Source organism: Lissotriton helveticus, chromosome 6, assembly GCF_964261635.1.
Source record: "Lissotriton helveticus chromosome 6, aLisHel1.1, whole genome shotgun sequence".
NCBI lineage: Eukaryota > Metazoa > Chordata > Amphibia > Caudata > Salamandridae > Lissotriton > Lissotriton helveticus.
Genome location: NC_136067.1, coordinates 963281632 through 963425810, shown reverse-complemented (window position 1 = coordinate 963425810; position 144179 = coordinate 963281632).

Below are 144179 nucleotides of genomic sequence, written 5' to 3'. Positions count from 1 at the left end.
AAGGCGTAATTTTCCCGCGATGGACTACGATGTTGGGAGTTGCTTTAAGTTACTTTTGCGATGGTTATCACATGTTCTTGAGACTATGCCCTGTATTTTCTGATGATATAAGTAGAAAGTATGTAAAATGATGTGCTCATTTTAAATGTGATTCTGAAGACTTCTAGGTTTGCTTTATTTGAACAGTTATCTAAGTAAAGTGGGTGTACTTTAAATTCTCACATACGTATTAGAAGTATTTTTTTTGTCAGTCAAAAGGACTTTATTTCGGCTATACAGCCCTAAAAGCACGATACATGTAACATTCCATAAAATAAGATAAAATATTACACAGGCATGGCAGTCAAAAATAAGTATTCAAAACATCAATTCATTAATGAAAAAATAATATATTACATCTTTACCATAGTATTAGCTGTCACCGCATATCTACCCGCCCCCCAAAAAATGTACACACATAACTGTCGGAGAAACCCAGGTCTATTACATGGGTATTTGAAAACTTTTAAGACCAATATTGATACATTTTTCAAATTTTATTACACTGCTTTTTTTAAAAACAAATAATTTAAAAGAAAAACATTAAAATTACTTTACCAAGCAAGGAAAAAGAAGACAAAAAATATCAATACAGTTCTCTAGATGAAAGTATATGAAGGCAAAAGACAGTAGTTTTATTAATTAGAGGGCACCATCAAACTATTACCCAACTCTTTCCCCTTTAGGATTCCTCTGCGTATCCACCACATTGTAAACAAAAATTTCGAGGTAGCAACTACAAATAATGGAAGTGTTTTGTATTTGAGTAGCATGAAAACCTCGATGTGGTTTCTAAGCCCCAAATTTCTGCATAGTTGGAGAACACACTTCGATCTAGACCTATGGTAAGCAGGATGTTGTATTCCTTCCTCCTGGCCTTCTAGAATTGTTATGACTCTTTTCTAGTTCTACATTCTATGTGTGGGAGTTAGGCAGTGCAAGTCTGTCTCCTGAAAATTGTGGATGTACAAGCTGTTATTCTTCAATAAATCTCCTATCTACTAACTCCACTGTTTCCTGGATTACATCATAATTTTGGCGACGTTTTGGGATACCTTCAGAACACCATACTTTAAGAACATCTATTTTTTTTTTTTTTTTGAAAATACAACATCCAACTCACTGTGAACACAAGAAACTTGCGAATCTAAAGGCAACCTAGACATGCAATCGGCATGTACGTTCAAACGGCCAGGAACATATTCCACTACACACTGGAATTCCTGCAATTTCGCAGCCAAGCGTGCCAAACGCGCTGTTAGAGTCCTCCCACCACCAGCCGCTAGCATGTTAATTAGAGGCTTGTGGTCGGTTTGTAAACGAAATTTAGTTCCCCAAAGAAACTGTCTGAAATGTTCAACGGCCCAAGTGCAGGCCAACAATTCTTTCTCAATAGTGGAATAATTGTACTCAGCACCGTGGAGAGTTCTCGAGGCATAGGAAACAACATATTCCTCACCTCTATTTCTTTGCATTAAAACAGAACCCAATCCTACATTGCTAGCATCCACACATACAATACATTCTTTACCTAACTCAAAAGGTCTCAAAAATGGAGCGTTAAGAATCTCCTTTTTCAGTAGATCAAAAGCAAATTGTTGTTCAACAGTCCATAAAAACTTTGCATCTTTTTTTAAGAGTAATCTCAAAGAATGTACTTTTGATGAGTAATCTTGTACAAATTTACTATAAAATTCAGTAAGTCCTAAGAAAGACACAAGTTGTTCTTTACTGGAGGGTCCAGGAGCCTTAAGTATACTTTGGATGTGATTGAGCTTAGGCTTAATACCTTGGGAAGAGATCTCGTGTCCAAGATATTCCACTTTACTCTGTCTAAACTTGCACTTAGAAAATTTTAAGGTTAGACCTTTGTTTTGGATCTGTTTTAGCACAGAGTTTAAATTCTTGTCATGATCTTCAAAATTCTTCCCAAAAATTCAAATATCGTCCTGAAAGGCTATGGCTCCCTCACAACCCTCAAGAACCTCTTTCATGAGTCTTTGAAAGACTGAAGCTGCACTGGCTAAACCAAAAGGCATGCGACAGAATTGAAACATACCTTCTGGTGTTATAAAGGTAGTCAAAAATTTAGACTCTTCATGCAAAAGTACCTGATGGTAAGCACTAGCCAAATCTACAGTAGAGAATACACATGCCCCCGAGAGGGTAGAAATCAACTCATGTATGTTGGGTAGAGGGTGCCTATCAACCCAAATCACTTGGTTCAAACTCCGAAGGTCAATACATAGCCGAAGTTCGCCATTGCTTTTAATGGATAAAACCACTGGCGAAACCCAAGGAGAAGATTCAACAGGTTCCACTATCTTCCTGGCTACAAGATCAGTTAAGATAACTTTTAGTTTATCACGATACGCTAGTGGCACATTACTAACTCTGTGCCTCACAGGAATAGCTCCTTCCTTAAGAATAATATGATGTTCGAAGTTCTCGAATTCACCTAACTTGTCAGTGAAAATGGCAGGAAATTTTTCTTTAATACAATTGGTAAACTTATCAGCCTCTGGCGATACAACGTACACAGGATGTGATGCATTGGGGTCACGTTTAATACCTAACTCATGCTGGTGAGGCCAACTGAGAATGGAAGCACCATTAGTAGCGACATAAACTTTGCCTTTAATACTCCTACCTTTAAATGTGATGTTGGCCCACATGAAGCCAACCAAGTCAATTTTATGACCAGTGTAACCACCGGGTTGTACATCTGGTGGTAAAAGCTTCAAAGAACCCCAAAATTTATTACAAATATCCATACATATAATACTGTACCATGCACAGGAATCAATGAGCATGGAGATTTCATTGCCATCAATTAGGATTATATCTTTGGGAAAGCCTTTACATTTTGTGTCACCAACACACAACAAACTGTTAATTCCAAGATTGTCAATGGGAATAGGATCAGATTCATCATCTGTCAATAAATTCACTTTTTGAGTAGACCTACACATTTTGCTAAAATGGCCTGAACGTTTACATTTAATGCATATTTTGTTCCTAGCAGGACAACCTCTGTAACTCCCTACATGGTCGACACCTCCACACCTGTAACAAACTATTTGATTTCTCCTTTCAAAAGGTTTAATCTCCCTTCTAAAATTCTCCTTTTGTTGATTAGGAATAAACTGTGATCTATTGGGAACAAACTGCGTTTTCCTTTGATTATAAAATTCCTTTACTACTGAAACTTCAGGAATCACTACTTTGTTTTTGCTTTCCTGACCTCTGATTTCACTTACAAACAGTTCAGACTGTTCGATGCCTTTAGCAATGTTTAATACAGCCTTAAGAGTAATTTCAGTTCCCATCCATAACCGTTCCTGTATTTTTTTACTTTTAGTTCTCATCATAATTTGATCTCTGAGAACTTGTTCAAAATTAATTGTTTCAAAAGCACAGGAACCAGCGAGAGTTCGCAACGCAGCTACATAGTTCTCAATTGATTCATCCTCTTTTTGTACACGGGAATAAAATTTAAAACGTTCCATAACAGTATTTATCTTCCTTCCAAACCTAGTACCCAATTGTTTTACAACGACATCAAATACATTTATATCACCTGCACCTTCAATAGGAGGTACATTTTCTAATTCTTTAAGACCAGCACCACCTAAACAGTTTTTCAATAGCGCTAATTTCCTCTTAGGGGAACAACCATCCTCTTCTACAACATCAACATACGCCAGAAATGTAGGAAACCATAGATCCCATTCCATTTTGGGATCACCAGCTGTAGGTAGGAAATGTGCAGGACAGAAAATCATTACATGTAGTTCTGTTTCTTCAGAGGTGGAGCAGCCAGGGCAATCAGCTTTGGCTCCACCCTTCAATCTGTTCGTAAATGCACGGAGCGGAAGCGTACCGTGCCTAAATTGAAGAAACAATTTTTTTGCCATGAATGGTTGAATACTGTCCAAGGCCAGTTCCAGTTTATACTGCTGCTTGGCATCCAGAAACCTTGATGTCAAGCAGCATGAGTTCATACTCCGGGTAAGTAGGGCAAATTTATATTCTTTAAGAGCGAGGACTAGGGACTTTTGAGAAATGCTGGGACAGGTCTCTTCCGGAGTTGACCACATATTTGCCCACCCCAATGAAAGACAGACACTCCTAACATAAGACAGCCATGGTAGGTTGGTTGCCCCAAATATGGACATAACATCCCTCAGTTACTCCATGTAATTAGCTAACTCGGGCGTGCTCCATATACAGCGTCAGAGAAGGAGAGGACGAGGGGAAATTAAATCAGCAATAGGGCCAATACCCAAGTCCATCCTAAGTGGGGTTAGGGGCGTGCTTTTTGGGAGACCTAACAGCTGCCTAATAAATATATTCTCGGTGACCAGTAGATCATGAGATGGGCAGTGACCCCAGAGTTCAGCTCCGTATAGGGAGGCTCCCCTCGCTTGGGTTTTGAAAATTTCTTCCTGGGGACCAACCACCTTTTGGGTACAATTTTTATGAACTTTCTAAATACCTCCTGTTGACTGTGTTAATTTCAGGTTGGCCTTCATTATTTGTGTCCACCAGTCAATCTTATCATTCAGTGTAATGCCCAGATAATCGAAAATGGACACCCTCTCTAGAGACCTGCCGTCCATTTGGGGATACAGACAATTAGTTGTTTTGGCATTGAAGACCATATATTTAGTTTTCTGGACACTCATCCAATATACGCTGCATACCCATTGGTGATTTGGACAGGAGCAGAGTGTCATCCGCGAACATTAAGGCTGGTATTTTCCTGTTTGCTAACCTTGGTGAGTCTATGTCCTTCACTGCTAAGAGGGTTTCAATTAGGCCATTTAGAAAGAGGGAAAAGAGGGTTGGCGCTAACACGCATCCCTGCCTCACCCCTTTCTCCACAGAAAAAGGAGCAGTCAATTCTCCTTTCTTGCCATACCTAACACTTGCATAAGTACCTTCATGTAAATGGTTCAAAAGCTGACAAAGGTAGACCGGCACCCCCATGTCATGAAGGAGTCCCCATAACTGATCACGATGGAAAATATCAAAGGCGGACTTAAGGTCCACAAAGGTTAGATACAGACTACACCCTTCCAAAATGACTGTTTCCAATGGATTAATTGCAATCTAAAGATGTCTATGGTCGAGATTTTGGACCTCAATCCTGCTTGTAAAGGAGTTAGAACATTCATCTTGTCCATCCATGATTGCAATCGCCCAAGGAGAACACAAGCAAATATCTTTTGGGTAACGTCGATGAGGATAATAGGCCAATAATTTGCCAGGTTTAGTGGGGAGCCTTTTTTAAAAATTGGAATGATTTCCACACCAACACAAGTCGAAGGGAGCGCCATGCCTTGAATAATAGTGTTAAATAGGATCTGCAGATAGGGTGCCCACACTACCTGTTCATTTCTGAACAGGTCACCAGGAATTCTATCCAGTCCCGGTGCCTTATTGGGAAGTAACTTGCCCAACGCCAAAGTGACTTCCAACAGTGTGCAGAGTGGTGAATCCATATTTAAGGGCATTTTATATACATCTACTATCCATTGTACTACAGTATCATCTAGAGACCTGGAATATAAAACTTTAAAATGCGACCTCCAAGCTTCTTCCCCCAGATTTGATACGATTACTGAGGTGCTTTCGGAGTGGCCAGTCTTCACTAGATTCCAGAAGCCCCTAATATCTCTAGTGTCCAAAGCTTTCTTGATCGCTTCCCATTTTTCATTCTCCCAAGCTGCTTTAGCTTCAGCTATGGTGTTTTTGTAGTGAGACCTGGCTGCTCTGGTACATATAACATCCTTATTCTTAACTCCGAGTACCAGTGCACGTTTGGCTTCCCTACACGCCTTATTAAACCATGGGTGTTTCGGTTTGGGGTCGAGATTATTATTATTTTCATGGTTATAAAAGAACTCTGCCAACTTTAAAAACATATTCCAGTGGTTTGTGTATTACATTCTTCTAATTGTAGTGTGGTTTTGATTATGGTTGGTGCTGGAGTACGAAGTTAATCGAATTCTAAGTGTGATGATGTTAATTCAGAAAGCATAGTGAGATGAATACTTAAAAGTTATAGTGGTTTGTTAGTATTGTCGTCGGAGTTTAGAAGACAAGTATTAGGGATAGGGTGCTCAGTAGTGGTGCGGGAAAGTGTAAGGAAAAAAATAGTTTGGTTATATGAAAGTAGATTCTTGCATGATATCTTGACGTACATGAACAGCACTCCCTGTTTTGTAGTGCCAAGACACTATGCACTACACAAAAATATATTAAAGCAATGTCATCTTTCAAGAGTGTTTGGTGACATATATAATTTACGCACAGTATAATTTATAATATGGATAGTTCTGATTATTTTAACATGTCTTACACACTTAAGAACTGACATATTATATAGGTCCTAAAACTACACCCAGGTAACGGTGTCAAATGTAGGTCTACATTTTCAGTCTTGCCTTTTTTCTGTGCCTTAGAACCTCCATTTCTCTACTATGCCCAATGCATGAGTTTCCCTCTCTCTCATCTCTCATTTCTTTTCCTTTTTTCTTTTTTTAATTTCTTGGTCAAATTACTTTAACTTACAACCTCCTACTATCTCTATCCTGGTTGTTCAGCTGTGCTTTAGTGCACTCTCTTCATGCTACACATTTCTTTGTTACGTTTTTAAAACAGTATGCATGTGAAATGTCCTACTGTCTACTCATAAATAAGACAAAAAGTGGTTTTATTAATGACATCTGAATGCTTCATGACACTGCTACACAAACCCTCTAGCAGAAGCTATAGTATAGTGGCAAGATGCTAGACACTATAAATACGCCTATTATGCATGTCCACTCTTTTCATACTGTAGAGTGATTGTGTATATTATTTATTTATTCTATTCTTTATGCTATATTTCAGTGGTGTCCATAGTTAATTCTAAGGCAGTTAGAAATTTGAGACGATAGTGGCCCCATTGTAGATCAATGTTTTGGATCTCTTGTCTATCCTGTACTTTTTATCCTCTATTTTTGTTTCATATACATTACATGGATTTCTACCAGCTGTGTTTTTATCAACTATTTTTCTCTTTGTTTTCTAATTGATGCGGTTGTTTGCTTTTCGATGCTTTCTTTACATTACCGATTTCTATCCTCCCACGGCTACATAAAAGTGTTGGTCAGTACAGGTTGACATCACTGATTTCAGTAAAGAAACGTGGGTGATATTATGATAGTGAGCTAGAGCAATGAGGCCTAATTATTTTATTGTGCCAAGCTCCTAGGTGATATACAAAAAGATATTAAAGGAATGCAGTGCTTAAAGAACGCTCTGAGATACTATATATTATGTAATTTTATAATAACATAATGTAGAATATGTGCGACTATCTTTGTGTATCTTGCAATTAAGGCATGACACGTTATACAGGCAATAAAACTATAGTTAAGTAATAGTTGCCCAATGTAAATCCACAGTTTTGCAGTGTTCTATATTCTGTGCTGATTATCCTCCCATTCCCTTCTATGCCCAATAGATTATTTTCCCTTACTCTATTTTCCTATTCTCTTCTTTTCATTTAAAAAAAATAACTCTTTACATTCTACTCCTCTATCTATTCTAGTCACTCGGCTCTGGTTGTTGCTCTCTTCACCTACACATTTCCTTGTTCATCTGTTAAATAGTTAGTATGGGGAAGGTGGTAGTGAGCACTGACGAATAATAAGGATGGAAAAAGTGGGCTCAGTAATGAAAATGTAAAGCTTGATGGCATAGCCATGCAGACCCTTGAACACAATCTATTGTATAGTATCCAGATACTAGGTACTATAGATTTAAATATTAAGCATGTTGGTGCAAAGTAACAATGTGTACTTTTTTATGGTTTTCCTCATGCCATGGATATTATATGGCTTCCATGGTAAGAAAATCACTAAATGGAATACATTTCAGAACATTCAGAGATATAAGGTGTCAAATGTAGGTGCATGTTATGGCTGTATCACATATCATGTTCTTTTTACACTGTTATTTGCTTTCATATGCATGCATAGCTTCCACTGTGGTTCCCCTTCTTGCTTCCCTTTGTTTCTGAAGTAGGTTTTCTTTACTTTCAAGTGCTATGCTCTTCTGATTTGCTCTTGCTGGTTTCTCTAAGCTTTATTTACATTATCCATTTTTATGCTCCCCTCAAATCAAGCCAGGTAATAAAATGGTTCTTTTGATTACTGGAAGACAATGAAGGGGACATACTTTTCATTAGATAGAATTAGGGGTTGCTCTGATAGTACGCTTGAGCAGTGATACCTATTTGTTTTAAAGTGGTGTCATATGTTTCATGCATGGCCCATTGTCATGTTCCCCTATATTAGCCTAATTGTGCACAAAAGCTGTATTCTCATTTGCACATGTTACAATATAAACATACTTGCTTTGTGCCACACTGTACTTTCACAGGAAGCCTGCATATGTTTTCGCGTTCTGTTCTTTTCCTGGGATTTAGTCTGAACACCCTAGACAAGGTCAAACAATAATACCCCTTGTTATTATTCTTTCAGGCACCAGCACCTAGGCATAACACGAGAACACAACTGCTGTTTATGAGCACACATATCCTGTCATGTAACTGAGTACAAGAGAGTAAGAAAACACATGGAGCGAGAGCTCTGAGACAAGATCACTGCAGTAGTTGAGATGTAGAGCGTCCATCTGTGTATGCTAAGGTATGAGGTCCACCACTAATGCCAGAGATCTTTGAAATATAATCATTTAGCTGCAGTAGAATGGAGGGAAGGGGGTTTTAGGCTAATCTGTCTTATACCATGACAGGTCTTTTTATAGTATATGGGTCATTAGCCATGCTAATTGTATTTTTGATAAGCATCTGTTTTCTAATTGTGGCACGAATACTGCATTTTTGGACATAATAGTTTGAATAAATAATCTAAACGTCCTTTGTGTCTATGGATCGGTTCATACTCCACGCCAATAGTCCGCGCTAAAAGCCGCACTGCACAGTTACCCATCAGAACCCAACTCATTTGCTCCTCTAAACCTGATCATTGAGAGTGAACAGGGCACACATCTCGTTTCCAAACTGTTTAAGCTTTGCACGCAGCTTGTCCCTGTACACGACGATAAGCTCCGAAAAGATTGGGAGGGAGACTTGGGCGGACCAATTACAGAAGACCAATAGACCGCATGCTGCGCCCTAACTAAAGACATTTCCCTCAACAGAAGACATAAGCTGATCCACTTTAAATTTCTGCACAGGGTATACAGCACTACAGCCAAAGTACACAGATTAGACCTGACTAAGCCTCACAATTGCCTCAAATGCGGATCGCCACAAGCCGACTTTGCCCATTTGGCATGGACTTGCCCTCACCTGGATCCATTTTGGACGGTGATTCATAAAGAGCTTGGCGGTCTCTCGGAGAGAAAGGGGTACTTGCGCTGATATCAACACCATTGTATGTGACCAGTTTTAAACATGTGTTTTTAAGGAAATTGCTCTAACCTCTGTTTTTAAAGGAAAAAGGTCATTTTGTAAGAATTTTGAAATCACTGTTAGTTGTTTTTTAACAGCACACAGTGTGCTTACCTGTTTTTCTGAGGTCTTGCTGTGTATCGACCGGCCCCCTATGCTGCTGCGTGTTGCAGGGTGTAGGTGAGGCTTTTTCAGGGTTGGACACGACACAGCCACCATTTTGGAGAGGTTGGTGGGCTAGTTGTTGGTGGAAGGACAATATAAAAAGAGAGCTCTGTCGTGGACGCGTAGTGGTCTCTAGGAGATGAAGGTGCACTTGCACTGATATCAACACCATTGTATGTGACCATTTTAAAACAAGTGTTTTTAAGGAAATTACTCTAACCTCTGTTTTTTAAGGAAAAACTTAGGTCATTTTGTAAGAATTTTAAAAATCACTGTTAGTCGTTTTTTAACAGCACACTGTGTGCTTACCTGTTTTTCTGAGGTCCTGCTGTGTATTGACCGCCCCCCTACTCTGCTGCATGTTGCAGGGTGTATGTGAGGCTTTTTAACAGTCAGACGTCACACGGCCTCCATTTTGGGGACATTGGCGGGCTTGTTATTGGTGGAAGGACAATATAAAATGAGAACCATATTGCGGACGCGCGCAGCGGGCATGCCGCTGGCACATCAAAGGCGCGCCAAACGCAAGCCCTTATGCTCCCGTCCACGCCCAACAGGGCCCAGGGGCCAGAACCCCTGTCAGATCAAAGTCCCATCAGAGGCTTATTTATACAGCAGAAGAGCTATTAATACTATATAAGCCTATTGCTGAGCCTTGTAAACATAGGATCAATGTAGAGTATAAGCAAATGAAATGTGAGCATAGCGGAAAGAACTTAGTACACAACATAACCACCATGAATAATGGGGGCAAATTGCGAATGGCTCTGCTAAATTGTAGGTCACTGACTAAACATAAATATGAGATTCATGATCTACTAAGGGAAAAATCGATTGACGCTCTGTTTCTGACTGAGACTTGGCTTAGTTAGAGTTCCACCCCAGATGTCCTAGATGCACTCACAGATGAGGCTATGATAGTAAGGCAGGATTGAGAGGGTCAAATAGGAGGTGGATTCGCAATAATCTATAAAACCACAATAAATTGCAACACTAAGGAGGCTAATCTAGATAGTGTGAGGTGTTCTTATTTACATTGTCAATGGCAGAAGACAACACCATAGCGGGCTTTCTAATATACCGCCCACCAGGACCAGTTGCTAAATTTATGAAAAGTTTGGAGGAGAAAGTAGATCACCCAGCTCTTAGGCATAATAAGTTCCTCATCCTAGGTGATATGAACATACACTTTGACAACAAACAGAACCGGGAAGCACAATCTATATGCAAGGACCTAAGGACTCTAAACCTAGAGCAAAAAGTTGAAACACCAACACCCCAAGGGGGACATATCCTAGATGCTATCTTCTCAAACGTTAGTGAGACGGAGGTAGAAACACCATGGCCTATCCCTGGTCAGACCACTTCTTAATGCCTTTTTCTGTGCCATCTAACAGACAGAGGATGGAGAAAACAACACAGAAAGTTACCAACAGGAAATGTAATAAATTCAACCCCAACATCTTTACCCAAGCACTAATGAAAAACAATATTATACTTGAGAAAGATGTTAATTTAGCCAATAGGCTAATCAATGGAGAGAGCGAGGGTTTTTAGGGGCGAGTCCCATCCCCAGATATGTAATCGTGAAAACAAAATTAGACTGGCCCACTGTGTGAAGATAGTGAAATGTTAGTTGGTCTCCCAAGTCACTTGTAAATTGAGCTTACTCAGCTGGGCACAAAAAGCTTTGTTTATAAACCCCTCACACACCGACCTGGTTGGTGTCATGCTTCATCATCGGGGTCCAACCAGGCAGCCGAATGCCACCTGGTTGTGCTTCAACGCCTGACTACAGCGGAGCAGGTGTGGTGCGGTTGTGTGATGTGGATGAAGGTGAGTGGTAAAATACACCTCTGGGAATCCTTGCCCAATATTTTATTTATTTATAAACAAAGCTTTTTGTGCCCAGCTGAGTAAGCTCAATTTACAAGTGACTTGGGAGACCAACTAACATTTCACTATCTCCACACAGTGGGCCAGTCCAATTTTGTTTTCACGATTACATATCTGGGGATGGGACTCGCCCCTAAAAACCCTTGCTCTCTCCATTGATTAGCCTGTCCTTTCAGCAGCGCACAGCTGCGAGAGCCTTGCTTTCCAAGCACGACTTTTAATACACTACCTTTTAAACACACCCGCTTGCTCCGACTACTATTGAAACATGGCTGAAAACCCAGGCTTGGGGTTCACTCTAGACGACGTCAACAACATCTTATCTAATCCCCCACTGATGGCGGATTTCAACATGGGGAACACCATTGCCCAAACAGCCGACTGGGAGAGCCTGAATGAAAAAAAGCGGAACCGCATACGCACCATCCTCGACGGAGTCATATTGACTGAATATTTGAGAAACAACACAGCGCCCAGAGGCCTGATAGTAACCAACGCGCCCCGCATCTTCCTAGACGATCCCACCTTTAGGAAAGACTGGGCACAAATTGCGTGTAGATGTACAAGAGATTGGATAATTCTCATAATCCAAACAGCGAAAAGACTCTCGGACGCCATCCTAGTAGAAATCCAAACCACGGAGGCACACTTCAAGGCGACCATCACATCCTTCAAAAAACGGCTGGATGAGACAAATAAAGAAATTAATGAATACAAAGAAACCCTGACACAGAGCAAGATAAACAAATTCCAAAAGGACCTCAAGAAATTCTCCGATGCCAAGACATACCCATATTCCGAACCTAATTTCAAACCCACTAACAAGAGCGACACCTCAGGAGCATCTTCCGATGATGACTCATCCGGTAGCAGCACCTCAAGTACAAACAGTTACAAGAACAGCCAACAAGCAAGAGGAAGGAATCCCAATTGGCAACCACCTTGGAACCCCATTCCCCCAGGTCCACAAGGACACTTCCCGGGTCAATATCCACCCATGCACCTGCCCTTTGGATATGGATGGGGCATGCCATATGGACCCCCACCTCCCCAGCCCTTCTCAAACCACAACCAGAGATTTCCTTTTTTAGGAAGAGGCCCACGAGGCAGAGGAAAAAGACGCTGAGGCAACCAAGTGCACTGGGAGGACCAGACAGACAGGGCTGTAACCAGGAGCAAAGCGAAAGACCAACAGCCAGGACCGAGCACGAGGTAAGCCTGGTCACCAACCTATCCACACGTGTGATCACTCATGATGAACAAGCGGTGTTAGAAAAAGGACTCGGCTTTGTCCCCACAGCCCGACTCGATAAATTCCAGTTACACTGCGAACTGGCCGCATTCTTTAGAAAACTGAAGTTAAAGGCTTTCTTTGAAACATCGCCTTTTGAGACCTCCAGCGAAGAGGCTGGAGACACTACCTTCAGGACGAAATCAACTTTCATGCCACCGCCCACGATGATCCCAGCCGAAATATCAGTGTTCGAACAAGCTGTGTTCAAGGATATTGAGGAACTCCAGGAAGACCACCCATTCCAAAACATTAGCAGCAAAGAACGCAATGCCCTCAATTCCCTCAGAGAGAACAAGGCCATCATTATCAAACCCGCCGACAAGGGGGGGGAACAGTAATATTGAACAAAGATGACTACAGAAAGGAATGCACCAGATTACTAAATGACACCAAGAACTACAGGAGACTCCTGGAAGACCCAAGCAACAAGCTGAGAATGACCATCACTAACCAAGTAGAGGAAGCAGAGTCAGCGGGCCTGATTACACCCAGTGAAGCAAAATTTCTCACTACCACTGAAGGGAAAATCCCCTATTTCTACATCGTTCCCAAGACCCACAAGAACCAGACCCCGCCACCTGGGAGACCCATAGTCTCCGGCATAGGTTCCCAATTGGAACCGCTCTCACGCTATTGCGAGTTCTTCCTTCAGCCCATAGTGAAATCTACCAACACATACCTGCAAGACACTAAAGACCTGCTCAAGCTCCTAGACGGACTTAACTACAACCCAGCCACATCTCTGCTGGTAAGCCTTGACGTAGAGAGCCTCTACACCAGTTTACCTCAGGACGACAACCTCACAGTGCTGGAAGCAGCCTTAGCCAACACTGCTTGGCCACACCGCACATCAACCAAATTCATATGGGACTGTGCAAGACTTGCTCTAAAGGAAAACTTTTTCGAATTCGAAAATAAACTGTACCTACAAACATACGGCACATCAATGGGGAGTGTCTTCGCACCAAGCATAGTGGGCTGTATGTCCTTCATTTCGAATCCACACATCTGTTCACCAACAATGTGCCTAAGTTCCCTAAAATCACCTTCTACAAGCGGTACATAGACAATATACTATTGATCTGGGAAGGTAACACGGAGTCACTAACAAACTTTTGCCAATGGCTTAATACTTGTGACCGGAACTTAAGATTCACTCACAATGTTGATACACACCGGACCACCTTCCTAGACCTCGACATAGAGGCCTCAGAAGGCCGCTTGATAAGCAAGACTCACTACAAACCTACGGCCCGCAATTCCCTTTTACATTTCTCAAGTTTTCACCCCAGATCTCTTAGAGAAAACCTACCTTATGGACAGTTCCTCAGGCTAAGACGCAACTGCAGCGAGACCTCGGATTATAAAGCACAGGCCAAAGACCTCAGTACTAAACTAAAACAACGAGGCTACCCTAAAAAGATCACTGAGAAAGCACAGAAGCGCGCCAGAAACCAAAACCGGGAGAGACTCATTGAAACATGTACTCGAGAAACAAAACCTATACCATTGACATGCGTGACATTATTCAACACAGTCTCTACCCAGGTATCCAAGATCATAAGAAAACATTGGAACATAATCAATACAGGGAAATTGCAATGGGACCCCCCTCTGATTTCACACAAAAAAGCCAGATCCATAAAAGACACAATTGTCTCACCCAGACCAAAACCTCCACCACCACCTCAGCAGACAATTACCAACGCATGGGGTCTCCCCAACATCACAGGCCACTACGCCTGTGGGGACTGCAGCGTGTGCCACCTGACCAACACGACTAAAACACTGGCCCTGGAACCAGGGAAACAGTGGGAACTGCGCAGTCACACGAACTGCAACAGCACCCACGTAATCTATGGCATCACCTGCCCATGTAACTTGTGGTACATTGGGATGACGAGCAGGAAAATAAAGACATGTTTATGCGAACACCGCAGCACGATTCGGTGTAAGAAGAACACCACCAAACTCACCAACCATTTCCTAGAAATGGGACATACCACCAATGACATGCGCTGGGTGGTAATTGAAAGCATCAACCCTAATGGGCCCAACATCCAAGACAAGCTACTAAATAAGGAACAGCGGTGGATCTACCGATTGTCGACCCACAAGACAGGACTCAACGACAATATCCCGTGGAATAGCTTGAGCACTCACTGAATCCCGCTTCGTGAGCTCCATGTGGATACTAAGATTAACAGGGGTTAGATCCTCTTATCACTATGATTACGAGGATCAGCATGCCCCCCCCACATGCGCCTCACTTTCTAGTAAACTGCCTGCTTCCTCAGAGTTGTCCAAGGCTCCTTCATTAACTTTCTTGTAAGGCTCCACCCAGTTTAAAATACCCCTACTGCATTTCCAACCACATCTGCTCTCCTGGCTTTATCTTATTTTATTTTGTATTATGATAATAGTTTACCCTATTACAACACCAATAATATTATTATCACTTTAACATTTATTTTCTCCAACCCCCCATCGTGGTTCCCATAGCAGGCGCGAACCCCTCTTTAAGTGCACCGTCCATGCTATGATGGCTGCCGCTCTCCAGTTTGTCACTCGCACCACGCATGCGCCGACATAGTGTACCATTGTACACCACGGGGCATGCGCCCACCAGTACGGGCCATCCTCTCCCGCGGGACACACCGGCAAACTGTTAACGCAGCCAGCATTTAGGCAACCAACTCTGGCCACTCATTACCAGCCGGGACGCCGTGGGCACCAGACTAGGTTTAATGCAGAGGACTCCTCACTATCAAATAAGGCCTCGTCTCCGGTCCTACCGATCGCTGACCAAACTTTATCCCCTGGCAGTAAATAGCTTTGCCCACTAACCGCCCCCTCCACCTTTCCTCCAGATAATATACGGGAGTATCTCTCCCCTCGCCCCGATCCTCTGGACTATAACCCCAAGCGAAGTAAATACCGGTGCAATGCTTTTAACTTTCATAATTTTTATTTGTGTTTTTGTCTCACTGCATATTTACAGCGCATGCCGATAGCACGTAATTTCTATATGTTTGTACTGTCTGACTATCTAATTCCTAATTAATAGCGACACCAGGGCCAGTCTCCTTCACTGTAGGGACCGACCTTGTGATAGATAGACACTAGACCTTGCAACATGATTGAATACGCCTAGAGTTGATGGTGATCCACTGTGTGCTACGCATGTAGCCTGTCTTAGCCAGCATGCCCTGACCGCATGCTTCAGCGATCGTCACTTGTTCTCAACAAAATAGGCACAGTCATGCATGCCATACCTCACCAAATCCTGCATGGTTGGCACTGCCTTTAGCATATCCTGATAATGCCTTATTGTGTATTGTTCTCTTTTCCTCCCTACAGGATTTTTCTCGCTTCATTGCAGTATATGTAAGTTTAACAAACTGCATTTTTTAACCCTTTTTCCACACACCTTAGCACGTGTGCAGGATATTATTCACACGTGGCACCACTTTTTGCCACTCACTACCTGGTCCTGGCGAAAGTCCCGCACACTTTTTCTTATGGGACTGAAACATGTAGACCGCCAACACCTAGACAACTAAGTAGTCCTAATTTTTCTACTTGTAGTTGCATTACATACTTTTATCTTACACCCTGGGCCGTGTATTATGAAATATTGGGCAAGGATTCCCAGAGGTGTATTTTACCACTCACCTTCATCCACATCACACAGCCGCACCACACCTGCTCCGCTGTAGTCAGGCGTTGAAGCACAACCAGGCGGCATTCCGCTGCCTGGTTGGACCCCGATGATGAAGCATGACACCAACCAGGTTGGTGTGTGAGGGGTTTATAAACAAAGCTTTTTGTGCCCAGCTGAGTAAGCTCAATTTACAAGTGACTTGGGAGACCAACTAACATTTTACTATCTCCACACAGTGGGCCAGTCCAATTTTGTTTTCATAATTTAGCCAATAGCCAACTCAAAAGATGGATAACAATGGCTCTAGATGGGGTAGCACCATGGATCACACAAGCCCCCAAGAGGCATAAAGCATCCGCACCCTGGTTTAATGAGACACTGGTGAAAACAAAAAAGGAATGCAAGCAACAAGAACGAGTATGGTGTAAATATTACAGTAATAAGGCCATATAGAACTATAAAAAGGAACTTAAAAAATATCATGCACAAATAAAGAAAATACAAGGTGATTTCTACCCAGAAAAAATTGCAAGGGCCAGTAATTCCTCGAAAGCAATGTTTGCCATACTGAAGTCTCTAAAAACGCGCGATAATACTAACCATGATGCAGCAGCCTCCATTGAGAACTGCAACAACGTGGCAAAATTCTTTGCTGACAAAGCGACTAAAATCTATGATACCTTCCCTATGGAAGCACAGCTAGGGTTGAATACAATCAGTAGGCAGGTCACCACATTTGTAGGGGAGATTCTTGATGAATTCAAAATCCAGGAGCTAGAAGATCTTAAATCAACAGCGAAAAGGATCAAATCAGGCTCCCCATCAGATCCCGCTTGCCCGGAGATACTAATGCAGGGAGAGAATCTAATTATGCACAAATTTCAAACTCTCCTTTCAAACAGGAGAGGTTCCAATTAAATGGAAGCAAGCGATTGTCCTGCCGCTAAAAATAAAGCTGTCAGTCGACCAGCCAGTACTAGAAAATCTGCACCCTATTTCATTACTATCATTTGTGGCAAAGATCGCGGAGAAGGTAACAAACAAACAATTAGTAGACCACATTAACAAGAATGACCTGCTGCACCCTTCTCAATTGGGTTTCAGAGCAGCACACTCAACTGAGACAGCACTACTTATGGCTACTGAAACTATGAGAAAATATGCAGACGAGTAGCAAATGGTCGCGCTGATCCTGCTGGACCTCAGCGCGGCGTTTGACACGTCTCTCATAAGATACTTCTCCAAAGATTAGAGGAATGCGGCATCAGGGGAAATGCACTGCGATGGATGACATCCTTTCTATCTGCACGTAGCTTCGAATTTGCTCAACAATCCTAACGATCAAAGAGCATCTCCCTATCCCAGGGCATCCCACAGGAATCGATTCTGAGTCTGACCCTATTTAACTTGTATGTGGGACCACTAGCTGAGCGAGTGGATGAGCACAAGGTGTCTATTGTGTCAAATGCTGATGACACACAGCGAGTTGTGATGCTATATCAAGACAGGGAACAGGCAGCAACCCGCTTCTCTTAATGCCTAGAAGATGTTGCTGTTTGGATGTTAAACCACTGCCTAAAGCCCAATGGGAATAAAACGGAGGTGTAGATTGTGGGAAAACCGCCCACCATTTGGTCATCAGCCTGGTGGCCAGGGACACTGCGGCAAATACCAAGCAAAATGCGGAAGTAAAAAACCTTGGAGTTTGGTTTGACTCTGAATTTACTTTCAACAGCCAAATTCATAAAGTAGCAGGCAAAAGCTATGGGACCATGAAAAGCCTACGAAAGATCCTTGACCAATTGTCATCAAATGTAAGGAAAACCATAGTTCATGCTGTGGTAACCTTGAAAATGGACTATGGCAATGTATTATACGTAGGGACTTCCAAAAAAGAGCTGTCCAAATTGCAGATGGTACAAAATGCGGCTTCCCGCCTAATATTAAGCCTCCCATGAAGAGCCTCTGCTAAGAAAGCTTTGGCCAAATCACATTGGCTACTAATGGAAAAAAGAATTATTTTTAAGGCACTGTGCCACTGCCACTTCATTTTATCAAGGATAGGCCAACGGTACTTGCAACCACTGTTAACACAGTATACACCAGGCAGGCTTTAAAGATCACAGGGTAGGGCACTGGTGACAGTACAGAGCATTTTTAAAGCCAGATTGGGCGCGCGTTCCTTTAGATATCTTGAGGCAAAAGCTTGGAACTCTCTACCAATTGACCTAAGAACAGAATATTGTGAAACTAGATTTCGCAAACAACTGAAGACCTTGCTGTTCGCAACCACTCACCAAAATACAGTCACCGGGCAAGGTATGTAATGTCGCCTACATCCTCTAGGAGGAACCGTTTTAGGGCGGGGAAACATCGGTGGTGTAACCATGCGCTCTACAAATGGCAAACTAAACTAAACTACCACTTGACCCGATCCCCGAAATTTCACTCTGTACTCTTAGGATACATGGTTAATTTCCCCCAAAAAGTTCAGAAATTTGCAGCAATTAGTTTCCTATTAGCCAAAAGGGAGATTGCGCTCCACTGGGGTAGTAAGACTGTCCCTACAACACAGAGTTGGCTAAGAAGCATGGTTACATGCAACACGTGCAGCGACATGTACGTCATGACTATCCCATCTTCTTCTAGGCCCAGAGACAATTGGAGCTCACTGAAATCTTATCTTGCCTCCCAACAAAATGACTTGCCCACAAAGCTGGTTAGTGGCGTGGTGCCTACTTGGGTGGGGTGAAGATTCCCTTCCCCTCATTGCAATTCTCTATTGCTGTTTATATCAGTACCTAAAGTTGAAAACATTTTTGAATTGTTTATGTGCACCATATAGAACTCTGACCTAGTTATGAGTCATCACGTTCAATGGACTTATAACATGGACAATGGGACCTGCACTTGATAGACCCAGATATCCGCTGCGGGCTGGCCTTGAGATGCACCACTGTTTCGGTTAGCTGGCAAACCTCAGATACTCTATTGGCACTGTAACTTGGCAACTTGTTTATTTCTTCAGGAAAGGGGAATTGTTAATTGTGATGCTTAAAATGTAATCAAAATGAAAAATAAAATGATCAACATAATGCTATTTACAAAAGAACAAAAAACTTCCTTTGTGTCTTTTGTTTATTTTATTGTGAACGAGTATGAGTGAAAGAGGAAAGGGTTTGTCAGGTTAGCGCACTCCCTGAGAGGGTTGAGTGTGTTGTTTTCTGGGGTGCCAATTCACTTGTTTCTCTGGTAAGGTTAGGAGGGCAAGTGAGGCACTATAGCTAGTTGGACTATGCTCATAGGTACTGAGGTGGTATGGTGGCTCTGGTGACTCAGTCCCTACATGCTAATGTTCTATGGTCCCAAGCATAGTTCTCTTCCTGAGCAGAATCACTGCAACAGTGCCAATACTCGTGCTATATAAACAGATATCAAAGGAAGTTATTGTTTAACGACTGTTCTGTGAGACGATATATTATTTAGTTATAATACAACTTAAATATGAAATGTTGTTCTTACACATTTAAGAACAGACACATTATAAAGGTGATAAATGCATAGTGAGGTTAAAGCTTTCTACGTAAGTTCACCTCTATGGTGTCTCCTCAGTTAAATGCCTTGCACCTTCCCATTTCATTCTATACCAAATATTTGGTTTCCCTTCTCCACTTGACATGACTTGACTTCACTTCACTTTCCATCACATTTTTCTGCTATATCTATCCTTGCTGGTCAGCTTTGCTTTTGTGCGCTCTCTGCAGCTCACCCATTTCTTTGTTAATTTCTTAGAAATGTAAGTGTGAGGAAGGTTCTTCTAAGCACTTGTGGTTATTAAGGATATGAAATACTGAAAATTCAATGATGATATAACATTGCCACAAGCACTCTACAGGATTTGGCTGCAGGCCATTCTTTGGCCTTTGGCCACCTACAACAGGGTTTGGCCTGCACCCAACAATCTGAAAGTGACCAGGCCCACTGCACACAGCATCTGCAATGCCCAGCAAGGATTGACCACAGGACACAGCCTTATGACCAAACCCTTCCCTCAACCCCTAGGGAGAAGCCAACACCCGCAATGTTGAAAGCAATGGGACCCTATCAATATATATATATTGTGGTGCTGTTTGATTGCCACATTGACATGTTCTGATATAACTTATAATGTTGGAGCTTTATGAGTAGGCCATTCTATTTTGTATATCTAAACAATATAGATTCTAATTGTGTCAATAATTAAATGTGGTGGTCTTTGTGATATGTATCCACTGCTTTAAGATGTGTTATTTTTCTTTTCTTCTACATTGTCTGTCTCACATAAGTTTGTAATTCAGAATGTGGGGAGAAAGAGATGGTAAGTAAAATGAAGTAGTAGTGGAGGTTACTAATGAGTGAATCATTGGAGAAAAAGTGTTAGACTGTTTCAGGAAAGAAATTGCTGAACAGAGAGATCAGCAGAAAAGTTAAATGAAGTATGTGGTTTTTGCCATCGCTCAAACTACAAGGCAGAAACAAAAATGATAGACATAGCAAAAAAAGAAGACAGAGATCTAGTATATTGGTTTAATCATGTTTTGTAATTAATAGCTGATTAACGGTTTGATCTATGTATCAACCAAGTTTTTCTGCAAATGGTATGTTAGTAGAAAGGACTACAAAAAAATACCTATGAGAGGAGGTATTCATAATAACTTACAAATCTCCCCAATTCCTGCTGACCATCAGCAGCTGAATGTCTTTTAGAGTACCGTCGTCCAAACTGTGCTCCCTTTTCAGGCTATAATTTATGCTAAAAACTGCAAAGTTTTCTTCAGAAAAATGATTGAAAAGCCTGAAAGGGAAAGTAGATTATCTTCATCTATTATCTTCATCTGGACATGAATGAGTACATTCAAAGTCTTGATTTAGACCAAGAAATTCAAGAACTACTAGTGGTTGTTAGCTTAGAAAAGATCAATAAATCTCTATTATACTTGAAAGCAGACAACAGATATTAGAAAGATGTAGATATAGACTAGCATTTGGGTTATCTAGGCAGAGTGGAATTGGCAGAATTTGGGTAACTCAACGTTATGCTTGTAAGGTGGAATTCCAGCCAAATTCTGCCAATTGGTGCATGGAGGAATTATTCTGCCATTCGCACCTAGCAGGAACAACACAAGGTTCCACAATGTGAGCCTGTGAATGCGAGCAAGATTTTCCGGCCCCTGGTGCTATTTCCAGTTGCTACTGAGCCTTCCTGCTCCATTTTATAATGCCGGCAGATGCAAGTAATCGCAGTCAGAGAAGCCGCCGTTCAAGTAGATTTGCTGCAGCTCATGTAGATATTCTACTTGAGCAACAGCAAAATCAACTTGAATGGCCTCGTGCTCTTGTGCAACCCATGGTGCATGGTGCAGTTTGTGCTAATTTCCAGTGATGCTTGCTCTACTGGTGCTAAATTGAAGTGACAGCAGCATATTTTCTGTCAGTCAGCAGAATTCCACAGAATCTTGCTGAGTTTTTTTGTAACTCAGTGGAACTCCGTGGAGTGAAACTCTGTGAGTTCCGCCCACCTCTAGTATTCACCCTCTACAATTTTGAAATGTCAAGAGTGATCTTTGGAATTGTGAGGCAGGAAAAATGGAGTAAATTAGTTTGTGTGAAAACATTTGAAAACATTTTTGTTTCCACTTTTATTTCCTAAAGGAGAAGTAGTTTGTTACTATGATCATTGAGCACAGATTCCTGCTTCTGAGAATATTCCAAGTAGGCTGTATTCTGAAAATCCATGATTTAGACAGAAAGTTGGAAATATTTTTCTTATTCTCTTTTGAAAGTGAACTGGCTGTTGTGTGCTATGGTGTAGTTCATCGTCTCAAAACAGGATGAAAATTCCTTAATATGAGTGCCAGATAATTCCTAGACAATGTTTTCGGTAAACATAGATTTGCTAAGTGCAAACACATGAATCTCATGACATGGCAACATGGTACAAATGAGTACTGGTTTTATTGACATGTAAATTATTGTGTAATTTCGATGCACCAACCTGGTTTTAAACTAAGCTGTACACAATATGTTTAGGATAAGCTCAATGAGCTCATCAGGCAAGCTAACTCAATTGTCACTGGTATCAGTTTTAAGACACCTTGAGAATTGTGTTCCATGGGTCCAGAAAATTTCTGTAGCTATTTCAATCATAGGTTTCAAGATATACTTCATTTCAACTGCACCAAACAAATCCTTAACTAGGTGTGGTTGCTGGCCTCTTTTGGAGGATGTCGTATAAAGCAAGAGAGCCCCCCGGTTATTTATGTTAGTATCGGTAAAAAGGTGCTCCAAAATTCAGAGAGGAAATTTATGGATATGTGTTGCCATTTGTTAAACTGTACATCACGTATGAGATTCTGTAATGAGTCTCAGAAGAAAAACACTTAGGGCCCGATGTAGGTGGCTAAATACCAGTCGGTAACGGTGAAATTCGGTAAATTTCACTGCCACCGACTGGTATTTAGCCAGTCCTGATGTAGGTAAGGAATCGGTAAATAAGGAATCGGTAAATACCGATTCCTCAATACCGATTCCTTATTGCTCCTGAATTTAAGGAATCGGTAATACCGATTCCTTAAATGCAATGTGGGAAGCACATAAAAGAGTGCTTTTGGGCCTTAAGAAATCGGTAATTACCACCAACTGCAAGTTGGTGGTAATTACTGAATTCCTTTAAAAACACTTTCTTGCTTTTTTAGAAGTGCCATGTGGCACACATCCATGCCCTTAGGGTATGTGCGCCACATGTGCACACATGCACATTTCAGGGGTGCAACGGAGTGTCCTTTGGACACCCTGGCACCCTTGAAATACCTCCCGGTATTACAGATTCGGTAATACCGAATCAGTAATACTGAATGTCTTCACATTCATTCCTATGGGCCTCCAAGCCGTTAGGAATGAATGCGTATGTATTCCTTATTACCGAATCTCAAATACCGATTCGGTAATAAGGAATATTAAGGATTCAGTATTTTTTACCAAATTTTTACCTACATCTGAAATACCGATTTCTTAATACCGAATCGGTAAAATTCGGCATCAAGAAATCGGTATTTCACAATTACCTACATCGGACCCCAAGACAGTAAGTGTTGCAATTGCAGAACTGTTGTCACAAGGGAAGTACTACACAAAGTTTTATTTAGTTTCCCTAGGCCTTTTATTTCTAAGGGAAGAGTAAACAGTTTCATGTCTGCAGTAAGACATACTGTCAATGGTGAATCAACAAAAGCACATACAACATAAAGGGAAATGAGGCCTGCAGATTTTCTAATCACTACAACACTGTCAAATATTCTATGTGGAATGCAAATATCGACATTCAGTTTGTTGTATACAGTTTCATTGCTGTCGAACACTATGTCACTTCCTACCTAACAATGATTGAAAAGAAAGAAGAGAAAGAAGTATGGGAAGAGATCACAGCAGAGAAATCTTTATCTAAGAAATTGTATACTTCAGTCTCAAGATGTCTTTGCAAAGGGAGATAAGCTGATATGAAATGCAATCAGCTGAGGTCTTCTGGCTGACATAACAAGATCAAGAATATCTTGTGGGTCAGATAGGTCCTGCGGCAACACACAAAAGTGTGTTGCTCATTTAGAGCCAGATAGTGCAGAGACAGTAAAAACCAATATATCAATTGAAGTGTTAATGTATGTCTACATGAAGTAGTTTAGTTGAACATAGAAAACAGGCCATTGTGCAGTTTCAGGCTGCAATGTTTTTTTAGTGAGGCACAACAAAGCAAGTCTCATTATTCATTATAAGCTACATTGCCACAGTCCAAAAAAGGGTTATTTTACATATCTCTTCTGCAGTTGCTTAAACCTTGTCTCATTGAAAAAGAACTGTGAGGGCACTATTATTGCTATGAAGATATTTTCAATATAATGAAAGATCAAATTCAGTGAGAAGTGTTTCTAACTTACCTGACAGATTGTTTATCTGAAGTATGGCAACATGCTGAGAGGTATTAGAATAGGTCTCATAAGACAAGAAGCTAAAATGGCCCTCGAAAGCTGTACATAAGATGTTCCACTTCCAGATAAAACCAAATCTCCGAGTGTAATAGAGGAGCACCAGAAAAGTTATAAACAACTTATGTGCCAAATTGCCAACGTTGAATGAGTGTGCACAGTTTAATATATATATAGTTAGAGAAGCCGGAAATGATTCAGCTTGCTTCAAAAGACAAGATGCAGCATGAAAGATTAGACTAACTACTATGTCTATCAATCAACGCACCTTTCTTCAAAAATAAAACTGACCCCTCTCTAGATTCACATGTTAACAAGGACATATGGGTGGCCCACTTCGAATAGATTTTTGCTACATGTAATACATTTCCCACTGATTGTGGGTCAATTGACCCATTGGAGTCTTAACAACTGATATTAACAACTGATATTCTCAGTTGAGGAGACCAAAATGGCCCTAAATAAGTGGCACCGGGCCCGGATGTGGTACCTATCGACCTCTTTCTTGATTATCAGGACCTATGGGCCCCTTTATTAACAAACACTTTTAATGTTATGGCAAAAAACACTCCACTAGACTCCTGGAAAACCAGTGTCATTGTTCCCATTCATAAAAAGGGCCCCAAGGATAATCCCCAGAATTATAGGCCGATCTCATTATTAGACACCACGGCAAAACTCATAGGATGCTTACTATTAAATAGGTTGGAAGAGTGGGCAGCAGAAAAGAATATACTTCTGCAATCACAGTATGGTTTGCAGAATGGTTGGGGCACTATAGATCAGTGCCTCAACTTATCATTAATTACAGGGAAATACACTAGAGCAAAGTCCGGCCAGATTCTCATGGCATTTATGGATTTAAATCAAGCGTTTGATTGTGTAATTCATTAATATAATGGGGGAGTTGGGGTTGGATTCTGCAATAACATGTTTTATAGGACAAATGTATTCCAATGCCATGGCCTGTGATAGGTTTGGAAAAGAGAGAGCGTTATCACGCCCATTTAAGTTTGAAAGAGGTGTCAGGCAGGGTTGTGTCCTCGCCCCCTTTTTATTCTCTGTATACATCAATGGAGTTGAGGCAGCTCTTTTAGGAGTAACCCCAGACGTTCCTAAATTTGGCTCCACTCCTATACCCATTTTAGCATGACATGAACCTATATCTAATGGGAACATCTGAGTCAAAGGAAGTCTGTCTCCAATCAACACATTACAATCTACCTCAGCAAGGTTCCTTTATGCATGGGAGGCCGAACAAGCTAAACCGACACTTCCTGGAAGATCTGGAACACCTAAACCTGAGGGCCCTCAACGGAAGAACAGTCAATGACACTCCTCCAGCTACCACACTGAGCTAGCAAGCTCACTTATAGACTATACGTTCGGCAGTCTTTCACTGCTGCAACACGTAACAGGCTTCAAAATGGGCGATATAGGGGATAGTGATCACCGCCCACAGGAGGCTACTCTAGCAGGTACAGCTACGCATAGCATCATCCCTGCTGTACAATTAGGTACAAGCTACACAACAAACTATAAGAGGATTAAGTTCTCTACAGAATCTATAAAGACCTTGATAGATACAGCAATCAATCTTATATCTGTCCATTGCCTGGCAAGTACCAGATACATTCCTGGGAACATTTTATAACCAACCTCAGCACCCAAAAGGCAACAGTTATAAAACCAAGGTCCTCTCTCGGACAGTCACAACAGAATAACCTATCTACAAGTCAAAGAACACAACTCAAAGGACTTAAAAAATCAATAAATGGCTCGCTAAGATCCTTACGCCATGACCCAGGCAATGTATTGCTTATTTCTAATGTGCGGTAACAGAGAACCAAATTGAAGAGGTTGAAATGGACTATTAACAACAACAATGAACAGGATCTCTGGGCTAAACTACTGCACAACATCAAGCATATTGCCAGTGACCGATTCTGGAAAACAGTAAATAAGATAATACATCCGAATCATGGGGGCCTCACCTCCTTCATACTACAGGAAACATGGGCAAGCCATCTAAAATCCCACTTCAATAGCCAAAGTGTCACTGATTCAATGCTGGGGAAGAACAAAATAGCCGGGGAGGCAGTTGATACCATCAATTGGAGCTGGGAAAGCGGTAGCTTCCCTCCTGTAACTCCTGAAACAGGTCTATGTTCAAAGGCAATCAACACATCTCAACATGTCGGAGGAAAGCCACAAAGCGACAAATGTTCACCCGCCACTGAACAGCTCTTAATCAAAAAACAGATCAAGAAGGGAAAAAAGGAGGGGGTACCTGGGCCGAACGGAATTCCACCTGCAGTGTTTAAGGAAAAGCCGGAGGACTGGGCAAAAATACTCCACTCACTTTTTCTGGAAGTACGACATCTTGGCATAATTCCAGATTCATGGAAAGGGTCGATTATCGTCCCAATCCATAAAACGGGCAGCAAGAACTTACCAGCCAATTACTGGTTAATAGCCCTGATTGACAATGAAGCCAAATACTTCGCGGGCACATTGTTGGAGGAGCTGTCAAGCTGGGCAGAAAACAACAAAATAATTCCTCTAAACCAGACAGGATTCAGAAAAAGCTGCGGCACAATAACCAATATCATGGCAATGTCAATGTTAATGGACTTGGCAAAACTCAGGAAAATTTAGCTCCATGCCTGTTTCATTGACTTTAGCACCATGTTTGACAATGTGGAGAGGCCCAAACTCTGGTCTAAGCTAGCCGTATGGGGCATCCCCAACAACCTTTTAACAATGATCATGCTCCTACACTCCGACACATGGGTTCAAGTCAAACTGGGGTCAGGAACGCACCTCTCAAGAAAAATTAAAACATCGAAAGGTCTCAAACAGTGGTGCGTCCTGGCCCCCATGTTATTCAATCTATTCATAGCAGACCTAACTCTGGCACTCAATAACTGCAAATCGCATGCACCTAGTTTAGGGGGCTCCCCATTATCTAATTTACTTTACGCGGACAACGTTGTCCTACTCAGCCACATGGCAGTGGGCCTGCAACATCTCCTGAACTGCCTAGAGGTCTATGTAGAAGAAAACAGTCTCTCAATAAACTTAAGCAAAACGAGGACTATGATAATCAATAATAAACGAAAAAAGATCCACCACTGGTATCTGGGTAATAAATGCATCGAAACAGCAGAGGCTTACAAGTACCTGGGAATTTACACAGACAAACAAGGTTTATTCAGTCGCCAGCAAGAGGAGATCAAAAGGAAAGGGATGATCCTTGCACTTTCTTTGAAAGGTTTATCTGCTAAACTGCTCGGCCCCACTCTGAGTCCACTCTTGATGGTAGCCCAAGCTAAAATACTACCTTCTATTACTTACGGTACTGAGGCACTATGTGGGAGAGCTAGCATCCTCCTGGATAAAACACTTGCCAAAGCATATAGATCAATGTTCAGCCTCCCGACCTACACCTCACCGGCACAAATTCGATTGGAGTTTGGTCTCATAAAGCAAACCTAGGCCAGCTATGGAACTTTTATCAACTGCTGGAATAAGAATATGTCAGCAAACTACAACACACTAAACCATCTTCTCTGGCAAGAAATCCAACAGAGGCAGAACTCAACCGCAGGTCAATATCTCCAGGAGGCTCTGACAAGCATAGGCCTTTCCCCTCTATGGGACACACACTGCCTCCATTCAGCATTTAAAAAAACAGTGTGGAAGACGCTGAAGATACACTCTCTGCTAGAGGATAAGGCAACCCTTTCTGCCAGAGCGCACGCCTGGATGACCTTGGACACATATAAATCCCTAGCCCCTCAACGCTACTTCAACTTGGGATACTCAAAAATACTGAAATTAAAATTCTTAAAGTTCTGGCTAGGAGTGTTACCAACTACGCAGCAGCTCCCTCCCTGGAAAAGGGTGCATGCTTTTAATCTATGCAGCCTCTGAAAAAAGGATCAGGGCGACATAACACACATCACCTGCACTTGCACGGAGATTTGTCAAGAAAGGAGGCAGCTGCTAAAAATTCCTCTTAATCAAAGAGGGATCAGGTCAAGGAGACAAGCAGTTTTGGCATGCTTTGATCCCTCATCACCACAATTGAGCACAAGGCTAGTCAAATTCCTTGAAGCAGCTCGGGCAAAAATGCTAAATTGATCCTTAAGGTGCAGGGTATCTGTTCATGGGGGTAATCTTATTACATGGTCGACTAACTGTGACAATGGATCGCATTTTCCTTAAAGGTCGCAAAGGCACAGTCAGCTGGGATGCTATAACTGTAATGACACAGAAGTGTTTTATCCACTCACGCTGCAACGCTAATGAGGGAGCCCGCACATTTTAAACATGGTTTTATTTTTTGTATGTATTGCAATGGTTTTAAGTAACTAAGCCTATAAAGTTTTACTTACTATACCCATTTTAGCATACACTGATGATATAGTTTTAATTGCAAGAACAGGGGTGGCCCTTCAATGGCGAATAACGGCCTATGTTGTATTTATGTCCTTATTGGGTCTGAAGGTGAATGGATCAAAATCCTTTGTCCTGATTACAGGAACTTCATCACCAAAAAGAGTCCAGAATTTTACAATAGGTCACAGAGACTGGAGATTGTAGACTCGTTTCCATATCTAGGCGTCCATTTTGATAAAAACAGTCATGCAACCCTATGGTGAATAATAAGGGGGTTAGTAATGGTGTGGGGTATGGAAGCAATCTGAACTTTTGCAAAAAGACTAGGGTCTAAACCACTATGGTCAATAAGAAAAGTATACCTGGCAAAGATAGTAACAGCAGCAACATATGGGGCAGGGGTATGGGGGATGGTCACAGCAATCCAACTCCAAACCTTGGAGGATAGATTTTACAAAAAACTGTACGCGTCACTATTTCATATTCAAACTATAACTACCATCTTGAACTAGAAATTCCGTATTTGATTGACAACATTAAGATAGCCCCTGTACTATTGTGGCACTCGATCTGAAGCAGAGACACAGGGAACCTGACCCTGGTCATAATTAAAAAAGGTATAGATCTGGACAATACTCATAAAATTCCCTGGCTCAGGAATGTGAGATCTTCCTGGACAACACTAGGATTGGGAAAACCTTTTGTTAACCTGAGTCTGTGTAACACAATATTAAAGGGAATTCTGAGATCTGTACTCTTTCAAAAATTGATACATGAGCGCTACTCACTACTCTAGGAGGACGGGCTGGACAGCTGGACGTACGGCCATGACATCTATGCCCTCCCTAAATTCAGATATACCCGCCAGACTATGCTGGAATTTAAACCTTCGAGCCGTAAATGCTCACACACCTGCTGCCCCGACGATCTGTTACGCCCTCTCATATGTGGCTGTGGCACTACCAGTACGGTAAGCCCCTCTCCTCCACCACTGAGGTACCGACTTAAGCAACATACTGTCCCGGTAACCCGGGTGGAGAAGGAAGGGGGCATCCTCCTTAATGCCCGATCACTCGTTAAGAATAATATTTCGTTTAGGGAATTTGTTTCCGATAGGAAGCCTTCTTTGGTTTTCATTACTGAAACCTGGGCTAAGGACTCTTCCGGCCCTGATCTTATTGAAGCAATCCCGGAGGGTTATTGTCTGGCGCGTCATGATAGAGTTGGCCGGATGGGAGGAGGGCTTGCTATTTTATACAGGGACCATTTTCATTGCCATACTGTTGCTGTCACCGATCCGAAGGACAGTTTTCAAGCTCTTTCTTTCTCTATAAAAGATGGCCACAGAGCGCTCCTACATAGAATGTTGGTATATCGCCCTCCAGGTCTTCGAACTGATTTTGGGCAACGGTTGCTCCAAGCTTTAGAACCTTTCTTTGGACAAAAGGAATTCACGATTCTAGGAGATTTTAATTTCCATTTAGAAAAGTATGACAACAAGGACACTATATCCCTGATAGATAGCATGTCAGCCTGTGGCTTTATCTAAAAAAAGGTATAGGGGGCCCCCTAAGGTACGATCTGGGACCAGGGGAATGACAAGAACACGTGTTACAGTGTCCCCAAGTTAGAGAGTGACAATGGAAAGGGGTTCCTACAGATTTGGGTACCCACTCAGCAAATTCGATTGCTGGACACAACCACTAGAAATCACAATAAGTACTACAAATGGTTAAGTTTACACAACATCATACTATCATATCAATTATGTTAATACTAACATCAGAGGTGATACCGATTTCATATGTGACAAGAAGCAAGCAATATCAAAATCTTTTTTTTTTTAAATAAACATAAGTTTATTACACATTTTCATACATTAAAAAACAAAATTCTTATACAAAACAATATTACAAATACATAGTGATATGCAAAAGGATTTTTAAAAAAATGTTCATGAGAACACAGGTCGACGCGGCGTTTCGGTTTAAAAAACCTTCATCAGGAGAGTTTCTAAAAAGAAACACAATATTACTACAAAATAATGAAAAAATGTGTACATTCATAAAAATAATAATGCAGCTGTCACATAGTTGGTAAGACAATTTTGTTTCTGTAGACTATAACGGTATTCTAACTTCAGTGGTTACAAGGTTTGCCATTTTATTAATCAATACTGTGGTTGTGTAAAACAGTCCTTTTATGCTAATGGTTGTACCATTGAATTTGTTGAAGTAATGTAACTGAATAGTGATGTCTCTGGGAAAGGAGAACCAGGTCACTTGTTGATAGGCGGGTATCTATGTAAACCAGCCAAAGGTATGGGGGTATCTTACCTTCAATTGTACGTTGTAATAGGTATCTCAGCTATTCAATTCACGATCTTTTGTAATCACAAAAGTAGATGTGTCCTGGTTTGGGTCCACATACACAGATACTGAGGTCCCAAGTATTCGGGATACGATAGAGAGTACCTTTATCTATAGGGGTAGGAGCGGAGACAGGTATATTATATAGACCCCACTTTTGTTTATTCAAAAATTAATACAAAAATTCATAATAAGTGCATTAAATGCCATGAATACCTCAGATATCAGGTTCGTTCAATTTTCACTGTATCGGAGGGGCCACCAGAGGATGTGTGCACTCATGGATACATGTGCACTGAAAGTAAAGGGAACGACATGTTCTATTATTTTTTCATCACTTCGCTTTTTCGTGGCTACCAGACATTATCCCTATATTAAATTCGACTTACCAGTGACATTCCTTGTGTAATCGCTGCAGCCGCGTGCTAAATATGCTTCATTGGCTAATTTTTGATAGTCGCGATTGCTATTGCATCTGTAAGTTAATGAGACATATCCAAGGTTGGTAATTATGTTTGTATATACAGGGGTAGAACTTTTATATAATATGTTTTCTACCTACTCTATGCAGTAATTCTTTTTGATTTTCAAAGTGAACTAGCGGAGAGGTATTGAGGGTTACTGCGATAGTGCCAATTCCATGGTATTTTGCGTAGAGCTTGTCCCTCACTCATGTGACGCTATAATACAGATATATCTGTTGTTTTTTTATTCTATGATATCATGCGTTTCACACTCCAGTGCACGGTCCTTAATATTAGTCTGCGTTCCATCGTAGCGATGGATTTGAATCTCAAGGCGTTTCTATGTCGGACATTAACCTGAACTAGAGTTTTAACTTATCGTTGGTTAATCAAGTAAACGTTTTACATTTGGACCGGAGTTTAATAATTAACGTCGGTCCCATGCGTATCATTAACAAAGCAGAGGGAATATATGGGTGCTCAACTTATTAATTTGTGCTTCTCCCATCACTTGTGCAGTATTATACTCCACAGTGCTGCTTATATCGCTTTAATGCTAAAAAGAATCATATAGGTCTGGAGTTTATTTAACAGTTATCTAATAGTTTGTTTAGCCATTATTAAATAGTTACCTAAATTTAACTCCCTCGCGCTTAAGTTTTGCTTACCTGAATAAAAGAAGCTGGCCTCCCTGCTCCTCCGTATACAGCGTCTGGGGGTTCTGTTAGTTCCAGTGAAAGACGCTGTCACTGTGTTTGTTGGGCCTTAAATGGCAGCTGTTTCTCTATTGGTGGATCTCAGAGGCTGTTCTATTGGATAAAGTCTAGTCACGTGATCGCAACAAGAAAACATTTTCGCAAAGGAAAACTTTAATGTTTCCATACCGATGTTAACACAATTCTTGATCTCTTCATGTTTTGTTATTTAAACCGAAGGTTTAACAACATGATTGCTTTGTTTAGTTTGCTCTTGTCGAGCGTGTGCGAAAAGCCCCATTTATTTAAATTCATACTTTTAGGTACCATCACCTCGATGGATTTTTTCAGATACATCTTGATCATGATTAACACCTAAATTTTTTTTTATTTATTTAGAGTACGTTTTTACACAAGGTATATTATTTTGAACGTTTAAGTACCAAAACGTTTGTTATATTGAACATCTGTATACATTCTTATAGGTTCCCACTCGTTATGCGATATATTAATGAACCTACAACCAGATAATTCTCTATCTAAGAGCATTCATATTTAACTAATAAGGCCATATAGAAGACAGATCGGTGGTCACAGAACTTCAATACGGCTTGGCTCTACCCTTTGGGTATTAGGAGCCTGTTTGGATTGGTGCTTCCCCCCCTTCTTTGCAGTAATGTGAAAGCAGTTTGATATGACTTTCATATGGACCAAATCATGCAGGCCTGACATTATTGGCAGATTCACAATATTAATACCTGTGCGTATATGAAGTTACTTTTGAACTGATGTTGAAAGAAAAAGGTTTGTTTGGAAACCACATGTTCCCCCCCTTGTGATTCCCCCATTCTCATTTCTTTCTTGCCCAGATATATCCTTGGGACGGTTCGCCTAAGAAACCTGTATTTATCACTCAACGGCCCGATATGATATATTTCCCTACTCTTGGCTAGGAATACTTACAATAGGTGAGAGTGTTATTACGTTATTTTTGGCACTATTTTCCAGATTAAAACCCACAGATCACTCTCACTGCTGTTTCATTTGGGACCTATCTCTAATTGACCTGCGTCGTCTAAGTAATTCCTTGCCCCTTCTCTCTCTTTCTTTTCTTTTTGTATTCGTTATTATGGAGTTTTTGTACTCCTGTGATATATAAAAATCACATACATCTCTGGGACACTACGTTTATGAAATTCTCTTATTTCTTGACGATATGATGTTACATGTTTTTGTCCCGGCTAGGAATACTCATAATAGGGGGGGAAAGCTGCTATTTTGGTTCTATTCCCCGTCTAATGCCCATGGGGTTATGCTTAAATTATACCACTTTAGAGCCGCATTAGCAGTTGAACTGTGTTCTTAATATTCTTGCATCTTTGACAATTTTTCGTGGAATTTGTAATTTTGTGATTTGTATAAATTTGTTTACATATATTTCTTAAAATATATTTTACTTTAGCTCTGGGTCTCATCATATTGATCAGAGTTCCTTGATTCAACTTGACTGCACAATTGGAAGATTGACCACTTATTACATTTGGTGAGAACTCTCACAGTACATTACTGGGACTATCTGTTATTAGTCAGCCTTGACCATAGGGATTTCGGGCTTATGCCTAGACCCCAATTTGTAACAAATTATTTCTCAAACCAACACTCCTCCTTTCTTTCCCATTCACTTGTCTAATTTATTCTCCCAAATTCCTTTTACGCTATTCAATCTCTCTCTTCCTCTAGCCACTTTTCCCTGCTAGTTTCTCCAGTTTTCTCTCTTTTCTCCTCACCTCTTTGCTCTATTGTTCTAGCCTGCTTCCCCATGTGGGCTGAAGATTTGGATTTTTTAATTACTTGTAGAATACCCTTTGTATTCATGCACAATTTGGTTATGTGACCTTTGCATTTATTGATTCCTTGTATATATAGTGTCATTCTCCTTTGTTTTTATGTGTTCTTTTTTTTAACATTGTATGTTGTATTGTATTTTGTTTTGTCTATAGTACCTGCATTGGTTGTCTGCATGTGGATTTTAATGTAAATGTATATTTCACGTTTTTTCAGCCCTGACGAAGCTCCTGTTGGAGCGAAACGCGTTGGCTGTCTTGTGCACCTTGAAAAATAAGAAAATAAAAAGAAAATACTATTTTGGAATAAACCTTTGGCTCCATTGATTCACTTCAAATTTGGTGCTGCCTCCATTTATTCTTGACGTGTCCATCTACATGTTTGATTATCAGATCAAGAAATTCACATTGCTGTTTATTAGTATGAGAGGTAAAATTGAGATTTACGTCGCCTAGGTTAAGCCAGCTGATGAATTCATCCAACATCTCTGAGGTCCCTGTCCATATAAAGAAAACATCGTCGATGTAACGGGACCATTCAGAGATGTTTTCAGCGAACGGTGCAAGGTCATTATAAATGTGCTGTTCCTCGAATCTAGACACATAAAGACATGCCAGGCTAGGAGCACAGGTGGCTCCCATGCTGGTGCCCTTAGTCTGTTTGTAGAAGTCTTTATTAAGTATGAAGATGTTGTTTTTGAGCACCAGTGAAACACAATCTATAATGAAGGTTTCATGTGCATTATGGTCTCTATCGTCTCTGCTGAGCATTGATTTAATCATTTCGATCGTGGCGTCTTGAGGGATATTAGTATAAAGTGCCTCGATATCGAGTGTTACGAGGACTTGAGTTTCAGGATCAAAATCAATCCCTTCCAACTTCTGTATTATTGATGTCGTATCTTTTATATATGCCTTTTGAGAGTTTACAAGAGGTTGTAAAAATACATCCACGTATTTGCTTAATGGTTTGGTAAGGGAACCTATGCTTGAGATAATTGGTCTCATTGGTGGGTCTGTAATACTCTTGTGGACTTTAGGCAGTCCATACAAAGCTGGAATAGTGGGATTAGTATTGTTTAAAAAGTGATATTCTTCTTCACAAATTACATCATCCTCTTTAGCTTGTATCAAGAGGGTTTGTATTGATGTCTTAAGGTTGGTCCGTTCACTGAAATTAGATAGTTTGTAATGTTGTTTGTTAGCTAGTAAGGAGAGCATTCTATTGTTATAATCGGAAGTGTCCATGACAACGATGCCCCCACCTTTGTCTGCTGGCTTAATTGTTAGGTTGGTGTTATTTTGTAAGGTCTGAAGGGCAGCATTTTCTTCTCTAGTTAGGTTATATTTTTTGTTTTGTATAAGAATTTTGTTTTTTAATGTATGAAAATGTGTAATAAACTTATGTTTATTTTAAAAAAAAAAGATTTTGATATTGCTTGCTTCTTGTCACATATGAAATCGGTATCACCTCTGATGTTAGTATTAACATAATTGATATGATAGTATGATGTTGTGTAAACTTAACCATTTGTAGTACTTATTGTGATTTCTAGTGGTTGTGTCCAGTAATCGAATTTGCTGAGTGGGTACCCAAATCTGTAGGAACCCCTTTCCATTGTCACTCTCTAGCCTGTGGCTTTAACCAGCTGGTTAAAGGGGCTACTCACCGAGCTGGGCATACGCTCGATGGAATTTTTTCCAATGATGAGAGGTTGTCGATTGAGGACTCCATCCCTCTCTCATGGTCTGACCATCTGGCTGTCCCATTTCAGCTCTGCTGCCCGCGCACATCTGCGCTTGTAAATACTCCCAGCAAACAAGAACTTCGGAGAAACTATAAGGATATTTCTAACAGTTCCCTCTCCCCGTGGGCCTCCAACTTCTGTCCTCCTCAGGAAGAAAGTGTGTCTACAGCTGCTTTGCAGTTTGAAAGAACTATGACTGAAGCTCTAGATCAATTAGCCCCGCTTCAACCTTGTCGACGTGCCAGGAAAAGGCCCTCAGCCCCTTGGTTCTCAGAACATCTGAGACTCCTGAGACAGGAGGTAAGGAGACAGGAGTGCCTCTGGCATACAGGATGGGACCTCAAAGATAGGGAAGCCCATAAACTTTTGCTTAGGAAATATAAGGCTGAAATTATAAAAGCAAAACAAGAATACTTTACGACCTTGACAACATCATTGTCCTCTCCCAAAGAGCTCTTTAGGGTCGTAGACTCACTTATAACCCTGCAAACCCCTGATCCTGTAGTGGCGTCCCAAGAGCTTTGCAACGATATCGCCTCTTTTTTCCAGACAAAAATATCTGACATCTACTCTGCCCTGGAGCTACAGAAATCACTTATGAGTGGCCCCCCCGCCGCAGGGGCTGTAGTTTCTGCCCTGGTTGAAAAGTCTCCGATGGGGATTCTAGATTCCTTTCCTCCTCTCTCTGTGGAGATGTTGGATAACCTCCTTAACAAAATTAAATCAGGTTCCCCCTTGGATGTGTGCCCCCTTAGGATCCTTAAGCAGTGCAGGGAAACTCTCCTGCCTGTTCTGGTGGACATTATGAATAGAGTCATAAGAGATGGATCCTTTCCCACCCAATGGAAAAGTGTGGTGGTAAAACCCCTTTTAAAGAAGCCCTCCCTCGATCCGCTGGTCCTAAAAAAATGTTAGGCCTATTTCATTACTTCCTGCCCCAGCGAAGTTGCTAGAGGCGCATCTCAATATGCACCTTGCCGCTTTTGTCGAGAGCTCGGAATGTCTCGATTCCTTTCAACATGGTTTCAGGAGGGAACACAGCACCGAGTCAGCCCTTACCATAGTGTTGGATGATATCCGCACGCGTGTTGACGAGGGCCAGACCACCCTCCTGATCCTTTTAGATCTGACAGCGGCTTTTGACACTCTTTCTCCCTCAGTATTAACATCACGGCTGAGGGAGATTGGGGTGCGAGGTGCAGCCCTGGACCTACTTACATCTTTCCTCACTCACCGAGTTCAAAGAGTGAAGCTGGGGGAGTTCCTATCTCCATCCCTCCCTGTGTAATGTGGGGTCCCTCAGGGGTCGGCACTTAGTCCGACCCTATTTAATATCTATGTGACCCCACTTGCCAGGCTTATTAGATCTTATGGGATGGAGATAGTCTACTATGCGGATGACACCCAGATCCTTGTCTCTCTCTCCCAGGCTAGCGCCCATACTGCCTCCAATTTTAAATCTTGTATGGAGGCAGTCGGTCAATGGATGATCTTGAACACGCTTAAACTAAACGGAGAGAAAACGGAGGTGATGGTGTTCGGAGGGAGAGAGGACATATGGTCATCGTGTTGGTGGCCAGACTCACTAGGAGCCTGTCCCACCCCTACCTCTTCCGCAAAAAATCTGGGGGTGGTGATTGACCCCTCCCTTGATATGGGCAAACAGGTCAGTCGTACTATCTCCACCTGTTGGGGCATTATCCATGTCCTGAGGAGGATTAGACACTATCTATCCCTGCAGGCGAGGAAACAGCTAGCTGGTGCCCTTATTGGCTCCAGGATGGACTACTGTAATGCGCTGTATGCGGGCATAAATAAGAGCCTACTGCAGCGCTTACAGGTAGTCCAGAACGCCGCTGCTAGGTTTGTTCTGGATCTTCCCAGACGTACCTCAGCTACAGCGGCAGAAAGCTGCTGCACTGGCTTCCTGTCGAGTCTCGCATTCACTTCAAGATCCTTTGTATGACTTATAGGGCTTTGGCTAGAAATAGTCCCACCGGCGTGGGATCTATCCTGTCCCGCTACACCCCTGCTAGGGATTTGCGGTCCGCGGGCAGACTCCTGCTATCTGTCCCCCGTTTCAGGAGAGTGAAATGGGGGGGTAGGGCATTTTCCACTCTTGCGCCCAAGGGGTGGAATGCCCTCCCTCTACAAATAAGATCCCTGCCTACTCTTCAAGTTTTCAAAAAGGCTTTAAAAACATACCTCTTTGTGCAAGCGTATTTGCAGTGATTTGGCATTCTTTTTGATCTGTTTTGTTAGGCGCCTTGATGCCTTCGGGTTATTGTCTGCGCGGTATACATTTTATTCAATTCAATTCAATTCAAGGTTGCTGTGATGCTGTATCATACCTTTCCTGGAATATCATCTGGGGGTTTCTTGTACTTGAACATATAAGAAACTCGCAGCACAGATTTATTCTGACTAGATTCCGGTTGAGCGTAATCCCCCTCATGTTGAGTTTTCCTGCGAAGAGATTTAGACATACTGATTTAGTATCTTGCCCCTGTGACTCAGAGCAGTTGGATCTTCCTATACTTTTTATTCTCTGGGTTTTATAAAAATGAACAAATCAGATTTTTACGTCCAATTTTAAAGAAAATGAATTTTAACCAATGCCGTCCTGCACTACACTTCTTAAAGAATCTTTTAGTCCATTTGTATGTTTTTCAGAAGCCACTTTCTTATTGGCATGCCTAAGGAAAAGGAAAACTGTTTCGTACATGCCTTGTGAATATTGATGAATTGGTTACTAATTTTATTAACCCAACTATAACACGGATATTTGTAATTAGTATTTATGAATGGATTTTTTCTTATTTGTCCTATTTTTAATATGTTAAGTGTTAAAAACTATTTAGGAATTGTGTAAATTTACTCGAATACAAATGTCCTTTTACTTCTATTTACTTTTATGATCTGTATTTTAAATGGATCGAATAAAGTTTCTTTGATTAACTACTATGTCAATAAGTGGTGAAGAAACTTGATGACCTAGAAAAGTCAGTGCTGTGTACAGCTGGTTTAGGAAAACCAACCCTTAAACGTCTCTAAATTCTAAGGATTTTTTGTGCCTTGATTTGTATGTTAAGCAAGGTCTAGTGAGCAAAGCAATTGGAAATTTGGTGGACTTACCCACATATTCCAAAATAACTGACTTTAAGTCAGTTTTGGTGAAGTTTGGCCATATGGAGAAACCCAAACAAATATGTAGGTGCAGTGCCTGATTCCTGTTGGTGAAAGATCTGTATCTGTGCAAAAAAATGTGTCCTTTGTATTTAGCTTGTGCTGTCACCATACATAAATTACAAGAAGTAAGTTGAGGGGAGGGGTGGTCAGAATTTTTTATTACGCCGGCACAATTGGAGTTATTTGGTAATTTCGCATTACTCTAGTAACACGGAATAAATAATCCACTCTGCCATTCCGCTGGCAGAATTAATCTGCAGTGTTTGGTTTTAAACAGGGCCGGAAGGAGGACCAGTCTCTCTAGTTTTAAAAACCACTGCAGATTTAAACTTAATCTGCAATGATTTTAAAAGATGGAGGGACAGCTCCTTCTTCTGGCCCTGTTTAAAAAACACTGACTGCACTGTTGTGCAAACTCCTTGGCGTATCTAAGTTTTATATACTCTGAGTATGTAATCACTGCAGAGTACACAAAAGCACTGAGGACTTTGGACCGCAGTGCATACCCCTCAGTGCCCTTACATACTCCGCATTAATCACTGGCAAGTATGTAAGGACTCTGAGGGGAATGCACATCAGTGCCAATTACAAAATGTACCTACAGTGCCCTTACATACTCTGCAGTATTTATTGAAGACTATGTAAAGGCACTGAGGGTTATGCACTGCAGTGCATTAGGTATTTGGTAGTGCTATTTCTTAGTGCAAAATGCATCCTGGCATTCATTTAGATGTAAGGATGTATTTTGCGCTAAGAAAATGGCGCCAAATGTCCACTTAGCCCTGTTGTGCAATGCTACTGAATCTCACTGAAATTTTATGTAATTTCATAGAATTCCACACAATCAAATTCCACCAATTCTGCCCACTCCAAAATAAGTCTAAATGCAGTAATGATAAATATAGGTCAAAATGTTTTAAGCAAGGAGTGGCTTATGTTGCACTGTTATGTATTAGGCCACTTTCTTGACTGTACTTTCTTGATTTTGATGAAAGCATAGTAAATACAGAGAGCTCATGTATTAGAGAGTACAATCTATTGTTATGTTTGGAGGCTCTTCATCTGCGTAAGAATTTAATTCCTGAAAATCATGCATTCTCTAGCAAACAAAGACAAGAATGTCACAAAAGACAAAACAGCATCATCACAATTGAAGTTTAGTATATGGTTGGATCTCAAGTTTCTAATGTTTCTGTAGTAGACTGCTACTGTAACAGTTCTTTTAGTTTACTTCACTTATTAACAACAATTAAGAACAACATAGATAAGATGCTATGTAGAGCACTGTCAACTGTACGAAGGACAGTGTAAGCTAAAAAGCAGATGCCTAATTCTATGATGGGTATTGAGCACTGTCAACCTATGTACAGGTAGAACACAATACTTTAACCTATCAAGAATATGCCTAGGATTTCTCATGGTAGTTCTAGATATTCTAGAAAATGAACATATTTCAATTAATGAATCCTTTGGAATTGGAAATTTCTGGAATCATGAATGTGTGAATTGTCACCGTTCTTCAAGACCAATTTGTGTTTTTAAGCATATCAGATTGCAAATTAGTATCATGTGATTGGTTGTTGAAAAAAGCTCTGCAAAACAGCATGTGTCCAAACTGTAGAGCAGAAGTGCTTTCAAGTTTGTTAGCCATTTTAGAAAATATGTTATCCTAACGCTACAAAGATGTAGACCAGCTGGCACTTTAGTAAACACAGACATTACCAACTTTAAATATGGTCAGATACCAACATATAGGGACACTTGCACTGCTGTTTGCATTGTTTTTCATGAAGAAAAGATTATCCCATCAGGCCATTATACAGTGTATTTGAAAAACAGATCAGGATTGGCTGAATGTAATGACATTTGTCTTACATTCAATGAGAGGCTACCAAGGAATTAAACAAAAATATTATTTCTGAAACTAAAGTTCTAGAAAATATAACATGTAATGTATTAGAGATAATTTCAGACATATATATTTTGTAAGTGTTGTAAACGTATATCGTTATTCGGCCCGGAGAAGTGTGACATCCATTATAGACCTGTACATTTGTTTTGGCAAGAGGTGAATATGGTTTACTAATATTTTAGGGTAGAATATACGGTTGTATAGGATTTCTTCTCCTTTCACTAATTGCTAGTTGAGTAAAGTTGAAGAGAAAATAATGTCTGCTATGTAGTGAACTACAGTAGTTGTTTTCTAGAATTGACATACTAACATGTACAGTTTTTATGTTTTTTATAATCTTAAGGATTTTGTCCTCATAGTTCCATGATGACAAACATTTGTCTGAAGTGTTTGGAGTGCTGAAGGCGTACAGGTCTCACAATTGGTGGTATAATCTGCAAGGTGAAATAGCACTTACTAACATCAAACACTAACTTTTTAGCTTGTTTTAATGTTAACATTTGTGGACTTTTACTAGTCAACTAATACCAAATGCTTTGATGGTAATTAAAATTTTTAACATGCTAACATTACTGGTGTGAATTCAGAGTGTGTAACTAGTAAATTTTGTAGGTCTGTTTATAGCATTTATTTTTTATTTCTCAGTTTACATAACAATAATTGGTAACATCTACTACAGAAGGCAATATACACCTACATAGACTGAAATCAGTCATTGTAAACTATGACTTGAAAAAAGTTAAATACTGTTAAAAATGTCTCTTTTAAATGGTTTAGAAATGAAAAACTCTGAAGGAAGTAGAAGAACATCTGGTAGATGATGAGGGAGAAATCACAATGAGTTAGAATCCTGGATAATTTCCAAAATCATTAGCTGCAATTATTATTTCAATAAGAGTCTACAGATGAAGTATTTTTTATATTGTTATGATGTTCACACAAGCCACAACAAGAACATTTTCTACTTCAAAAACTATTATTTAATGGTTTGCAGAATTCCTCGCTGTATTGGGCAACAGACCTCAGATGACACGAAATTCAGGGCTGCAGCAAAAGTTGCTGTGCTAGGTTGTGTGGCAGTGAGATAATGGAAATATGTCTTCTCCAATAACTTATATCACTGTCCGTTATAATTACATAAAGCACTGCTGGAGAATTGGCTTCCTAGCGCTAAATACATGCCGTTAAAAAACAGGGGAAAGGATGTGGTCTAATGGCTAGAGTGGTCGCCCTTGGAGCTGGCGAACCAGATTTGAGTCTCGGCAGGGATGCTCAACATCCTGTGATTCTGGGCAAATTACTTAATCGCCCGGAGCATAACAAAAGTAAATGTGTCCGTCTGTAACGTGACTGGTGCTCATGTAAAGTGCTCTGATACTTTCGGGTCTACTTCGCACTATATAAAACTCCCAAAAAACAATGCTTAGAGTAATTTTTACATTTTCACAATTTGGATCCATAATTTGCTGTGCAGCATACTTGCAAAATGGGGAATGTTAGGAGAAACAAACATATCAGAGCTGCAAAGGGTTACAAACCCCTTTGCATCTGAAAGATTCTTTAGCTGATTTAAACTATGGTAATTGTTTAGTGTTCACCACAGTGATGGAATCCTTTACCCCATCACCTTAATGCATATTAACTTGCATAAAATTGAATGCTGCCCTAGCTCACGAAAGTGGAAAGCGACTAGAGATTGCAAGCCCAAATGGCGCTAACTGAGAGGAGCAAGTTAATACGCTCGGGAACTGAGCTACCACTCCGGTTCAATATCGAATTAGAACATTTTGTCAACAGCAAGATTGACAATACAATTGGAATTGTCTCGCTGCAAGCGTCATTTTCATTTCCTTTGGTCCATTGATTGCGGTATAACATTCCACCGATATATAAGTCATATTGAACACGTGTCTCTTGGCCAGATTAAGATTAATACAGTTCAGGTTACAAAATCTGAGAGGACATTGAGCTGAGTCACATGATCTTTTAAACTCAGGGGTCAAGAACTATAATACTGTTCAGTCCTGAAGATGGTCTTGTCTATGAAAAAGTAGAGACCGAAACGTCGACCCACGCTTTTTCTTCTGATATTTGTTTTAATTCCCATTAGGAAGAAAAGTGTTGACAATTGTTACAGTGAAGGCTTTAAAATTTATACTGCTACCTTCTTGTCACATTGTTTGTATTTTTTAAGTACCCTGTTTTGATTTGTCAACCGTGGAGTATCAGGGACATCTCAATGGGTAACATGTTCCAAGGAGGAGCTTCCCAAGCTTAATGTTCATTGGCTTTGAAGCATTAAAAGTAGAAGTGATGGCAGCTATTCCCTCCACATCTGCTGAACACCATGGACATTTTAAAATGTTCCGAGTACTAGTTTGGTCCTCATTGGGTGGGAACTGTTCACTGTTGTCAGCCATTTTGTGACGCACTACAAAGTAGTACGGGGAAACAAAGTAGTAAAGGGGAGGGTAGGAACACTATTAACTGTACAGTGGCACAAGGTGGTGGACAGGCACTGTGAAGGTACATTTTTTTTATATATTTAAAGGGCCATTTATATAATTTGTGTGTGTCCTACAAATCATGTCAGGAAAATAGCAGTGTGTTGCGGTCTTCTTTATATTAAGTTGGCAGGTGGGATACTTCACAGGAGCAGTATTTACTTATAATGGGGTGGTTACTTTTCTTGAGGGGAGTGCTACAACTTCGGAGCAAATATTATAATGTGAAGGAGGGGGTTGAAAAAGAAAGCACACTATTGCGGTCTTCATTTAAACAAGGTTCTGAGTAACCTAGTTCCCGGGAGCAATGTTTACTTATAATGTATAGTTATAGTGCAGTGCTTACTTCTGTCGCGGGTAGTGCTATTCCTTTGCAACAAAATAGTAGGTGTGAAACCGGACGGTTTTGAGCGCAGGATTAACAAAGGAATCTGCTTTAGATGAGCCAGATCACTCTTTATTTTTGCCAGTGGATTGGACTCTTCAAGGGGAGGTCTTGTCATCATTTCAAACGATTTTACAGCTATTAAATGAACAAAAACAAGAAGCCAAGATTCATTACCAACAGATGAGGGAGGATAGTAGTAAGACTCAATCTTCTCTGCAGGAAATGTCTTGTAAACTAGGAGCCATCTCCCAGGATATGGAGGAGCTTCAGCAAAGAGTGGTTTTAACAGAGGAAAAGTCACTTCACTCTGAAATAGCTGTGAATAAACATGCGGCTCAACTATGCCAAATGCAAGCAAAACTGGAAGATTTAGAAAATAGGCAACGCAGTCAGAACCTACGCATATTTGGAATTGTGGAAGGGGCGGAAGGAGCTGATCCCAGAGCATTCATTGTACAATTATTTCAAAAAGCTTTTCCCGAATTATCTGACTGGGATTGGGACTCGCAGATACAACGTGCCCATCAGCTCCCACTAATTCAAAGAAATAAGGGTGGTAAATACCCCTGACCAATTCTGATATGTGTAGGTAACTTTCTGCTACGTCAAGCTATCTCATTAAAAGCGCGACCAAACACTCCTGTTACCATTGATCTAGTTACTTTTTTTGTTAGATCTGATCTAAGTAAACTTTCTTTGGAACGACGATGGAAACTTAAACAAGTTATTGATCCGATAAAGGAACTAGGTGGCCAAGCTTTTTTGCAGGAACCAGCTAAGTTGAAAGTAATTAATAATGGCTGCTCTTACTACTTCCTGGAAGAGAATGAGGTGGAAGGAGCATTGGCTACTTGGAAATTGGAAAAAGATGTACATTGAATTATGTTGTGCTCTAAATATTTCAACCCTTTCCTTTTTTCAACAATGTTATAATTGGTGACAGGGTACGGTATCTTTGTGTGAAATTTGGGTGGTTATTCAGGGAGCTATTGTTATTTCCTCAATTTTTCTCGTTTGATGTATTTTGGCCAGAAGGCAGTATAAAGTATAAAGCAATAGTGATCTTTGAGCATGGTCTTGATTATTTGGAACTTTTATTTTTTGGCCCGGATCCTCTAGGCAGCTTACTCCGCTCTTTGGCTGCCTGTATAACGGCAGTCGGTCTAAAGGGGGGACCTGCAGGTAGTTATAGGGTGATGGGGGGGGGGGGAAGGGGGTGTTTTTTTGGGGGGTAAAAAATGCATCAGGGGGTTTAAAAACTATATAAATGGGAGGTATAGTAAGGCTGTTTTGATTTATTGTAGAGGCTTTATGGATAGGAATACACACTTTATAAAATGTATCAAATAAAATGTTTGGTATGGAATGTGGCGGGCTTAAATAGTAGGATTAAGAGGAATCTGGTGTATGAAGAACTTAAGATGTATAATCCTCAAATTGCTGTTATTACTGAGACTCATGTAGCATATAAGGATAAAAAAAACTGCTTAAACAACTGGGATATGATATTATGGTGTGTACTGAGTTCAATGCTTCAATTCGGGGGGTGGCGATACTAAAACATAAACATCTGAAAGCTGAAATACGTAGAACATTAACTGATAAGGCGGGCAGATGGGCAATAGCACAGATAATATTGGAAGGTTGTAATTATACAATATGTGGGGTTTATGTGTCAAATCAAGATGAGCCCAAAATTATTGACCAGATTAATATAGAACTACTCGCATGGGATGGGGAATACATTGTGCTTGGGGATTTTAATTGTATTATGAATTATAATTTAGATACTACCAGAAAAAGCTTGTTTCAGAGAATGAGGAAAACTAGGGCTGCAATTATAGATCTGGCAGCAATCCATCTTCTTAAAGATGCTTGGAGATATTTATACCCCAATCTAGCTGGTTACACGTACTACTCCGCAGCACATAAACTATGCTCACGCATAGATATGGTCTGGCCCTCAGACTTCATTCAAGGGTAACTTCGGATCACAATCTGATCTCTTTAACATTTGAGGTTACAACAGTAAAATCTTCTCCTCGCCTTTTTTCATTTCCTAGATATCTGTTCATGGATCCTAATTTTGTGAACCAACTTAAAGAGCATATAAAGGAATTTATTGACATAAATATACATTCTGCTCGACCTTTGATAGTATGGGATACATGTAAGGCAAGCATTCGAGGATTCACACAACAGTTTATATGGTGGCAAAATAAAGAGCGCCGATGCCAAAATGAGAAAATGCTTGCGGAAATACTCAATATTGAACATGAAATAGCCGAATCTCTAGCTATGGGGGTAACAAGTCTGGATAAGCTAAGCTTCAAATTAATCGAACTTAAAGCAGCTTTAAAAAACCTTCTCAGAGCTAAGAGTATTAGTAAATTAAAGAAATATCAACTTGACCAATATGAAAATGGCGATAAGATTGGTAAAGTATTAGCTTATAAAGTGGCTGAAGATCGATCTCAGAATGTTATTAAAGAAATCAAAGGGGATAATAACCAAGTATTTTTAGACCCCAAGTCAATATTGAAACAATTTGCACTGTTTTATCAAAATGTATATACACCAGAAACCGTAGTTACGGTGGATAATATTAAAAATTATATAGCGGTAAACAGAGTTAAAGCTATGGAGCCTGAACAATCTGATCAACTTGAGGCAGACATTACACCAGCGGAAATTCGAAATGCTATCAACTCCTTAGCAGCTGGCAAAGCTGTAGGTGAGGACTCCATTCCTCTGGAATTATTTAAATACTGTATGGAGGAACTGATACCGTTATTAATTAAAGTGATTTATGCTATTGGTAATGGGGAACAGGCACTTAAATCCTGGAACCTCACTCAAAATATGTTCTTTTTAAAAAAGGGCAAGCCACCTCAGGAAAGAGGCTCCTATAGACCAATCTCGCTCATTAATAGTGATGCTAAAATATTTGCAAAAATATTGGCAACTAGGTTGGCACCAGTAATGTCTCGGCTTGTATCCTTCCAGCAACATGGGTTTATCGCAAAACGGGACTCTACAGCACATATTAATATGGCCATCTCTGCTTTTGATGCAGCACGGACCCAATCTACCCCACTCGGTATGATTTTACTAGATGCAGAAAAGGCATTCGACCGAGTGGGGTGGGGTTTCTTATGGGCTGCTTTGCAAGCGTTTGGTATCAAAAGCCAATTCTTGAGATGGATACAATCACTGTATGATAATCCTATGGGCAGGGTATGTTGTATGGGAAACTGTTCCTCTACTTTTTCAATCAGGAGAGGGACACGGCAGGGGTGTCCCTTATCGCCCTTGTTATTTGCTTTGGGTATGGAACCTTTTTTGATTGCACTTCAGAGTCAGGCCTTAATCTACCCTTTCTTAAATGGCTCAAATTCTCTTGATATTACTGTGTATGCAGATGATGTTGCAGTTTTTTCTTCCAATGTGCCTCAAGCTATGAAGGGTATTATAGTAGAAGCAGGGAAATATGGCTTAGTTTCAGGCTATCGACTCAATACTAGTAAAACTCAGATTATTATGAATCATCAACCGCCAGCCCCGGTTTTAGGAATTTGTGATGTAGCAATTTACTTGGGGGTAAAAATCTCTTCGAATATTAATCTAATTGTTGCAATGAATTATGAACCATTATTAAAAGAGACTGCTATGCTATTTAAGAAGTAACATAAGCTACCGCTTAGTATTATTGGCCGAATAAACCTGGTCAAGATGAAAATATTACCAAAATATTTATATCTTTTTCGTTCGATTCCCTTACGGGTAAACAATTCTTATTTTCTTAGACTAGAGGGTATTATTAGCAGTTTTATATGGGGGTACAAGAAAGCCCGATGGGCTATGTCCTCACTTAAACTTCCTTAATAAAGGAGGACTGGCTCTCCCGGATTTTAAACTTTATTATTGGTCGGCTTTTCTGACTCGTTTTAGTAGCCTATTGATCCCTGATAAATGCTTATATTTCCATAGATTTTTGTTAGGACGGGATGCAAATTTGTTTCTTTATAGGTTAAAAGACCACAATTACTTTAAACGGGTAAGGTTCAAGACAGTACGGGATACAGTTAATATTTGGCGCTCCATTCTGGTTAAGAGTAAGATCTCTCTTTTTCACTATAAAACACCCTTGTGGTGTAATCCGGGCTTACCTGCAATTTTTCAGGACTTAGCTTGTCGTTTATTATTTTATTCTGGTATTAAACTATTGGGTGATTTATATGACCACAAGGGATTTATGGTATATGAACGACTGAAGATGTGTTACAACTTGCCGGAGGTGGCTCAGTTTAAATGCTATCAGATTAAGGATTATCTAGTGAGGAAATTAGAGTTTACTACTGTACCAGATTCAGAGGTATGGAATTGTATTTATAGAGAAGCAGATAAAGCCCTGATTAGTATAGGGTATAAGATCTTTTCTGGCTACAATACTAGCAACATTTCAAAGTTGGCCAAGAAATGGAGTAGAAAGCTGGCAATGAATGTATCATCAGATTAGATTACTTCATTTCTTAATAGCTTAAATGTATCTTGTAAACCACCACACTTTGGACAGTGGACCGCTCTGAAAGAAAGAAAAAGGCACCAATCCAAGTATCACCAGACAAATTTGTTATAAAAATCAAGCGTGCACTTTCCAAATGCTCCCTGTCCCAAGAGCATAACCCAAAGGGTCAAAAGTCAATTTCTGTCTTGGATGGAAAAGCACTGCTATGCAAGTTGGTCTCTTCTAATCAACAGAGACTATACAACTTGTTCAATTGTCCTTATATGTAAACGCTGAGTCGTGATGTATAGTTGCAATATTCATTTAATAATCCATTCAGTGAAAAAATATCAGCCAACGCGTTTCGTTCTGAAACCAGAACTTCTTCAGGGCTGTAAATTTAAAAACATACAAAAATGACAATATAAGTGTCTGACCAATCAACACACTACATAAACCACTACATACACCACTTTACATTACAGTGTCCATTTTAAAATCAAACCCATACTCTATTACATACAAGAGAGTCAATGGGTTTCATCATTAGCACAAGAAAAATTAAATATATGTACATATATACATTATGTAGTTGGTCAAATTTTGCTGACAACATTAAACCACTACCTGTTTGTATTCAGTGGGTTATTACATCCTTCAAAATGTTTTTGACCACTTTATACTTTTCTTTTTTTGTCTATTTTGATTATAAAAAAGAGAAATCACACTCATATGCGTTATTGTCAGGCGACAAATTTGATGAAAGCTGCGGAGAATATCACTCATATTGTCTGTCATTACTGCAAGAAAATAAATTATATTTGTCACTCTTCCTCTTCAAATGGACCACCATTGCTCTTTATCTATACCAACCACGCGATGCCTAATATCTACTTTGCATGTGTCCAGATTATCTGGAATCCGATTTCCCACAATTCTTTTGGTTATACACATAACCACCTAGACCATATGAAATGTTACCCCACACCAAACTATAAGCGCTATACCCTTGTTCTTAATCTTGCCATGTAGGTCAAATGCACCAATGCGACACCCGAGCAACCCCAATAAATGTCTCTTTGTCCGTTACAGAGTCAACACAAATATTTTTTCTATCTATCAAGAGCAAATAATTATATCATAACATTATATATATATATATGAGACATACAAATGATGAAATGAAAGGTGGAATGGACACATAAGCCGTTCCCTACCGCGATAGTGATGTCGAGGCGTGACGGGTTTCCAAATTCGTTGTTTATCCCAATAATAGTAGAAGCTACGACGTATAGGTCTTTTTAGTCTTTTTGGACAATTCCAGGAAACGGAAAGCCTCCGTTTTCCAGCACAATTTATTATTTAGTTATGCCTATTGTGGTACAAAGAGAAAGGCATGAGCAATAATAGGTTGTGCGCATACGTTTATATCCTGTTTCAGTCAAAGCATGTCTGCATATATGCAAAACAAACCATCAAATCGAAACAACCTTGATCAAAAAGAAAATCGTCCTTTTTAATTATCAGTTTTCGTCTTCTTATTTTTTCTGTTTTTTCAGAAATGTTAAATATCTTTATGGTAGTTACCTGAAAATGTTTTCAATATCAAAAATCAAAATCAAAGTCAAAACCGCTATTTATTTAGAACATTAAACTACCCTTACGTTCCCTCATATCCTCATTGTTAATTCTTGGGCATTAAAACACTCTAGGTGAGGGTGCTAAATATAACATAGCCATAATAACAACAAAGGCTTGAGGCTACCCCTAAGTCAAACCCCACAGTACGAAAACGTTACATGATGTCTACCCAATTATATCTGGTAGTGAAACGTTATCACAAAAGAGTTCAGGTTTCATATCTAACCCTAGGAGGCAGAGTCTATCAAATGCACGGGTATAAAAACTCTGGCAAACAACATGTTGTAATACAAACACGTGCAATGTTACATCAGTACGACAAATACGGAGTGCCTAATTTTCACGATAGATACGGAGTGCGTGATTTTCACAAAAAACAACAAGGACTCTCGAAGGTCTATCCCTAAATTGAGCGTCCTATGGGCATACGAAATTATCACTTTACCTTGTAAGTTGATCACAGTAGGTCAACCCTTCGGCGCCATTGCTATCTCAACACACCGTCGTCTCCACCGCCTGAGGCGAGTATCGCCATGATTGAAGTTAAAACAGTAACGCCTTCGGTCACGTGCTCTGGCCTGTACTCCGCTCATACTTTACAACTACATTGTTAGACAAAAGTGCAGCATCTTAACACTATAATAACATCCCGTATTGGTCCCTGTCTGTGTTACAATAACGTGATAAAGTGGAAAGAGAACCTAATTCTTTATAATGATGTTCAAAAATGTTAAAAAAGAAGGGTGTTATATAAATGAACCTTTCTATATTTCCAATATAAATTCCATATCAACTCCATTACGCATATTATTTAAACATGGACCCTTGTGTGTGCGATATTTGGGGGTAATAGGGTATTATGTGATCTGCTGAACATTTTAGTTACATGTGTAAGGCTGGTTATTGCTAGAGCTTGGGTACAAAAAAACCCGCCAACGGTTATGGAGTGGTGGAGCCTTGTTAAGGAAATATACAATATGGAGCTCGCTCTTGCTGCTTCAAGGGGATTGCAGATGAAACGGAAAATTGACAGTATGTGGGGATTAATAATGTCTTATTAAACGTCTATCTGTGTTTTTGCAGTATTTTTGTGATTGGCCTCTACTCCGTTTATGATTTATGTATCCTTTGGTTTTGGTTATGTTAATTCATTGATCTTGCTAAATTGTATGTATATATTCATTGTTTCTTATGTTTTTTTTTGTTCCCATTGATGCAAATAATTTTATTTTTTTTAAATAGTAGGTGTGGTTGCGCTGCAAAAAATTAAGTCTAGGTTTGAAACAGTTTGTATTAAGCAATCACAAATATACTTTCTTAGTAAAGTGTAGCTGTATATATCAGAGGGGTGACAAATAAAAACGCAATTCATAAAACATCCCTTAAGCGTGGCCACACCCTCCTTTTTTGTCACCTATAGTTTGTAAAAGTGTTGCCCCATATTCTTGTTAATATAAGAGGGCATCAGTTACTTTTAGATAAAGTAGGAGGGAAGTTCTACAACAAACATTCCTGCACTACATTATCTGGATCAATAACAAGTAAAAAACAGTTGAACATAAATTATGTCATATTACGTGGAAATGTGCGCTTCATCAAAAATTTAAATAAAACACTATATATACAGGTTTTTTAAAGACTACTATTTCATAAAATATTAGCAGTGTTACAAACTGTGAGTTAGTAAGTTATCAACGAAAATAACTGTAGTAAATGTATGTCGCAGAGATAGATCTCCAACTCCTCTGAAGTACTATAAGGTCACAGTATTAAAATATAACGGTGACTTTATAGTATTCCACAGGAGAATAATAATAAGGAGGACAACAAAAAAACACAATTTTTACAGTCTCCATTCTGTAGTCAGGAAAGTTTTGTCGTAGTACTTAGAGGTCACTCACTGTTCTGGTAACAGATCATGCACTCCATTAAGAATATATAGAAAATAAGTAATATATACAATACTATTCCTATATACTCTATACGGAGAATGAGAATAGGAACCACAACAAAGAAAAAGAGAAATATGAAAATATTAATTAAGAAATGTAGGGTTTATCAAAGGCATTCAGTACAAAAGTATCTATGTAAATAATCTTTTTTAAAACTGCAATTTCGAAATATATTCTCACTGTAAAAATATCAGCTCAACTAAATTTTAAAGGTCAGTAAGCTGTATTTGAGATGGATTACTCCTGGTGGCGACAAATCTCTAATTCCTCTTTTGTGAAAATATGATACTCTATTACAATATAGAGGGTTTCACTGATGCTACACAAAAAAGCAAAGGAAAGTAAAGTCATAAACACAAAACAAGATCAATAACTAAATGTTTTTCAGCGGTGATTATGTTGAAAGCTTTTTTCCGCAATTTCAACATCTTTGTCTTCCTGCCGATGGCTCATAAACTCCTCTCAGATCATAATTTCTGTGAATGTTATAATATACAAATTCACAATATATGATCAAAGGGGGGAAACAGAGTAAGAAGGAGAAGCTGTTCATATGAATCTTTAGTCTTTGCGTCTACGAGTCAGCAGCACCTCTGAAGTTCGCTATGCTCTGATTATTACAATGTACATAGTCAAAGTATATAACCTCAACGGAGCTAGAAAAGGAACAGTGTTTCGTCTATTCTGGGTGTTTCTCAATACAAGCTGCTGACATTACATAAAAATGGCAAAAACAACCAATAAAACTTTTTTCGTTATACAAATCTGTAAATATTCACAAATAGCTACGTATTATAAATATCTACTATGCCATATTCAAACAACTTACAACTCCGTAATATGTTTTGTTGTCGCAAAAGAAGAATCCAGTGCTAGAAAAGGGAACCTACATCACAGAAAGGACACGTGAAAATAACTCGCAAAAACGAAACTAATTGAACAGCAGGTGTGATTTATATACTTTTTGGTTATTGAGTAGGAAGGAAGATGCGGCTCCGCTCATTTAGATGTCACGTTTTACAGTTTACACATGCTCACGTTTTAACTGTTTAACTTGTGCAAGAGTTGGGAAAAGTTACAAAATTGTGAATTGGTAGAGGTTTCGATTTCGATTGTAACATGTATAAGGTCCTTAATATGTACATATATTGGCCAGCTTAAAAACTGTTACCTGGTAAACCATGTCATTTCCATTCTCTTGACAAAAAACATCTATTAATTGCCGTAATTCCAAATAGAAGACATTAAAAAAATTATCGTTTAGAATAGAAGAACAAAAAATAAGTGTTAATATTTATCATCACTATGCTGTTAGATTAAAAAAATGCCAGCATTTGTAAAGCATACAGCTACCCCCGGAAAGGTGTGCTGGTGCTTGGGGGCGTCAGGAAGATTAAGCAAGGTGTTGCCCACAGTGACATAGTGGTGGGCTAACATGCGCTGTGAACACTGTTGTTCGAAGTCAGGTATCATAGCTGCAGCGTCAGACTTTTTCCACACCTATATGTTAATTACTCCTAATTATGGGGTCAATTAGGATGGCGGATGGCCATCCTTGTCCGTCCGCCACCTATTTCCCCCCCGCCATATTACAATGGCGGGGGGACCGTGGCGGACGGGAAGGCCGTCAGCCGCGGTTCGCCTTGCGACCGCAGCGGAAAAGCTCTAATATGGTGGCGGTGTCTATCAGACACCGCCAGCCATATTAGGATGTGCTGTGGGCTATGCCTTTCCGTGGCGGCAATGCCGCCGCGAAAAGGCATACGGTCCTTGCTTTGGGGTCCCGTTGCGGGCCCCCAGGGTGAAGGGGGGGTTGGGGGTGCACATGGGGGGTACCTATGGTACCCCCCTGCATTTCAAAATACAACATGGCAGGCACTGCGCGGTGCCTGTCAAGTTGTGCTTTGAAACGCACAACATGCATTTTTAACACTGCAGCAGGAGGTGCTTTTAGCACCGCCCGCCGCAATGTTAAAAATGCGGGATGCACCCGCCACTGTGGCGGGTGCATCCTAATTCCACGGACGGGACCTCCGCCCCTGTGGTGGACGGTCCCGTCCTCAGACAGGATGGCGGACGGACTTTGTCCGTCTGCCATCCTAATGGAACTCTAAGTTTTAAACATTGTTAAATTATAAGTTATAAAAGACTACTGTTACAGTTAGTTTTTCACTTCAAAAAGTATGCACATCTTTTTAAAGTTCACTTAAAAACATTATAGGTGTTAGGGGCATTGTAGTTAGAAATTAACATTTATAAAATCTTTGAAATTCACTGAAAAAACCAAAGGTTTTACAGACGTTATACTTAGAAATTAGCAATTAAAAAACCTTAGAAATTCACTGAAGAAACCATAGGTTTCAGGGACGTTATAGTTAGTTCAGCTAACTATAACTCTCGCCCACGCAATGCACTACTCATGACGTCACATATTACATCATTCATGGCATGGTCAGTGACATCACTGATGACATTTCAAATGTTTTTAAATGTTAATTTCATATTAACATTTCATATTTCATATCTGCCTGATATTTCCGAGGCCTCTGCAACATTCACACTACCTGTGTGCGCACCCTACACACTGCTTGACGCAATACGGCGCATGGTTTTCCCGATGGGCTTGCCAGAGCCTACGCAACCTTGCCGAAATACCGCACACCGTTGTTCTGCGGATGTGATTTCCATGGCCAACGCAACATCAAACTCCCTGCCTCTGCACCGTACAGACTGCTTAAAGTAACTCCACAGTGTTACTACTATACCCTCTTACACAATTTTTCTCTTTTTTCCCCCTACTCTTTTCAACAGAGTCACAGAACTACGCACCCGAGGGCTTGTAGATGGAGAGATGCGAGCTGACAGACTGAATCACAAAATGGCTGCCAACACTTCCTAGTTTCAACCATTGACAGCCAATAAGCTGCAAGCTTGTGCTCATAACCCTTCAGCCAATCAGATGTCAGAATTCCCAAAGATCGATATCTGTAAATTTGATATTTCTCACAAACTACTGAACGGATTTACACCCTGGAGCTATCTTCAGTTCAACTAAAGAGAGGAGTGGTATTTTTGGACCTTGAGTCCTTGTGGAATCCCTGAAACCCTTTATGAGCAACAACTACTTGCCTGGACTGGTAAGGGATTCTCCTTTTTGTGAGGATGTATGTCAGTACAATGCGATCTTTTAGATCGCGGTACTTTACTACGCGGTTATTACAGCGCAAGTCGTTACAACGACTTGCGTTGGACGGCGCGGATTGAGGAATCTTATAATTTTATATTCCAACACCAGTCCACGTAACAGTAGGGAAGGTGTTGGAATATAAAATTACAATATTCCTTAACCAACAGCGCCATACAGCGCAAGTCGTAGTAATGACTTGCATTGTAATGGCAGCGTGGTAAAGGTTGTGCGGTGTAAACACCGCGCTGTAAACGATGTTTACCTTTATTGAAGACTGGACTTGTGTGTGCATGTTCATTGAGACTTAGAACTGCATGTAATAAGGTTGTTGTTTGTCTCCTTATGCAGGTGCTGTCCATGCTCTATGTTACATAGAATAGTGTAAGGAGGAGGCCAGCAGAGTTTTTTTTTCCTTGACCTACGTGTCTTATCTTTTTCCACACTCTCCTGGTACCCTAGTGACAGGTTCACTGTATGTGTGATTCAGTGGACGTTACAGGGGTGGTGGCAGAGCAATGGGGTAATCCTTGTTTCTGTAATGCTGGGCATAATCAGGTGGTATGCTTTTTGACAATTTAAACAAAAGCGTGCTTTCTGGACCAAGACCTTTCTCCCTGTCAAATTTGTCGTAATTCCGTTCAGCGGTTTGACCTGTAGCCTTGTCTAAAGTTTCCTATGGAAAAGGCATTGAGAAAACATGTTCAGGAACCCCCTTTTTTCTCAGCCCCCACTTGACCAATCACCCCCAAACTTTTAAGATAGGAGCAGATCAATAAAGAGAAACTTTTTGGAAAATTTCATACAGATTCGTCAAACAACGCCAAAGTTGTAAGCTCATGAAAAGATGATTTTCCTATGGAAACGTGGTCCTAACTATATATATATATATATATATATTCACTGAAAAAACCATAGGTTATACACCATATATAGTTAGGAATTAGCATTTAAAAAACCTTATTTTACTCACACAAAACCATTGAAAATCCATATATAGTTAGTTGCACTAACTATATATCGCGCACCCGCAATCCACTGCTGATCATGTCACATATTACATCATTCATGACATGGTCAGTGACATCACTGATTACATCACTGATGACATCTCAAATGACATCACTGATGAGATCACTGATGACATCTCATTTGACATCAATGACCACATCACTGATGATATCATTCATGTGACAATACAATGCATCTCCTCACGTTTTAATATAACCTCTGTTTCACCCAGTGTTAAATACAGAGTATAATTTTTGAAACCATTGACACACCAATACTAGTTACTACATACGTACTCACTGATTCCTACGTCTACACACACATTCACTCATTCACCCATACAATCATTCATACATACAATCACTCATCTTTACAACACTATCATATGCACTCATATACCTATACAGACACTTACACTCTGCCACTCATCCATGGAGTTACTCACACACCTAGTCAGTCCTGTAAAGAATCAATCACACTTCCATTTTCTTGTCTATACAGTTAAACATAGAGCACCTTACATTTTCAAACATATACTAACACATACTTACTTTCTTATACAATCATTGATACAAGTACACATTGATCTGCACAGAGTCACACACCTCCCAGCCAGCCACACACACACTCAGTCTCCTATACAAATACTTGGACAATCAATCAATAACCCATATAGTTAATCATATAGCTACTGATCAACACATGCAGCAGTTTACAGAACAACAGACATAATGATGCACAAATTAAGACAGTTTAGTCACTAACCCATGCACTCAGTGAGACACATTTAATCACTCACTCATACATTCAGTCATGCACCTACTAAATCCTTCGTCCAGACACTTATACATCTACTCATTCTTCAATATGTAAAACATATTTAAACTTTACAGAAACACACAGTCACTGGATGATGTCATCAGTGATCTCATCAGTGATGTCATTTGAGATGTCATCAGTGATGTCATCAGTGATGTCACTGACCATGTCATGAATGATGTAATATGTGACATGATCAGCAGTGGATTGCGGGTGCGCGATATATAGTTAGTGCAACTAACTATATATGGAATTTCAATGGTTTTGTGTGAGTAAAATAAGGTTTTTTAAATGCTAATTCCTAACTATATATGGTGTATAACCTATGGTTTTTTCAGTGAATTTTCAAGGTTTTGTAAATGCTAATTCCTAACTATATATGGTCTATAACCTATGGTTTTTTCAGTGAATTTCAATGGTTTTTTAATAGCAAATATCATAAGCTGTCGAATGTCAAGTACGTGGTAAGTAAAAACATTTTCGTGTTTATGCACACTGATCTGCTTTGAATGCTGCCCCCCACCCCTCATTTCTATTAGGAGTACTCTCTCTTTGCAGATAGTGAAGGGTAGTTAACGCAACCCTTTGCCCCCTTTGTAATCCGTCGTGCCGGTTTCTCTCTCCATTTGATTGATTGTTCTCTTTGGTTCATTCTCTATTTACAAACAAGCACAGAGTCGCAATACTCTGTTTAGTCTTTGCAGATAGCGAAAAATAGTGTAAAAAAACAAAAGGAATCGAGCAAAATCAGTAGGCCACTAATGGGATCTCTTTTTGACCTCGCTAAAATAGAAACATTAGGAACAACCTGTTGAAAATAGCAATGCGTATGTACATAAGCGGCGTTCATTTGTGTTCACAGTACCCCTTGTTGATTGTTTCAATCGAGCATTGAATTGTTCGAAGTTAATTCTCTTAAGGATCTTCTCTACCTGCAAACGAGGAAGAATAGGAATATTCTCTCTCCCTTTGCAGATAGTGAAGGGTAGGTAACGCAAGCCTTTAACACGTCGTACCTATTTCATTCCTCATTGATTGATTGATTGTCCGAACATTGACTGTTTGGGAATTAGTTCTTTTTGGAGGTATTCCCTGTTTGCAAATAAACGTAGGAAAATCTTTGCAAGTAGTGAAAGGGTACGTAATGCGGACCTTTCTCCCCCGTTGTAATCTGTCATGCCTATCTACTCCCCACTGATTGATGCACCTTTTTCACCCGGACCATTTACTAGAGATACGTCATCTGGCCCGACCAGAGAGCACCCCTAGTGAAAAGGACATATGCAATAATAACGAAGTGATCACTGTATCCTGTTAACAGAAACTTTACCATGAAACAACCTGGAAAGAAAAAAATAGGAAAACGAAAATCAGTAGGCCACTGATGAACATGAACTTTTATTAAACAACGAACAAAGAAACGATAACATAACGTAATGATAAAACCTATTAATGTCCTAGAAACAAGAAAACGTTAAAATATGCCAGTGGTGAGAGACCAGAAAAACAGTAAGAGAAACCAAATCACCCCTCGCTGTCCCACCGCCTGCCACGCCAAAAAAATCGATAGACTAGGGAAAATGCAAGTCAGTAGAACATCCGCCCCCACTCTGAAAACTTCCAAGGTGGGGCAGGGTTCCGGCTACGCCCAGCCGGGAGCAGCCCATATAAGGCAGGTCCTGCTGCCACGCCTCGGCCAGGAGATCCTAACGTAGGGTGTAGCCGGAGGAGAGGCCGAGGCCAGCGGGACCCGGCCAGGGGATTGCCTTTACAATGCTGAACAGTTGCAGGGGGGGGGAATGTCTCCTCGACCCTCCCCTCTCTCTCCCAGTCCGGCCGCGGTGGCCCTTGAGAGTTGCAGGTAGTCCCGCCACATGCTCTTCCGGTCCGGCCACCAACGGTCGGGGGGCCGAGGCCGACGGGATCCGGCTGCAGCCGATAAACCAAGAAACCCGTTCATGGGGCCAGAGCCAGGGGCGTCCGGCCGACATCCACCGGAAGCCCGGCCCGAAGACGGACGGGACACTTCTTTCTTTTATAATGGCTGCGAAAACACTGGGGGGGGATGTCTTGCACATGCCTCCGACCCCCCCCCCCTCGTCCTCATCGCCTGGTCCGGCCATAACAAATCTCAAGCGAGACGCCGTGGGGTGCACTGGGAGGGAGAGACGGTGCGAACAGGCCTCTCCCGCCTCCCCAGGTGGAGGCTTCCCAGCTGCACCCTCAGCGCTCCAGGCGCCCGGAAAAGGGTTCTTCCACTGTGGCCATGCTGCAACGTCTCGCCCGGCAGGGTGGAGCCCGTCCGCTCATGTGACCCCGCGATCGCCGGTAGCTGCCGAACTCTCAAAATGGCGGTCGACCTGGCAAGAGCGGGCCCAGCATAAAGAAATGGCCCGGTCACTGGTTGACTCCACCACCGTAGTCCTCCACGACCTTGAAGATTCTAGAGGAGCCGCGGGAGTCTCCGACCCCCGATGGGGAATGACTGCCATGATCGCCCGTGGAGTGACGAAACTGTATCCGCGGGACGTCGGTGCTCCCATGCTGGCGCCAGCCTCACTTTGAATTACTAGAATCCTGCAGACCTCACTTCCGGTGAAAGCACAGTGTGACCCGGTAGGAAAAATTATTGCACCCCCTCCCCTTTTTGACTGATAGTTCAAACCACCGATCCTTTCCTTTGCCCTTTTAACGGAACTTTGGACTGCCTCCCCCTCTTTTACATTTTCTAGAGAAAACAAAACATTAACCACTACATTAGCATAGCAGTTGACACCAGAACTGTTTTCAAATTGAAAACCAACAACATCTTCAACAGAATCCTTTTTGTTTCTGCTGTGACCCTGCTACAGCACAGGCATTGTCCCCAGCAGTAATTCTGCAATGCCGGTAAGAATAGCTGTGGTGCCTACTGGACTCACTCACCCCCGCGGCGCCCCACGCCGTTTTTTGCTGGGCGGCAACTTACTAGACATCACTTTCGTGCCATCTAGATTTCAGCGCGTTCTGCTGCCTTGGAACTATTCGCACAACAGACCGCTACTGACAAGAATATTTCATTATTGGTGCTGTCAATTTCAATAAATCTATTGGATAATTCAAAAGAAATTGCCACGGTCTCTTCGTTGTTTAAATGTTTTTACTGTTTTTGTTTTCTTGTATATATTTATATGTTATTAAAGTTTTATATTCCTACTACTTTGTTGGAGTGCTATATATTTTTAATGTGACACATAATTGTAAAAACTTTGATGTACAAAGAGTCATTCCTGGAATCTTCCGCTTCAGGCTCGGTCCCCTCCCCAATCACAATACAGGATGGTTTTCAGATAGTAGGAACACGTGTGGTGTGATGGATCTCATCGGGTGTGGGCCTTGATCTACTATAACTCCTTTGAAGAGGGGTGATTCTTTACAGCTGGGGCCATAAACTACATCAGCAGGGCTAGCTGATAGCCTGGACAATCGGACACAGAGAAAGAGGAGTGTCAGAGGGTGCGGTAGTGAATAGGGCGAAAGGGAGGTGTCGGGCGGGCGCAGAGTGTGATTCTCAGGGAAGAGCAGCGCAGATGGGGGGAGGTTTATTGCCCATGCATAAGACAGAGAGCGGTGGTGACCAGTGCCTAGGGAAGATGCTTGCGTGGGTGAGGAGCCATGCTACGAATCGACAGCGTGCAGAGAGTGGGTCTGGTCAAGACATCTAAAATGGCTGCCGTGCACGACAAAAGTGTGGCATTTCAAAAAAGGCAAGATGGCGCAGACAATGTTTTTCAACACTTCCTCATTTCCTTCGAATCGAACGTTAACAGACGTTGGGGCATATTACCAAAGTTAAGCGATATTTATCGCTAACGATGCTTACCAACCAATTTTTTACCACTAAGCATCGTCAGAAATTATCGAAGATAAACCTTGCTATTATCAAGGTTTATCGCAAATGCGATAATAAACGGCCGCAATGCATGAATATCGCTAAAAACTCAGCGATATTCATGCATTACCGAGCTAATGCTCTTAGCCATGTTATCCACCTCCCATTGGATAACATGGCTAAGAACTGCTCAGGGCAGGTGTTACTTTTTGGAGATATTCGCGCTTAGCGCGAATATCTCCAAAAGTTGGTAATAGGAGATAGATATCTTGCATGTTGTAATGCAAGTTATTGTGGTATATGGAACTCATACCATAATCTCTCAGGAAAGCAGAAACTGATCCTTTTGGGACCGCCTAAAAAGGCCTAGGGGGTGAGGAGTACTCTACTTTGCCCCCTTTTCACGTTCCGAACTATTTTATTTTACTCTCTTCTGTAATTACACAAAATAGCAGCGATAAGATGCATCGGAGACACACAGTGAGAGAAAGGAGGCCGGAGATGAAGAAGAGATGTCAAATACACATTGGAGATAATATAGTGGCAGAAGGGAAGTAAATATGAGTAAACTTACCATGTAACATAAAAATGTTGCACTCTATACTATAAGTCTCATTTTATACTACAATCACTTCGCTACAACCTCATAAATTAAAAATAAAAATGAATAATGTCTCAAACAATTTTTGATTTCTAAATATAAATGTATTCTTCAGAATTTTCTAAATTTGAAAGAACTAGTAACATGTCCTCATCAGCAATGTCCTCATTAAAAGTCTCCAATGATGATTCTTGTAACTCTATGGTCTCCAAACACTCGATAAATTCGCCATCAAGAGATTGATCAAAAAAATCATTCAAGTCATCTCCTCCTTGTGACAATATTTCATTATTGGTGCTGTCAATTTCAATCAATGTAGTGGAATCATTCAAGTCATCTCCTCGTGACAATATTTCATTATTGGTGCTCTCAATTTCAATCAATGTAGTGGAATCATTCAAGTCATCTCCTCCTTGTGACAATATTTCATTATTGGTGCTGTCCATTTCAATCAATCTAATGGAATCATACAAGTCATCTCCTCCTTGTGACAATATTTCATTATTGGTGCTCTCAATTTCAATCAATGTAGTGGAATCATTCAAGTCATCTCCTTGTGACAATATTTCATTCTTGGTGCTGTCCATTTCAATCAATCTAATGGAATCATACAAGTCATGTCCTCCTTGTGACAATATTTCATTATTGGTGCTCTCAATTTCAATCAATGTAGTGGACAATTCAAAAGAAATTGCCACGGTCTCTTCATTGTGAGCCATTTTATTTTGAAATTGCTTGCTGTAAATTGCAGAAAAAAATAATCACTTTCATTTATCGTTTTTAGTAATACATAATATAAAACTAACTTTATCAAGTATTTAGTATAACAGAAGGACTGCAAATAAATAACAGAAAACATTTTTCAAATTATCTTCAAGTGTACAACATAGTTCCCCTTACAAATTAACAACTCACCTTTTTAAAAGTAGCAGAAGTGTTAGTACTGTGTAAATCAAACACCAGAAATTCACCACCAAAAATTCCTCACAAATGTACCTCAGACAGTAGTATCACAAAATGGCTGTGGTTTCCTCTCATTTGACATATATACATAACCAATTAACTTTCATCACACACAAATACAAAACCAAAGTAACATTTTAATTGGTTCTAAATTTCAACACTTTCAAATGTGTTTTCCCCATGCAATTTTCCATAGGACATTTACATACGTCTACAGCCTGAATGGCTGAACGGAATTACACCAAACTTGACAAAATGGTACATCAAACCTAAGAGGTCAGGAAGGATCTACTATGCCCCCTTATGGTCATTTCCCCCTTCGCTTTGGCCTCCTCTTGTCTCTCAATCCTACCGAGAGACAAGATGGCGGCCGCTACGGACTGTTTGGAATGTTGACAGACGCCGGAGAACCAATCAGCTTCGCAAAGCTCCGTAACGCGAAAAGTACGCGAAGCAGAGCGCTGTTACAGATATATATCTTTTTTTGAACGTTAATTTCTCAAAATCCACTGGAGCACATATATTGAGACCTAGCAAAGGCACATCGGGCTACCAGTCCCTAATATTTTGCCAAGTTTCGTGCAAATCCATTCAGCCGTTCGATTATTATTATTTTGTTTTTTTTTTGCCCCGCGGAGCCCTTTTAAAACCTCCACATCAAACGTAGGGGGTCAGCGAGGATCTACTATTCCCCCTTATGGTCATTTGCCCCTTCGCTTTGGCCTCCTCTTGTCTCTCGATCCTACCGAGAGACAAGATGGCGGCCGCTACGGACTGTTTGGAATGTTGACAGACGCCGGAGAACCAATCAGCTTCGCTTCACAAAGCTCCGTTGCGCGAAAAGTACGCGTCCTGGAGCGCTGCCCGGTCCGCTGTTACAGATATATATCTTTTTTTAAACGTTAATTTCTCAAAATCCACTGGAGCACATATATTGAGACCTACAAAAGGCACATCGGGCTACCAGTCCCTACAATTTTGCCAAGTTTCGTGCAAATCCATTCAGCCGTTCGGGCTAAAAGTGAGGCCAACCGCCCTATGGAAAACTCAATGTTAAAAACACGTTTTGGGACCCCCCTTTTTTCTCGGCCCCCCCTTGACGAACCCCCCCCCCAAATTTTCAGGGGCTGCTCAGAAACAAAATGTTCCATTTTCCTGAAAATTTCAGCCAATTCCGTCCACAAACGCCAAAGTTATTAGACATAGAATTTTCAAAAATCCCATAGAGAAAAAATCCTAACTATATATACCTACTGGCGACCGCCAGTAGGTAATATATATATATATATATATATATATATATATATATATATATATATATATATATATATATATATATATATTCTCTGAAAAAAACATAGGTGTCAGGGGTGTTATAGTTTGCTGAACTTTTCATTGGTATAAAACCATTGAAATTCCCCCGTTATAGTTAGTTGTACTAACTATAACTCGCGCGCCTGCAATCCACTGCTGATGATGTCACATATTACATCACTGGTCAGTGACATCACTGATGACATCTCAAATGACATGACTGATGACATCATTGATGACATCATCCAGTAAATGTGGTTTGGTTCGTTATTTAAATATGTATTATATATATATATATATATATATATTACCTACTGGCGGTCGCCAGTAGGTATATATAGTTAGGATTTTTTCTCTATGGGATTTTTGAAAATTCTATGTCAAATAACTTTGGCGTTTGTGGACGGAATTGGCAGAAATTTCAGGAAAATGGCACATTTTGTTTCTGAGCAGCCCCTGAAAATTGGGGGGGGGTTCGTCCAGGGGGGGTCGAGAAAAAAGGGGGGTCCCAAAACGTGTTTTTAACATTGAGTTTTCCATAGGGCGGTTGGCCTCACTTTTAGCCCGAACGGCTGAATGGATTTGCACGAAACTTGGCAAAATTGTAGGGACTGGTAGCCCGATGTGCCTTTTGTAGGTCTCAATATATGTGCTCCAGTGGATTTTGAGAAATTAACGTTTAAAAAAAGATATATATCTGTAACAGCGGACCGGGCAGCGCTCCAGTACGCGTACTTTTCGCGCAACGGAGCTTTGTGAAGCCGGCGTCTGTAAACATTCCAAACAGTCCGGTAGCGGCCGCCATCTTGTCTCTCGGTAGGATCGAGAGGCAAGAGGAGGCCAAAGCGAAGGGGCAAATGACCATAAGGGGGCATAGTAGATCCTCGCTGACCCCCTAGGTTTGATGTGGAGGTTTTAAAAGGGCCCCGCGGGGCAAAAAAATAAAATAATAATAATAATCGAATGGCTGAATGGATTTGCACGAAACTTGGTAAAATATTAGGGACTGGTAGCCCGATGTGCCTTTGCTAGGTCTCAATATATGTGCTCCAGTGGATTTTGAGAAATTAACGTTCAAAAAAAGATATATATCTGTAACAGCGCTCCGCTTCGCGTAACGGAGGTTTGCGAAGCTGATTGGTCATTCTGTCACTGGGCTATAGTTGGGCTACATCTGGCTGATATTTGGGCTACATTTGTTTTTTTTGTCTCTGGCGGCCATCTTTGGGCTACATTGGGCTACATTGGGCTTCATTGGGCTTCATTGGGCTACATTGGGCTACATTTGGGCTCCAACATATATATAGGCCAATGTAGCCCAATATATATTTTTCAAAGTTAATTTTCGTAAAAACCACTGGAGCATATATCTTGAGACATAGCAAGGGCACATCGGGCTACCAGTCCCTACAATTTTGCCAAGTTTCGTGGAAATCCATTCAGCCGTTCGAGCTAAAAGTGAGTCCAACCGCCCTATGGAAATGAAGGAAATGAATGGGTAATTTGTAATTAGCAAATAGCTCATCGCAAACTAGGAATGGTAAAGAATCGCTATTTATTCCTTAAAGTTCGCTATTTAGGAAATGCAAAAAACTTTGATGATACATATGGCGGTTCATCTCTAACAAGATAAGAAGCATAGGGATAGATTTATGATGACTGGCGCATCACCAGGGATGTGTTAGTCATTCTGTGCCGCTGTTCCGTCACCTATGGTGTGCTGCATTTACAATGCGGCGCATCATGGGGCAAAAACAGCACAGATGCGTGATGTATCTGTGCCGTAAAGGTGGCGCATTGCTGGAGTTGTATCGCAAGTGTGATGAAGCTCCAGCAAGGGTCGGGGGTGCCCCTGTCGCAGGGTTTCTGTTCTCACACAGAACTGTGGACAGAGGATTGGAACCTCGGCGAATTAGGGTGCCCCAAAACTCACCTTAGTAATCAAAAACCCCTTAGCAAGCTAGGTACAGTGTCACATTGGATATAACAAACTCTCAATGTTTAGACAATCCAGAATATGAACTTATAGTACCTCAGGATACGTGGAACTCATGAACAGTCGGTCGTTATATATTTCTTAGAAACCAGAACATGGAGTTAAGAAGAACACATGTGTATTTGAAATGTTTATTTACTAATGCCGTTTTCTCAGGCGTAGTATCTTAGATAATACAAGTACACATATTATCAGTAGCAAAATTACCAGCATAGTTACTAGTACATAAAAAGCGAATGGTGACAGTATGTTAACATGCTGTAAATGAATAAGAGTTAGCAACACTTATAAGCAGCCACGGGCCGTGGAGGGAGTTACGGTGGGGCAGGGAGGCGGGGAGGGGGAGGGGCAGGGTGGAGAGGGCTCCACCCTGCCCCTCCCCCTCCCCGCCTCCCTGCCCCACCGTAACTCCCTCCACGGCCCGCGGCTGCTTATATCTCACCCTCCCTAATACACATATTATATTATTTGCTAAGAAGGTCTGTTTGTGTTGGTTTAGGGCGTGCCCATACTTTAGTGTCTTAGATTTGAAGGAATCACATCAGCATACACCAGCTCTCTCTTCATGTGAACCGCATCAACTGTTGTGTATGTGTGTTCGTCAAAGCAATATAAAACCCGCCTCATGCCCAGAATTGGCAGAAGCTGCACTTATGTTATGAGTATGAAGTCGTGGAGATCAGACCTCATAACAATTCTGTATCGTGTTGTTCTTGAAACTTCAGCACTCGCTGTACAGATATAGTTTAACAAGCAAAGCAGATAGTAGAGCAATAACATATTATTCTCATGTAAACCACGATGAACTACTAGGTTGAAAGCTAAAGCAACAACTTAGTGTCGTGTGCAGAAGTTGCAAAAAAGGAAAAATGGCGTTTAAACCGGTAATGAGCCCATGCTAACTTAACACGGTGTAAAGATATCCAGGACCTAGATGACACCTCCCCATGATCCGGAAACGAACTGAATAAGATAATAGAAGTGCCATCTCATGAGAGCAGATTGCAACTTTATATGTGGACGGTCCGCAAGGTAAAACATTAAAAACTAGGAAAATGTAATGCTAAAGAAAAATAAAACAGCCAAGTACTTTATCGAGTCTTAAGCCAATAGGCAAGCTAAATAATAAAAACTTGACAAATAAGTCAATGAATTGTCAATGAAATGCTAGTACTCAGCATATCAAACATGAAAAAGGTCTATGACATAACTGTGTATGCAAAATAAGCTGCAACAGCCTCCAATAGGAAGTCACCGTCTTCATCCGAAAAGAGTTCAGCCATCCAATTTAAAAGCGGAAAAGAACATACGTGCTCTCCCAGCACCGGATCCTCTATCACCATCAGAGGACAGCTCGGTGGGTTTTCAAGAAAGCTCTGTTCCAAGAAAGACTGTGTTGCCGCCAGTAAATTCCAGGGACCAATTAGTCCATGCATCAATGCCACAGCCATAATCCTTTCGCCAGGACAAACCAACGCGTGAGTAATGATAGGAGTCATCAGCTGATTAAAGTCGACGTCAGGAGAAACCGGTCCGCAGAGACACAAATCAATGGCCCAATCGAAATCACAGGTCAGGCAGTGAAATACAGGCTGGACACAGGTGAAGTAGGAGAATCGAAAAGATAATCCATATGCCGTGCTTAATATCGCCAACGGCATTGTGCCATAATATTCTAGCATGCGATTGCGGAACAGTGTCAGCAGCTGCAGGGCGGGAGCTTGCACAGGAGGGACATCCATATTTAAAAATGTAAAAAAGCACAAGAGCGTCCGCTGGTAATGCAAGTAAAAATGGGAATCCACGAAGCACAGTGGAAAAAAATAGAATGAAAGAAAGCAGGGATGACTCCAAAGATTTTCTCAAATGAAGTCACAAGACCACTGGTAACAACTTTAAAAAAGTGCGCCAGGCCCTTTGTGGAGGACGCGTTAAAGATAGTCCGAACCATCTTGCTGAAATGGAAAGGCGAATCTGTATTGAAAAGGGTCTGCACCTCTGTACGGGTGTTCGCTATGTGAAGCACGAAAGTTTCACGGGCCGAACTCAAGGCCACCTCTCTCTGAGACAAAAGAGCTCTTATTCTTGCCATGCCGTTGAAATCTGCTCCCAAGGTTGGTATTTGTGGCCAGATTGAAAACTCCCTATGTTCATGTGTGGGAGGAAATAGAACATTTCTGCAGCAAATAACCCGTTCACTTACTGTTACGATAAAAGGAATACTTTTAATTAACCCAGAACAATCTTCATTATTGAGCATCAAATAACTACCATTTTCCAACAACTTGAACGTGGGGATGATAGCAGGAACTGGCGTGCCTTGCAACACGCAAGCCATATTTGGTCGGTGTTTGTTGCATGAACCGTGTAACTGTATGTGCCTACACATTAGTGAATGATCTGGCGTCTCAGTGCATTCCTCTCCATTCAGATAAACTTCTTGATCATCTTTGAAACATCTGTATGTGTATGGAAGCGACCAGACCTCATGAAGAAAAGCACTACCTAAAGGTTCATAACGACCTATTGGTATATATTTCATACAATTTGAAAACTTATATAAAGCAAAAGGCAGCGTTATTAAACCGTGGATAAGGCACGTTGCCAAAAAACCCGCAATCCTCTGCTGATGATGTCACTGAGCATGTCATGAATGATGTAATATGTGACATCATCAGCAGTGGATTACGGGTAATAGTATCTCTAGTTTACTCCCCTATAGCTGTCTTTCTTTTAACATAAGTGTCTGTTTCCTTCCCTTATACTTACTGTTCTTTTTTTTAAAAAACATTTTTGGTTCACTTCCGGTTCGCGTACCGGCGAGCGAACTGGGAAGCGAACTACGAGAAATAGAGGTTGGCACAGTTCCAAATATTGTACCAATTTTTTTATAACGGGGAGGTAGTTCTGAAAAGAACTTTTTTTTTTATTGTTTTTGTTGTTTTATATTTTTTTTATTATTTTTCTGAACATTTTTTTACTTTTTTTGAATTTTTCTGAACAGTTTTATATTTTTTGGGGTTTTTCTTGCCGGGGGCAATGAAAACGATTCATTGTAAAGGGCTCAACAGGAGCAACAAAACAAAAAAAAAGTATTTATTATTTGGGGCGTTTCGTACAAACTTGCATATGATAGTCAATAGCTCTGTTGATCAGAGTGATGCTTCTTTCTCCGTAGCAAATGAATCCATTGCAATATACGCAGACGTGTTTTACTTCATGAAATCTCGTTTGAATATTTGGCACCATCTCCCTGCCCTCTGGTCCCGTTACTTCCGGTACAACAGATCTTCTGGCCATAATAGGGAGATTATCTAGGTCGTTACGAAACTGTGCAGCACTGTAGTTGTTAGGATGCCACCTAGTCATATGGCGATGCATTGTGTAGTTTCCGAAACTGTATTTTTTGTCGGTCCCTCTGGACAGTCTATCTTGACATATAAGGCAAGTTACGTATCTTGCATTTACTTTTTTCTGACCTTTGGGAATTTTAAAAAATTGCCAAATGAAGTTTTCTTTCCGGTGAGACGTCCTGGGCTCCTCAGGCAAAAAGTGCCTCTCTTCGTGCTCGTCGTCCTGTTCCTCTTCTTCCTCTTCTTGCTGAATTATAACTTGAGCAGGTGGTCCACTCTTCCTTGGATGTGGTGGAGGTGGTGGGGAAGCACCAGCTGAAGCTACTAAAGAAGCCATTGCTCACTGGTAACAAAGGGTCTTTCTCTCACAATGATGAAAGTCAGAGTGAGGAAAGAAGGAGGGATTTTCATCATTTGGGAAAAACAATAGTTCTCAACCAATGAAAAGTGTTCATTTTAGATTATATGACCTAGTCTTACATCATTAGGAAACCAAAAGTGAAATGAACCAATGAAAAGTGTTATTACCAAGTCACATGACCTGCTGTGTTTACGTTAAGCGCTTTGCAGGGCCTCCCGGTTTGCTTCCAGAAACCTGTGCTTTGCGACTCGGTAAGCGTACCAGTTCGCTAACGTAGCACGTCATATGACGTATCACGCGACAACGCGAAACGTCATGCGGACGGGAGGCGTCACGATGTTGTTTTCTAACGCGGCAGTTGCGGTAAAGAAACGTTTACCGGCTCGCGGTCTATTTCGCAGCATCAAGGTCAGCTAACGGGAAGCTTCCCGATTCGCGAAGCAGGAACGAAGAAAAAAAAATATTTTAAAAAAAAATTATTAATAAACATATAAAATATATTTTTGGATTTAAAGAAGAATACATTTTACAGCTACAGATATTAGCTGTTAAAAAACCAATGAAATTCACTGAAAAAACCATAGGTTATAGACCATATATAGTTAGGAATTAGCATTTACAAAACCTTGAAAATTCACTGAAAAAACCATAGGTTATAGACCATATATAGTTAGGAATTAGCATTTAGAAAACCTTATTTTACTCACACAAAACCATTGAAATTCCATATATAGTTAGTTGCACTAACTATATATCGCGCACCCGCAATCCACTGCTGATGATGTCACATATTACATCATTCATGACATGGTCAGTGACATCACTGATGACATCTCAAATGACATAACTGATGACATCACTGATGACATCTCAAATGACATCACTGATGACATCATGACACACCAATACCAGTTACTACATACGCACTCACTGATTCCTACGTCTACACACACATTCACTCATTCACCCATACAATCACTCATAGATACAGTCACTCATTATTACAACACTATCATATGCACTCATACACCTATGCAGACAGTCACACACTGCCACTCATCCATGGAGTTACTCACACACCAAGTCAGTCCTGTAAAGAATCAATCACCCTTCCATTTCTTCATCTATACAGTTAAACACAGAACACCATACTTCAGTGACATCACTGATGACATCACTAATGACATCTGAAATGACATCACTGATGACATCTCAAATGACATCACTGATGACATCATGACACACCAATACCAGTTACTACATACGCACTCACTGATTCGTACGTCTACACACACATTCACTCATTCACCCATACAATTACTCATACATACAGTCAGTTATTATTAGAACACTATCATATGCACTCATACACCTAGTCAGTCCTGTGAAGAATCAATCACACTTCGATTTCCTCATCTATAGTTAAACACAGAACACCATACTTTTCACACATATACTAACACATACTTACTCTCTTATACAATCACTGATACAAGTACACATTGATATGCACAGCGTCACACACCTCCCAGCCAGCCACACACACACTCAGTCTTCCATCCATCCAGTCATTCTTCAATATGTAAAACGTATTTAAACTTTACAAAAACACACAGACACTAGATGATGTCATCAGTGATGTCATCAGTGATGTCACTGACCATGTCATGAATGATGTAATATGTGACATCACCAGCAGTGGATTGCGGGTGCGCGATATATAGTTAGTACAACTAACTATATATGGAATTTCAATGGTTTTGTGTGAGTAAAATAAGGTTTTCTAAATGCTAATTCCTAACTATATATGGTCTATAACCTATGGTTTTTTCAGTGAATTTTCAAGGTTTTGTAAATGCTAATTCCTAACTATATATGGTCTATAACCTATGGTTTTTTCAGTGAATATATATATATATATATATATTACCTACTGGCGGTCGCCAGTAGGTATATATAGTTAGGATTTTTTCTCTATGGGATTTTTGAAAATTCTATGTCTAATAACTTTGGCGTTTGTGGACGGAATTGGCTAAAATTTTCAGGAAAATGGCACATTTTGTTTCTGAGCAGCCCCTGAAAATTGGGGGGGGGGTTCGTCCAGGGGGGGTCGAGAAAAAAGGGGGGTCCCAAAACGTGTTTTTAACATTGAGTTTTCCATAGGGCGGTTGGCCTCACTTTTAGCCCGAACGGCTGAATGGATTTGCACGAAACTTGGCAAAATTGTAGGGACTGGTAGCCCGATGTGCCTTTTGTAGGTCTCAATATATGTGCTCCAGTGGATTTTGAGAAATTAACGTTTAAAAAAAGATATATATCTGTAACAGCGGACCGGGCAGCGCTCCGGTTCGCGGACTTTTCGCGCAACGGAGCTTTGTGAAGCGAAGCTGATTGGTTCTCCGGCGTCTGTAAACATTCCAAACAGTCCGTAGCGGCCGCCATCTTGTCTCTCGGTAGGATCGAGAGACAAGAGGAGGCCAAAGCGAAGGGGCAAATGACCATAAGGGGGCATAGTAGATTCTCGCTGACCCCCTAGGTTTGATGTGGAGGTTTTAAAAGGGCCCCGCGGGGCAAAAAAAAAAAAAATAAATAATAATCGAACGGCTGAATGGATTTGCACGAAACTTGGCAAAATTGTAGGGACTGGTAGCCCGATGCGCCTTTGCTAGGTCTCAATATATGTGCTCCAGTGGATTTTGAGAAATTAACGTTCAAAAAAAGATATATATCTGTAACAGCGCTCCGCTTCGTGTACTTTTCGCGTTACGGAGCTTTGCGAAGCTGATTGGTTCTTCGGCGTCTGTAAACATTCCAAACAGTCCGTAGCGGCCGCCATCTTGTCTCTCGGTAGGATCGAGAGACAAGAGGAGGCCAAAGCGAAGGGGCAAATGACCATAAGGGGGCATAGTAGATCCTCCCTGACCCCCTAGGTTTGATGTGGAGGCTTTAAAAGGGTCTCGTAGGGCAAAAAAAAAAATATCGTTTTTTTTAGTTTTTTTGCGTGGAGTGCGCCCGGTTCGCAAACCGGGAAGCGCCCCAGGGAGCGTACTTTCTTGAAAATTTGTGAAAAAAGTTAGAGTAAAATAATAATTGTGAGTGATCAGATGTAGGGTAGCTCTGAGAAGAGCTTTTGGGTTTATGGTACATTTAGGTACTTATAAGTAGGTACCAATGCACATTCTTAAATTCAGAATGAAAATTCTGTTGCCCTCATCTGAGAAGTGAACTCCATCTCCTCTGTAGATATCTTGCATGTAGTAACGCAAGTTATTGTTGTACAGGGAGCCCATTCCATGGTCTCTCATGTAAGCTGAAACAGATTTGTTTACATGCTTCCTCGATATCTCAATTTGTGGACAAAATTGGTTCGACCACCTCCATTTTTGTCTTTGGCATATATTTGAATATACCAAGGCAGTCTGAGGAAAAAGTGCCATCAATTGCTCAAAGGTGTCCTTTAAAAGCATTTCCAGACCTACCCCAGTCAAAGTGCCCAAATCATTACCTCCACAGTGCACAATTAACAGGTCAGGTTTTGGCAAATGCATAAAGGTTTTCACCAATGGTATCAATTGGTGACATTTCAATCCTCTGTGGTCAAACCACTTAATTTCCACATCTTGTAAATTGAGGTTAGGTAAATTCCTGTTTTCAGCGTACCTCTGAGCCCAATAGATGTAACTATGTCCAACAATCCAGACAGAAAACATGGCGAGAGAAGGTTCTCCTGCAGTCAGATGAAGTGTGGCAATGAAATGGCAGTTGAAAAAATGAGAGTGTAAAATGAAAATAACTGAGGAGTTTCTGTGTTAATGAAGCAGTAAGAGTGATTGGTGGATTTTGATTGCTGAAAACAGAAAGTTAGGGTGCATGGATGAGTTCGTTGAAAGATGTATTTTGAGTGGCGAAGAAAAAATCATTAAATGAAAGATTGCACTGGATATGCAGGTGCACTGAGAGTTCAGAGTTCAATTGCAACATTGTTGTGTGAACTTGGAAACACCAGAGGTCTTGCAAGAGGTGGTTGCTATGCAGAAAAAGCAGAGAGGGGGCAGAGGGGGGAAGGGTTTTTATTTGAAAAAAAGTGAGGGAAGAGTTTTGATTGGGTGACATGAGAGATATGTGTGAAGAATTACAGCATTTCTGTGCTTTTGATAGCTGCAGACTCTGGAGTGCATACCTTTTGCTCTGCTGAAGACAAATTGGTGTGTTTCTGAGACTGTTTTGAAACTCAAAGTATTTGCTAAGGTGAGAAAAGATTTCTTTAATTTAGATAGAAAATAGTGTGCTTTAAGGAGAAAAGTATGAAGAAAGTTGTGTTTTTCAAATGTTGCTTTGTCTCAAGTGTTTTACAAATAGATTTTGTTTCTTTGAGAAATTGTAATTGGAGAAAATGTGAAGTATTAGTACTGACAGGGTGTTATTGTGCATAGGAGCTGTGGAGTGTTTTCAAATTATGACTTGTAAATCGTTTTTGAGAAAAAGCAATGGTTTTAATATTGATGACAAGGACATAATGGTGTCTGCTTCTTTATAAGGTAATTGAGAGTCTCTGATGTTATTTTTCCCATTTCAATGTAAGAAGTTTGTCTGTGGATCAAATTGCTTGTAAATATGCTCCCACCTGTGCATGGCAAATTTAGATTTTGAATGTTTGCGTTACATAGGCATGTTAAAGGTGACTGAAACATGCTGCAAAGGCAATCAAAAAACGCTTTTATGTGTCTTAAGGACATTTGAAGTCATTTCCCCATGTGCAGTGTTTTCAAATTATGAGTTGAAAATCGTTTTTGAGGTAAAGGAATGTTTTCAAAATTTATGTGCGCCATATGCCCCCAAATTTCTTTTTCAGGGGTGCAGCAGGGTGTTCTTGAGACACCCCTGCACCCTCGGAAAAATTCGTAATTTGCGATGAGGTAATTGCTAATCGAAAATTGCACCTTCATTCCTATGGGCCTCCTGCTGCATGGAAATGAATGGGTAATTTGTAATTAGCAAATAGCTCATCGCAAACTAGGAATGGTAAAGAATCGCTATTTATTCCTTAAAGTTCGCTATTTAGGAAATGCAAAAAACTTTGATGATACATATGGCGGTTCATCTCTAACAAGATAAGAAGCATAGGGATAGATTTATGATGACTGGCGCATCACCAGGGATGTGTTAGTCATTCTGTGCCGCTGTTCCGTCACCTATGGTGTGCTGCATTTACAATGCGGCGCATCATGGGGCAAAAACAGCACAGATGCGTGACGTATCTGTGCCGTAAAGGTGGCGCATTGCTGGAGTTGTATCGCAAGTGTGATGAAGCTCCAGCAAGGCTCAGGGGTGCCCCTGTCGCAGGGTTTCGGTTCTCACACAGAACTGTGGACAGAGGATTGGAACCTCGGCGAATTAGGGTGCCCCAAAACTCACCTTAGTAATCAAAAACCCCTTAGCAAGCTAGGTACAGTGTCACATTGGATATAACAAACTCTCAATGTTTAGACAATCCAGAATATGAACTTATAGTACCTCAGGATACGTGGAACTCATGAAAAGTCGGTCGTTATATATTTCTTAGAAACCAGAACATGGAGTTAAGAAGAACACATGTGTATTTGAAATGTTTATTTACTAATGCCGTCTTCTCAGGCGTAGTATCTTAGATAATACAAGTACACATATTATCAGTAGCAAAATTACCAGCATAGTTACTAGTACATAAGAAGCGAATGGTGACAGTATGTTAACATGCTGTAAATGAATAAGAGTTAGCAACACTTATAAGCAGCCGCGGGCCGTGGAGGGAGTTACGGTGGGGCAGGGAGGCGGGGAGGGGGAGGGGCAGGGTGGAGAGGGCTCCACCCTGCCCCTCCCCCTCCCCGCCTCCCTGCCCCACCGTAACTCCCTCCACGGCCCGCGGCTGCTTATATCTCACCCTCCCTAATACACATATTATATTATTTGCTAAGAAGGTCTCTTTGTGTTGGTTTAGGGCGTGCCCATACTTTAGTGTCTTAGATTTTGAAGGAATCACATCAGCATACACCAGCTCTCTCTTCATGTGAACCGCATCAAGTGTTGTGTATGTGTGTTCGGCAAAGCAATATAAAACCCGCCTCATGCCCAGAATTGGCAGAAGCTGCACTTATGTTATGAGTATGAAGTCGTGGAGATCAGACCTCATAACAATTCTGTATCGTGTTGTTCTTGAAACTTCAGCACTCGCTGTACAGATATAGCTAAAGCAACAACTAAGTGTCGTGTGCAGAAGTTGCAAAAAAGGAAAAATGGCGTTTAAACCGGTAATGAGCCCATGCTAACTTAAGACGGTGTAAAGATATCCAGGATCTACATGACACCTCCCCATGATACGGAAACGAACTGAATAAGATAATAGAAGTGCCATCTCATGAGAGCAGATTGCAACTTTATATGTGCACGGTCCGCAAGGTAAAACATTAAAAACTAGCAAAATTTAATGCTAAAGAAAAATAAAACAGCCAACTACTTTATCGAGGCTTAAGCCAATTGGCAAGCTAAATAATAAAAACTTGACAAATAAGTCAATGAATTGTCAATGAAATGCTAGTACTCAGCATATCAAACATGAAAAGGTCTATGACATAACTGTGTATGCAAAATAAGCTGCAACAGCCTCTAATAGGAAGTCACCGTCTTCATCCGAAAAGAGTTCAGCCATCCAATTTAAAAGCGGAAAAGAACATAGTGCTCTCCCAGCACCGGATCCTCTATCACCATCAGAGGACAGCTCGGTGGGTTTTCAAGAAAGCTCTGTTCCAAGAAAGACTGTGTTGCCGCCAGTAAATTCCAGGGACCAATTAGTCCATGCATCAATGCCACAGCCATAATCCTTTCGCCAGGACAAACCAACTCGTGAGTAATGATAGGACTCATCAGCTGATTAAAGTCGACGTCAGGAGAAACCGGTCCGCAGAGACACAAATCAATGGCCCATTTGAAATCACAGGTCAGGCAGTGAAATACAGGCTGGACACAGGTGAAGTAGGAGAATCGAAAAGATAATCCATATGCCGTGCTTAATATCGCCAACGGCATTGTGCCATAATATTCAAGCATGCGATTGCGGAACAGCGTCAGCAGCTGCAGGGCGGGAGCTTGCACAGGAGGGACATCCATATTTAAAAATGTAAAAAAGCACAAGAGCGTCCGTTGGTAATGCAAGTAAAAATGGGAATCCACCAAGCACAGTGGAAAAAATAGAATGAAAGAAAGCAGGGATGACTCCAAAGATTTTCTCAAATGAAGTCACGAGACCACTGGTAACAACTTTAAAAAAGTGCGCCAGGCCCTTTGTGGAGGACGCGTTAAAGATAGTCCGAACCATGTCGTTGAAATGCAAAGGCGAATCAGTATTTAAAAGGGTCTGCACCTCTGTACGGGTGTTCGCTATGTGAAGCACGAAAGTTTCACGGGCCGAACTCAAGGCCACCTCTCTCTGAGACAAAAGAGCTCTTATTCTTGCCATGCCGTTGAAATGTGCTCCCAAGGTTGGTATTTGTGGCCAGATTGAAAACTCCCTATGTTCATGTGTGGGAGGAAATAGAACATTTCTGCAGGAAATAACCCGTTCACTTACTGTTACGATAAAAGGAATACTTTTAATTAACCCAGAACAATCTTCATTATTGAGCATCAAATAACTACCATTTTCCAACAACTTGAACGTGGGGATGATAGCAGGAACTGGCGTGCCTTGCAACCCGCGTTGTCAGTTTCTTACCGCCTGGGTGCCTGAAGTACAGCTCCGATTTACTCGTCCAAAATTTGCCGAACTACCGCGGCGGCTGCCGCTCGTGTTCGCGCATTGAATCTAAATCCTGCAAACAAAGGCACATCTATCGACTTTAGGCGCATCAGCACTTTAAACATCAAGGTAGCATCCTGATATTTCCAGCATAAGCGACAACGACCTCCCCAATCCTTGTCCTGAGGAGAACCCTTTAAACTACTGAACGGGTTCGAAACGCGTCGGCATCCTGTTCCACCCAGATACTGAACTATCAGGGCACAATAGGAATATAACTCACACACAATTCTACATTGTTGCATAGTTTTGTGTCTTCCTAAGTTTTGCACCATTTGATAAATCAATTAATGTGTATCTAGCGGTGGTAAAAACAAGTAGGCTAGTTTGTCATCATAGCTGTCCACTTGTTTATTTTCATCCAGGATTGGTGCCTCAACAAAGGGAATTCTTTGAGGCATTCCACAGTTGTCTATATTCATTGTCATCACAATTGTTACATGTGTATGTTTTGACTTAATGTATTGTTTATGGTTTTTTCAATGTACTTGTGAACCTCTGTAAATGCGGTGTGAATCTTTTTGATGCCAAGGCATTTTTTCATAATCTTTTTTCATAAAAATACAAGTGACCAAACACAAATGGTTTGTCAGCCTAGCAATTTATTGTACTAGGTGTGTACTTGTGTCTACCAACTTATACTGCCCGGCAATTTGGTTTGTTTGTCTTGCAACACGCAAGCCATATTTGGTCGGTGTTTGTTGCATGAACCGTGTAACTGTATCTGCGTACACATTAGTGAATGATCTGGTGTCTCAGTGCATTCCTCTCCATTCAGATAAACTTCTTGATCATCTTTGAAAATCTGTATGTGTATGGAAGCGACCAGACCTCATGAAGAAAACCACTACCTAAAGGTTCATAACGACCTATTGGTATATATTTCATACAATTTGAAAACTTATATAAAGCAAAAGGCAGCGTTATTAAACCGTGGATAAGGCACGTTGCCAAAGCAGCCAACCTTTTGGATTTATACTGGAAATGTTAAAGGAAGAATTACGGAGTAGGGCCTGTAAATCTTTAATGGACAACCGAGTAAAATTACTCCAACCATCATATTCCTCTAACTCCGGGATAGTAGGGGTGTTTAATTTTTTAGAAGTAGCCAATCCAAAGCATTTGGTCTGGGAAATTGTTTCATTCACAAACAACATATGATTTGGGATGAGACATGCACGGTGCAAAGCCTCAGTGCCTTGTACCTGCCAGGTTCGTGAACCCCAAACTGATGTAGATCCTGGATATCTTTACACTGTGTTAAGTTAGCATGGGCTCATTACTGGTTTAAACGCCATTTTTCCTTTTTGCAACTTCTGCACACGACACTTAGTTGTTGCTTTAGCTTTCAGCCTACCTGCGTCAAGATCTATGCCTGCTTCAAGCAGGCGCAGGGTTTTGATGCAGCTTTGTCCAATCTGATTGTAAATGCGGCACACCGTGGGTGGCAGAGCAGCGGTGCACGTTAACTGGTGCATCCCTGGGGATGTGCTAGTTAATATAAATCTGCCCCTTTACATTTAATTATGTGCAGGGGACACAGAGTCGGTGAGGTTTATCCAAGGTTAAGAAGAGATGAGTCCTGTTCAGTGAAAAATTGGAGATAGGCTTCACCTCCTCTGCTCCTCAGCATCGTTGGACATGGTTAAATAATAGCTGCAAAATGTTACTCTTGTTAAACAATTTTACTATTATAATCTCTGAGATTTGTCTCTTACTGTGCAACATCTCATTGTTGTTATCTTTCTTTAAAGATAAAGACAACATCAACATGAGCGACAATCAGCAATCAGTTGATTTCGACCTCATCATTGCACTCGTAATTGAAACATCAGTGGATGTTGATCCCTTGGATGATTTCAATCCTGAGGATGAAGAAGAACGTGATGAGGATGCAGATTTGTCAGAATTGTATGACATAGGATGGGAAGCTGACGTGCTTGAGCCTATGGAACTATAAACATTTGTTTTATAAATTTATAATAAATAAAAAGTAAATATGTAAACCGTTTAATTTAAAAATAAAGACACCTTCAAAAACAGGTTATGTGTAGTGTCTTCAATAAAATATTAAAATATGGTCATAAAATTAGATCAGATTCATATATAAAACAGCACAGGTAAAATGAATATAAATTCCATTTCTTTTCTGCTATTTCTGTATTCTAAATTTGCCATGTACAAAAAATTCTTCTATGTAAAAATGTTAAGTAGTGTGTTAAGTTTTTGATGACTGTTATTAATTTACTGTTGGGTAATAGTGGTTAATAACATTTTTTATTATATTTTACCACAGATTCAACTGCAGATTATTTCAAGATTTTAGGATGCCAAGCAAAGAAAGAGTGAGAAAGGCTGCAAAACGTCAAAGACATCAGGTGAATGAAAAAAAGCAGCAGTCCTCTAACAAAAAGATTTGTCAAGTCACCAAGAAAGCACCGGGTAAGAGTACAAAAACATTCATAAGAAATATCTCTAGTAAAAAAAATATTACTACAGAAAATGTTTCAGTCCAGAAAAGGAGAAGCAATTCAAACGGTAAGGAAAGGCCAATGAGAAATGTTACTGCTAGAGTAAGAGATAACTCTATGCATGAAAGTAGAAGGAAACAACAGTTTAGGGACATTGGTAAACGAATGTTCCGCAACAGGATAATTGGCAATTTGTTAAAAAATATTAAGAAAGGTCAACAGAAAGTGGTTTTTTATAAGAGAAAAAAAATAGTTGATAAAGTTATTGATCAGGCATTTGAAATTAAACGTAAGTTATTTATTTTGACAATCAATAGAATTAGGAAGCTAAACAAGGCAATTTATGATTTCAAAAGAAATAGTAGATGGAAGAGAATAGTTAATCGTAGTAATTTTTGTGAAGTTTTTTCTGGAGAATGGATGCATAGTTCAAGCTCTGAGGCATTTTTTAATGAGGAGAGTTATTTCCAGGATAATGATTTGGTGCATGCAGTTGACACCAGTGGTCGAGCTTATGAAGTGAAAGATGGTTGTCCAGTTGAAAAAGAAAAACTTGTGACAACAGAGATAGAAGAGGTGTTAGGTAATGAGGTTTTAGGGAGACGTCCTAAGGGTCCTGTGTACACCTGGAAGTGTAGTAGTATTTGCAGTGTGCGACAGGATTCCATCCATTTGCTTTGTGATTTTATACGGTCACTTAATAAGAAAAGTTTGAAGCAGAAAATGATGTTGTTGCAAGAATTAGATCCTTGCAGAGTGAGAGAAGTGATAGGTTTGCATGGTCATTCACTGGCTTGTCTTTCCAGGAGAGTATGCCAGAGTGTTTTTCATCATTTCAGGATGCTAGCAGTGCATCATAATAAAGTGAGGAAATTAGTTAGAATGTTGTATTATGCTAAGAGTCCAGCAATTATGCTTAAACAATTATGCGCTGCTCTTTTGCATGGTTCTGAAATAGATGTGAAGAATATATGTGAAGAAATTGAGTTTTTGTTACTTTGGAAGTAAAGAGGAGAATGTTGAAATTGACCAAGAAGAAGAGAGTAATGTGGAAGATAGTGTACAGGTTTCCAGTACAGATAATTTCCAGAGGGAAATTGCGACGTTTAAGGTGAAATCAAGTGAGAGGCCAAATTTCACTTGTGTGTGTTGTCGACGCACTTATTATAAGAATCAGACTAAGTTAGTGGATTTATATGGAAAAAGTGAAAGGGAAAATAATAGTGAATGGAAGGATTTTACAACATACTTGATGGTAGAAAATTGTTTTGATTTGGGATTGGATCAACGTGTGTGTACTTATTGTTGTAACAAATTAAATCAAAACCAGATGCCTGCTATAGCAGTTCATAATAATCTGGAATTGGTTGAGATTCCTTCTGAATTGAAGGATTTAAATACTTATGAATCTATTTTGATTCAAAGTATCCATCCCTTTCAGGCTATTGTAAGAATGGAGCCAAAGACAGGGAAATTGCCTCCATCAGATTTACAGAGAGGATTAAAGGGAAGAGTTGTTTATTTGCCTCTAGATTTGAAGAAAAACATTAACACAATTGGAGTAGAAAAAGTGGAAGAGGAACCTCTTGTTATCTTAGTTAATGGGGTTCCGACAAAGAATAAGAAAATATGGCAAGATTTAATAGATGTTAGGAAAGTCAAAAGGGCAACATTGTATTTGAAAAAATATAATAAATACTATAAAAATGTATATGTTGCAGAAGAGGAAGTAAGTGAGGAATAGGATCGCGATTTGTGTGCTGGTCAAATTGAGAAAGTAGAACCCTGTACTAGTGAAGAAATATATGAACATTATAGTGTTCATCCTTTGCATTCCAAGGAAGTCATGGGGAATGCTATTGAGTTGTTTCAAATGAAACAAGCGAAAGGGAGTCCCATTAGTGTTTGGGAGGAAAGTTTGGAAGCTCGGTGTTTCCCACAGCTTTTTCCAACAGGTCAGGGAGGAAGATAAGATGAGCGACCTCATCAAATTCCTGCTTCTGAATACCGGACTTTGCGATTGTATGCAGGAGATCCTAGGTTTCGACAATGCATTCCTTATTTGTTTCATCTCCTGTTTGAAAGCGATCTGTCTGGACTGTCATATGCAGTGAACCACATCTTGAAAAGTGGTATACACATGCAAAACATCTCGGCAAGTGACTTTATGGATAAAGTCAATGTCCAAGACAGTATTTTGGATTCTCACCTGATTAATCTCATGGCGTGTCAGCGTGGTACTAATGAGTACTGGTACCGTCGTCATGGTGATTTAAAATGTATGCTGAGGATCTTAGGAACTCCCACATGGTTCCTCACTTTGAGCTGTGCTGAGTATGGCTGGGAAGACTTACTTGAATTTCTACGAGAGGCAAATGCTAACGTAGAAAACATCGAATTCAAGACACCCGGAGAACTGTGCTCTTTGGATCCAGTCAATGTATGTAGGTACTTCAATCATAGATTTGAAGGTATGATGTCTTTCATCATGAATAAGAAGAATCCACCTCTTGGAGAGGTGTTGGATTTCTTCTGGAGGAAGGAGTACCAAGCAAGAGGTGCTCCTCATATACATATGTTGCCGTGGATCAAGGATGCACCTAAATTTGGAACGGATGCAGAAGACTCAGTGATGAGTTTCATAGAACAGTATTCTACGTGTGCTGTTCCAAACGCAAAGGAGAAAAAAAGCCTAAGAGAAAAAGTTCTACGTTTCCAAAGCCATCGATGTGGAAAGTACTGTCGTCGTAAATTCCGGAACAAAGACAAGTTCTACACCAAATGTCGTTTCGGCTTTCCACGAACGGTGATTTCTAAAGGAAGAGTGAACAGTTTGATGTCTTCGCTGCGACATAATGTGATAAAGAAATCACCTAAAAACACATACAATTTGAAGAGGAACGAAGAGTCTAAGTACATCAACGACTACAACCCGGTGATTTTGTCCATGTGGAATGCTAACATGGATATACAGTTTGTGGCTGATAACTGTATGGCTGTGGCTCGGTATGTGACATCTTACATCACCAAAAAAGAGAAGACAGAATTGAAGGATATGTGGGAGGACATTTCCCATGAAAAGAGCCTCAGCAAGAAGTTGTACAGTTTCAGTCTGAAGATGTTGTCGCATCGAGAAATCGGAGCTTACGAATGTTCTGACCGGTTGTCTTCAGCAAGTCTTTATGCCAAGTCCAGGAGTATCGTTTGGGCGAGTGTTGGTCTTGCTGCAACGCGTAATCGAGTTCTGAAACCTGTGCGGGAAATTGAGTATTTGGCGGAAAAGGAGCCAAACAGTACCGACATTTTGAAGAGCAACATGTTGGATACATATTATCCAAATCGAAGCAGTCACCTCGAGAATGTTTGTCTGTATGAGGTTCTGCAAAATTACATATTCAAGAGGAACATCAAAGAAGATACTGAGAAAGGAGTGTATGCTGTAATAGGAAGTGAGGGATGTCTGGTCAAGCAAAGAAAATGCCACTTGATAAACCATCGAAAATTGAGTCGCGAATCTCCTGAAAAAAAGGAGTTTTTCTATTTAGCACTTTTGCAACTTTTTAAGCCTTGGCGTGCAGAAGAGGAACTGCTTGGAGATTTCCTTTGTTACGAAGACTCATTCAATGCTGCGAAGGAGACCATAGAATGTCCTGCTTTTCCCAAATATGTAGAAATGTTGAATGTGGAAATTGAGCAGGAAGCAACGATTGCAGCCGAGATTGCCAGAGACAGTTCTCAGGACAGTCAGAGTTCTGCTTCATTGAGTCAGGATCCACTAGGAGGACCTCTTATCGAAAATGAAGCTGCCACTGCTATGAATGAAGTGGAAAGAGCCATGGCACATGCTCAGGAGGATGCGGTTAACTTAGAAGAGTTGGAAAGACAACTCAACGTTGAGCAGAGGAAAATATATGACGAACTTACCATGCAAATTGATCATGGATTAAGTCATGACAAGAAAGAGTGCTCATATACGTCGTTGAAGCCTGTCCGACTGTATGTGAGTGGAGAAGCGGGAACTGGAAAAAGTTTCCTTATTAAAGCAATTTCATGTTATTTGCAGGAAAGGACAGAGTCATCGCTGTCTTGTGTTGTCACCGCTCCAACTGGACTGGCAGCACATAACATTAAAGGGATTACTTTACATCGTTTACTGATGCTGCCAGTGGAGCATGACAACAAATTAGAATATCACAAGCTATCTGGAGATGCTTGTTTTGAAGTTTCAAGAGTCTTGAGGAAAATGAAACTTCTTATCATTGACGAAGTAAGCATGGTTTCCAATGTCATGCTTGCCTTTGTGCATTTGAGAATGCAAGAAGTTCTCAAAACAGAGTATGATGTGTTATTTGGTGGCAAACACATCATTGTTTTCGGAGATCTTCTGCAGCTGACACCAGTGAAAGGGCAACCTGTGTTCAAAATGCTCACGCATGAAGATACCAGGAAGTGCTTAGGGAGCATTGGCAACGTCAATATATGGTTAAACTTCAATTATGCTGAACTGCATGAAAATATGCGTCAGGCAAAGGATGAAGTTTACAAGACTATTCTACAAGATGTTAGAATTGGAAAAGTGACCGAGCATGGGAAAGAAGCTTTACATGCACGATTACTGACAAATTTATATCCAGACGAAGATGTTGTGCCTGAGAATATTTTTCAGAAAGTTACTGAGAAAAAATCTGGAATATGTTTGATGCCAACTCTTGCAGAATGTGCCAAATTCAACAACAAAATGTTGCATTTAGAAAAGCAAGAGATTGTGAAACTGGAAGCTATTGACAGAGTAGAGCATATGGGATCAACAATTATTTTGTCTGAGAATCTGAAAACAAAATTGGATTCATTAGAGAAGAGTATATCTAAAACTGCGGGTTTTGAAAAGACTCTGAATGTGTGCTTGAACTGCCGTATAATTTTAAGAAGGAATTTACATGTTGAAAGAGGTCTGGTAAATGGATCAATGGGTAATGTTGTTGATTTTGTGAAATACAGAAATAGAGATGGAATTGAATTTTTAAAAATTAAATTTGATGGCATTGAGGAAGTACAGCTAATTGCTCGTTGTTCTGCTAGATTTTTGCTTGTAAAAGACTTATATGTTCGTCGTAAGCAGTTTCCTGTTTGCTTGGCATATGCGGTGACAATCCATAAATCGCAAGGTTTAAGTGTAGACTGTGCATTGGTGAATATTGGCAGTTCTGTGTTCAAGGAGGGTATGGCATATGTGGCATTGTCACGAGTTAGAACTTTATCGGGATTGTACTTGATTGAGTGTGATGTCACAAACATTTGTGCGGATCTAGATTGTGTTAAGGAATACAATAGGTTAAGAAGAGAGTATGCGCCACATTTGCCTCAGTATCCTTTGTTTGAGAAACGTGTGGTAGGCCGGAAACGAAGAAATGTGACCAATACTGGGGAGGTTGTAGCAAAAAGACGAAAAGTTGATGAACCTGAAATTATAAGCAGAAACAAAAAGGATTCTGTTGAAGATGTTGTTGGTTTTCAATTTGAAAACAGTTCTGGTGTCAACTGCTATGCTAATGTAGTGGTTAATGTTTTGTTTTCTCTAGAAAATGTAAAAGAAGAGATTGTGGTCAATTCTGATCAAAGATTTTCCAGTTTGTTAAATTCTGTGTTAGAGAAATGTAGCACGGATAGAACAAACATAGAAAGTGTGTCTGAAATTCGAAATCTGTTAGACAGATGTTCAGGCCAAACACAATTCTCTCAAAATAGTCAGCAAGATTGTCAGGAGTTTTTAATGTATATGCTTGATGTATTGCATGATGAAGGTGTAGATGTAGATCACCTGTTTGGGCTTTCTTATCAATGGCAGCATGACTGCGAGAACTGTAGGGTATCAAGTACTACTAGTGTAGACTCAGAAAGATTTATATATTTAACTTTGCCAGACAGTAAATCAGTCTCCTTTAATAAGCTAGTAAAGCAGCTGATCACAACATGGAGTGTAGCCAATGTAAATCTGAAATGATGTCCACATTATTTATACGAACATATGGCCAGTATGTCATTTTAATGTTCCAACGATGTAGGCCTGATGGAACAAAATTGACAACTTTAATAAAAAAATTTGTGGCTTCACAGTTGTCAATATCAGGAAGGACTTTTGTAACTGTAGCAATTATATATCATGATGGTCCTTCAATAACATCAGGACATTATACAGCTTATTTAAAGTGTAGAAATGGCTGGTCATTCTGCAATGATTCTGTTTTAATTTAAAAAAAAAAATTGCCGTATGACCTTAAAAACTCTTACCTGGTGTTTTTAAAACCAAAATTTTAGGGAAAGAATCTCGGGATGTGCTCTGAGGAATTTCAAGAAGTTCTAATGGCTCCTACACGATTTGGCCTTGAGGATAAGTGTAGTACAGAGACATAACTTCTTACCATAACACTGGACGTCATGGAGAAATACGTGCACTTTGAATGAGTTCAGAAAAACTGTTTCTTTTTATAAGCTAATTGAAGCAGCCAATCAAAACATGGAGTAGAGGGAATGTAAGTCTGCAATGCTGTCTACTGTTTTACATTGCTTTGTGATTAAAAGTGATGTAGAGAATTAAATAATTGTACTAGTCATAAAGGTAGTGTAAGTCTGCTTCATAGTAAGCAGTATCAGTGTGATAGGAAATGTAGAACATGATTGAGCAAGAAGGGGAAGATATTACTAGTCCAGGATTGTGAAAATGATCTTCAACATTTTAATTGTGAAAGTTGCGGAAATACAACATGACGGGATTGGCTTAAAAGAATTCTAAGAGTTATAAATGGCTCAGACACGATTTGGCCTTGTGGAAACGTGTGGTAGAGAGCGAGAAGTCATTTATTGTATGTAACATGTTTTTGAAAACGATGGAGGTTTTCTTTCAGAAAGTGGCGGGTTGAAAGTAATAACAGCACAACAGAGTGTAAGCTGTTCATAGGACATCCTTGGCCGTCATGGAAAGTAAGTTAACTTTAAGGAGTTCTGAATTCTGATTTGTTATGTTGTATGGGTTTTTTAAACACAATCATTTTGATTGTGTTTTTTTCCCCGCTGTTATATGATGAATACCTTCAAGTCACTGTTTTAGTGAAATTTGATACATTCTGAGAACAGCAAAAATAAACCATTTAACATGTATAATTAATTCTGTTCTGTTTGCATTTATGATGTACATGTAGAACTGTGTAGGAGGCATGGAGAAGGTGAGGCTTCTGTAAGTGTCAAAGTTGTTGCATACAGTGCTCATATTCTACGTAGTCTTTTATATTTCATTACTTTCACTGTTTCTGACTGATCTAAACATTTTTTTAAAAAAAGAACAGTAAGTATAAGGGAAGGAAACAGACAGTTATGTTAAAAGAAACACAGCTATAGGGAATAAACTAGGGATACTGTTACCCGCAATCCTCTGCTGATGATGTCACTGAGCATGTCATGAATGATGTAATATGTGACATCATCAGCAGTGGATTACGGGTAATAGTATCTCTAGTTTACTCCCCTATAACTGTCTTTCTTTTAACATAACTGTCTGTTTCCTTCCCTTATACTTACTGTTCTTTTTTAAAAAAAAAAATTTTTGGTTCGCTTCCGGTTCGCGTACCGGGGAGCGAACTGGGAAGCGAACTAAGAGAAATAGAGGTTGGCACAGTTCCAAATATTGTACCAATTTTTTAATAACGGGGAGGTAGTTCTGAAAAGAACTTTTTTTTTATTGTTTTTGTTGTTTTATATTTTTTTTATTATTTTTCTGAACATTTTTTAACTTTTTTTTGAATTTTTCTGAACAGTTTTATATTTTTTTTTGTTTTTTTTCGGAGGGGGCAACGAAAACGATTCATTGTAAAGGGCTCAACAGGAGCAACAAAACAAAAAAAAAGAATTTATTGTTTGGGGCGTTTCGGACAAACATGAGCATGATTGTCAATAGCTCTGTTGATCAGAGTGATGCTACTTTCTCCGTAGCAAATGAATCCACTGCAATGTACGCAGACTTGTTTTACTTCACGAAATCTCGTTTGTATATTTGGCACCATCTCCCTGCCCTCTGGTCCCGTTACTTCCGGTACAACAGATCTTCTGGCCATAATAGGGAGATTATCTAGGTCGTTACGAAACTGTGCAGCACTGTAGTTGTTAGGATGCCACCTAGTCATATGGCGATGCATTGTGTAGTTTCCGAAACTGTATTTTTTGTCGGTCCCTCTGGACAGTCTATCTTGACATATAAGGCAAGTTACGTATCTTGCATTTACTTTTTTCTGACCTTTGGGAATTTAAAAAAATTGCCAAATGAAGTTTTCTTTCCGGTGAGACGTCCTGGGCTCCTCAGGCAAAAAGTGCCTCTCTTCGTGCTCGTCGTCCTGTTCCTCTTCTTCCTCTTCTTGCTGAATTATAACTTTAGCAGGTGGTCCACTCTTCCTTGGATGTGGTGGAGGTGGTGGGGAAGCACCAGCTGAAGCTACTGAAGAAGCCATTGCTCACTGGTAACAAAGGGTCTTTCTCTCACAATGATGAAAGTCAGAGTGAGGAAAGAAGGAGGGATTTTCATCATTTGGGAAAAACAATAGTTCTCAACCAATGAAAAGTGTTCATTTTAGATTATATGACCTAGTCTTACATCATTAGGAAACCAAAAGTGAAATGAACCAATGAAAAGTGTTATTACCAAGTCACATGACCTGCTGTGTTTACGTTACGCGCTTTGCAGGGCCTCCCGGTTTGCTTCCAGAAACCTGCGCTTTGCGACTCGGTAAGCGTACCAGTTCGCTAACGTAGCACGTCATATGACGTATCACGCGACAACGCGAAACGTCATGCGGACGGGAGGCGTCACGATGTTGTTTTCTAACGCGGCAGTTGCGGTAAAGAAACGTTTACCGGCTCGCGGTCTATTTCGCGGCATCAAGGTCAGCTAACGGGAAGCTTCCCGATTCGCGAAGCGGGAACGAAGAAAAAAAAATATTAAAAAAAAGTTATTAATAAACATATAAAATATATTTTTGGATTTAAAGAAGAATACATTTTACAGCTACAGATATTAGCTGTTAAAAAAACAATGAAATTCACTGAAAAAACCATAGGTTATAGACCATATATAGTTAGGAATTAGCATTTACAAAACCTTGAAAATTCACTGAAAAAACCATAGGTTATAGACCATATATAGTTAGGAATTAGCATTTAAAAAACCTTATTTTACTCACACAAAACCATTGAAATTCCATATATAGTTAGTTGCACTAACTATATATCGCGCACCCGCAATCCACTGCTGATGATGTCACATATTACATCATTCATGACATAACTATGGATAACTATAACGGGGAATTTCAATGATTTTATTTGAGTGAAATGTCCAGCTAACTATAACACCCTTGAAATCTATGTTTTTTTCAGTGAATTTCTAAGGTTTTTTAAATGCTAATTCCTAACTATAACTTATCCGAAACCTATGTTTTTTTCAGTGAATTTCAAAGGTTTTTTAAATGCTAATTCCTAACTATAACATGTCTGAAACCTATGGTTTTTACAACAAATTTCAAAGGTTTTTTAAATGCTAATTCCTAACAATAACATGTCTGAAACCTATGTTTTTTTCAGTGAATTTCAAAGGTTTTTCAAATGCTAATTCCTAACTATAACATGTCTGAAACCTATGGTTTTTTCAGTGAATTTCTAAAAAAAAATTAAATGCTAATTTGTAAATATTTTTGTTGTTTCTTTTTATATTTTCTAACTACATTTTTTCAATCTTTTTATTTTTAAATGTTATTTTGCAAATTACATTACACATTTTTTATTACATTTTTTTCATAAAAATATATTTTGTTCATTATTTTATATTGTTTATAATATACTTAAATTATTTTTGTCTTTTTTTTGCAATTGAGCACCCTACGAACACCCTATTCATTTACTGCATGAAACGTGTCCGTCATTTTAGGATGGCTGTCTAGGATCCGCGAAGGGTGTGCGACGGGGACAACTTTTCCCACGCGGTTGCCATGCGACTTGTGCGCGACGCCTTGCACATACGCGAGATGTACATCTAACGCGACGTGACGGACGAGCGGTAGCGCGTGACGTCTTATACATATCAGACGCGGTGTGTGCGCGACTTCCATGATGTTCGTACTTATATATATTTAATATAAATATTAAGACAAGAGATTATCTGAGGATTTTATTTTAATAATTTTCTTTAACTTTCTTAAAAAGTACATCACTGTTATCCTATGGGTAGAAATTCACTTAGCAGGTAAATAGTGTTATCGTTACCTTTTCTTTCTCAGTGGTGGGTCCTGGATACAGCACTGCTGCATCTCCTCTAAACAGTTGAAAAAATGCAAATTACCAAAGACGCGCGTGGTAGTGAACAGCTCAACACACCATATCCACTGACTGCTCTCCATATGTTATCAGCCGAAAATTGCAATGGACCTAATGGAGTTATAAGGTTTGTCTTTAACATTTCATGATCGAAAACCATTCTGAGATAAGCACTTGTGTATTTCATGTGTTTGCAGACTGATAACTGTGTTATTGTCATGTTTTACTAGAATTCATAGGCATTCTGAAATCAACCAAACATAAAAAAATCATGTCCTCCCGATTTTATTGCCCAAATATGTGATTTAAAATTGAACAATGTATGAGTTATAATTTTTCTTGCTTCTATAAATATTTTTATAAAATATAAATCTGCATTGTGATAGTCTTATAAATGTTTCTTTCTGAAACCCATTTCTCATTTTAATGTGTGTTACACGTTTTCAGCCTGTACTTCAGATACAAAGTAAAAATGTTTTTTTTTTTGTAAACTTGTCTTTTAATTTTCCTTGCTATTTATTTATGAATTTCTAGATCATGGAAGTCCAAAAAGGGTTCTATCAGATCAAGCCTAGGAGTTTGTTAATGAAGTGAGTGACCAATCTCGGCCTAACATTTGTATAATGCAATACTATTTCCTATTTTGCTGTCCAAATATAACCTCTGATGATTACTTTTCATCCCCAATCCTATTGAGAGCAATTGTTTTTATGAACATTAAAATTAAGTTTGGACATATGTACAACATATACATTTTAACTCTTTTTTCAGTTACCACAATGTTACATAAGTCAGCAGCAAGTTACCAACATTAAAGAAAGTATATCCTCCTGTTCCAGTTCATTTCACCGATGTCTCAAATATGGCATGAACTAGTTGTATGAAGCCAGAGAGATTCACAAATTTTTAACGGACAACTTTAAGGTAAATACTCACAATACGACTACTCGACGAAGTTAAAAAGTAACAGATATAAGTACTTGAGGGGTTTTCGGCTGGAGATAATCTCAAATTCACACTTGTACAGATAGGTCTGATACAGGGTAGATCTCTGCATAACTAAAGGATGATTAGGTATTAGGATGGCATACAGAGCTCCCAACCTTCTTACTTTTTTTCTTTAAGGGTTCCAAATTGGGGACGAATATTAGGCTGTGCAGTAGAGGTTGACGATGTTGCTCCACTGGTAGTTGGGCCTCCTCGTGAAGCAGGAGGAGCCTCTCACAATCTCCTTAACTCTTCCCTTGCAAAGTTGACCAGATTCTTAGTCTGCAAGTGCTTCCGCATACTTGCAGTTCCACACCAGTCCTCTTTATTGGGGTCTCCTCTTGAAAGCAGTCTTGCATATGCGGCAAGTGACTTTTCTTGCATTCACCTTTTTTAAGACGTGTGAAAATTAATTTCAAAACATTCAATAAATACGGTGTCACAATGCATTGTGTCAAATGCTTTATTAAACATATGCAGGAAATGTTCTCTTTAATTGTTGTCAACGTCTTCACAAGAGAATTTGAAAGGAGAAAGTAGGAGATGAATAACAGAGGTAGGATGTTATATCTCAAACTGCAAAAATTGATACAAAGGGTGGACCAAAGTCTGCATATACAATGCCAGTGGAAGCATTTCAGGCACACTGCAAACATTTAAAAAAATATAAATATCGTCAAGTGTTACTTTGACTTGTAATGTTTGACCTCATTTAGTCACATCAATCTAATTTTAAACACTAATTTTCTTTTTTGTTTTGCAGATTAATTACAATACTTCTTTTGGACTCCATATTATATGATGTTTATTATATTGTTTTTTTTGTTTTTTTGTTTTTTTAAAACTTTTTATTAAAGATAAAATGACAAAATACTATATTGGTTTGTTAGTTATAGTTCTAGTTATTTATTGTAGTGTTATCTTTTAGTTATAGTTTCAGTTATTGTTTTAATAAAAGTTAATTAAAAAATTACATACGTCTGTTTTATTATGGGGGTAGCAGTTATCAATAGAAATGATATTTATAATTTGAAGTATAATTCTGAGGCTAACTCATTAGCAACATAGTGGGGTGAACATTTAACCTCTGTGCTCATGTAAGTGTTCCATGAACTGTTACTATGGTAACAGGCAGAAAGCCGTTTGGGGGTAGGGTTAAAAGTTGCTGGCTGTACAAAAACCGTTATATTTACCTAGGATCTTCTACATCACAGAAAGGAAAGCAAAGTAAAACAAAACACTGTGTACCAGATTTACAACCCCTTGCACCACTTTCGCGTCCCCTATAACATTACAAGTATGTGGCCTTCAACAATCCCGCTCAAGCACCGGGAACCACCACCCCCTGAAATTTGTATATTACGAGACGCAAACTGCGTGACCTATGTTTATATTTATTCACATGTCACCTTGCGTGATGCACCACTAGGATACAGGAGGCCTTCAGCCCCAGGAGCCGCACCGTCAACCTGACGAGACCCGGGATAAAACCTGAAAGATCAGAATCAGATCCTAAATATCCCAAACCCGCTGTTCGGAGTGAAAAACCTGAAACTATGCCGAGTCCAGAACCGCTCCGATGAAGAGGAGCTTCTGAGAGGGGCACAGGTGCGACTTCAGGACATTGATGGACAACGCCAGCAGGTAAAAGTGGTCAACCATAGTCTGGAGGTGGGAGACAACTGTCTGGGGAGAGCCCGCCTTCAACAACCAGTCATCGAGATAGGGGAAGACTGGAACACCTGATCTGCGCAGATAAGTGAATAAACATGTGAATAAATCTTTCTACTTTTCTACGAGACTATAGAATATTGTCCATATACCACAACAATCTGCGTTTCAATAAGCATGGCATCTATTAAAGAGATAGTATACATTTACAGATGAAGGAAACCAAGTCTTCCTCATGAACTTTAGACACTGCATCAGTACTTACTTGTAATTACTAAAATCTCTCAATAAACACAAGGTCTCTTTGTAGAGCCCTATGTCAACCTCTGAGCAGGCCTAGGGGATCAGGGTGAGTCTAACCTGCCCCTGTTCACATTTTGCCAACATATTTCACAGACTTCTTCATCCTCGCTTCTACAGAGTCACAAAACGGCTGCCAACAGTTCCTGGTTTCGAATGTTTACAACAGCTTGACAGCCAATTAGAATTGAGCGTGTGATTGGAACGGTGCGCTTATCCTACAAGGCCAATCCTTGCACAATTCCGTTCAGCTGTTCGAGCTGTAGCCGTGGCTAAAGGTCCTATGAGAAATTGCATGGGGAAAATGCGTTTTGGGACCCCCCTTTTTTCTTGGCCCCCGCTTCACCAATCACCCCCAAACTTTCAGGGAAGGAGGGGAACTGAGCTGGTCAAGAGTTATAAAAAGGACCTATTATCCATAGGAAATCCGCAACATTCTATTCCCAATAACTTTGGTGCTAATTGATGAATCAATGGTGGGGGAGGGGTCCAAAGTCCCCAAAGCCACGGGGACCACCACCCCCCCCGGGGCATTGTGTATTGTGGGAGGGAGACTGCGTGGCCCGCCTCCTAGAGCACTCAAGGGCCCCGTTACCCCCCAGGGCTACAAAAAAAATGGTTGGGGGGCTGCAAGGTCTCCAAAGCTCCGGGGACCACCACTCCCCGGGGTTTTATGTATTGTGGGAGGGCTGGCTCCTGCAGTGTCCCGTGGTGTCCATCACGCCCTCCCATAGCAAGGACATCTGTTCTCTCTTTCAAAATCTAAATCAGATTGCTTTTCCACATGGGGAGCTGCATGTTAATAGCTCCCCATGTGGAAAAGCAATGCCGGCTCCCAAATGTGTAGAAGTTGTGCACCAAAGTCACTGGAGTTGCTCACCCTACAGATTATGAGTCGTGCATCCAGCGCGTGCACACCAGGGGGCTGCACTGAGCGCTGCGCTGGGTGCACGACTTTTAAATTTACCATTAAAAAATAGCTCCTATCAGTAATTTCTAATATCCCCGGGTCCCGCCGGCTCCTCGCGTCCTTCGGGAGCCGGCATTGCTTTTCCACATGGGGAGATGCTAACTTGCATGTGGAAAAGTTATCTGGTTTGGATTTTGAAAGTGAGAACAGATTTCACTGCTCTGTCTTTTAAAATGCAAACCAGGTTTCTTAAGGGAGGGCGGGAGCCGCGAGACTCCCGCCCTCTCATAGTAAATAGCAGTGTCCTGGGAGTAGGCACCCCGGGACAGGAGCCGGCCCTGGGGGGTGGAGGTCCCCAGGACCACCGAGGGCTACAGGCAGAGGGCCATGCAGCCTCCCTCCCACAATACACAAATCCCAGGAGGTGGTGGTTCCCGGGGCTTGAGGGGGTCATTGAGGCCCTTCCACTTCTATTTTGCAGGGGGGGCCTTGGAGCCCACTCCAACCATTTATTTTATAGCTCTTGGGGGTGGCTCTGACTGTTGCATAGCAAACAGCAATGTTGAGAAAATCTTCCGGTAAGATGACAAAGGATTTTGAAGTCCATTTTTGGCGTTTTGTTTGTAGGTTGCAGCCATTAAAGCAGCAACAATTTTAACGCTGTGTTTTTAAATACGCCCTTAAGTTTTGTAATGTCGACAATCTTGTCTCCCATTGAAATAGGCACAAAGTATTTTTTGATGTGCATAGTGAATCGTGAAGCAACACTGTCTAATTGTGATTGATAAAGAATTGAAAGAGTTGTGTACTTCTTTTGCTCGTAATGTGCATAGGGGCAGATTTACAAGTTAATTGCGTTACTGTTGCATCATTTTTAAGATGGGAAACGTGACACGAAAGTGGCTCAAGGGGCTTGTAAATCTGCTACACAGTGTTCTGTCTTACTTTGCTTTCCTTTCTGTCATGTAGAGGATCCTGGGTAAATATAAGGGTTTCTGTACAGCCAGTACCTTTCAACCCTACCCCCAAACTGATTACTGTCTGTTACCATAGTAACAGTTCATGGAACACTTAAGTGAGCACAGAGCTTAGAGGTTCCCCACACTATGTTGCTAATCAAAACAGTTCATGTGCTGGAGTTTTAAAAGTTTTCCATAGGACCGTTAGTCGTAGAAGAAGTCAGTGGAAAATATATTAAAAATAATTGCGGGGTTTGCTGGGGCTTCACTCATGTTGGGAGGGGGGTGCAGTAAATTATATCGGGGAAAAAACAATGCGGCTTATTGCAGCTTTTCTTTAATATAATGTGGAGTAATGTTTATTTATTAGTCAGTGTTCACTTTTGTTATGTATAGTCTCTTTGTTACAGGAAATGTATTAATATGTAGGACGGCGTGTTCTGTATGTGTGCATCGAACACATTTAACGTTTAATTGGCTAAGGTGTTACAACAACAAGCTTAATGTTCATTGCGTGCAAACTATTGAAAGTAGAAGTGTTTTCTGCAATTCAGTTCTGCTCCGGAGAGTAGCAAGGACATCTAATTGGTTTACATGTTGTAAGGAGGACTTTCCTGAGGTTTATGTTGGTTTGTTGCGAACTATTGAAAGTAGAAGTATTGCCAGCCATTCACTTCCGCTCTGCGGAGTAGGAGGGACATCTCATTTGCTGACGTGCTCCAAGGAGGACTTTTCCAAGCTTAATGTTGATTGGCTGTAAACTGTTGAAAGTAGAATTGTTGTCAGCGATTTCTTCCCTCTTTGCGGAGTATTAGGGACATTTCATTGGGTAATGTGTTCCAAGCGGGACCTTACAAAGCTTAATGTTCATTGGCTATGAAGCATTAAAAGTTGAAGTTTTGGCAGTCATTCCTTCCTTCTCTGTGGAACAACATGGACTTTTATTGGCTAAAGTGTTTTGAGCACAAGTTTGCTATTTATTGGGTGGGAACGGTTCACTGTTGTCAGTGATTTTGTGACGGACTTTCAAAGGAGTATGGGAAAAGAAAGTAGTAGAGGAGAGGTTAGGAACACTATTAACTCTGTACAGTTGTCACAAGGTGGTGGACAGGGATTATGAAGGTAAAAATTGTTTTGATATGTTTTAAGGGCCATTTATATAATTGCCGTGTGGTGTACAAATCACTGCAGAAAAATTACAGTGTCTAGCGGTGTTTTATGTATAAAGTTTGCGGGTGGGATACTTCCCAGGAGCACTATTTACTTATAATGTGGTGTTTACTTTTCTGATGGGGAGGTGTGGTTGTGCAGCAAAAAATTCAGTCTAGGATTGAAACTGTTTTATTTAGCAATTCAAATAAACTTACTTCAGAAACTGACGCTGTATATATGAAAGGGGTGACAATTAAAAATGCAATTTCAGAAAATATCAGTTAGGCGTGGCCATACCCTCCTTTTTTCTGCTATAGTTTGTAAAAGTGTTGCCCCATATTCTTGATAATGTAAGAGGGCATCAGTTACTTTTAGATAAAGTAGAATAGAAGTGCTACAACAAACACTCCCGCACTACATTATCTGAGGTCAGGAGAGCAAGTAAAAAACAGTTAAATACAAGTGACTTCATAGTACATAGAAATGTATGCATTATTATTTTTCAAATTTGTATTCAGTAGAATTCAGGAACGTTCTGTCGTACTGCTTAGAGGTCGCACACTGTTCTGCTAACAAATCACATACTCACTTAAGAATATATAGGATAGTACTATTATAATATACAGAACTGGTCCTATATATTCTTTAAGGAGAAGGTGAATAGGAACCGCAGATGAGAAGAATAGAAATTAGAAAATAACATTCAGAAATGTAGGATTTATCAAATATTTAAAGTGACAGAGTATGTATGAAAGCTATATTTTTTATTCTGCAATTTCATAATATATGCTCCCTGAAAAAACATATCTGATCAAGTATGTTCTAATGTTTGTAAGCTGTATTACAGATGGCACCGAAAAATCTCCTATTCCTCTTCTGTAACAATAGGACAATCTATTACAATATAACGATTGATACCATTGTTACAGTAAAAAGAAAAGGAAAATAAAGTTATCTATTTAACAGAACATCCATAACGAAATACTTTCGAGCGGTAATTATTTTCTGAGCTTCTTTTCTCCGGGAGGTCAAAAATATATATTCACAGTATATGATCAAAAGGGGGGAACAGACTAAAAACCAGAAGCTGGTGACATTGCTTATATATCTTTACTCTTTGTGACGATGGTTCATGAACTCCACTGAGATTAGCATAACTGTTAATATTATAATATACATATTAACAGTATATAATCCCTAGAGGAAAAAACACTTACAACTGGAAGGTTGGTGACGTTGATTCTAAATGTTTAGGGTCTGCGCCGACGGGTCACCAACACCTGTGAAGCGAAGTACAGTGTCAATATTATAATAGAGAAAGTCACAATATATAGGCTGAAAGGAGCCTGAAGAGGAGCAATGTTTGTTGTAATCTATCTGTTTCTGAATACAAGCTGCTGACATTACAGAGAAAAAGGGAAAAACATGCAATAACACCTTTTTCTAGATATACATGTTTAAATATTGACAAATAGCCACAAATTATAACTATCTACTATGCCATAATGAAACAACTTACAACTCCGGAATATGTTTGTTGACACAAAACAAGAATCCGAAGCTAGAAAAGGGAACCTGCATCACAGATTGGCGACGCAGAAATAACTCGCGAAAATGAAACAAATCGCACAATAGGTGTGGTTTATATAGTTTTTGGTTGTTTAGTAGTCTATGAAAGGAAGATTCGGCTCCGCCTATGTAGTTGTCACGTTTTACAGTTTACACGTGCTAACGTTTTAACTGTTTTACTTGTGCACGTGTTGGGAAATGATACAAACTGTGAAGCTGTAAAGGTTTCGATTTCCATTGTAACACATATAAGGTCCTTATTATTTAAATACATTGGAGAGTGTATCCCCATGGGCAGAGGTTCCCCGTGGTCAGCTGGATAATCACGGGACTTATGACGCCCGTAGAACTCCCGATCCAGAACAAACACATCCATGCCGTTTTTCCGTCTCTACAGAGAGCCGGCAGCCAGGACCCGGAAGGGGATAGGAGTAACACCGGAAGTGATCGGGCGAGACCAATGAAAGAGGAGGATCGCGAGGAGGAAGGCTTTTACTCGTTTGAAGCTGGAAATGGAGAGAAGACGGCGGAAGGAGAAGCGGAAAAGAAGAATCCCTTCGAAGAGGCCAGCGCGAAGGAACCACGGAGAGGAGACGCCGCGGAGGAGGAACCGGACGAGCCTTGGTGTGTGGAGTGGTGGAGTCCTCCGGAGGATTCTATAGTTCCGGGTGGGGTATCTACCAGACAGCATATAGATCAACCATAACCCGCAGTACCCTGACACGTGTTACAGCTTAAAAGACTTCGTACTATATTGTTTTTTTTTGGGTTTTTCAAAACTTTTTATTGAAGCAGGCACAGTACAACAATACAATCAAGTAAAGATACATCATACAGAGGCTCAGTACAGAGTGGCAGAATACAAATCAGGATTAGTACATAACAGTCGGTCCTCGACAGTGCATTGTCCGTGGCATAGAACGACCAAACTTTACCCAAGAGATGGTGTTCCTGAGATGGTCTCCCCAACCGGAGGCGACACCGGGACGAGGAACGCCAACAGCCAGCGCCGGTGGCGGCTGCGGACCAAGGGCCGGTGGGGAGCATGGGAGAGGCAGCGGCGGAAATGAAGGGGAAATGGGGCAGCAACAGGAGCCCACTCGGTCCTCTATGGGACAGGGTGAGTACGGGCCTATGTGTGACGCCATGGCCAATGAAACCCCCCACCCTCCAAGCAGGCGGGAAGACACCAGCATGAGAACCCCTCATGTTGCAGGGGCAGCAGGAACACGAAGAGGGGGGCTACTCATCAATCGACGCGGCAGCAGTCTCGGATGCAGGGGCAGCAAGGGAGGTAGGTTCACTAGAGGGGGAGTGGGATAGGAGGTAGGCAACCAGGAGGCCCCAGATATCAACCGGGCGTGACCTAGCCGGTAGCAGATCCCAGAATTCTGATAGCAATGTTTGGCAACGAAAAGCATCTTCAGCCAGGCCGACACCACGGGGGCCAGCCGTCGGCCCCAACACATAGCCACCCTGTGCCTGGCCAGCACCAGGAGCATCGAAATCAGCCGGCATGAAGCATCCGGACAGGGCTTAACGAATCCGAGAAGACAAAGAAGGGGGTCCGGAGTGATGGCAGTGCCAGCAATTTCAGAGATCACGGAGCAAACCTCCAGCCAAAACACCTGCACCTGAGAGCAAAGCCATGCAAATGGGCGAAATCTGCGGAAGGGACGGAGCACCAAACACAGGAATCCTCAGGTGTAAGTCCTAGATGGTGAAGATGCCGCGGAGTACAATAACTTGAAATGAATCAATCGGAGCCGGTAATTTGGGGAAAGTTTAGTTGTTTAATTACAGCAATAAAGCCAATCGGCGTCCGAGATGTCCAAACCCAGGTCAGCACTCCACGCCTCGCGCGCCCGCATCATGGAGATGGGGGAAGACAACAGAGCGGAGGCATACAGTCTGCTGACAAGCTTGCACAGGGACATTGAAGTGTATAGCAAATCCAGAGCGGGAAAGGTGGGCGGAGGTTGCGGAAAGGTCGGGTGCAGTTTCCGGCAGGTAGCACGCAGCTGATAGTACAGAAGTGTGTCCATCAAGGATGGCGACTCCGGGAGTGAGTAGAAGGAGTCGTCGGGGTACAGGTCAGCCACAGTCTTGAGGCCTCCCAGCGCTGCGTGCCGAGACATACATGATGACTGAAATGGGGGAAAGTCAGGGTGATTAGTGATAGGCATAGTGCCAGCAGATAGAATAGATAGTCCAGCCAGTTTGTGCAGGTAAGACCACGCCCAGAGCAGCGTCTCCACCGTATTCACCTCCGACCCTGGGCGCACCGCAGGGGCGAACAACGCCGTGGTGAGGGGCCAAGGGGTAGCCACATCAGACTAAACCGCGACATGAGGCTGGTAGGGGGTGGGATGCAGCCAGAAGTGCAGAAAACTTGCCTGAGCGCAGAGGGCGTAAAGACGGAGATCGGGCGCACCCAGACCACCGGCAGCCATCGGCAGGGTCAGGACGTTGTAGGCGATCCTGGGCTGTCTCCCCGCCCAAATCAAGGACACCATGAGAGAGCGCAACCTGCGGAAAAAATAAGCAGTCAGGGGGATAGGTATATTAGAAAAAAGATAAAGGAATTTGGGGAGGACTACCTTCTTGGCGATGGCGATGCGGCCAACGAGGGAGAGAGGTAACCGATTCCACTGGGGGATCTTAGACTCTAGCCAGTCCACAGCGCGGCCAAAATTGGACCTCCAGAGGTCGTCCAGGTCCCTGCTCAACCAGATGCCGAGATAGCGAGTGGGACAAGTTGCCCACTCGAAGGGATAGTCAGGTATAAACGGAAGAGTTGCATCGTCAAGGGGAAAAGAATGGATTTATTCCAATTAATCTGGACCCCCGAGAGCCCTCCGAACCAAATAATCTCACGCACCAAGGGGCTGAGGGTAATGTCGTCCTCGTACATGGAGACTAAAAGGGAGCGGGACGAGAAACCAATACCCCTTTGGGTGAGGTGCTGATGAAGGCGGGTGGCCAGAGGCTCCATAGCGATGGCAAAATGCATGGGCGACAGCGGACAACCCTGCCTCGTGCCACGCATGATACGGATAGGGTCCGAGATCTGGCCATTGATGCGCAACCGGATGAGTGGGTCAGTATATAGCAATTTGATATTTCGCAAACAGTGAGCGCTAAACCCCATGCGCGAGAGGACATAAAAAAGGAAAGGCCACTCCAGCGTATCAAATGCCTTCGTGGCATCTACCAGCGCGGCCATGGCCGGGAGGTCAGGGTTAATTTGATGCAGAACAGAAAAGATAGTACGAAGATTATGGGAGATTATGGGAGGTTGCCCTGCCCGGAATAAAGCCAGATTGGTCTGGGAGGGCGATGGTTGGCATTAAAAGGAGCAGACGGGAGGCAATCAGCTTGGCGAAGATTTTATTGTCTATAGTAATAAGGGAGAGGGGGCGGTAGGAGTCACACCGGTCAGCAGGTTTGTCCGGTTTGAGAAGTAGCGTCAGCGATGCCTCGCGAAGCGACGGTGGGAGGGAACCAGCGTCAAGGGACTCGTTATACATGGCGGCCAGATGTGGAATCAGATTGGGGCAAACTGTTTATAGAAGGCGGCAGGTAGGCCGTCCAGGCCGGGCGCCTTGTCACTCGGTAGGCTGTTTATGGCCGCCAGTATTTTCTCTTTAGAGAAGGGTTAATTAAGAAATTTGCGGTGGTAGTCCGCCAGCCAAACCAGAGCGATGGACTCAAAATATTGATCGAAGTTCGCCGTGGAGGGGGGAGTGCCGGCAGAATAAAACCGGGAATAGAAGGCGAGAAAGCGGGACTTGATCTCTTCGGAAGAGGTGGTGCGGTCCGGTCCCCCGTCGATGAGGGCCGTAATGTAAGAAGAAGCACGTAGTGGGAGCAGCAAATTTGGCGAGGGTGCGTCCCGGGCAGTCACCCTTCCCGAAGCGGCGATCATGGCCCTCTCTTCCCAGAAAGGAGAGCTTGCGACCAGCCCCCTCAGAAAATTCTGAGTGCTTTTGACGCAAATGCGCCAAAGCGTCGGGGCCAGCGTCGTTCGCAATGGAGGCATCAAGGTCCCGGATCTCCCCCTCCAATCGGTTAAGAGTGGAGCGAATGGCCTGCAGGACGCCGGCCTGCTTGGATATGCACTCTCCCCGAATGAAAGCTTTGAACCCCTCCCATAGCGTAGAGGCCGAATTCACAGAGCCTACATTAAGCTCAAAGTAATTAACGATGGCGGTTTGAATCTCATCACAAAATACAGTATCCCGAAGAGCGTTGGAAGGAAGGTGCCAGGTGAATGCGCGGCGCTGGGAGTCGGGAGGGCGAAGAAGTAGACGGACCGCAGGGTGGTCGCAAAGTGTGCGCGCCATGTGAGCGGTGTCCGTAGTCCAGGACAGTACATCCGGCGATACCAGCCAGAGGTCAATGCGAGACCAGCAGCCCCTAGCACCCGTAACGCACGTGCCCTCTCAGGCATCAGGGCGAAGGTGACGACAAACATCAACTAGCGAGTTGTCCGATAATATTAAAGATAGAGCGGTGGCCGCACGTGGGTGAGATCGGTAGGAACCCGACCTGTCCATATCCGCAGATAGCGTGACGTTAAAGTCGCCACCCCAGACTACCGCCGCAGGAGGAAGTCAGCCGCCAAACATTATTGAAGAACTCGGGGTCATCCGTGTTTGGGCCATACACCGCAGTGATGATGACAGACTGAGCAAGCAGCAACCCGTGAAGAATTACATAACGACCGTCTGGGTCAACTATGGAGCGAGAGGTCTGCCAGGGGAGGCCGCGACGTAACAGGATTGAGACTCCTCTGGCGTAGGAGGAGTAAGTGGAAGAGTGGGATTCCCCCCAATACCTTGCGCAAAGCCTGGAGGACGAATAGGGGAGTAGGTGAGTCTCCTGCAGGAGACAAATGTCAACCTTGTGGCACTGCAGGTGAGCATGCGTCAGCCGGGCCTTGAGATGGTCATTTAGGCCGCGGACATTCCAGGACCAGCAGGTTAAGTCAGCCATAGGAACAGAGATGGGGGACAATCACACACAGGACACGAGACAGGAGGTGCAGCAGGGGCACAGAATGGGAGGGGACCACAGCAGAGGAATTGCCAGCTCAGGAGAGGGGGGAGAGGCAAGAAATGCGGAAGGGGCAAGCACATCAAAAGCAGTACATGGGAGCGAGGAAACAGCCAAGGCGCCACGCCAAAGACATAGCAAATTACGCAGTATTGTGTATTAAATGCCAAAAAGATCGACCATAAAGGTGATGCCGTATCTGCACAGGAACCTGCATTGGTAAGATGAAGCAAGAACACAACAACAAGAAGAGCAAACCACCATTTCACCTGAAGAAGAACCCCATCCACCCACCCCCCAAAAACCCTTTGACGAGTCACATACAGAACATGACTGACCTGAGCGACCTTCAGCACCCCACCCATCCCCACCTCCCACCGCCCCCCAAATAGGCGTGGACACCCCCCCAGCAGAACCAGACCAGGAACCCAGAAACACAACCTCCGACCACCCCCCAACCACACCAACCCCCCAATCAGGTTGAGCACACCACCCGCCCCACCCCAGGGACCCACAACAGGGAGGGGAATACAAAAGAGTAGAATTGGGAATCATCCCGTGGAGGCATTCGCAGGACCCAGCATATACCCCTGCAGGAAAGCAGGGTGGCCAAGCCAAGAAGGAACAGACATCAATAAAGAAAAACTATACTCAGTTCTCCAGTAAGGGTAGCACTACTCATTCAATGTCACTAAGGTGCCCAGACCCATCAGGCTGGGACGGCAAGGCGGCAGAGCGGGACTCCTTGTCCAGTTTTTTGGCAAATGCCATGGCCTCCCTAGGATCCTGAGAGACCAGTGTTTTGGACCCCTGGCGAACTCGTAGCTTAGCCGGGTAGGCCAGCGAATATGAAACTTCATGTTTTAGAAGAATTCGTTTTGCAGGGAGAAATTATCTCCAGGCGGCCTGCAAGGCAATGGTGTAATCTGGATAGAAGGAGAGGTTGTTACCCTGGTGGTTGATGGTCCCCCCTCATGAGCCGTCCGGAGAATGACGTCGCGATCCCGATAATTTAAAATCTTCGCTATTATCGGACGCGGGGGAAGGCCTGGGCAAGGTCGAGGCTCCAGCGATTGATGTGCCCTCTCCACAACGAAGACGGTGGACAGTACCTCACCAAACAACTCCTTGAGCAGCTCTTCCACAAAGTCCTCCATCTTGGTAATGTTCGTGGACTCCGGTAGGCCAGTGATGTGCAGGTTGCACCTCCGAGAGCGGGCCTCCAAATCCTCGTTCTTTTCCCGGATCACTGCAAGAAGCTTGTCTATTTGCAACAGTTTTTGCCGGTCCTGGGTGGCAGAATCCTCCACATCGGAGACCCGGGACTCCACGTGCAGCAGACGGTTATCATGAGAATCCACGCGGGACTTAACATGATCGAGGCGGCCCGAGAGTTGATCCAGCTGAGCAGCAATTCCCGTTACAGTTGACTTGACTTCCAGCATTATGGATTTGAGGTCATCATCTCAGGAAGGTGAGTTCTCGTGGCCCCCGCAGCAGAGTCGACACCCTCAGCACCCGCAACGTCCTGCCGAGAAGATCTGCGCAGTTCGAAGGCAATCTTGGGTCATCTGGGGTCGTTCTTCCCCATTGTGAGGAGCAGTGGTGAGTTTGTAACAGGCCGTAAGCCCACGGGGGCGACAGATGCAGGGCCTCTCCAGATGCCCACAACCAGGTAAGAGGCGAAGCACCCGGCCGCCGGTCTGGGAAGACAGCAGCGGCGGGTTGAGAGCAGCGGCCAGCAGACACCAGCTACCGCACAGGCCCCACCGGGTTAGGCACCACGCACCCTAGAATAGAAACGTTCTGATCGCTGGTTAGGGGGGTCCAAAGAGCGCCAGAATGCGGAGCCAGCGCACTGCAGCCCAGCACGGCGCACCCCCCGCATGGACCAGAGGGCGATGGCGGCGGAAGCCGCGATGGGCAGATGAAATGAACCCCCAGTGGACCCTGCACAGAGCTCAAGAGGAATGCCACGTGGAGTCCGGCAGGGCAGGAATGGTCGTAGACCTTGCGCTCACGAGACATCCCCGGCAGAAAACTTGAGGAGGGGAGGAGAGGAACGTGGCACCCCCGGCACAGCAGGCCGCACAGAGACAACCAGGGCCCCCCATGGGCAGTCCGCATCGAAGGCAGAGGGAAGGGGGCATGTGTCGCCACAGATAGGAAGCCTGGGGGGTGTCACCGCAAGTGCGAGCAGAGGCCAGCAGGGATCCGGTGTAGCAGTCCGTATGTCGGATGGCGGGCCCACAACGCAGGAATGGTGTAACTACGGGCAGTCAAAGGAGAGAGGGCCCACACAATGACCCACAGACGAGCTCCAGCTGGCGGGGAAGAAGCAGGTACGGCCCAGAGGGAGATGCCCAACGCAGGTAGGAGGATGCGGGGGTCCGAGAGCAGTAGCAAGGCCTCCCCCGTCGCAGGTCTGGAAATCTAGGCCGGGGCTCAGTCTGGATCCCCAGCAGGCCCAGGCCGGGAGCAGGCACCATCGGGGCCAAGAAGAGGCGGGCAGCAGGGCACCTCTTGCGCCGGGAGGCAGCAACAGTAAATGCGAGCGCGCCCTCAGAGGGGGGCCGCTAGCAGAGGATCACATGGGGGACCTCCGCTCCCACAGCACCCGTCGGGTGCCGCAGCAGCCACGACAGCCCGGAGGAGGAAGACCGGGCAACAGACCAGGCCGCAGTGTCTGTGAGCCAGCCAGCACAACGGGCGGCCCCCAACCCTGCCAGCAGCCCCCACAATGGCAGCGCAACTCACCCGGTCACAGCAGCGTCAGTAGGACGTCCACACCACAAGGGATCCGCCGACCTCCGCGGCCTCCGGGATGCACAGGGGTAGGCCCCCGGCGCAGGATCACAGCGGGGCTCGCAGCGAGGCCAGGATCGGTTCAAAAGAAGCCTCCGGACCTACAAGGATAGGAAATCGCCTTTTTGTGCAGCTACAACTGCGATGTCTGTAGGATGATGACGGATGTCTGAGCTTGGGCGGAAGAGCCCACTTACAGTGTGGCCATCTTGCAGCCGGCCAAGCCACGCCCTCTTCGTACTATATTGTGATTGTTAATGGAGATATTACCTTTGTTTCAACTCCGCTCTGGCAGACACAGGATGCCTACATAGTGTAGTTTGACCCCAAGATCTGGGCTCTAATATTGGTCCCATTGATGGAGCTGTCGCTATACGATGTGTACCTGGGGATACCAAACCATATCCTACCACTCAAGTAAAAATACAACATCCTAGAGATACCGGAACCACACTGACCATCGGGTTGATACCCCGGTTGCCTGAACAGGCTATTCTTGGGAATGACTACCCAAAGTTGTCACAGCTGTTACATGACAAACCTACACAAAAGGAGGAATGGTGGTCCACTGCCCCGTTTGCCCAAGAAGAGGGAAAAGAATGGCTAGTTGCCAAAGCACGAAAAAGTAGAAGACAAAGGAGAGCGGAAAAAATAAGAACCCATTGGTGCTACCGGTGTTCTAGGCTGAAAACCCCTGGGAAACAGATAGAAGTTTTCAAGCAGCTCAGCAAGAAGACTCCGTTTTGCAAGAAGCATGGAATCAAACACTAGAGGAAGAGGATCCCCAACATGTAGGTCCTCACTTTTTTAAGAAGAACGGTTTGTTATAAAGGAAAGAGAACCCTACACAAAAAGCACAAGTGTTGATCCCTGGTCCTTTTAGAGAGAAAGTGTTGTATTTAGCTCACAGCCACTTACTCAGGGGACATTTTGGGGCCGACAAGACAGAGAAACAAATCCTAGAACTCTTCTATTGGCCTTGAATTTATCTACAAGCGAAGAGATACTGAAGAGAATGTCCAGTATGTCAGCGGAATAGTAGGTACCACCCACCCAGAGCACCCCTACAACCACTCCCTATTATAGGTGAACCTTTTCGTAGAACAGGTATGGACATAATAGGGCCTTTGCTACCGTAGTGGGTGTAAATACGTTCTCGTTATGGTGGATTATACCACACGGTTTCCAGAAGCCATACCCCTACGTAGGCCTAATGCATCAAATATCGCTAAAGCCATGATCACTGTTTTTTCAAGAGTAGGTTTCCCAAAAGAAATCCTAACTGTTCAGGAGACACCTTTTGTGCCCCGATTAATGAAACAGGTGTGTTCCCAGTTAGGAGTTAAACAAATTCGGACATCGGCTTATCATCCCCAGACGGATGGATTAGTCGAAAGGTATAATGCCACCATAAAGACCACATTAAAGAAACTCCTAGCTTTAGAATCCAGAAAATGGGAAGACATGTTACCCTTAGGTGCAAAGAACAGAAAAGTACAGACTATTCACCCTTTGAATTATTGTATGGTCATAAACCACATACGTTGTTGGAGATGGCTCAAGAAAGATGGGAAACCGAACCACACGACTCCAAACCTATCACGGAGTATGTATCCAACCTACGCACACAACTAACCGTCCGGTATTTGGGCTATTTATTAGGAGAGGGAGTTATTAGACCACAAGCCTCCAAACTAACGGCAATATCTCAAATTCCCTTGCCCCGATCTAAAAAGGACCTACAAGCCTTTCTGGGTTATTACCGTAGATTCATCCCACAGTTTTCACAGATGGCAGCCCCTTTAACAAACTTGCTACAACTGTAAGACCGAAGAGCTCCTCAAACACCCTTCCTTAGAGGTAGTACGAGCTTTTGAGTCCCTTAAAACGACTCTAACATCGGATTCAGTGTTAACCAGTCCAGACTATTCCCTCCCCTTTATCTTACAAACAGATGCTTCGGACCAGGGGTTAGGGGCAGTATTATCTCAGGAAACCACTCAGGGAGAAAAACCCATATTATACATCAGTCACAAACTGTTTCTGAGTGAAAAAAATTATGCCACCATAGAGAAGGAAACATTGGCCTCAAATGGGCTATAGACTCATTAAAGTACTATCTTGAAGGCAGGGACTTCACTTTATATACAGATCATGCCCCTCTTGAATGGTTAGCCAGGAATAAGGGCCATAACGAGAGAGTACTCCGATGGTTTCTTTCAATACAACCTTGCCGATTCCGTACCAAACACCGAAAAGGAAGCGACCAAGGAAATGTGGACTATTTATTTAGATTTCCTCAGGATCTGACCCCAAGTAGAAGGACAGCAAGGGAAAGGGTATGTGAGGAGGGACTCACCGGTGTATCCCCATGGGCAGAGGTTCCCCGTGGTCAGCCGGATAATCGCGGGACTTATAACGGCCGTAGAACTCCCGATCCAGAACAAACACATCCATGCTGTTTTTCCGTCTCTCTACAGGGAGGCGGCAGCCAGGACCAGGAAGGGGATGGGAGTAACACCGGAAGTGATCAGGCGAGACCAATGAAAGAGGAGGATCACGAGGAGGAAGGCGTTCACTCGCTTGAAACTGGAAACGGAGAGAAGAGGGCAGAAGGAGAAGCGGAAAAGAAGAATCCCTGTGGAGAGGCCAGCGCGAAGGAACCACGGAGAGGAGACGCTGCAGATGAGGAACCGAACGAGCCTTGGTGTGAGGAGTGGTGGAGTCCTCCGGAGGATGCTGAAGAGCGGCCGCAACTCAGGGCCGGTGAGTGAGGGTGTACCACGGGAATTAGAGGGAGGAACTAGGGAGGTGGGTAGGTAACGGAGGGGTGCGGGAAGGGTGAAATTAAACACAAAGTACAGGCTGCCTATTCTATAGTTCCGGGTGTGGTATCTACCAGACAGCATATAGATCAACCGTGACCCGCAGTACCCTGACACGTGTTACCGCCTAAAAGACTTCGTACTATATTGTGATTGTTAATGGAGATATTACCTTTGTTTCAACTACGGTTAGAGTCTTTTGGTATTTCCCTCATACAGTCTTTTCCCCTCGGCACACTAATTCTTACTTCACGACCCACTTACCCTAAGAAACCTCATTTTGTTCAATTACTGGAATACTTCAAGGTGTGGTGACGGGTTAACCCTTTAGCCACTCAGGAAACTTGTGTTCTGACGGCCCTTCTTTTTCCTCTTTTATGTGCCTCCGGGGAAACCCCTTGGACTCCGAAGACGAGGAGCTGGAAACATCGACCTCCACACCACCATTAAAGGAGGAAGAGCCACCTGAAGAAGAGTATTGTGATGCACAAACATTTGTTTCTCCTGACAATAAACCTACTGAAAATACACCGCAACCTGTTCGCAAATACATACAGCCTCCTCGCTTGTATATCAAACCTGCGCTCCCACACCCGGTAAACTGTGTCCCTTGCATTCTCATGATTAAAAACATCTAAATAGAGGATATAAAAAAATGTATTGTTTACAATAGAAGAAAAAAAAGAACGTATTAATATTTGTTATCACTAAAAAAATGCCAGCATTTGTAAAGCGTAAAGCTACCCCCGGAAAGGTGTGCCGGTGTTTGGGGCGTTGGGAAGATTAAGCAAGGTGTTACCTACAGTGAGATAGTGGTGGGCTAAGATGCTGATGGATTTTGGAATCGAAGTGTGAACGCTGTTCTTGAAAGTCAGGTATTATTGGTGCTGCGTCATACTTTTACCACACTTATATGGTAATTACTGCTAATCAAGTTGAAAATATTCTTAAATTATAAGTAGGCCTCCTGGATTTATGTTTTTATTGATTTTTACAGATAAATACAGACAGAAAAGTATTTTCCTCTCTGTATTTAGTGTGGATAAATACGGAAATTGGGTTCTTTTTTGAGCGTTTGTAAATGCTGTCAATGATGAGTAGTAGGACCATAGGTCTGTCGTTCTAAAAGTAAAAGGGTAAAAACAATAAAAGACTTTTAGTAAACAGCCTTAAAGAGCAATATATATCCTTGTATAAGAAAACTTGCACATTTTAATATGAAGGTTGTGTATAGTTTACCATCCAAGAGTGTTTACATGAGTGAAAACGGTCAGTCTTTCAGTCATGAGTGCATATTTATCAGTAAAATAAATGTGGAAATATACTAATTTCAGATTATTTTTTTACAAAACTCGAAATATATATTGGTAAATACACATATAATTATTAGGTTATACTAAGGAATTATCAGTAAAAGAAAGTTGAAAAATAAGGAAAGGGGGCAGGGTAGAAACATCCTGACCCTCTAGGCCTGCTCAGGGGGTCCCACATGGATCTTTAGGCCCAAAATATATGTTTAAAAATAAGAAATTGTGGGGTACGTCTATAGTGCGCGTACGCGGTGGAAAAAGAGAAAAAAACTAGAAGTCCATTTTATTCTTAATTAGCCCCCCGGGGGCTAAATTCGAGGGTCATTTTTTTCTATAATGGGGGGCTTGTAAGGCCTCCCGATACCCGGGGAAAGTCATCCCCCGGGCTTTTATTTTGAAGTATGTGGGGGGGCTCACGTCCCCCTGCAGCCCCGGGGACCAGCTTCCCCTCAGGGCTTTTTTTAAAATATTTTTTTTTTAAAGAATGTTTTCAGCTCCCCCTCCTCTCCCCCGTACACGTCCCGGGGACAGCCACCTTCCTAGGGCAGTAATATCTAAAATGACCTTGCAGCCCCGTGGACCTGCACGCCCCGGGGCTTTTTAATGTTGGGAGGGGGTCACGCGGCCCCCCTTCTGGAACTCTTGATGGCCCTGGGGACCACCCACCTCCCAGGGCCGGCTCATGGAGTGTCTCGGGGTGCCTATATTTCTATGATAGTATGTAAAACTTTCCTTTTTTTGTGCACCAGTTGTACTTTCGACACATGCGCAGCCTTTTTTCCAAGCCCACGTTTCTTTCTTTTTCGTCAAGTTCGCCAAGCAAACCTCTCCTCGTTTCAAGTATTACATTTGCAGCTTTCTTTTCCCGGGCCGTGTGTGTCATCTGCTGCTTTACTTTTGTAATATATTAATAAATATATTCTATCTATATTTATTTGAAACGTATTGCCGAGGCACCAAACGTTGATTACATACTCCACCCACCGCCATTTTAGTAGTTTTCCTCCGTTATTTTTATTGTACCTGTTACTTTTATTTTACCCACCACCTATCTTCTCTGTGATCGATGAGATTTCCTGCCACAGGCACCACGGTGTTTGTCCTTGGCCTCCGATGTTATCAGACTTGGTCACACGTATACCTAAAAACTAATTTGAAGGACGTAAGCCACAGTCATTACAACGCGTGTCCACAAAGCCATTATCATGCGTAGTAAATGTATACTAGTTGTAAAAGCATGCATGGTAAAGGCATGCGTGGTAAAGCCATATGCGTGGTAATGACTTTGTGGTGACGATCATGCGTGCTTATGACCGCGTTGTAATGGCTGTTTTTCCCAGGACACTGCAGGAACCGAGTCTGGGTGTGGCGGACTCCAGGGCATCAGGCGGTGGGCCACGCAGCCTCCCTCACACTATAAAGAAATCTCTGGGGGGTGGTCGTTTTCGTGTTTTGAGGGGCGTCATTGAGGCCCACATAGTTAATTTTATAGTGGGGTAGGTTTGCACATGAAAATGTCGCAAGAGGTTTGTAAATGTGGTACACTTTTTTTACTTTGATTTCCTTTGTATGTTGTAGTCCATTCAGAGAAAATATAACTTATTGTACAGCTAGTACTTTTCAATCCTACTGTCAAACATCTTACTATAGTATTTAAAATGATAAATATTTTTGTTTTGGACCGTCCCCCCCCAAATAAAACAAGTATATCGTTTTTTTATTAACTTTGATTAAAACAACAATAACTGTAAAAGTAATTTAATAAACAACTAGAAAAATAACTTTAATAAAACAGTATTATAAACAAATTGTGATGTGGACTCCAAAAGACGTTGGGTAGGTAATCTGCAAAACAAAAAAGAAAAAAAAGAGTTTAAAGTTATGTAGATGTGACTAAATAAGGTGAAGCATTACAAGTGCAGGTAACACTACGATTTTACGTGTGCAGTGTGTCTAGTACATTTCACTTCTGTTATAGTCCCGCGTTCAAGTGGTGTCTTTATGGAAGTGCCTACTGCGTTACTGACACAAAAGTGGCACAACGGGATTGTAAATACGCCGACTTATTTCTAATGCATTGCAATGGAGGCATTGTATATCTATGCCGCTGTGCTTACCTTGTATATTTAGTGCGGCCAAACACTGGGGCCACAGGAGTTCACAACTTCAATACACCTCTGCTTCTACACCTCAAAGTAGACAGCGGTGTCTATAACTTTAAAAGAAAAAGAGAAATGATGTCACAGAGAGTGAGAGAGAGAAAGAGAGAGAAATCAACATTAAAACTGTCTCGCAGAGTCTGGAGTTGAGATTTTTTCTTGAAAAGTCAGACGCAAATTTACCAGCTCCTTGCGGGGGGGGGGCTAACTTCAAGGAAAAAGAAGAGTGGAGCTCCAGGGGCTGTAAGGGGGGGACATCAAAGCCTCATTAACAAGCAAAATGTCTTTAAAAGACCTGTTTAGTACTCGGGTGCGACTGTGTGTGGGCCCAGTAAGCTATCTCATCCTAGCTGAAGCCCCGTTAGCCCAAAGTGTGTTTTGCGCGCCTGCTGCATACTACACATTACCATATTAATTTGGAGTTAGATAATATCGCACTTTTATACACGTTCCTTTTCACATTTGTACGAACTGTTTGTACTGGTAATATTCCAGATGTTTCAGCGATTATTAAAACGTTCCTGCTATTGGGAAAAAAATGTATACTTGTAAATGAATACCCTATATAGGAGTGCGTTCGTCTAAAATAATAAGTCACGTTTTGTATTTATTCTGCTGCAACCCTGACTCCCTCCGATGCGTACTCAAGCCTCACTGCTCACCTTTTCGTGGATAAGACACCTTCTGCATGATGTAGTCCCGATCTCCAACAAAGAAGTCTCATACGTGGTGCCGAGTCTTGATATCTGGACGGCTAACGTCATACTCCTGCTCCCATCATCATCATCGCAGGTTCTTCATTCACTCAGTGCTTCGGGCACCACTAACTCAGTGACCAAAGAGGCCACGCATGTAGTAATGGGCCCCCTTGTTCGGTACTTTGGGAACAACTCTAAAATTGCATATAACATGTGTGCTCCATCTTTTTTATACATAGGATCACGTGTGTCGTGACGGATGTACTGAATGGGTGTGCTGTGGGTGTATACCAGCCATGAGGGAGTGTGTTTGTTGATCTGACAACTAGACCTGCAACTAAGAAATCACTACCTTGGAAATTTGGGCCTTATACTGTTGTTGTGTTTGCCTGGTAGCGTAAGAGTGGCGTGGACTAACGTATTCAGTATTAATTTACCATCTCCCCCGGGGCTTTTAAATGTTGGGAGAGGGGCCGTGCGGCTCCGGGACACTGCAGGAGCTGGCCGTGGGGCGTGGCAGTCTCTAGAACCTTCGAGGGCCTTGGGAATAGGGTCATGCACTCTACTTCATACAAGACACTAAAAAAGAAAACAAAGGGATGAGAGATGATTTGTGACGTGTTTAAGTTGAGAGCCTGGATAATCATTAAATGGGGTCTGCCAGTGAAGTGCGTACTTTTTTGGAACAAGCCTTTTGGGGTCTTGCGAAAGCAAGTAATCTTTAATAATTCCCTCTCGGTTCGTGTACATGCCAAAATATCTGATTTACTCGTATGTTAAAAACAAACACTTTTTATACCTGTACATACGTCACTACACACGTGACTCTATCTACAAAAAAGACGGAGCGTACAATGCCCTCACGGTCCCGCCGACTCCTTGTGACCGTTATGATCGAATAGAGCATGCGCAAATGAAATGAAAAACATTAGGGGTATACGGACTGATGGTGGGCGTGGTGAGGCATATTGTGCGCAAGCGCCCCATTAATACACATGTGCTGAGTGAAAAGGGTACACTCCTTTATAGAACACCGGCATTGCTTTTACACATGGGGAGATGCTAAGTTGCTTGTTTGGATTTTGAAAGTGAGAACAGATTTCACTTTTGTGTCTTTCAAAGTTCAAACTTACGGGCCGATTATGATTGCGGTTTTCCCGCATCCTCCGGGCCGGCGGAAGCCACCACCGGCCCGGAGGATGCGGGAAAACCGCTGCGGAGCCTCGAAAGACCCACCGCCATATTAAGATGGCTGGTGGGTCTGAAATTCCGTCCGCAGCTCTTCCGCCGCGGTCGCCTTTCTACCGCGGCGGAAAAGCTCTAACATGGCTGGCGGTGTCTATCAGACACCGCCAGCCATATTAGGATGGAGTGAAAGGCATGCTTTTCCGCGGCGGCTTTTCCGCCGTGGAAAAGCATACGGACTTTAACTTCCGGGGCCCGTTGCGGGCCCCCTGGGTGAAGGGGGGTGCACATGGGGGGTACCTATGGTACCCTCCTGCATTTGCGTGCACAAAGCAGCAGGCACTGTGCGGTGCCTGTCGCTTTGTGCATGCAAATGCGATGCATGCATTTTTAACCTTGCGGCGGGTGCAGCTTGAAGCTCCACCCGCCGCAATGTTAAAGATAGAGGATGTGACCGCCACCCTGGCGGTTGCATCCTAATCTGATCAGAGGGAACGCCGCAGCCCTTGCGGACGTTCCTTCCTCCTCAAGTCCGTCCGCGATCATAATCAGCCCCTAAGTTTGGTATGGGAGGGCGGGAGCCGCAAGACTTTTCATAGCAAACAGGAGTATCCCGGGGATAGGTACCCCGGGACACTGCAGGAACCGGCTCTGGGCATGGAGGTCTCCAGGGCTCTCGAGGGCACCAGGTGGAGGGCCACCGAGGCTGTGTCACATAATACAGAAATCTCCGGGGAGTGGTTGTTCCCGGGGAATGAGGTGCACACACTTTTAATTTTTTAGGGGGGGCTGTGGACGGGGTTGTAAATGTGGTACAGTGTTTTGTTTTACTTTGCTTTCCTGAGCCAGGGTAAATATAACGGTTTTTGTACAGCCAGTACCTTTCTGCCAGTTACCATAGTAACAGTTCATGGAACACTTGCGTGAGCCCAGAGGTTAGAGGTTCACCACAATATGTTGCTAATTGAAATAGTTACTGTGCTGGAGAGCACACGTTTGCTCCTTATTGGGTGGGAACGGTACACTGTTGTCAGTGATATTGTGTTGCATTTTCCAAAAGAGTATGGGGAAAGAAAGTAGTAGAGGGCAGGTTAGAAACACTATTAACTCTGTACAGTGCCCAAAAGGTGGTGGAGAGGGATTATGAGGGAAACGTTTAAACGGCCATTTATATAATTGTCGTGTCGTGTGATGGAAAAATGACAGTGACTTGCGCTGTTTTTTTTTATCAAGTTTGCCGGTGAAATACTTCTCAGGAGTACTATTTACTTATAATGTGATGTTTACTTTCCTGATGCGGAGGTGTGGTTGCGCAGCAAAAAATTCAGTCTAGGTTTGAAACAGTTTTTATTAAGCGAATACAAATAAACTTTCTTCAGAAACTGTTGCTGTATATATGAAAGGGGTTACAATTAAAACTGGAATTTCATAAAATATCAGTTAAGCGTGGCTATATACATCTTTTTTGTTCTACAGTTTGTAAAAGTGTTGCCCCACATTTTTGATGATGTAAGAGGGCATCTGTTACTTTTAGATATAGCACTACATTATCTCAGATCAAGAGAACAAGTAAAAAACAGTTAAATACAATTATTTCATATTACATAGAAATGTATGCATTATTATTTTTCAAATATGTATTCTGTACAATTCAAGAACGTGCTGTCGTAGTGCTTAGAGGTTGCAGACTGTTCCGCTAATAAATCACATACTCACTAAAGAATATATAGGATGGTACTCTTATAATATAAAGTACAGGTCCTATATATTCTTTAGGGAGAAGGTGAATAGGAACCGCAAATAAGAATAGAAATTAGAAAATAACATTTAGAAATGTAGGGTTTATTAAATATTTAAAGTAACAAAGTATGCATGATAGCTCTATTTTTGTGTTCTGCTGTATCATAGAATATCTGATCAAATACTTTTTAATATTTAAAAGTTATATTATAGATGGCGCTGAAAAATCTCCCATTCCTCTTCTGTAGCAATAGGAAAATCTATTATAATATTACGATTGATACCATTGCTACAGTAAAAAGAAAAGGAAAATAAAGTTATGTATTTAACAGAACATCCATAATGAAATACTTTTGAGCTGTAATTATTTACTCAACTTCTTTTCTACGAGAGGTGAAAAAGTTTGATCTTTGTGGTGACGGGTCATAAACTCCTCTGAGATCATTACGGTGAGAATAATAATATGTATATATTCTCACAGCACATGATCACAAGGGGAAAATAGATTGAAAAGCGCAAGCCGGTAATGTTGCTTACTTATCGTTACTCTTTGTGACGACGGATCGTGAACTCCACTAAGATCACCAAGACTGTTAGTGTTATAATATACATATTAACAGTATGTGATCTCTAGGGGAAAACACATAAACAACTGGAAGATGGTGACGTTGATTGTAAATGTTTAGGGTTTGCGTCGACGGGTTACCAACACCTCTCAAGCGAAGTACAGTGTCAATATTATAATATAAAAAGTCACTATATATAAGGTGAAAGGAGCCAGAAAAGGAGCAATGTTTGTTATAATCTATCTGTTTCTGAAAACAAACTGCTGACTTTACAGAGAAAAAGCAAAAAACATGCAATAACATTTTTTTCTAGATATGAATGTGTAAATATTGACAAATAGCCGCAAATTATAACTAAGTACTATGCCTATGCCATATTGAAACAACTTACTACTCTGGAATATGTTTGTTGACGCAAAAAGAGTATCCGATGCTAGAAAACGGAACCTGCAACATAGATTGGCGACTCAAAAATAACTTGCGAAACCGAAACTAATTGCACAGTAGGTGTGGTTTATATAGTTTTTGGTTGTTTAGTAGTCTACGGAAGGAAGCTGTGGGTCCGCCTATTTAGATGTCACATTTTGCAGTTTACACGTGCTCACGTTATACCTGTTTTTCTACTGCACGTGTTCGGAAAAGTTACAAACTGTGAAGCTGTAAATGTTTCAATTTCGATCGTAACACGTATAAGGTATTATTATCTACATACGTTGAAGAGTTTAAAAATTGTTACTCAGTAAACTGTGTTCTTTGCATTTTCATGATTAAAAACATCTAAATAGAAGACATAAAAAAAATATATTGTTATCATTAGAAGAAAAAAAAGTATTAATATTTGTTATTATTATACTTCTTAATTTAAAAAATGCTAGCATTTGTAAATCGTAAACCGATCCTTGGAAAGGTGTGCTGGCGCTTGGGGCGTTGGGAAGATTAATAAATAATAAATGCCCTTTTCTATGCACCTGTAAACTTGGCTTTTAAACTTTCAATTGCCCAGTCTGTATATTTACACTTCCACCAATCACTCTGTCACTGATGTTTTAGTTTTGCAGTGACTCATTCATCGGTATGTAGTAATCCATTCACTACATTAAAACACTAATGGGCACATATACAATAACTGGCATATCCCCAGGAATATGCCAGGTATTGTGCACCGTGACACCACCACCATGGATGCGCCATATTTACAATGCAGGGCACCATGGGACAAAAATGGCACATGGCTTTGCGTACGCTTACGGTACGCTTACGGTGCTCTTACAATGCGGGTATGTATGCCGCGATTTGCATAATTGCTTTTAAAAGTAATATACGCTTATTAAAAGTTAAAAAAACTATTTTCATAATTATCTCAATAATGTCTTCTCTTAGTATGTACATTAAATACTTCAACAATTAAAAACTTTCGTGCCTTTCGAGTATGGGGCGCCGTACATGACGTCACATGGAAGTGTTGATGCGACCCGTAACGTCAAAGCGTATTCATAACGTATGCGCGGGTACGCACAGAGTACGATTTGCCGTACAAAGTATGGTGCTATCACCATACGCATACGGTACGATTATCCCCCAAAACAACAATGAAAAAGGAATCAAATAGAATTTAATTTCAATATATTGAAAAAAAATATTTAATAAAAATTTGTTTTTCAATTTACTTTTGTTATTATTTTACATTAAGAATATGAAATATAACTTAAAAAATAAAATAAATATAAATATTTCTTACAAAAATGTAGGAAATTAGTTTAAAAAGAAAGAAATACCAAAATTAATGCATTTAAAAATTATCATTTACAAAACCTTTGAAATTCACTGAAAAAAACATAGGTTTTTACACACGTTATAGTTAGGAATTAGCATTTAAAAAACCTTGCCAACTCACTGAAAAAAACATAGGTTTCACACATGTGATAGTTAGCTGGATATTTCACTCATACAAAACCATTGAAATTCACCTGTTATAGTTAGTTTAGCAAACTATAACTCGCGCGCCTGCAGTGCATTGCTGATGACATCACATATTACATCACTCATGACATGGCCAGTGACATCACTTATGACATCACTGATGACATCTCAAATGACATCACTTTCAATGAATATATATATATATATATATATAAATATATATATATCAAAAACATCCCACTCCCAAGAAAGCAGGCTGGGGCCCAGAGGGGAATCCAAAGGTAGGCTTTATTAAAAAGGCACAGCGAAACATAGTGGCGGCGTATGTATTTCGGGCGAATGGATGTGCCCTCATCAGCGCCCTTCACAGAGAGAGTGTTTGTCAGTCCCGCTCTCTTTCACAGATTTGAAAGAGGTGTGTCGCTCCGCCCCCGTTAAAATACCCATCACCTGCTGATGTTTCTGAAGTCCAATACTTCCTACAGCTCCCAGAATGCTGTGGAATACACTCTCTGGTTGGTGATGACGGAGGCCAAACAAATGTCAGTTTGTGGGGCGAAATATACTTGAAGCGGGGCCCCTCGTGCTGAATCCGATGTCATAAAGCGTCCCCTCGGGTCCCCTCGGACTGTCGCAACCATTAGGCTCTGGAGAAAGTTTAACAGGGGCCATTTGTGCAATGCACGCGAGCCTCCCGGGGTAAGTACCTCGGACCTGGTCGGTCCCTCCAAGGCGTTGTGGTGGACACCGGAGTAGTCGATCCCTCGACTCGTGAAAATGCCGTTGAGCAAAGCCAGCAGAATCCGGGCCTCTTGTGCGTCAGGGGCACCCAGCATTGCGCTACTGGCCAGCGCAAAATATATCAAAAACATCCCACTCCCAAGAAAGCAGGCTGGGGCCCAGAGGGGAATCCAAAGGTAGGCTTTATTAAAAAGGCACAGCGAAACATAGTGGCGGCGTATGCATTTCGGGCGAATGGATGTGCCCTCATCAGCGCCCTTCACAGAGAGAGTGTTTGTCAGTCCCGCTCTCCTTCACAGATTTGAAAGAGGTGTGTCGCTCCGCCCCCGTTAAAATACCCATCACCTGCTGATGTTTCTGAAGTCCAATACTTCCTACAGCTCCCAGAATGCTGTGGAATACACTCTCTGGTTGGTGATGACGGAGGCCAAACAAATGTCAGTTTGTGGGGCGAAATATACTTGAAGCGGGGCCCCTCGTGCTGAATCCGATGTCATAAAGCGTCCCCTCGGGTCCCCTCGGACTGTCGCAACCATTAGGCTCTGGAGAAAGTTTAACAGGGGCCATTTGTGCAATGCACGCGAGCCTCCCGGGGTAAGTACCTCGGACCTGGTCGGTCCCTCCAAGGCGTTGTGGTGGACACCGGAGTAGTCGATCCCTCGACTCGTGAAAATGCCGTTGAGCAAAGCCAGCAGAATCCGGGCCTCTTGTGCGTCAGGGGCACCCAGCATTGCGCTACTGGCCAGCGCAAAATATATCAAAAACATCCCACTCCCAAGAAAGCAGGCTGGGGCCCAGAGGGGAATCCAAAGGTAGGCTTTATTAAAAAGGCACAGCGAAACATAGTGGCGGCGTATGCATTTCGGGCGAATGGATGTGCCCTCATCAGCGCCCTTCACAGAGAGAGTGTTTGTCAGTCCCGCTCTCCTTCACAGATTTGAAAGAGGTGTGTCGCTCCGCCCCCGTTAAAATACCCATCACCTGCTGATGTTTCTGAAGTCCAATACTTCCTACAGCTCCCAGAATGCTGTGGAATACACTCTCTGGTTGGTGATGATGGAGGCCAAACAAATGTCAGTTTGTGGGGCGAAATATACTTGAAGCGGGCCCCCTCGTGCTGAATCCGATGTCACAAAGCGTCCCCTCGGGTCCCCTCGGACTGTCGCAACCATTAGGCTCTGGAGAAAGTTTAACAGGGGCCATTTGTGCAATGCACGCGAGCCTCCCGGGGTAAGTACCTCGGACCTGGTCGGTCCCTCCAAGGCGTTGTGGTGGACACCGGAGTAGTCGATCCCTCGACTCGTGAAAATGCAGTTGAGCAAAGCCAGCAGAATCCAGGCCTCTTGTGCGTCAGGGGCACCCAGCATTGCGCTACTGGCCAGCGCAAAATTTATCAAAAACATCCCACTCCCAAGAAAGCAGGCTGGGGCCCAGAGGGGAATCCAAAGGTAGGCTTTATTAAAAAGGCACAGCGAAACATAGTGGCGGCGTATGCATTTCGGGCGAATGGATGTGCCTTCATCAGCGCCCTTCACAGAGAGAGTGTTTGTCAGTCCCGCTCTCCTTCACAGATTTGAAAGAGGTGTGTCACTCCGCCCCCGTTAAAATACCCATCACCTGCTGATGTTTCTGAAGTCCAATACTTCCTACAGCTCCCAGAATGCTGTGGAATACACTCTCTGGTTGGTGATGACGGAGGCCAAACAAATGTCAGTTTGTGGGGCGAAATATACTTGAAGCGGGCCCCCTCGTGCTGAATCCGATGTCACAAAGCGTCCCCTCGGGTCCCCTCGGACTGTCGCAACCATTAGGCTCTGGAGAAAGTTTAACAGGGGCCATTTGTGCAATGCATGCGAGCCTCCCGGGGTAAGTACCTCGGACCTGGTCGGTCCCTCCAAGGCGTTGTGGTGGACACCGGAGTAGTCGATCCCTTGACTCGTGAAAATGCCGTTGAGCAAAGCCAGCAGAATCGGGGCCTCTTGTGCGTCAGGGGCACCCAGCATTGCGCTACTGGCCAGCGCAAAATATATCAAAAACATCCCACTCCCAAGAAAGCAGGCTGGGGCCCAGAGGGGAATCCAAAGGTAGGCTTTATTAAAAAGGCACAGCGAAACATAGTGGCGGCGTATGCATTTCGGGCGAATGGATGTGCCCTCATCAGTGCCCTTCACAGAGAGAGTGTTTGTCAGTCCCGCTCTCCTTCACAGATTTGAAAGAGGTGTGTCGCTCCGCCCCCGTTAAAATAGCCATCACCTGCTGATGTTTCTGAAGTCCAATACTTCCTACAGCTCCCAGAATGCTGTGGAATACACTCTCTGGTTGGTGATGACGGAGGCCAAACAAATGTCAGTTTGTGGGGCGAAATATACTTGAAGCGGGGCCCCTCGTGCTGAATCGATGTCATAAAGCGTCCCCTCGGGTCCCCTCGGACTGTCGCAACCATTAGGCTCTGGAGAAAGTTTAACAGGGGCCATTTGTGCAATGCACGCGAGCCTCCCGGGGTAAGTACCTCGGACCTGGTCGGTCCCTCCAAGGCGTTGTGGTGGACACCGGAGTAGTCGATCCCTCGACTCGTGAAAATGCCGTTGAGCAAAGCCAGCAGAATCCGGGCCTCTTGTGCGTCAGGGGCACCCAGCATTGCGCTACTGGCCAGCGCAAAATATATCAAAAACATCCCACTCCCAAGAAAGCAGGCTGGGGCCCAGAGGGGAATCCAAAGGTAGGCTTTAATAAAAAGGCACAGCGAAACATAGTGGCGGCGTATGCATTTCGGGCGAATGGATGTGCCCTCATCAGCGCCCTTCACAGAGAGAGTGTTTGTCAGTCCCGCTCTCCTTCACAGATTTGAAAGAGGTGTGTCGCTCCGCCCCCGTTAAAATACCCATCACCTGCTGATGTTTCTGAAGTCCAATACTTCCTACAGCTCCCAGAATGCTGTGGAATACACTCTCTGGTTGGTGATGACGGAGGCCAAACAAATGTCAGTTTGTGGGGCGAAATATACTTGAAGCGGGCCCCCTCGTGCTGAATCCGATGTCACAAAGCGTCCCCTCGGGTCCCCATGGACTGTCGCAACCATTAGGCTCTGGAGAAAGTTTAACAGGGGCCATTTGTGCAATGCACGCGAGCCTCCCGGGGTAAGTACCTCGGACCTGGTCGGTCCCTCCAAGGCGTTGTGGTGGACACCGGAGTAGTCGATCCCTCGACTCGTGAAAATGCAGTTGAGCAAAGCCAGCAGAATCCGGGCCTCTTGTGCGTCAGGGGCACCCAGCATTGCGCTACTGGCCAGCGCAAAATTTATCAAAAACATCCCACTCCCAAGAAAGCAGGCTGGGGCCCAGAGGGGAATCCAAAGGTAGGCTTTATTAAAAAGGCACAGCGAAACATAGTGGCGGCGTATGCATTTCGGGCGAATGGATGTGCCTTCATCAGCGCCCTTCACAGAGAGAGTGTTTGTCAGTCCCGCTCTCCTTCACAGATTTGAAAGAGGTGTGTCACTCCGCCTCCGTTAAAATACCCATCACCTGCTGATGTTTCTGAAGTCCAATACTTCCTACAGCTCCCAGAATGCTGTGGAATACACTCTCTGGTTGGTGATGACGGAGGCCAAACAAATGTCAGTTTGTGGGGCGAAATATACTTGAAGCGGGCCCCCTCGTGCTGAATCCGATGTCACAAAGCGTCCCCTCGGGTCCCCTCGGACTGTCGCAACCGTTAGGCTCTGGAGAAAGTTTAACAGGGGCCATTTGTGCAATGCACGCGAGCCTCCCGGGGTAAGTACCTCGGACCTGGTCGGTCCCTCCAAGGCGTTGTGGTGGACACCGGAGTAGTCGATCCCTTGACTCGTGAAAATGCCGTTGAGCAAAGCCAGCAGAATCCGGGCCTCTTGTGCGTCAGGGGCACCCAGCATTGCGCTACTGGCCAGCGCAAAATATATCAAAAACATCCCACTCCCAAGAAAGCAGGCTGGGGCCCAGAGGGGAATCCAAAGGTAGGCTTTATTAAAAAGGCACAGCGAAACATAGTGGCGGCGTATGCATTTCGGGCGAATGGATGTGCCCTCATCAGCGCCCTTCACAGAGAGAGTGTTTGTCAGTCCCGCTCTCCTTCACAGATTTGAAAGAGGTGTGTCGCTCCGCCCCCGTTAAAATACCCATCACCTGCTGATGTTTCTGAAGTCCAAGACTTCCTACAGCTCCCAGAATGCTGTGGAATACACTCTCTGGTTGGTGATGACGGAGGCCAAACAAATGTCAGTTTGTGGGGCGAAATATACTTGAAGCGGGCCCCCTCGTGCTGAATCCGATGTCACAAAGCGTCCCCTCGGGTCCCCTCGGACTGTCGCAACCATTAGGCTCTGGAGAAAGTTTAACAGGGGCCATTTGTGCAATGCACGCGAGCCTCCCGGGGTAAGTACCTCGGACCTGGTCGGTCCCACCAAGGCGTTGTGGTGGACACCGGAGTAGTCGATCCCTCGACTCGTGAAAATGCCGTTGAGCAAAGCCAGCAGAATCCGGGCCTCTTGTGCGTCAGGGGCACCCAGCATTGCGCTACTGGCCAGCGCAAAATATATCAAAAACATCCCACTCCCAAGAAAGCAGGCTGGGGCCCAGAGGGGAATCCAAAGGTAGGCGTTATTAAAAAGGCACAGCGAAACATAGTGGCGGCGTATGCATTTCGGGCGAATGAATGTGCCCTCATCAGCGCCCTTCACAGAGAGAGTGTTTGTCAGTCCCGCTCTCCTTCACAGATTTGAAAGAGGTGTGTCGCTCCGCCCCGTTAAAATACCCATCACCTGCTGATGTTTCTGAAGTCCAATACTTCCTACAGCTCCCAGAATGCTGTGGAATACACTCTCTGGTTGGTGATGACGGAGGCCAAACAAATGTCAGTTTGTGGGGTGAAAAATACTTGAAGCGGGGCCCCTCGTGCTGAATCCGGTGTCACAAAGCGTCCCCTCGGGTCCCCTCGGACTGCCGCAACCATTAGGCTCTGGAGAAAGTTTAACAGGGGCCATTTGTGCAATGCACGCGAGCCTCCCGGGGTAAGTACCTCGGACCTGGTCGGTCCCTCCAAGGCGTTGTGGTGGACACCGGAGTAGTCGATCCCTCGACTCGTGAAAATGCCGTTGAGCAAAGCCAGCAGAATCCGGGCCTCTTGTGCGTCAGGGGCACCCAGCATTGCGCTACTGGCCAGCGCAAAATATATCAAAAACATCCCACTCCCAAGAAAGCAGGCTGGGGCCCAGAGGGGAATCCAAAGGTAGGCTTTATTAAAAAGGCACAGCGAAACATAGTGGCGGCGTATGCATTTCGGGCGAATGGATGTGTCCTCATCAGCGCCCTTCACAGAGAGAGTGTTTGTCAGTCCCGCTCTCCTTCACAGATTTGAAAGAGGTGTGTCGCTCCGCCCCCGTTAAAATACCCATCACCTGCTGATGTTTCTGAAGTCCAATACTTCCTACAGCTCCCAGAATGCTGTGGAATACACTCTCTGGTTGGTGATGACGGAGGCCAAACAAATGTCAGTTTGTGGGGCGAAATATACTTGAAGCGGGCCCCCTCGTGCTGAATCCGATGTCACAAAGCGTCCCCTCGGGTCCCCTCGGACTGTCGCAACCATTAGGCTCTGGAGAAAGTTTAACAGGGGCCATTTGTGCAATGCACGCGAGCCTCCCGGGGTAAGTACCTCGGACCTGGTCGGTCCCTCCAAGGCGTTGTGGTGGACACCGGAGTAGTCGATCCCTCGACTTGTGAAAATGCCGTTGAGCAAAGCCAGCAGAATCCGGGCCTCTTTTGCGTCAGGGGCACCCAGCATTGCGCTACTGGCCAGCGCAAAATATATCAAAAACATCCCACTCCCAAGAAAGCAGGCTGGGGCCCAGAGGGGAATCCAAAGGTAGGCTTTATTAAAAAGGCACAGCGAAACATAGTGGCGGCGTATGCATTTCGGGCGAATGGATGTGCCCTCATCAGCGCCCTTCACAGAGAGAGTGTTTGTCAGTCCCGCTCTCCCTCACAGATTTGAAAGAGGTGTGTCGCTCCGCCCCCGTTAAAATACCCATCACCTGCTGATGTTTCTGAAGTCCAATACTTCCTACAGCTCCCAGAATGCTGTGGAATACACTCTCTGGTTGGTGATGACGGAGGCCATAGTCGCCAGTAGGTATATATAGTTAGGATTTTTTCTCTATGGGATTTTTGAAAATTCTATGTCTAATAACTTTGGCGTTTGGGGACGGAATTCGCTGAAATTTTCAGGAAAATGGAACATTTTGTTTCTGAAATTTGGGGGGGATTCGTCAAGGGGGGGCCGAGAAAAAAGGGGGGTCCCAAAACGCGTTTTTCCCATGTTAATTTCCATAGGGCGGTTGGCCTCACTTTTAGCCCGAACGGCTGAATGGATTTGCACGAAACTTGGCAAAATTGTAGGGACTGTTTGCCCGATGTGCCTTTGCTAGGTCTCAATATATGTGCTTCAGTGGATTTTGATAAATTAACGTTTAAAAAAATATATATATCTCTAAGCGCGCTCCGGGCAGCGCCCCGGTTCGCGTACCTGACGCGTAACGGAACTTCGCGAAGCGAAGCTGATTGGCTCTCCGGTGTCTGTCAACATTCTAAACAGTCCGGAGCGGCCGCCATCTTGTCTCTCGGTAGGATCGAGAGACAAAATGTGGTAAAAACGAAGGGGGAAATGAAGGAAAGGGGGCAAGGTAGACCACTCCTGACCCCCTAGGATTGATGAGGGGGATATTAAAGTGCCCCGCGGGGCAAAAAAGAAAAAAATATTTTTTTTGCGAATTTTCGCCGTAGAGGCGCGTCCCGGTACGGGAACCGGGCAGCTCACCGGGCAGCTAACCGGGCAGCTAACCGGCAGCGTAACGGAAGTCCGCCATCTTGTGTTTTTGGAGCGTCCGTAAGCGTAACAAGGGGAAAACCAAGAGAAACAGTAAAAAAAAATTAAGGGAACAGATTTCCAGCAAACTTGGCAAAATTGTAGGGACTGTTTGTTTGATGTGCCTTTGCAAGGCCTCAAGATATGTGCATGTGTGGATTTTCTCTAATTAAGGTTAAAAAAATATATATATCTCTAAGCGTGCTCCGGCGCGCTAACGTTACGGGTTTTGTTTGCGCTGCAGAGCCGATATGTCACGTTATGCGACGCGTCATGAGGCGTCTCACGTGGCTACGTGATACGTCACGTAATAAAGAATATATTTTACAGCTATAGATATTAGCTTTTAAAAAACCAATGAAATTCACTGAAAAAACCATAGGTTATAGACCATATATAGTTAGGAATTTGCATTTACAGAACCTTGAAAATTCACTGAAAAAACCATAGGTTAGAGACCATATATAGTTAGCTGGACATTTTATTGACATAAAACCAATGAAATTCCATATATAGTTAGTTGCACTAACTATATATCGCGCACCCTGCAATCCACTGCTGATGATGTCACATATTACATCATTCATGACATGGTCAGTGACATCACTGATGACATCACTGATGACATCTCAAATGACATCACTGATGACATCGTCTAGTGTCTGTGTGTTTTTGTAAAGTTTAAATATGTTTTACATATCGAAGAATGAGTGGATGTATGGAAGACTGAGTGTGTGTGTGGCTGGCTAGGAGGTGTGTGACTCTGTGCATATCAATGTGTACTTGTATCAGTGATTGTATAAGAGAGTAAGTATGTGTTAGTATATGTGTGAAAAAGTATGGTGTTCTGTGTTTAACTGTATAGATGAGGAAATCGAAGTGTGATTGATTCTTTACAGGACTGACTAGGTGTGTGAGTAACTCCATGGATGAGTGGCAGTGTGTGAGTGTCTGCATAGGTGTATGAGTGCATATGATAGTGTTGTAATAATGAGTGACTGTATGTATGAGTGATTGTATGGGTGAATGAGTGAATGTGTGTGTAGACGTAGGAATCAGTGAGTGCGTACGTAGTAACTGGTATTGGTGTGTCATGATGTCATCAGTGATGTCATTTGAGATGTCATCAGTGATGTCATTTGAGATGTCATCACTGATGACATCATCTAGTGTCTGTGTGTTTTTGTAAAGTTTAAATATGTTTTACATATTGAAGAATGAGTGGATGTATAGAAGACTGAGTGTGTGTGTGGCTGGCTGAGAGGTGTGTGACTCTGTGCATATCAATGTGTACTTGGATCAGTGATTGTATTAGAGAGTAAGTATGTGTTAGTATATGTGTGAAAAAGTATGGTGTTCTGTGTTTAACTGTATAGATGAGGAAATCGAAGTGTGATTGATTCTTTACAGGACTGACTAGGTGTGTGAGTAACTCCATGGATGAGTGGCAGTGTGTGAGTGTCTGCATAGGTGTATGAGTGCATATGATAGTGTTGTAATAATGAGTGACTGTATGTATGAGTGATTGTATGGGTGAATGAGTGAATGTGTGTGTAGACGTAGGAATCAGTGAGTGCGTATGTAGTAACTGGTATTGGTGTGTCATGATGTCATCAGTGATGTCATTTGAGATGTCATCAGTGATGTCATTTGAGATGTCATCAGTGATGTCATCAGTGATGTCACTGACCATGTCATGAATGATGTAATATGTGACATCATCAGCAGTGGATTGCAGGGTGAGCGATATATAGTTAGTGCAACTAACTATATATGGAATTTCATTGGTTTTATGTCAATAAAATGTCCAGCTAACTATATATGGTCTCTAACCTATGGTTTTTTCAGTGAATATATATATATATATATTCCCTGAAAAAACCATAGGTTTCACACTCGTTATAGTTAGGAATTAGCATTTAAAAAACTTTTGAAATTCACTGAAAAAACCATAGGTTTCACACCAGTTATAGTTAGCTGAACATTTTACTCATACAAAACCATTGAAATTCCCACGTTATAGTTAGTTGGACTCAGTATAACTCGCACACCAGCAATCCACTGCTGATGATGTCACATATTACATCATTCATGACATGGTCAGTGACATCTCTGATGACATCTCAAATGACATCACTGATGACATCACTGATGACATCTCAAATGACATCACTGATGACATCACTGATGGCATCATTCATGTGATAATATGATGCACCTCCTCACATTCTAATCTAACCTTTGATACATCCAGTGTTGAATACAGACTACCATTCCTGAAACCATTGACACACCAATACCAGTTACTACATACACACTCACTGATTCCTAAGTCTACACACACATCCACTCATTCACCCATCAATCACTCGTACATACAGTCACTCATCAATACAACACTATCATATGCACTCATACACCTATACAGACACTCACACACTGCCACTCATCCATGGAGTTACTCACACACCTAGTCAGTCATGCAAAGAATCAATCACACTCCCATTTCCTCATCTATACAGTTATACACACAAAACCTTACTTATTTAAACATAGACTAACACATACTTACTCTCTTTTACAATCACTGATACAAGTACACATTGATCCATACAGTCACTTATGCAATCACAGGCTCTCATGTATAGTCATTTATATATGCCAACTCTTACATGCACTGTATTTTACATATGTACTTACTTGGACATGTAGCACTGAGATATCCATTCACTCACCAACACACCCATGCACACAGTCAACCGCCCATACAGTTGTTTTCACATGCACTCTTGAACCCATACACCAAGTGAATCAACTGCTCACACATGTATGTACAGAGTCACACACCTCCTAGCCACCCCCACACACACACGCAGCCTCACATACAAATACTTGGGCATCCAATCAATAACTCATATAGCCGCTCTTATAGCTACTGATCAACACATGCAGCAGCTTACACAACAACAGACATATTGATGCATACATTCAGGCAGTTTAGTCAGTAACCCATGCATTCAGTAAGACACATTTAATCACTCACTCATACAGTCAGTCACGCACCTACTAAATCCTTCATCCAGACACTTATACATCCACTCATTCTTCAATATGTAAAACATATTTAAACTTTACAGAAACACACAGACACTGGATGATGTCATCAGAGATGTCATCAGTGATGTCATCAGTGATGTCACTGACCATGTCATAAATGATTTAATATGTGACATCATCAGCAGTGGATTGCGGGCGCGCGAGTAATAGTGAGTCCAACTAACTATAACGTGGGAATTTCAATGGTTTTGTATGAGTAAAATGTTCAGCTAACTATAACTGGTGTGAAAGCTATGTTTTTTTCAGTGAATTTCAAAGGTTTTTTAAATGCTAATTCCTAACTATAACGAGTGTGAAACCTATGGTTTTTTCAGTGAATTTCAAAGGTTTTTTATAACGAGTTTGTAACCTACCATTTTTAAAGTGATTTATTAATTATTTTTAATAGCTGTTTTTTATAACTATTAATTTTTATATTTTTAATAAAATTATTTAAATAATGTATATTTTTCAAAAATTAATTTTTCAATGTATTTTTCCTGTGTTTTTTTTTTTAATCATTTTACCTCGGAGCGCTCAGGGTACGTGCACCCGTAAACGCACCCGTAAATGTAGCGTAAGCGCTATTCCCGCGTGCGAATAAAAATATATATATTTAAAGTAAATAATAATGCAAGACATTCAGTGGCATACTTATAAAAGTAGTATTTTTGATTTTAAATAACCGTATTTTAACTTTAAATGCATTTTGGAAAATCTAGCAAAACGTCATTCAAACGCGCTGCGTAAGCGCCCCCGGAAGCGCCTACGTACGTGCTGCGTAAGCGCCCCCGGAAGCGCTCCGGAGCGCGTAGCGTAAGCGCATCAAGTCATGTGACCTTAAAATAACACTTTTCATTGGTTGTTCACAGTTTTTTTTACAACTAATGAAAACCCCACCCATTTCCTTCACTACCTCTTTCACTTTGGAGAGAGCAATACCTGTTCCCTGTTTCTCCTCTTGAATTCTTTGAAAAGAATGGCTGGAAGAGCACCAAGCAGCAGTGACTCTGATGAGTTTCTACATGAGGACCCTCCTCAGCCAAAAATTAAGAAGCACTTCATCTGGAAGTTTTTCACCATTCCAGAAGGTGAGAAGAAAGTCAATGCACCAAAGGTGGAATGCAAAATATGTCACACAATTCTATCACGTGGTGACCCAAGAAAGAAATACAGTTTTGGTAACTTCACTATGATTCGACATGTACAAAGAAGGCACCCCCAGAACTATGCCAGGGAGAGTGTCAGGAACCTGGCACGCAATCCCCCAAGAGATGCCAGCAGTACCTCAACTGGTGGTCCAACACCTTCTGGAAGTCAAGGTGTCAGATTAATACCTGTTGTGCAGCCGGACTTTGCAGACCTAAAGTTTGTGTGCAAGTACTGTGATGAGTTGCTTTGTTATGGCGAGCAAAGTATAGAATTAATTATTAGGAAGAAAAAGGATCACCACTGCGCCCCTCATCCCTAATTTTTCCCTTTTTTTTTGCTCCTGTTGAGCAATTTTCCATTCCCTAGTTTTGTTTTTGTTCTGTAAAAAAACAAAACAATATAAAAACGTTCAGAAAATTTACAAAAAAAATGTTTTAACTAAAAAAGAAGAAAAAAAAGAGTTCTTTTCAGAACTACCTCCAATTCTCCAAAAAGAGCTATGTTCCTTACATATTGTGTCGTTCTTTTTTTCAATGAATGTGTACTGCATAATTGTTTGGATGAAATGACTAAATGAAGAAGAGAAAGTGACTCATGGAACAAATGATAAAAGGGGAGTGAGTAAAGGTGAGTTGATGACAGTGAGGAATGCAAGGTGAGTGAGGGTGAGTGAAGGGGGAGTGACAGAGTGAGGGGATGGAGAGAGTGAGGGTAAGACAGAGGGAGTGAGGGAAGGGGAGTGAGGAAGTGAAAGGACAGAGAGAGTGAGAGAAGGAGTGAGTGAAGTGGAGTAAGGTGAGTAAGGGAAGGGGAATTACTGAGGGAGCAAAAGATAGAAAGAAGGGGAAGGGGACTGAAGTCGAGTGACTGACAGCTGGTAAGTGGTGGAGGGGAGAGAGGGGAAGGGGAGTGAAGGAATGGGGAATGGGAGGTAGTGAGGGAAGTGGAGTAAGGAAACGGGGGTGAAGGAGAGTGAGAGAAGGGCAGTGAGGGTGAGTAAAAAGGGGTGATAGAGGGTGGATAAAGGCAAGTGAGCATGAGACAAGGGAAGTGAGGGAGTGAGGAGACAGAGGGACTGAAGGAAAGAGAAGGGGACTGAGTGAGGGAGCATAGAAAGCTAAGTGAGGGAGTGTAGGAGAGACATAGGGAGTGAGCGTGACGGAAGGCGAGTGAGAGAGTGAGGGGACGGAGGTAGTAAAGCTAAGAGAGAGGGAGTGAGGGAAGGAGAATGAGGATGTGACAGGACAGAGGGAGTGAGAGAAGGAGTGAGTAAAGTGGAGTAAGGTGAGTGAGGGAAGGTGAATGAGTGAGTGAGCGAAAGAAGAGAATAGAGGGGAAGAGGACTCAAGCATAGGTACTGAGAGAAGGTGAGTGGGGGATGAAAGTAAAGGGAAAGGGAGAGACAGATAGGGAATGAGGGGTAGTGAGGGAACCAGACTAAGGGAACGGGTAAAGAAGGGTGAAAGAACGGCAGAGAGCATGATGAAAGAGGGTGGATAAAAGTGAGTGAGGGTAAGAGAAGGGGAGTGAGGAAGTGAGGGGATAGAGGTAGTGAAGAAAAGAGTAACAGAAAGGGACTGAGTGAGAGAGCAAAGAAAGGTAAGTGACGGATCGTGGGTGAGCTATAGGGAGTGAGCATGACAGAAGAAGAGTGAGAGACTGAAGGGACGGAGAGAGTAAGGCTAAGAAAAAGGGAGTGAGGGAAGGGGAGTGAGGAAGTAAGAGGACAGAGGGAGTGAGAGAAGGAGTTAGTGAAGTGGAGTAAGGAGAGTAAGGGAAAGGAAAAGAGTGAAGGAGCGAAGGAAGAGAAGAGAGAGGAAGGGAAGTAAAACGGGAGGTCTAAAAGAAGGTGAGTGTGGGAGGGGAGTGAGGGAAAGGGGAGTAAATATTCGGATTGAGAATAAGTGAGGGAAGCACAGTAAGGGAACAGGGGTGTGGGTGGGTGAGAGAAGAGTAGTGAGGTTAAGGAAAAGAGTGATGAGAAAGTAAATTTTGTATGTCAAACTTACCTTATAAGTAATGTAAACTTAATTACATATTTTTGCTGAATTTAATATCTGTGGAAGAGGAAACAAAAGTAAGTTTTAACATTTACAATATATATATTTCACAATACAAGAGACAAGGCAGGAGATTAAAAGTCATAAACGTGTAGTAAGAGATAAAGTAGGAGTGAAGGACACAGAAAAGAAAACAAAGGAATGGTGAAGGTTAGAGAGAGTGAAAAAGAAATAGAGGGAAAACAAATTACTAAGAGGATATTGAGATGGATACATCCAGTGACAGAGAGGAAGAGAAGTAGAGAGAAATGAAGTGAAGCTGAGTAAGATACTAACGGAATGTGACTTAGGAAAACTAAAGGAAGAAAGGGGAGTAAGGAAAGGGGAGTGAGTGACAGGGAAGGAGGAGTGAGTGAGGGTGGATTCATGACAATAAGGGATGGAAGGTGAGTGAGAGTGAGTGTAGGGGCGTAAGACAGTGAGGGGGCAATGGGAGTGAGGGTAACATAGAGGGAGTGAGGGAAGAGAAGTGAGGAAGTGAGAGGACAGAGGGAGTGAGAGAAGGAGTGAGTAAAGTGGAGTAAGTTGAGTAAGGGAAAGAGAATGATTGAGGGAGCAAAGGAAGGAAAGAAAAGAAGGGGAGTGTAGCTTAGGGACTGGGAAAAGGTGACTGCGAGAGAAGAGTGAGAAGAAGGGCAGTTAAGGATGGGGAATGAGGATAAGTGAGGGAAGTGGAGTAAGGGAACGGGGGTGAGGGAGGGTGAGAGAAGGGCAGTGAGGTTGAGGAAAGAGGAGTGATAGAGGGTGGATAAAGGCGAGTGATTGTAAGACAAGGGGACTGAGGGAGAGAGGACATACAGGTAGTGAAGGAAAGAGTGGGAGAAAAGGACTGAGTAAGGAAGCAAAGAAAGGTAAGTGAGGGAGTGTGGGTGAGTTATAGCGAGTGAGCATTGCGGAAGAGGAGTGAGAGAGTGAGAGGACGGAGAGAGTGAGGCTAAGAGTGAGAGAGTGAGGGAAGAGGAGTGAGAATGTGAGAGGACAGAAGGAGTGAGAGAAGGAGTGAGTGAAGTGAAGTAAGGTGAGTGAGGCAAGGAGAATTACTGAGGGAGGAAAGACGGGGAAGGGGAGTGAAGTAGAGTGACTGACAGCTGGAAAGTGGTGGATGGGAGAGAGGGAAAGGGCAGCAAAGGAATGGGGAATGAGGATAAGTGAGGGAAGTGGAATAAGATAAGGGAGCTGAGGGAGAGTGAGAGACGGGCAGTGAGGGTGAGTTACGAGGAGTGATAGAGGGTGGTAAAAGGTGATTGAGCATGGGACAGGGGAGAATAATATATATTTTATAATACAAAATACAAAATAATTTCTACAACATGTTATATGGTTTATTTTTGCTGTTCTCAGAATATATTGAATTTCACTTAAAACAGTGACTTCAATACTACTCATCATATGACAGCGGGCAAAAAAAACACAATCAAATAGATTGTGTTTAAAAAACACATGGAACGTTTCAATAAATAATGTAAAATTTAGAAAAAACACATCTTAACTCACTTTTGATCCACATACATTTCCACGAGGCCAAATAGTATATGGAAAGTCCTTTTCTTTGAAAATTACTCAATAGTATTCTTAATCTTCCATTTACCCGAGTTTCTGAAAGAAAAGCTCCAACATCTTTTACATTATGAAACAATAGTTATATTTCCACCTCTGGCTTACTTATGATTAATATTTCCTATAATACTCATATCACTCACTATGTGATACACTTACACTACCTCTATGACAACTACAAGTGTTTTATTATCTTGATCACTCTCACTCACAAAGTAATTTGGAACAGCAGACTAAATTTTATTAGCTGCTCCAATCTTCATAGGCCAATTACCTTTCCTAAAATTTCGGTTGTAAGAATACTAGGTAAGAATTTGGTAAGTCAAAAGGCAAACGTTGTATGAAAGTCAATTGAGTATCATTACAATTAATCCAGCCTTTTTGACATTTTAAATAAGCTGTGTAATGTCCTGATATTGTCGAAGGACCAACATGGAAAATAATTGCTGCAGTTGCAAAGGTTCTTCCTGAAATTGATAATTGAGAAGCCACAACATTTTTAATTAAAGTTGTCAATTTAGTTCCATAAGGTCTACATAGTTGGAACATTAAAATTACATACTGTCCATATCTTTGTATAAATAATGTTGATAACATTGCAGATTTACATTGAGTACAGACCATGTTTTGATTTGCTTCTCTAACTAGATTATTAAAAGACACTGATTTGCAGTCTGGTAAAGTCAAATATATAAATCTTTCAGTGTCTATTGAAGTAGTACTTGAAAGGGAGCAATTGTCGCAGTTATGCTGCCATTTATAAGAAAGGCCAAAAAGATTTTCTACATCTACACCTTCATCTTGCAATACAACAAGCAAATACATTAGAAATTTCTGACAATCTTGCTGAATATTCTGTGAAAATTGATTTAGACCAGAACATATGTCTAAAACATTTCGAATTTCAGAAACACTTTGTATTTTTGTTCTATCACTGCTACATTTCTCAAACACAGAATTCAACAAACAACAAAATCTTTGATCACGATTTTCAACAATCTGTTCTCGTACAGTTTGGAGAAAAAAAACAACATTAACCACTACATTAGCATAGCAGTTGACACCAGAACTGTTTTCAAACTGAAATCCAACAACATCTTCAACTGTATCCTTTTCCTTTCTGCTTACAATTACTGGTTCATCTACTTTTTTTCTTTTTGCTACAAATTCTCTACAATTTTTCTCATTTCTTCTTTTTCGGCCTACTACACTCTTTTCAAATAGAGGATATTGAGGTAAATTTGGAGCATACTCTCTTCTTAGCCTAGTATATTCTTTTACACAATTTAGATCTGCACTAATCTTTGTCTCATCAAAATCAATCAAGTACAATCCAGATAAAGTTCTGACTCGAGATAAAGCAACATATGCCATACCCTCCTTGAACACAGAACTTCCAATATTTACCAAAGCACTATCTACACATAAACCTTGAGATTTATGAATAGTCACTGCATATGCCAAAGAAACAGGAAACTGTTTTCGGCGTACATATAAATCTTTCATAAGCAAAAATCGAGCAGAACAATAACTGATTTGTTGTACTTCTTCAATACCATCAAATTTAATTTTTAGAAATTCAACATCTCTATTTTGGTAATTCACAAAATCAACAACAAGACCCATTGCTCCATTTATTAAACCTCTTTCCACATGTAAATTACGTCGTTAAATTATACGACAATTTAAAGATGCATACAGAGTCTTTTCCAAACCAGCAGTTTTAGATATTGTCTTCTCTAAAGAATCCAATTTTGATTTCAACTTTTCTGACAAAATATTAGTTGCTCCTTCATGCTCTATTTTATCAATAGCTTCCAGTTTCACAATCTCTTGATTTTCTAACTTTAACATTTTGTTGTTGAAGATTGAACATTCTTGCAGAGTAGGCATCAAGCATATGACAGATTTGTTTTCAGGAATTTTCTTAAAAATATTCTCTGGGAGAATGTTTTCATTTCGAAACAAATTTGAAATGAATCGTACTTGTAAAGCTTCTTTGCCATGCTCACTTACTTTTCCAATTCTTATATCTTGTAGAATATTTTTATAATCTTCATCCTTTGCCTGTCGCATATTTTGAAGCAGTTCTGCATATTTGAAATTTAACCATATGTTAACATTTCCAATGCTTCCTAGGCACTTCCTGGTATCTTCATGTGTAAGCATTTTAAACACTGGTTGTCCTTTCACTGGAGTTAGCTGCAGTAGATCTCCAAAAACAATGATGTGTTTGCCTCCAAATAACACATCATACTCTGTTTTAAGAATGTCTTGCATTCCTAAATGCACAAAAGCAAGCATTACATTTGATACCATGCTTACCTCATCAATGATAAGAAGTTTCATTTTCTTTAGGACTCTCCAGATAGCTTGTTGTATTGTAATTTATTATCATGCTCTACTGGCAGCATCAATAAGCGATGTAAAGTAATCCCTTTAATGTTATATGCTGCCAACCCAGTTGGAGCGGTAACAACACAAGACAACGATGACTCTGTTGTTTTCTGCAGATAAGTTGCAATTGCTTTAATCAGAAAACTTTTTCCAGTTCCTGCTTCTCCATTCACGTACAGTCTGACAGGTATATATGATGTACATGAGCACTCTTTTTTCCCATGAGATAAACCATGCTCAGTCTGTTCTGTGACTTCGTCATATATTTGTCTCTGCTCAACGTTTAGTTCTTTTTCCAAATCTTCTAAGTTAACTACATCCTCCTGAGCTTGTTCCATGGCTCTTTCCACTTCATTCATGGCAGTGGCATCTTCATTTTGGATAATTGGTCCTCCTAGTGGATCCTGACTCAATGAAGCAGAACTCTGACTGTCTTAACGAACTGTCTCTAGCAATCTCTGCTGCAATTGTAGCTTCTTGCTGTATATCCTCGTTCAACATTTGCAGATAATTTGAAAAAAAAGGACATTCTATGGTATCCTTGGTTGCATTGAACGAATCTTCATAACTGAGAAAATCTCCAAGTAGTTCCTCTTCTGTACGCCATGGCTTAAAGAGTTGCAAAAGAGCTAAATAGTAAAATTCCCTTTTGTCTGGAGATTCACAACTCAATTTTCGATGATTAATCAAATGGCCTTTTCTTTGTTTCACCAGACAGCCTTCACATCCAATTACAGCATATACACCTTGATTGATATCTTCTGTGATGTTCCTCTTAAAAGTATAGGTTTGCAGAACTTCATAGAGACAAACATTCTCAAGATGACTACTTCTAGTTGGATAGTATGTATCCAACATGTTTGTCTTCAAAATATCTGTACTGTCTGGTTCTTTCTCCGCCAAATACTCAATTTCTTGTACAGATTTCAAAACTCGGTTTCGTGTTGCAGCAAGACCTAGACTCACCCAAATGATGGTTCTAGATTTGGCATATAGACTTGCTGATGATAACCGATCAGAACATTCGTATGCTCCAATTTCTCGATGCGACAACATCTTCAGACTGTAACTGTATAATTTCTTGCTTAGACTCTTTTCATGTGAAATTTCCTCCCACATTTCCTTCAGTTCCGTCTTTTCTGATTTTGTGATATAAGACGTCACAAATCGAGCCACAGCAATAGAGTTATCAGCAACATATTGAATATCCATGTTAGCATTCCACATGGACAAAATGACTGGGTTGTAGTCATTTATGTATTTTGATTCCTCATTTCTTCTTAGGTTGTATGTAGTTTTGGGTGATTTTCTTGTCACAGTATGTCGCAGAGAAGACATAAAATTGTTCACTCTTCCTTTCGATGTTACTGGACGTGGAAATGCAAAACGACACTTCGTGTAGAACTTGTCCTTGGATTTGTATTTTCGACGACAGTATTTTCACAACGATGGGTTTGAAAGCGTAAATCTTGATGTCTTAAATTGTTTTCTTCTGTACTTTTCGGAACAGCACATGTAGAATACTGCTCAATGAAACTCATCACTTTCTCATCTGAATCTGTTCAAAATTTTGGTGCATCTTTAATCCATAGCAGCATATGTATGTGAGGAGCACCTCTTGCTTGATACTCCTTTCTCCAAAAGAAATACAACACCTCTCCAAGCGGAGGATTTGTTTTGTTTGTAATAAAAGACATCATGGCTTCAAACCTATGATTGAAATATCTGCATACATTAACTGGATCCAAAGAGCACAGTTCTCCAGGTGTCTTGTAATCAATATTTTCAATGTTTTTATTTGCCTCTCGTAGAAATTCAAGTAAGTCTTCCCAAGTATACTCAGCACAGCTAAGAGTGAGGAACCATGTAGGAGTTCCTAGGTTTCTTAGCATACATTTCAATTCCCCATGACGATGGTACCAATACTCATTAGTACCACGCTGACATGCCATGAGATTAGTTAGCTGAGATTCCAAAACACTGTCTTGCAGTTTCACTTTATCCATAAAATCCCTTGCCGAAACATTTTGTAGATGTGTTCCACTTTTCAGTATATGGTTTACTGCATAAGAAAGTCCAGATAAGTCACTCTCAAACAGTAGATGAAACAAATATGGAATGCATTGACGAAACCTTGGATCTTCTGCATATAATCTTGAAGTCCGGTATTCAGATGCAGGAATTTGAACAGGTCGGTCATCGTATCGTCCACCTTCACCTGTTGGAAATAACTGTGGAAAACAACGAGTTTCCAAACTTTCTTCCCATACACTAATGGGACATCCTTTGGCTTTTTTCATTTGAAACAAGTCAATAGCATTCCCCATTACTTCTTTGGAATGCAATGGATGAACACTATAATGTTCATAAATTTCTTCACTTCTAGAGACATCAACTTTTTCAATTTTCCCAGCTGAGAAATCAGTGTCGTCTTGTACAGTTGTTTCCTCTTCTCCCACATATACATTGTTATAGTACTGATTATTTTTTACCAGATACAACATTGCCTTTTTGACTTTCCTAACATCCACTAATTCTTGCCATATTTTCTTACTCTTTGTCGGAACACCATTAACTAGAATAACCAGAGGTTCCTCTTCTACTTTTTCGACACCAATTGTATCAATATTTTTCTTAAAATCTAGAGGCAAATAAACAACTCTTCCCTTTAATCCTCTCTGTAAATCTGAAGGAGGCAATTTCCCTGTCTTAGGCTCCATGCGAGCAATAGCCTGAAAAGGATGCACACATTAAATCAGAATAGACTCATATGTATTTAAATCCATCAATTCAGAAGGAATGTTTACAAACTCCAGATTATTATGAACAGCTCTAGCAGGCATTCTGTTTTCATGTAATTTATTATAACAATATTTACAGATACGTTGATCAGAACCCAAATCAAAACAATTTTCTACCAACAAATAAGTTGCAAAATCCTTCCACTCATTATTATTTATCTTTTCGCTTTTTACATATAAATCAACTAATCTAGTCTGATGCTTATAATGAGTTCGTCGACAACACACACAAGTAAAATTAGGCCTTTCACTTGAATTGACCTTAAACTTTGTAATTTCATGTTAAAATTTTTCTGTACTTATAATCTCTACATTCTCTTCTATGTTACCTTCTATTACTGTATCAATTTCTGCACTGTTCTCTCTTTTCACCAAAGTAACAAAACTCAATTTCACCACAAATGTTTTTCACATCTAATTCAGTTCCATGCAAAAGAGCACTGTTTAACTGTTTTAGTTTAAGTGCTGGCATTTTTGCATAATAAAACCTTCTCACTAATTTCCTCACTTTATTATGATGCACTGCTAACATCCTAAAATGGTGAAAAACACTCTGACATACTTTTCTTGAAAGACAAGCCAGGGAATGCCCTTGCAAACCTGTTTTTTCTCTCACTCTACAAGGATCTAACCCTTGTAAAAATTTTCATTTTTTGTTTGAGACTTTTCTTAGTATATGTCCGTAAGAAACTGCGAAACAACTCAATTGAATCCTGTCGCACACTACAAATACTACTACAATTCCAAGTATACAATGGAGCCTTACGACATCTCCATCAGCTAACATCTCTTCTGTATTTCTAGGCACAATCTCTTCTTTTTCAACCGGACAACCGTCCTTCACCTCATATGCTCGACCACTGGTGTCAACTGCATGCACCAAATCATTATCCTGAAAGTAACTCTCTTCATGAAAAAATGGCTCACAACTTGAACTATGCTTCCATTCTCCAGAAAAAACATCACAAATATTAGTCCGATTAATTACTCTCCTCCACTTACAATTTGATTTGAACACATTGATTACCTTATCGAGTGTACGAATTCTATTCATTACTAAACTAAACAATTTATTTTTCACTGTAAATGCTTCATCCACAATCTTAACTATGTATTTTTTTCTTGTAAAAAGCGGTCTTTTTTGATATGTCTTTACATTTTTTTAATAAATTGCATATAATTCTGTTATAAAACATTCATCTACGAATTTCAATAAATTGATTTCTCCTTCTATTGCTATAGACAATATCATCTCCTTCTACAGGTCGAACATTTTTGGAGGGACAAACTTTCTTCTTTCTAATTACAGGTGTGTTATTCTTCTTTGAAATCACATGTTTTATTTTTTTACATTTCAATAAGTTCCTGAGAACATTTTTAGTTTGCTTACCAGGAGCATTTTTTTTTCTCTGAAGATTTTGTTTTGATTGACTCTTGTATTTTTTTTCCTTAGACCTTAATTCTTTTTTATACTGCTTTTCACGTCTTTGTTTGGATGGCATATTTCTTTTTCTTTGTATAGATGATTATAATCTGTGGTAAAGAAAAAATAACATAATATAGACCACTACAAACATATTACATTGCAATTACAATAAGTAAACGATATAAACACTAGCATACAACAAAAGGCTGATTTACATTACATATGCTTTGCTTTGTGTCAAAAACGATTTACTAATTATTGTTATGTCTTGCTTATATATAGGTGGCCTGTTTTTGGCCTGTAGAGACAGTGAAATAATATGAGTAGAGACACACATACTGCTTGCAGAGACAGACATGGTAGATTATATGTAACATCCTGGTCATGTGCCAAAGATCACACTGTGAGTCAAACTTGATTTTAATTGGATCTGGGTGAATAATATGCTCAGTTGAAGTCTTTAAAAATATGGAAGTACATGTTTTTTAAAGACATGGTAGATTACATGTAACATCCTGGTCATGTGCCTAAGATCACACTAATGGGTGAATCAAGCTTCACTCACAGTGTGATCTTAGGCACATGACCAGGATGTTACATGTAATGAGAAATTAATGTTATCTCTTGCTTATATGTAGGTGGCCTGTTTTTGGCCTGTAGAGACAGTGAAATAATATGAGCAGAGACACACATACTGCTTGCACAGACAGACATGGTAGCTTATATGTAACATCCTGGCCATGTGCCTAAGATCATACTGTGAGTCAAGCTTGATTTTTAATGGATCTGGGTGAATACCATGCTCAGTGAATGTCTTTAAGAATATGAAAGTACATGTTTTTAAAAGACATGGTAGATCACATGAGACATCCTGGTCTTGTGCCTAAGATCACACTGATAGGTGAATCAAGCTTCACTCACAGTGTGATCTTAGGCACATGACCAGGATGTTACATGTAATGAGAAATTAATGTTATGTCTTGCTTATATATAGGTGGCCTGTTTTTGGCCTGTAGAGACAGTGAAATAATATGAGCAGAGACACACATACTGCTTGCAGTGACAGACATGGTAGATAATATGTAACATCCTGGTCATGTGCCTAAGATCACACTGTGAGTCAAGCTTGATTTTAAATGGATATAGGTGAATAATATGCTTTGTTGATGTCTTTAAAAATATGGAAGTACATGTTTTTTAAAGACATGGTAGATTACATATAACATCCTGGTCGTTGTGCCTAAGATCACACTGATGGGTGAATCAAGCTTCACTCACAGTGTGATCATAGGCACATGACCAGGATGTTACATGTAATGAGAAATTAATGTTATGTCTTGCTTATATGCAGGTGGCCTGTTTTTGGCCTGTAGAGACAGTGAAATTATATGAGCAGAATCACACATACTGCTTGTAGAGACAGACATGGTAGATTATATGTAACATCCTAATCATGTGCCTAAGATCACACTGTGAGTCAAGCTTGATTTTAAATGGATGTGGGTGAATAATGAGATTAGTTGATGTCTTTAAAAATATGGAAGTACATGTTTTTTAAAGACATGGTAGACTACATGTTACATCCTGGTCATGTGCCTAAGATCACACTGATGGGTGAATCAAGCTTGACTCACAGTGTGATCCTAGGCACATGACCAGGATGTTACATGTAATCTACCATGTCTGTTTCTGCAAGCAGTATGTGTGTTTTTGCTCATATTATTTCACTGTCTCTACAGGCCTAAAACAGGCCACCTATATATAAGCAAGACATAACATTAATTTCTCATTACATGTAACATCCTGATCATGTGCCTAAGATCACACTGTGAGTGAAGCTTGATTCACCCATTAGTGTGATCTTAGGCACATGACCAGGATGTTACAAGTAATCTACCATGTCTTTAAAAAACATGTACTTTCATATTTTTAAAGACATCAATTGAGCATGTTATTCACCCAGATCCATTAAAAATCAAGCTTGACTCACAGTGTGATCTTAGGCACATGACCAGCATGTTACATATAATCTACCATGTCTGTCTCTACAAGCAGTATGTGTGTCTCTACTCATAATATTTCACTGTCTCTACAGGCCAAAAACAGGCCACCTATATATAAGCAAGACATAACATTAATTTCTCATTACGTGTAACATACCTGATCATGTGCCTAAGATCACACTGTGAGTGAAGCTTGATTCACCCATCAGTGTGATCTTAGGCACATGACCAGGATGTAACATGTAATCTACCATGTCTTCAAAAAACATGTACTTCCACATTTTTAAAGACATCAACTAATCACATTATTTACCCTGATCCATTAAAAATCAAGCTTGACTCACAGTGTGATCTTAGACACATGACCAGCATGTTACATATAATCTATCATGTCTGTCTCTACAAGCAGTATGTGTGTTTCTGCTCATATTATTTCACTGTCTCTACAGGCCAAAAACAGGCCACCTATATATAAGCAAGATTTAACATTAATTTCTCATTACATGTAACATCCTGGTCATGTGCCTAGGATCACACTGTGAGTAAAGCTTGATTCACCCATCAGTGTGATCTTAGGCATATGACCAGGATGTAACATGTAATCTACCATGTCTTCAAAAAACACGTACTTCCATATTTTTAAAGACATCAACTAATCACATTATTCACCCAGATCCATTTAAAATCAAACTTGACTCACAGTGTGATCTTAGGCACATGACCAGGATGTTACATATAGTCTACCATGTCTGTCTCTGCAAGCAGTATGTGTGTTTCTGCTCATATTATTTCACTGTCTCTACAGGCCAAAAACAGGCCACCTATATATAAGCAAGACATAACATTAATTTCTCATTACATGTAACATCCTGGTCATGTGCCTAAGATCACACTGTGAGTGAAGTTTGATTCACCCATCAGTGTGATCTTAGGCACAATGACCAGGATGCTACATGTAATCTACCATGTCTTCAAAAAACATGTACCTTCATATTTTTAAAGACATCAACTAAGCATAATATTCACCCAGATCCATTTAAAATCTAGCTTGACTCACAGTGTGATCTTCGGCACATGACCAGGATGTTACATATAATCAACCATGTCTGTCTCTGCAAGCAGTATGTGTGTTTCTGCTCATATTATTTCACTGTCTCTACAGGCCAAAAACAGGCCACCTATATATAAGCAAGACATAACATTAATTTCTCATTACATGCAACATTCTGGTCATGTGCCTTAGATTACACTGTGAGTGAAGCTTGATTCACCCATCAGTGTGATCTTAGGCACATGACCAGGATGTTACATGTAATCTACCATGTCTTTAAAAAACATGTACTTCCATATTTTTAAAGACATCAACTAAGCATATAATTCACCCAGATCCATTTAAAATCAAGCTTGACTCACAGTGTAATCTTAGGCACATGACCAGGATGTTACATATAATCTACCATGTCTGTCTCTGCAAGCAGTATGTGTGTCTCTGCTCATATTATTTCACTGTCTCTACAGGCCAAAAACAGGCCACCTATATATAAGCAAGACATAACATTAATTTCTCATTACATGTAACATCCTGGTCATGTGCCTAAGATCACACTGTGAGTGAAGCTTTATTCATCCATCAGTGTAATCTTAGGCAGATGACCAGGATGTTACATGTAATCTACCATGTCTTTAAAAAACATGTACTTTCATATATTTAAAGACATCAACTGAGCATGTTATTCACCCAGATCCATTAAAAATCAAGCTTCACTCACAGTGGGATCTTAGGCACATGATCTGGATGTTGCATGTAATCAACCATGTCTCTAAAAAACATGTACTTCCATATTTTTAAAGACATCACGTAAGCATATTATTCACCCACATCCATTTAAAATTAAGCTTGAGTCACAGTGTGATCTTAGGCACATGACCAGGATGATACATATAA